Genomic DNA, 144,179 nt, shown 5'->3' with positions numbered 1-144,179 from the left:
GATACCAAGATATAAGTTAGACGGAAAGGATTCAGCGTGAGACGTTGTGCTATATGGACTGTGTCGAGTATGTGACTGTGCGAAGAGTACCTTGAAGTTTACCTGCAATTAATGTAGTTACTAATGTCTATGCTATATACACTATGTGCTCAAAGGTATCCGGCCACCTGGCTGAAAATGACTTGCAAAATTCGTCCTCCATTGGTAATGCTCGAATTCAATATAGTGTTGGACCACCTTTAGCCTTGATGACAGCTTCCACTCTCGCAGGCATACGTTCAGTCAGGTGCTGGAAGGTTTCTTGGAGAATAGCAGCCCATTCCTCACGGCGTGCTGCAGTGAGGAGAGGAATCGATGTCGGTCGGTGAGACCTGGCACGAAGTCGGCGTTCCAAAACATCCCAAAGGTGTTCTATAGGATTCACGTCAGGACTCTGTGCAGGCCATTCTATTTCAGGGATGTTATTGTCGTGTAACCACTCCGCCACAGGCCATGCATTATGAACAGGTGATCGATCGTGATGAAAGATGCAGTCGCCATCCCCGAATTGCTCTTCAACAGTGGGAAGCAAGAAGGTGCTTAAAACATCAATGTAGGTCTATGTTGTGATAGTGCCAAGCAAAACAACAAGGGGTGCAAGCCCCCTCCATGAATAACACAACCACACCATAACACTACAGACTCCGAATTTCACTGATGGCACCACACACGCTGGCAGATGACGTTCACTGGGCATTCGCCATACCGACACCCTGCCATCGGATCGCCACATTGTGCACCGTGATTCGTCACTCCACACAACGTTTTTCGGCGTCATGTGTGACTTATGAGCAACCGTTCGACCACGAAATCCAAGTGCTCTCACCTCCCTCCTAACTGTCATAGTACTTGCTGTGGACGCTGATGCAGATTAGAATTCCTGTGTGATTGTCTGGATAGATGCCTGCTTGTTACACGTTACAACTCTCTTCAACTGTCGGCGTACTCTGTCAGTCAACAGACGAGGTCAGCCTGTATGCTTTTGTGCTGTACGTGTCCCTTCACGTTTCCACTTCACGATTTCATCGGAAACAGTGGACCTAGGAATGTTTAGGAATACGGAAATATGGCGCACAAACGAATGATACAAGTGACACCCAATCACCTGACCACATTCGAGGTCCGTGAGTTCCGCGGAGCGCCCCATTCTGCTCTCTCGAGATGTCTAATGACTACTGAGGTCGGTGATATGGAGTACCTGACAGTAGGTGGCAGCACAATGCACCTAATATGACAAACGTATGTTTTTGAGGGTGTCCGGATACTTTTGATCACATACTGTATATATGAACTGTATACCACATCTATAGTTACTCACTTCTGTGGCTAAATGGTTAATGCCAAAGGCCAATAAATTAAAGAAAAAGGTGTAACACGACGAGGCCCAGCGGAGCGACTCATGATGGGGCCGGGGGAGGGGGGGGGGGGAGGGGAGGGGGTGAATTCAGAGGCCCTTCGGACTTCGTAGAAACAGAGAGGAAATAGTAGGTGAGATGCCTGCCTGCTGCCCAGGGGATGGTGTAGCTTGCACCAATGGAGAGCAGGCAGAAAAGCCATCGTCAGTTTATAAGACGGTCGGGGGAGGGGGGGGGGGATGCCGAGATAAAAAAGGCCTCCATTTCAAAAGATGGAACTTTGTCAGAGGGCGTAACATCTTCTGGCTTTCCTAAAGTAAACGCGGAAACAGCCCTCGCCTAATTTTCGGACTGACTCTGAAGCAGAGTCGCCTACTAACCACGTACTAAGATTTTTTACGTTTTTGCGGGACTTGCAATGTGATACTGGCTAAAGGCAAATGAGCACCGATTGGAGTGTTAGTTGTGACATCGTAAACAGGTAATACTCACGAGCAATAGTTTTAGAAAAGAGGGTCATAAATGTGATTCATTGAGTTGTTGGCGTTTCGGACTTTTTGAGAGCGATATCTTGCTTGTGAAACAATGATGCAACTGGGCAGCAGTGGCAACTGTTTGGAGGACAAGTGGTCGCATAATGATGGCAGGAAGACAGCAGCAAGCTACGTGTTTAGAGACGCGGAAAAAGTAGTCGCTGAGGAGACGTGGGTGCGGAAGGCGGTGGTCAGGACGTGAACGTGTGAGAATAATTACGACACTCAGAGGCTGATGCAGCTGAAATCACGGACAGGAGATGGAGGCTAGATTGTGGTTGCATTCTCAAGCCGCGGAGTTGCTGTATCTCCACTCTGCTCACAGGTCAATGAACATTATGGTAATCATCAGTTACAGCTCCAGACCTGCCTTGAATAACTAGTTAGATAACCCACACGCAACGGAAATGTTTTAGACGTTCTAGCTGAAAACAGGCCTAACCTTACCGACAGTGTCGGTATAGAGACAGGGGTTAGTGCTCATGATGTCATCATTGCGACGGTGGTTACTGAAGTTAATAAATTAGCCAAGTAGACCAGAAGAATGTTTTTGCTAGCAAAAGAAGATAGACATTTGTTAGCATCTCATTTGGACGATGAATGGGCATCATTTAGCCCCAGCATGACGGGCGTAGATGGCCTGTGAGCAAAGTTTATACAGTGTAAATTTGGTACTGGAGACGTACTCGTATGTGTCAAGTAAATGGATTAAGGATGGAAAGGACTGTCCTTGGTTTAATACTTGGTTTAATAATCGAATTCTGAAAATGCCGAGAGAACAGAGAGAACAGAGATTGTTGCACTCTCGGTTCAAAATAGAACGAGCACATGACGACAGGCAAAGATTCGCAGAAATAAGTGTGTCCGTAAGAATTTCAGTTCACGAAGGATACAAAAACTTCCATCGTGATAACTTAGCTAAAGATCTTCCCGAGAACTCAAGAAAATTCTGATCATACATAAAATCGCTAGGCGGGTCGAAGACTTCTATCCAGGCACTCGTCGACCACAATGAGGTTGCAATAGAAGACAGCAAAAGGAAAGTTGAAGTTTTTTTCAGATTAAGAAATAATTCACGTAGGAGGATCGTAAAAACACACCGTCGTTTGACTGTCGTGCAGACTTTCTCATGGAGAATATAGAAATAAGCATCTGTGGCCTAGAGAAGCAACTGAAGGAGTTGAAAACTCGTAATTCACCATGTCCAGACGGAATTGCAATTTGGGTTTGCAGAGAGTAACTGCCTTCTATTAGGCTAGCAATTTTCTCGAGTCTCTTGTCCAGTGGAAAGCCCCAAGCGACTGAAAAAAGCGCAAGTGATACCTGTAAATAAGGAACGTAAAAGAACTGAGCAGCATAATTACAGACCATTATCCTAATCATCGGTTTGCTGCAGAATTCTTGAACACATTCTGTGTCGAATATAATAAACAAGCGAAGCCTGCAGTGGTTTGCAATTGGCAAATGTGAATGGGAATCGGATAAATGTCCTAATCGCCTTCTCCCCCCTCTCTCTGTCCCTCTCCTCTTCTCATTTCTCGTTGTCCATCTCCTCCTCCTCCCCCTCTTTCTGTCCGTCTCCTCCTTCCTGCTTTTTATGCCCATTTCCTCCGCTTATCTCTGTCCATATCCTCTTACCCGTCTCTGTCCATACCCTTTCCCCCACCCCCACGCCCTTTCTCTGTGTTGCCATTTGGGGCGTTGTCGTGATGTAGCATCCACTCGTCTACAATGTCCGGTCTCACTCGATTCACCCTTTTCCTGAGCCTTTCGAGGAAATCTTTGTAAAACATGTGGTTGACAGTTCATCCAGGAGGAAGAAATTTCTTATGCGTGATACCCCTACTGTTGAAAAGCAAATTAGCATTGTTTTGATCCTTGATTTGTTCATTAAAGTCTTTTTCGGTCAAGGAGATGTCTCAGTGTGCCACTCCTTACTTTAACGCTTAGTCTTAGGATCGTACTAAAAAATCCAGGATTTGTCACCTGTGATCACACGACTGAACCGTTAGTGGTTCAAAAAATGGTTCAAATGGCTCTGAGCACTATGGGACTTAACTTCTGAGGTCATCATTCCCCTAGAACTTAGAACTACTTAAACCTAACTAACCTAAGGACATCACACACATCCATGCCTGAGGTGGGATTTGAACCTGCGACCGTAGCGGTCACGCGGTTCCAGACTGTAGAGCCTAGAACCGCTCGGCCATCCCGGCTGGCGCACCGTTAGTGGTCATAGGCAGTCCTCTGAAGAGGATCAACACAAATATTTGTTCGATCGTACTTCTACTAAGTTGTGAGATTTTTCGGCGCCATTTTGGTATAAACCTTTCCCAGATCTTCCGTCAAAATGTGAAGTACGGTGAAAGTATTTAACAGGTACCCTGTAATCCTTATTGTTCAACGTCGGTCTGACCTCGTAAGGGCACCCACAGTTTCGATATTTTCGACGGTTTTTTAAGTTGAAGTCGCTCAGACCAAGGTTCATCTTTATCGTGGTCTCGGACTTCAAAAAAGGATATGTGCAGCGAAAAATCTATGCTTTTAATAAGGAATGTTCCCCATAGGCCTCTTTCAACTTTCCAAAGGTCATATTCGTGGATTCCCAAAGTTTAACACAGAACCTGATTGCATAACGTTGCTCTAAATTCCGCTATTGTGTTTTAGTAATACACAACAAAAACACAACTTCACTGACGGCGCTCTCAGAAACCATATGGTGGCTGTACGGAGCTGAAACTCTTACAGCGCATCTGGAAGGGATGAACACGTCTATCGACATTAGTGGAACTACAGAGCGTTGTCAGATAGCTCGCAATGTCCTCAGTGTCATTGCTTTTCTCACCTGCCTCGTATTTATATAACATGTATATTAACAAAATATGTAGCCTATGTCCGTCCGAACATTCATTAGACTATCGTGTAAAAATTGGGAAAAAATCGATCAAGAATTTTCCGAAATTTTTGGTGACAACTTTTCGACTTTATATAGAAAATAAATAATTATACTAACTACAGTTAAAAATATGTAGCCGATGTCCTTCCGAACGCTCATAAGTGTCGTGTAAAAAAAGTGAAGTCAATTGGTCAAGAACATTTGGAAATTTTTGGTAACAACGTTAAACAAATAGTGTAGATACAGATATGTTCATATACCACATATATTAAAAATATATACCTTATGTCTGCCCAACCGTTTATGAGAGTATCGTTTAAACATTTGAAGTAAATCGGTCAATATTATTGCTAACAACGTTCCCCCCTACATATATATAATATTCAAATACTATATACCACATATATTAAAAGTAGATACCTAATGACCATCTGAATGCTTACTACAGCATCATGAAAATATCTGAAGGAAATTGGTCGAGAATTTTATTAGACTTCTGCTAATTTTTAAATGGGATGCTGTGTTCTATGTCTGTCCAAATGTTTGTTAGAGTACCGTTCAAAATTAGAAGTAAATTGGTCAAGAACTTTTCGATATATTTGCTAACAACGTTTCCTCTTTAGCTATAATTGCCAACACGCACTGAAGGGACAAATAAACAGGTACACCTGACTAATATACTGTAGGGCCCCCGCGAGCACGCAGAAGTGCCGCAACAGATGTGGCATGGACACGACTTATGTCTGAAGTAGCGCTGGAGGGAATTGACACAATGAATCCTGCAGGGCTGTCCATAAATCCGTAAGAGAGATGGTGCAGCACGTTGCAAGGCATCCCTCATATGCTCAGTAATGTTCATGTCTGAGGCGTTTGGTGGCCAGCGGAAGTGTTTAAACTCAGAAGAAAGTTCCTGGAGTCACTCTATAGGAATCCTGGACGTGTGGGGTGTCACATTGTCCTGCTGAAATTCCCCAAGTCAGTCGGAATGCACAATGGACATGAATGGATGCAGGTGTTCAGACAGGATGCTTACGTACGTGTCACCTGTCAGAGTCGTATCTAGACCTCTCAGGGGTCACATATCACTGCAACTGCACACGCCACACACCACTGACAGAGCCTCCGCCAGCTTGAGCAGTCCCCTGCTGACATGCAGAGTACATGGATTCATGAGGTTGTCTCCATACTCATACACGTCCAACCGCTCGATATAATTTGCAACGAAACTCGTCCGACTAGGCAATAGTCCTGTATCTGTGTTGACGGGCCCGGGCAAGGCGTAAAACTTTGTGTCGTGCAGTCATCAAGGGAACACGAATGGGCCTTAGGCTTCGAAAGCCCATATTGATGATGTTTTGTTGAATGGTTCGCACACTGACACTTGTTGATAGCCCAGCACTGAAATCTGCAGAAATTTGCGGAAGGGTTGCACTTCTGTCACGTTAAACGATTCTCTTCGGTCGCCGTTGGTCCCGTTCTCGCAGGATGTTTTTCCGGCCGCAGCGATGTAGGAGACTTGATGTTTTACCGGATTCCTGGTATTCACGGTTCACTGGTGAGATGGTCGTACGTGGAAATTCCCCATCTCATCGATACCTCGGAGATGCTGTGTACCATCGTTCGGGAGCCAACTATAACACAATGCTCAAACTCACTAAAAATTTTTGATAACCTGCCATTGTAACAGCAGTAACCGGTCTAACAACTGTGCCAGACATTTGTTGTCTTATATAGGCGTTGCCGACCGCAGCGCCGTATTCTGTCCGTTTACACACCTCTGTATTTGAATACGCATGCCTATACCAGTTTTTTGGTGCTTTATTGTATTTGTATACTATATATATATATATATATTGAAGAAATATGTAGCATATGTCCGTCCGAACGTTGATTGGTGTATCGTGTAAAAATTTGAAGTAAATTGGTCGAGAACATTTTGAAATTTTCCCTAACAACCTTTCCCGTGCAAAAAATCTGAAGTAAAGCGTTTAAGAACTTCTCGAGATTTTTGGTAACAGCCTTTCCCTTTTATGTTGGTGTACTTATATCTATATACGTTACAGGTTAAAAAATATGTAACTTACGTCTGTCCGAACTTTTATTAGACTATCGTATAAAAATGTGAAGTAAATCGATCAAGAAGTTTTCAGTAGTTTTGGTAATAACGCAAATCAACAATTTATCTTTATATTGTCGTATATACACTCCTGGAAATGAAAAAAAGAACACATTGACACCGGTGTGTCAGACCCACCATACTTGCTCCGGACACTGCGAGAGGGCTGTACAAGCAATGATCACACGCACGGCACAGCGGACACACCAGGAACCGCGGTGTTGGCCGTCGAATGGCGCTAGCTGCGCAGCATTTGTGCACCGCCGCCGTCAGTGTCAGCCAGTTTGCCGTGGCATATGGAGCTCCATCGCAGTCTTTAACACTGGTAGCATTCCACGACAGCGTGGACGTGAACCGTATGTGCAGTTGACGGACTTTGAGCGAGGGCGTATAGTGGGCATGCGGGAGGCCGGGTGGACGTACCGCCGAATTGCTCAACACGTGGGGCGTGAGGTCTCCACAGTACATCGATGTTGTCGCCAGTGGTCGGCGGAAGGTGCACGTGCCCGTCGACCTGGGACCGGACCGCAGCGACGCACGGATGCACGCCAAGACGGTAGGATCCTACGCAGTGCCGTAGGGGACCGCACCGCCACTTCCCAGCAAATTAGGGACACTGTTGCTCCTGGGGTATCGGCGAGGACCATTCGCAACCGTCTCCATGAAGCTGGGCTACGGTCCCGCACACCGTTAGGCCGTCTTCCGCTCACGCCCCAACATCGTGCAGTCCGCCTCCAGTGGTGTCGCAACAGGCGTGAATGGAGGGACGAATGGAGACGTGTCGTCTTCAGCGATGAGAGTCGCTTCTGCCTTGGTGCCAATGATGGTCGTATGCGTGTTTGGCGCTGTGCAGGTGAGCGCCACAATCAGGACTGCATACGACCGAGGCACACAGGGCCAACACCCGGCATCATGGTGTGGGGAGCGATCTCCTACACTGGCCGTACACCACTGGTGATCGTCGAGGGGACACTGAATAGTGCACGGTACATCCAAACCGTCATCGAACCCATCGTTCTCCCATTCCTAGACCGGCAAGGGAACTTGCTGTTCCAACAGGACAATGCACGTCCGCATGTATCCCGTGCCACCCAACGTGCTCTAGAAGGTGTAAGTCAACTACCCTGGCCAGCAAGATCTCCGGATCTGTCCCCCATTGAGCATGTTTGGGACTGGATGAAGCGTCGTCTCACGCGGTCTGCACGTCCAGCACGAACGCTGGTCCAACTGAGGCGCCAGGTGGAAATGGCATGGCAAGCCGTTCCACAGGACTACATCCAGCATCTCTACGATCGTCTCCATGGGAGAATAGCAGCCTGCATTGCTGCGAAAGGTGGATATACACTGTACTAGTGCCGACATTGTGCATGCTCTGTTGCCTGTGTCTATGTGCCTGTGGTTCTGTCAGTGTGATCATGTGATGTATCTGACCCCAGGAATGTGTCAATAAAGTTTCCCCTTCCTGGGACAATGAATTCACGGTGTTCTTATTTCAGTTTCCAGGAGTGTATTTTCATGAGACAGGAAAGCTTCTGTCCACAAATGAGCTGGATTTAGAAAGCACCGCTCGTACGAAGCTCAGCTTGCCCTTTTGTCACATGATGTCCTTCAAATCATGGATGGAGGACAACAGACAGATTCCATGGTCCTAGATTTTCGGAAAGTGTTTGATACAGTGCCCCACTGAAGCTTGTTGACGAAGGTCCGAGGGTGTGTTACTGCATTAATATTCATATGTATCTGATAATAAATCAGTGTTCTTTAAATCTTGAGTTCATTACTACACCCACATCCTTTAAACGATAATATAAAGATCAAAAAACGTTTTGCACCACCTCGGTTCCGAGACTTCCGGAATCTGTACAGAAAATTGGAATATAGATCAGCATAAACATTATTTCCGCCCTTTTTATTGGTCATGGAAACCACACATTGCATGTCGTACCACCATACAGCGAGACCTTCAGAGGTGGTGGTCCAGACTGCTGTACACGCCTGTATCTCTGATACCCAGTAGCACGTCCTCTTGCATTGATGCACACTATCCACAAGTTCATCAATTCACTGTTGGCCCAGATTGTCCCACTCCTCAACGGCGATTCGGCGTACATCCCTCAGAGTGGTTGGTGGATCACGTCGTCCATAAACAGCCCTTTTCAGTCCATCCCAGGCATGTTCGATATCTCTGATACCCAGTAGCACGTCCTCTTGCATTGATGCACACTATCCACAAGTTCATCAATTCACTGTTGGCCCAGATTGTCCCACTCCTCAACGGCGATTCGGCGTACATCCCTCAGAGTGGTTGGTGGATCACGTCGTCCATAAACAGCCCTTTTCAATCCATCCCAGGCATGTTCGATAGGGTTCATGTCTGAAGAACATGCTGGCCACTCTAGTCGAGCGATGTCGTTATCCTGAAGGAAGTCATTCACAAGATGTGCGCGATGGGGGCGCGAATTGTCGTCCATGAAGACGAATACCTCGCCAATATGCTGCTGATATGATTGCACCATCGGTCGGAGGATGGCATTCACATATCCTACCGCCGTTACAGCACCTTCCAAGACCACCAGCGGCGTACGGCCCCTCATAATGCCACCCCAAAACAGCAGGGAACCTCCACCTTGTTGCACTCGCTAGACGGTGTGTCTAAGGCGTTCAGCCTGACGGGTTGCCTGCAAACACGTTTCTGACGATTATCTGGTTGAAAGCATATGCGACACTCATCGGTGAAGAGAACGTGATGCCAATCCTGAGCGGTCCATTCGGCATGTTGTTGGGCCAATCTGTACCGCACTGCATGATGCCGTGTTGCAAAGATGGACCTCGCTATGGACGTCGGGAATGAAGTTGCGCAGCTTGCAGCCTACTGCACACCGTTTGAGTCGTAACACGACGTCCTGTGGCATTATTGAACATGGTGGCGTTGCTGTCAGGGTTCCTCCGAGCCATAATCCGTAGGCAGCGCTCATCCATTGCAGTAGTAGCCCTTGGGCGGGCTGCGCGAGGCATTTCATCGACAGTTCCAGTCCCTTTGTATCACCTCCATGTCCGAACGACATCACTTTGGTTCACTCCGAGACACATGACACTTCCATAGTTGAGACCTCTTCGTGGCACAAAGTAACAATGCGGACACTATCGAATCGCGGTATTGATCGTCTAGGCATGGTTGAACTACAGACAACACGAGCCGTGTACCTCCTTCCTGGTGGAATGCCTGGAACTAATCGGCTGTCGGTCCCCCTCCATCTAATAGGCGCTGCTCATGGATGGTTGTTTACATCTGTGGGCGGGTTTAGTGACATCTGTGAACAGTCAAACGTACTGTGTCTGTGATACAATACCTACAGTCAACGTCTATCTTCAGGCGTTCTGGGAACCACGGTGATGCAAATTTTTTTTTGATGTATATATTACGTCAGTTTTCCACCTTCACATTCACTGTAAGGGCCAATCAATTAAAGCATTAGCAATTCGGTTGCGCACACTAAATTTAGCACTGGGTCTCAAAGGAGTGCCTGACTGTTCATTAATCCAGACTCAGATAGGTTTCAGGTTCGCGCGCTACAGTGCGACTGACTCGAAGCTTACCTTGATGTAACCGATTTGTAACAGTTCATTGCGTCACTATAATGGAACTGCTGCTCACGTTGCTGCAGCAGATGCAGTACTATTCGCCAAAGCCATTCACAGAACACGATGGTCTTTCCTCTAGGTAATGCCACATGGCCGCCTAGAGCCTAATGTTCTTGCGACTGTACATTCTCGTGACCACCGCTGCCAGAAATCATGTAAAGAGGCTAAATTCCTGTCAAGTCTTTCAGTAGTATCGCATGATACTACTGAAAGAAAATGTGCTTATGCCTCGTAAGTGAAGTTATAGTGCGACCTACAGCCTGCGATCAGATGAGCGGAAACGCAGATCCTAGCCAAAAGCGAATGTGAATGACATACTCATTCGAAGAACAAGTCGATATGCTTCTCATTTACGGAGAATGCCACGACATTCAGTGAGAGCTAGAGACTTATACGCTGAAAGATATCCTCAACGTACTCACCCTACACGTCGTACATTGAAATATGTGTATGATATATTCAGAACAACTGGATCTTTAACGCATCGGAAACATATTCGGCAAAGGAAATTTACTAACGAGGAAACGGAAATTGGCAGTCTTGCCACTGTGGTTAGGGATCCTTGTGTTAGTTCACGCCAGATCGCAAGGGAATGAGCCAGAGTAGTGTTGTTCGTCTTCTGCATTGCCATAAACATCATCCTTACATCAATCTCCACCAAGAATTAACTGGAACGGATTGTGTGCGTCGCATTGAATTCTGCCGATGTGCTCAGCTTCAGATTCAGAGGGATGACACATTTATTAATTTGACTTTATTTACTGTCGAGGCTACATTCACGAACCCGGAAATGTTAATCTGCATAACATGCATTATTGGGCAACTGAAAATCCATGTTGGCTGCGGCAAGTTGCACACCAAAAACCGTGGTCGGTGAATGTATGGTGTGGGATTCTGGAGGACAGAATTATAGGCCCCTATTTCGTCTAAGGGAATCTTAATGGTAGAAAGTACACCTCACTCCTGCACGAAACATTAGGTCTGTTATTGGAAGAAATACCTTTAGGAACAAGGAACAGAATGTGGTATCAACACGACGGATGACTGGCACATTTTTCGCTGATGGCTAGAAATGAGTTGCAGAGACAATTCCCAAACCGTTGGATTAAACGCGGAGGAGATTTGTCGCGGCCGGCTCGTTCGCCAGACTGGACACCTCTGGATTTTTTCTTGCGAGGATTCGTAAGAGACATTGCTTATAAAGACATTCCAGCTACACCTGAAGATATGCGATATGTTCTTCGATAAGTGCCGATGTGACAAGGAATACCATTCAATTCATGACAAGAAGATTGTAGCACTGCATTGATATCAATCACTTCGAACACCTTCTGTAAATGGACGTTCATGCCACCTTTTTGACCTTCGTTGACCTTCAAACACCTTACTGTCACACATCATTGGATTCGTCTCGACAGTCGCTGTCAGAAAACAAGTATCGAACTATAGCATCCTTTTTTAAGAAACAAACTTGACCTTCATATCTCTGAAGCGACCCCACCTAGCAATAAAAACCCAACGTCATATTATGTCCCCGTTGTCCCATACAACTTTTGCTCCACAAACTGTTTAGTTCTTATCATACTTTGGGAATTATTCTTGGTGGCAATAGTTAGTGACTCACCACGTATATGTAGAAACTGTTGGAAGTTTCGTCTTTACCTACCATCATTCAATTTTCTTGTTTTATCAGTATTGAGAAATCCATACTGTGAATGATTCCAGCAATCAGCATCTGTCTCTAGAAAATCATTGAAGCACATGTCAGTTCCTACATGCGCGTGGTAAATGTGTTTTAAATTCAGACTCTCTTGTATGAAGGCTATAATGTGGATTGGATTGTCCCTAACCAACTGTTTTGGGATTCCGGAATATTTTTGGCTTAGATAAAATACATCAGTACCCATATGGTCTTGGTTTTCCACAGCAACATCGTCAAATATGAACACAGTATTTGGCTTTACTTTTTCAGGTGAGAGGAGTATCACTACTTTCACTGAATATCGTGCATGTAACGCCTTTTACACCATGGAGTGTCTCGTGTAACAGGTGATACTTGGGTTGCAACGGTGTTTTTGGAAATAAATGTGTCCAAATCGGACTCCATCTACGTGTGTTAATAGCATCATGAGAACATTGGTCTTGCCACAGTTGGACGGACCTACAATAATTCCTGGTATGTAACCAGGAATGAGTAATCCATTTGTCTTCTTTTACATCTTCACAGTAAGACACACACACACACACACACACACACACACACACATACACTTGTAAGGATGCTAATAATATGTGTAGCCACTATAGCTCCATCACTTAACCAACTGAGCTACAATCGCTGAACAGAGAATTCAAATTCAACTATATACAGGGTGATTCAAAAAGAATACCACAACTTTAAAAATGTGTATTTAATGAAAGAAACATAATATAACCTTCTGTTATACATCATTACAAAGAGTATTTAAAAAGATTTTTTTTCACTCAAAAACAAGTTCAGAGATGTTCAATATGGCCCCCTCCAGACACTCGAGCAATATCAACCCGATACTCCAACTCGTTCCACACTCTCTGTAGCATATCAGGCGTAACAGTTTGGATAGCTGCCGTTATTTCTCGTTTCAAATCATCAATGGTGGCTGGGAGAGGTGGCCGAAACACCATATCCTTAACACACCCCCATAAGAAAAAATCGCAGTGGGTAAGATCAGGGCTTCTTGGAGGCCAGTGATGAAGTGCTCTGTCACGGGCTGCCTGGCGGCCGATCCATCGCCTCAGGTAGTTGACATTCAGGTACTTACGGACAGATAAGTGCCAATGTGGTGGCGCTCCATCCTGCTGAAATATGAATTGTTGTGCTTCTTGTTCGAGCTGAGGGAACAGCCAATTCTCTAACATCTCCAGATACTGTAGTCCAGTTATAGTAGCACCTTCGAAGAAAAAGGGACCAAAAACTTTATTGGCTGAAATGGCACAGAAAACGTTCACCTTAGGCGAGTCACGTTCATACTGAGTTGTTTCCCGCGGATTCTCAGTGCCCCATATACAGACATTGTGACGGTTGACTTCCCCGTTAGTGTGGAAAGTTGCTTCATCACTAAACACAATCTTTGAAACGAAAGATTCATCTGTTTCCATTTGAGCAAGGATAAAATCACAGAAATCGATTCTTTTGATCTTATCAGCTGCAGAAAGTGCTTGAACCAATTTCAGACGGTAAGGTTTCATAACTAACCTTTTTCGTAGGACTCTCCATACAGTTAATTGTGGAATTTGCTAGCTCTGCGAGTCGATTTTCCTGGGCTGCGAACAAATGCTTGCTGGATGCGTGCTACATTATCATCACTCGTTCTCGGCCGTCCAGAACTTTTCCCTTTGCACAAACACCCATTCTCTGTAAACTGTTTATACCAACGTTTAATACACCACCTATCAGGAGGTTTAACACCATACTTCGTTCGAAATGCACGCTGAACAACTGTCGTGGATTCACTTCTGCCGTACTCAATAACACAAAAAGCTTTCTGTTGAGCGGTCGCCATCTTAGCATCAACTGACGCTGACGCCTAGTCAACAGCGCCTCAAGCGAACAAATGTACAACTAAATGAAACTTTATAGCTTCCTTAATTCGCCGACAGATAGTGCTTAGCTCTGCCTTTTGTCGTTGCAGAGTTTTAAATTCCTAAAGTTGTGGTATTCTTTTTGAATCACCCTATATATATATATATATATATATATATATATATATATATATATATATATATATATATATAAATAACCATTCCATGTGGTTGCTACGGGTTCAGAAAGACTCGAGGTTGCTGCTACTGCAGGTAAAGAGGTCAGTGCAGGTCTCAACAAGATGGTGGCTTTGGTTGCTGTGGATCCCGATGTGCTGCTGCATGATTATGGGCACAGCATTGAAAATAATAATATTAATAAGTGTAGTACTTGGACTATAATGAGAAACGTATGAAACAAAACACAAACAAGGTTTGATATTATATATACACATTATTTATTTAAATATCCTACATCAGACGTAGTATTTCAAATAATCATGACTCCTTCTTCGTCGTCTTCTTTGCACCTGTACAATGTTTCCCAAATAACGCTTTTTGATATGTAATAAATTCCATGCGTATATCCTTCAAACTAATGGGCACCTCACAATGCTCTGGTTTTTCACATGAACATTTAATCTGTTTCTCCTTTGGCTCTGTGTTGATGGAGAAACGTAGGTACTGTTCCATCAAAAGGTACACTATGCGCATGTAGAAAGTTTACATCATTGTATGTGGAGTCTATGCTTGATAACCATTAACTCTGTCTCTCTAATGCAAGGTGTATGCAGTATCCACATCATGTCAGCTCGTAACTGAGGCGAGCCATAGATGGACACACTTGTCACCCGATTTCCCACTTAGTGCAGAGTCATCTCGCACTGTTGTAATAGACAGTGTCGCACCAGTAAAGCAAATGTCCAGTGGGGTACGAGCTGGATAATACACTGTTGTCATCTGCTGACTGATGTAGCATTCTGCATGACATATTTCGTCCCAGTCGAAATTTGAAATAGGCACTTTAACACTCATCTATGCATTTTCAATTTCTATCCTCACATGCAAGCCCCAGTCATGATGTGGTTCTGTACCCACATTTAGATGTTTCATTCCACTAGGAGTTAAATTGTATGTAGAACTGAAAAACCTGGGCATACTTGGTACCTTCTTATCCACAGCATCTGCACTCTGTCAGTGCGCTACTACAGGGATGTTCTGCTTTTACAGGTCGCATGTCGGTGGCCAGTACTGACATCCGTCTTGCTGTTTAGAACCACCACCAGCGTTCGAGATGTCAGGGACAGGCTGAGCATCCTCATTACCCAAATCAATAAGCAAGAGTGTCAATAACAGCTCCTTGTCCTGCTCCAACATGTGGGCAAAGTGTGCAATAGGATCCTATATGGTTGCTACGGGTTCAGAAAGGCTGGAGGTTGCTGCTGATGTAGGTCCAGAGGTCAGTGCAGGTCTCGACAAGATGGTGGCTTAGGTTGCTGTGGATCCCGATGCGGCGGATATCGGCATGTTGGTGGTCACCACTGCGGGTCTCGAGAGCTCTAAGGCTACTGTTGAACAAGAAGAAGGAAGTGTCACATACTGGCCAAGACACTAAACAATCAATAATAAGGCTAACTACAGACAAAGATGTAATATGCTATTCTTACTTTTCCACTTCTTCCTGTTCTGCGGGGCTGTGCTGGATCTCGACTGCTGCTGCTGACACTTCATGGTTCTTCTGCTGCTGCTGTCTGGCTGAGTGAGTGAGACTGAGGCTTCATCGTATTTCTTCCCATAAATGACATCTCGACGCCATTCGACCAAGTTCGTTATTCGACAAGACCTGCCTCAGTTACATGGCGTTCCTCACTACTTTACTCAAAAACATCCACTTGTCCTTTATCTACAGGTAGCGCATGACGTTTTCTGCAGCGGTGAATACTTTCTAAACTATTGATGTGATAGAAATATAACTCGGTTTGAGTTATTCTTTCCGGGATCTGTTACGTTTTATGATTCATCCTAATCTATAGAAGAGAAGGTTTATCAGTTTTGTAATTGTTACAGTCAGCACATACTAATACACTGCATAACACAATTAAAGGATCACTTTTTCGAAACGTCCTAATTGTCTCCTTGCCTACGATCTTCCTCTGTAATGGTATAAAAGCATGTCGCAATGAGCCATCACCATCGGGCTCGACGCCGCTTCAAACAGCGTGGTGCCAACGCGTGCGGAAATAGGCCAAGGCTCAAAAGCTCACTTGAGATGTAACATGGGTTAATGATGTCACATTGGAACCACATTTCACCAAAATTCGTCCCATTGCCACTATGGGCGTGTCACACGACGGGAAGGTCCTCTTACCCACTTTTCACGCCTTCTTTTGACACCTCTGCGATGGAGGTCAGAACCAAAACTCCCAGAGTTAAAATCACGGAGTTTTCTTATGGGTGGCAGCGGAAGACGTTTCAGACACACCACCATTCAAAATTGACACGGAAAAGCCTCGGGGGGGGGGGGGGGGGGAGGAGATGTAAAGCCCATCGATGTAATCACCCCTTTCCTTGGGGCGTTGCTTACCACATATTTCTCGTTCGTAAAAGACAGTTGTGTGATGAGCAACAGGACGATGTTCTTGACATCATTTGACACTGCTGACACCCCTCGGACTATTCAAGCCTTCTCCAACGACATCGTCGTCCACCAACCCCACTGAAAGTGATCGCACCCCTTTGGAGTGCAGTGCGACCTCAACTGTTGCTCTGGTGTACAGGATGGAGCAACTAGGAACCATTAAAGACCATTCGACGAAATTTCAACGCGTTCCGAAACAGCAAACGGTGCTTCTGCTTTCTCAGCCCTCCCAATTTCTCGCCCTCCTGTTGCGCTTCCATTGTGGGGTGTGACATTGACACATGTGGGAATGAAACGGCAAAGCTTCCCAAGACCCACTAGTTCGGCAACACACTCGGTGCCCTCCACGCGATTTTGCTGAACGCTTTCAAAATGTACCTGGACAGAGACAACCTGTGAGGAAGTCCTAAGCGCACGCAGACAGGAGGTCAACTAATAGGCTCAAGGGCAGCAGCGTAACTTCCCTGCACGAGCCCAGAACTCTCGTTATAGGGGTTCTGTCTGTACAAGAACATTTTAAGGTGCTCAACAACGATGGCTGGGTGGCACCAAATGTGTTGCCAAAGTAGGTGGCCTTAGAGGGATCCTTTGCCATTTTATTCTCCCCTTTGTGATCACGCCATAGGAGGGCACGAAATAGAAGAGCTGAGGAAGCGTAAGCACTGTTTCCTGCTTCGGATCACATTCAAATTTCGTTCGAATGGTTTTGAATGGTCCCCATTGGTTCCACTCTGTAACATCAGAGCGGAAGTTGCGGTCGCACTGCATTCCAAAGCGATGCGATCACATTCAATTGTATCGGTAGCTCACAATGTCATTAGACTAGGGTTGAATCGTCTGGAGTCCTCAGCAGTGTCAATGTTTGTCAAGAACGTCGTCGCGCTGCTCATCGCACTATGAACTGCCGTTTTAGACAGGAAAATGTATGAGAGTCAACGCCCCAAGGGAAGGGATTGTTTCATTGACGTCCTTTATACCAACCCCTCCGGTCTTTTCGCGTCGGTTCTGAGGAGTGGTGTGTCTGGAACGTTTTCCTCGGCCACCCATTAGAAAACATCGTGATTTGAAAGTTGGGCGTTGCTGTTCTGACCTGCACAGCAGAGGTGTTAAGACAAGGATTGAAATGTGGATAAGAGGGAGTGTGACGACCTTCTCTTCGTGTATCACTCCCAAGGTGGCATTTGGCAGAATTGTGGTGAAAACTGGTGTCAAAGTTACGTCATTAATCCACCTTAGCCGCGCGGGATTAGCCGAGCGGTCTTTGGCGCTGCAGTCATGGACTGTGCGGCTGGTCCCGGCGGAGGTTCGAGTCCTCCCTCGGGCATGGGTGTGTGTATTTGTCCTTAGGATAATTTAGGTTAATTAGTGTGTAAGCTTAGGGACTAATGACCTTAGCAGCTAAGTCCCGTAAGATTTCACACACATTTGAACAATCCACCTTACACCTCACACTAACTACTGAGCTCTGGCCTTTCTTCGCATGTGTCGACGCCTTGCTATTTGAAGCATCGCCAAGCCCGAATATGATGTCGCAGGGCGCCATGTATCAGCACCATTACAGAGCAAGGTTATAAGGATTGTTGAGCCGCCGGCCGGGGTGACCGAGCGGTTCTAGGCGCTATAGTCTGGAACCGAGCGACAGCTACGGTCGCAGATTCGAATTCTACCTCGGGCATGGATGTGTGTGATGTCCTTGGGTTAGTTAGGTTTAAGTAGTTCTAAGTTCTAGGGGACTGATAACCTCAGTAGTTAAGTCCCGTAGTGCTCAGAGCCAATTGAACCTTTTTTTTTTATTGTTGAGCCGAATTTCCAACTTATACGTTGCAATGGGATACAATTACGATGTTTCGAAAAAGTGATTTTTAATTTTGTTGCACAGTGTAGCTATGATGCTACTGACAAACTGAAGGCCTCAAACACGGCCAAACGATTCGACTCATATTTGGCAAGGTGCTTGTCTACAACCTATAACGAAAAACTCTAAGATATTTTGGCTCAACGCCCCCTGCTAACGTTCATGACGGGCAGTCAGCTCAGAATTAACGGGATCGATCGATAATTGAAAACTCAGCATTGTTCAACAATATACATATGGTCTGCAAACGATTATTTTCCTAGAAATCGAGAAAAGAAACGTTTCCGACTACCACTGATGTAGCCATATGATAGGGGCTGTAAAACGAATGTGCTGCTGGCGTCGTGACCAAGCATAAAACCTATATTTGATTCCCAGTTACGTTCTGTGCTTTTTTCCTTGTTGTTTCCACTTTTTCCACGTCGAATCTGGTAAGAACAGGAGTGTTAATGACGTAAGTAAATAAATAGTGAATAACAACGAAGTAGACATATAAATTTCTTAAGCGACTAGGGTTAGTAATACATTAAAACTTTACTCCTCGGTGTATGAAAACAGTTTCGAGTAATTTTGCTGCGAACGCGGGCATTCGGCGTACATTACAGCATAAAGCAGAAAAACTGACCCTATTCGCAGTTAGTAGTGTACATGAAGTAACATGTTTTAGTACTTCCAGCCTTTATCGTCCTACAGTCTGAAGAATATTCATCAGCGTAAAATGAGAAATGAAGGCCCAGAAGCAATGATTCGACGGTAATGACAAATGCGACACATGTTATCGCTTTTACAATGTATGCAATGATAATCTCAAGGTAAAACACTTAGACTGAGATACTTTTGGACACACATTTTGGTATCTATTAAAGTCTTCTATAGATAAAATATCGTAATGTTATTGTGGTATTGCACAATCGTAGACGTGTAAAAGCCGGTCGAGGAATATTTTATGCCACAATACTTCAACGTGTTGTAGTTCGTCAAAGAATGTGGTCGTCAATGGAGACCACACTTGATGGACTCTTATCATGATGCACACGTACTCGCGTAAGTCAGGTGATCTTTATGGTCAGAGAACTAACGGTTTCTTTACGAGAGTCCATTACAGGTACGTAACGCGGCGAGGAAGTGTAGCAGAGACGAATGAGGAGTGATTCTGGCCACCCACGATATGAGTAGCAAATGGGGAAATCCACCGACATTAGCGACTTTGACAAAGGGTAGAATTTTACGGTCCAACCTTTGGGAATGAGCATATTGGAAATAGTGAAGCAGATTGGCTGTTGGCGAAGAAACGTCAAGAGTATGTGTGGTAATTGGTTGAAGGACACTGGAACCGCGAGTAGGGGACAAGTTGTTGGATATTCATGCCTCAACACAGAACGTGAATTCTGGAGACTTGGCCGTCGTGTGAAGGAGAATAGTTGGTGATCTATTTCAATTATGGTGACAGAACGTGTCGCTGGTGCAGGCCCACGTTCTTGACAGCACATTGTTCAGTGCACAGTGTTGAACATGAGACTTCACAAGAGACGATATCTACGTTTTCCCATGTTCACCCAACGACATCGTCACTTACGGTAGCAGTGGGTATGGGATCATCGAAACTGGAGTGTGCTTCAATGGAAACGTTCACTAGGTCGGATGAATCACGGTTCATGTTACACAGAGTTGTTGGACATGTCGAGATACGACGTCAGCCAGGCATAGGGCCGCTCAAAATATAAACCACATCACCGATGCATGCTGGTGGAGGCTGTATTGTGGTGTGGGGAACGTTCATCTGGGCTTTATTGGGAATTGTTTTATTAATAGAAGTCACCATGACAACTGTGGACTACGAACACGTTATTGCAGGCCACCTTCACTCACAATCATGCCTGATGTCTTCCCCAAGAGCAATGACATTATCCAAAAGGATAACTGCCCATATTACAAGGACAGAATCGTCCCACGACAATTTGAGGAGCAGGATAATGAACTCACGTTGCTATCTTGGAAATCAGATCACTCTCATATGAAATAAATGATAAACATCTGGGTTGCTACAGGGTTTCAGCACCGGGTCCACAGTCTACTGGCCAGTAATTTACGAGAATTACGTGACCTGTGTGTAGACGCCTGACACCACGTAACACCAAAAACCTGCCAATGACTTATCGAATCCATGCTACATGAAATCACTGCTGTGTCGTGTTCAGAGGTGCACCAACCCGCTATTAAGTTGGTGGTCGTCATGACTTTGCCCATCAGTGCGTACATATATGACCTGATAGATAATGTCAAAGACATAGTGAGGCTGAGCGCACACGAAACTATTGCACATACGGAAATCACAGAGTCTGAAAATTATAGGGAATGAATGAGGAGTAAGTTGTAGACAATTTAAATTGGTGGTAGAACCTCATCCTGATGAAATGCAATATTTTTGCGCATAAATAAGTGGAAAAGCTCTTTGAAATTCAGTTTTCACAGTTTGTGATTAATGTTTCTAGTACAATACATCCCGTTTGTTTAACGCCTCATCAAGTGCTTAAAAACATATACAGGGTGAGTCACCTAACGTTACCGCTGGATATATTTCGTAAACCACATCAAATACTGAGGAACCGATTCCACAGACTGAACATGAGGAGAGGGGCTAGTGTAATTGTTTAATACAAACCATAAAAAAATGCACGGAAGTATGTTTTTTAACACAAACCTACGTTTTTTTAAATGGAACCACGTTAGTTTTGTTAGCACATCTGAACATATAAACAAATACGTAATCAGTGCCGTTTGTTGCATTGTAAAATGTTAATTACATCCGGAGATATTGTAACCTAAAGTTGACGCTTGAGTACCACTCCTCCGCTGTTCGATCGCGTGTATCGGAGAGCGTTTCATAGGACGTGGAGGACGCATAAATTGGCCAGCCCGTTATCCTGATCTTACACCTCTAGACTTGTCTCTGTGGGGTACGTTAAAGGAGAATGTGTACCGTGATGTGCCTACAACCCCAGAGGATATGAAACAACGTATTGTGGCAGCCTGCGGCGACATTACACCAGATGTACTACGGCGTGTACGACATTCATTACGCCAGAGATTGCAATTGTGTGCAGCAAATGCTGGCCACCACATTGAACATCTATTGGCCTGACATGTCGGGACACACTCTATTCCACTCCGTAATTGAAAACGGAAACCACGTGTGTACGTGTACCTCACCCCTCATGGTAATGTACATGTGCGTCAGCGAAAAAGACCAATAAAAAGGTGTTAGCATGTGGACGTAATGTGCTGTTCCAGTCTCTTCTGTACCTAAGGTCTATCACCGTTCCCTTTGGATCCCTACGTAATTCGGTGCTCTCCGATACACACGATCGAACAGCGGAGGAGTGGTACTCAAGCGTCAACTTTAGGTTACAATATCTCCGGATGTAATTAACATTTTACAATGCAACAAACGGCACTGATTACGTATTTGTTTATATGTTCAGATGTGCTAACAAAACTAACGGGGTTCCATTAAAAAAACGTAGGTTTGTGTTAAAAAACATACTTCCGTGCATTTTTTTATGGTTTGTATTAACCAGTTACACTAGCCCCTCTCCTCACGTTCGTTCTGTGGAATCGATTCGTCAGTATTTGATGTGGTTTACGAAATATATCAAGCGGTAATGTTAGGTGACTCACCCTGTATAATGATAATGCTAAGTGTGGAACAATAATTTAGCCCTGAATTTAGGATTATTGATTCAAATTCCTATAAAGGGAGTTCATATTTTGTTTATAATACGTTTTTAATCTCCTGTTGTAAAGATTATCACGAAATTCATTCCATGGGTTACTCAGAGCAACGAAGATTGAATTGTGGGGCAATCAGTACTGTTGATTCACTGCTCTGTTTTGACGTCGAAAGGTCTGAGCGGAAGGAAGTTTGCATCTCAAAGCTACTGAGTCATATACTGCTTGCCAGTAATCAGGCAGTCGGTCGCAGGCCTATACGAGTCTTTGTCATCAGCGTAGTGGGAGGGGGAATGGGTGAAGTCCTGGGGCAGTCTGCCGACATTCCACAGACCTTGTGCTCGTAACATTCAGTTCACTTCAGTCGCCTGCGTATAACAACGGGATAGAGCAAACGACTTAGAGGGCCTATGGATCTTCGTATATTTACTCTCTTGGTAAGTACAACAGAAAATAGTCGTAAGTCAATTGCCGTATGTGTGCTTATGATAGAAAAAATTTGCGACTTAAAAAAAAAAGCGTCAGAGTGCCTTGGCTGTTAACGAAATAAATATCAGTTCATCAACAGCGCATGGAATCGTCCACACGTTCATGAAACGATCACGTATTTGATCCAACCGAATTTATTTTTTATATATTTATTGTGCGGCCAGTGATCATTCGATTCTATGAACACCTTCCAGTCTGTGCACGAGATACGTACTGGAATCGTATTCTTGTCATATGGGAGCGTATGAAGCGACATCAACAGCTTTGTTGTTCTCTCGAATACTTCACCCCTCTAAATATCAGTAAAGTGCTGAAAAATGGTGATGGTTTATTTCATATCAAAAATAGAAGGCTTTATTTTATATATTATAATTCATTTTCATTTTAGGTTCCCAGAAGAATGTAATCTTGTATGTCTCAACCAGTAACAGTTCTTGACAAAGAGGATTTGTTGCCCTCACATAAACAATAAAAAGGACATAACATGTTTTAATTTTCTCGTTTGTAGAATATAATTTTAGTCATTGATTCGTAATGGTAGCTCATAAGATCACATTAAAATTATTTTTTCGTTTTTATGAATGTATTTTGAGGCATTTTTCAGCAATAATGAATACATTGCAGTTATAAACGAAAAGCACAAAGATGTAGTTGTTCCACGCTATACAGTAGGACATTTACAATTCTGTGCTTTTCATCTGTAACTATTAAGTTCTGCTACCAGGAAAAGATGGAAGAATCAGTTAATACTGATATCTTGCACACTGAGATCTCATTGTGACTCTATAATTCTTTCCTCTCAATATAACAAACCCAGCAATTTGAAATTTCTTCATCCAACTTATATTGCTCAAGCTTACCAAATACTTAAAACAGACAACTGATTTCTGAAGGAAACCTAGCAATTTTTCACTTTGTAGAATTCGTTACTATAATTCCATTGCCAGTTCTGAGGAGCTGTGATTATAGCGATTTCCAATATTAACAGTAAAAAAGCTTTACAGAAATTGTTTACATACCAAACTAATATAAGAATCACATTGTCACTTACATATTTCACCAACCTGTCTCGTTTTAACCTAAACTTGTGTAAATTTAAATGACTGTTATGTACAAATTTCGATGTGTTGTTTCCTACATGCTATAAGAAAGTAGAGTTTGATAAGTGAGAAATTCAGGAATGAGCCTGTGTCTAACAGCGAAGTCAGACTATGACGACAAAGCCCAGTTGCTTTTCTGGTGGAATATATGGTAGCATTGCTTTCTAAGTCTTTGTAGGACAGTACTCAAAATTTTAGCAATTTCTTCTACTGGTTTTCCAGTTGAAACCAGTTTCCGTTGTTACACTTGTTATTTCGGAAAGTAGGAGAACAATCAGTTGTTGAATTCTAAATCAGTTTATACTCATCGAAAAATTCTTGATAACATATCCATCAAGACCTTTACTGTATAGCTCCAAACATGGTTTTTATGTTTACATAAAAACACAGAATAATACTTTTTTAAATAGTTGTCCTAATGTAGGGAAGGTAAAGGAAATCTGAGCTTCCTGTGTGAGGATATAATGTAAACGACGTTTTTAAGTTATTCAGATTTATATTTAACCTATGAGTAATGTATCGGAATGAGTGGGGACCTAATAACTGCCTGGCTATATTGATACAGGCTTGTTGTGGTTTTCGCAGTTGTCTTGATGCATAAGAGAGGATGGTTCCTTTGATATTGACATAGCCGATCCCTTCCTTATCCTTGTCTTACCTGAGCTTGTTCTCCTCCTATAATGACCTCATAATTGATGGGGCATTAGATTATAATCATCATGCCTCTCTCTTGCTTCTCTCTACGAAAATGGTCTCAGTGTAATGATGGTTTGAGGTGAATGACTACAAGCAGCACCAAGGAAGTCATCCTTATAGACCTGTGTAAGTCCATGTGGATGGTCATGGATGAATAGTATGTATATTCACCGAAGATTTCTGTGTGTTAGTTGTAGTTAACTGTCTCATACATGTTTCGCAAGCTGCGATATGGTCGCTGATTAAAACAGTGATACAGAAAGTGTAGAATAAATTTCATTTATTTCCATCAATGCTCACAAAAGTTTCGTCCTTTGACTACCGGTTTTTGTCAGCGATAACCAACTTCAGATTCGTTTTATAACATGTCCTAACATAGTAAAAATACTCTTAGCTTATTTATTAACGTATGTGTAAGGCAATGGAATGAATGGGCCCTAAATAACTACCTAGCTATACTGACCTAGGCTTGTTGTGATTTTGCAACTCTCTTAATGCGTAAGAGGGTATAGTTCCTTTTATATTGACATAGCTGATCTCCTTCCATTAGGATAAGTTATAAAACAGATCTGAGGATGCTCTTTGCTTACAGAAACTAGTAGTCTAAGGATCAAACGTTTTGTGATTAGTGACGGAAAGAGAAGAAATTTATTCATGCATGTTGTCGAGAGATAATAGTTTTTACTTCTTGAAAAGTGAATACATATATATTGGCTTCTGACTTATAATAAAGAACAGGTTCTCTGTTGTCTGCTGTCTAGTCTACACGACTTCTACACACTATTCTCTCTCTCAGAATCTTTGGATGGTGCATATATATGTGGCTGGACATGTATCACCTCCATGAAATTTTTGACATACAATATTTGATGACGTAATGCTTCTGCAGGTTGCTGCAAGATTTTCGTTGGAATGAGGTCACAATTCCTTTATTTTTAGGGTACAACATCCGATAGTGGACAAGAATGTACGTTTTAGCTTTGGACATAAGTGGCTCAACAGTACTGATGAGGAACATTTTGTATGGTATTGTGGTCATAGATTATGCACAACGAAACGTTTCCGCAGTCTGACTTTGACACGACCCTAGTTTCTTGATAACACTCCAACATATTTCTTCCTGTGACTGACACGACAATGTATTTGACCAAGTTGGTTAGTCCACTAGCGGTATGGCTATGGGGATTTTGGCCAACACTTCGTGCGTCAATTGCTAGTCATCACTGCAGTCACCGAGAAGTCCAAGATGGCACTGGCGGAAAATTAAAAAAAAAAAAATAAAAACAAGATAACGTTTGTGAAAAAATTAAAAAATATAGATGGTGGTGGCGAAAAATGTAATAAATGTAAAAACGTAATAAATTCGAGATGGCGGAACTAGTCCAGATGTATGTACTTTGCAGAATCCTTCTTACATTACAGTCCAAGACTGCGTCTTGTCCAAAATTATTCAATTATTTATGAAAATACATAAGCTTCGCCTAATTTGCATAAATTGGCACTATGTTCAAATGATTTGAATTTTTTATGTCATGTTCCATAGCAATTATAAAACAATTATGTGAAGCAGTACTTCCACGTCTAAAGCATGTAAGCTTAGTCATCAAACCACACTCACACAAACACAAACACACACACACACACACACACACACACATACACACAGACAAACACAGGCTACTGCAGTCTTACGCTTTTCGGAGGCTATCTTACTCGTGGTACAAAGAAAAAACTACGGTCAATTTTTTTAGGAATTTTTCAGTAATGCTGCACCTCACCATGCTCCAAATTAGGGGAAAGACGATAATGCGTCACGCACACACACACACACACACACACAAACTATTTTGATCTCAAGTCTACTTGAGGCTGTCTAACTCGTAGTACAAAGATTGAATATCATCATCTTTTTAGAAATTGTTCAGTAATGCTTCACATTACCACCCATAAAATTAGGGAGGAAGAAGACAAAGCATCATTTTCTACACTAGAAACACACAACCGAACTGTACAAAATACATGTGACTGAAATATCACGCAATGCAGGCAGTCAACATTTCATCCTAGGCACAAAAACTGACCAAACATGTAACTGTACAAAACACATGTTAGCTAAAATAAAATACTAAACAGGCAAAAACATAAGAAACGAGCAGTATGAAATGCGGTTCTGCAACTGTAATCTATTGGAAGAGGGCTATTAATTTGTGGTGCCTGAAACGTAACTGTTTCGACGATACCTAACGGTTATTGCTAGAGTAGGTGCTTTTCTAAACAGCAGTCCCTACAAGCAAACCAGTTGCGTCTTTATCTGTGGTTACTCGTACTTTATCTAGAGGGGCTATGCACGGCTCTGTTTAAAAAGATCAACTCGATGTAGTTATAGGGTCGAGCCGTGTATGTCAGCTTTCATGCCCTGCTGCTAAAACGCTGCAAATAATAAACTGTAGCTGTGATCCTGTAGTCAAACAGTCTATGCACTGGCTCGAATTGCGAATTAATAAAATACAAAGAAATACACAATAAAAGTTAAATAAGTAATTTAATAACAAGGGGTTTCTTCTAATGTCTATAATTGATGTAGACGACAAATAATTGTGATGAATAATGTTTATCCAAGAAAGGACATCTCAAATAAATGGGAAATGGTCCTATGTTATTCAGTTAAAATGCAGATAGAAAATATCCTTATCAAATGAGGTAAAGTTACGTTGACAGCGAACGAGAATGGTAACAAAATCCCCAAACTAAATAGTCATCAGAGACTCACGAGAACTAAGTCAATTTCGTGATCACAATACACGAAAGATTCACCAGCTCAAAATAGTTCAGAGCTCAACATGGTGATCCACAAATTAATAAACACGATGCAAAGAATAGTAACTCATCCTCTGTCTACTCTCAGTTCCGTAAATCGAGAGGAAATAAGAGTCCTGTTCTGGAGCGCATTCAGCCCTTTCGAAATATTAAGTCCCTTCAAAAGTTAGAGCATTGTAGCGGCCTTTCACCCCCCACAAACAATCACCCATATGACTAAATCGCACATGTTACAGGCTGGTTTGCCTCGTTCCAGAAATCACCAACAAAATATTTAGAATCGCTCCTTTGAGCTCTCCACTCGACAAGATCCAGCCACCACCTTACTTCCATAGTGTTCCACTGCTGCCCACTTCTCCATTGTCTGAAGGCAGTTCCCACCAAAAATACATCGTTCTTAAGCTCTTAAGACATGATCTGTATCAACATGACCACTTTCCCATAATAAACTAATATATTACAACAATATTTAAATACAGATATGTTATAAATATTCAGTCACACTCAGAACATTCACAATAAATATAAGTAAAGGTTAGTTCACAAATATGTAAGCCCGTGCACTTGTGCAAATCCGCTCACGTAAAATGGCAGCAGATTTCGTTAAATAGGGTTCAAACAATTCTTTAGGCCTGCCTGTCAAAAGGGACTTTTTGTTCTATTTTTAACTGTGGTGTCCGTTAACATATGTGATTGATCACTTTTAATTAGTTCAGTTTTTTTAATCCCCCCATGACTATGAAACTTGCTGTTGGTGGGGAGGCTAGCGTGCCCCACCGATACAGATAGCCCTACCGTAGGTGCAACCACAACGGAGGAGTATCTGTTGAGAGGCCAGACAAACGTGTGGTTGCTGAAGAGGGGCAGCAGCCTTTTCAGTAGTTGCAGGGGCAACAGTCTGGATGATTGACTGATCTGGCCTTGTAACACTAAACAAAACGGCCTTGCTGTGCTGGTACTGCGAACGGCTGAAAGCAAGGGGAAACTACAGCCGTAATTTTTCCCGAGGGCATGCAGCTTTACTGTATGGGTAAATGACGATGGCGTCCTCTTGGGTACAATATTCCGGAGGTAAAATAGTCCCCCATTCGGATCTCCGGGCGGGGACTACTCAAGAGGACGTCGTTATCAGCAGAAAGAAAACTGTCGTTCTACGGATCGGAGCATGGAATGTCAGATCCCTTAATCGGGCAGGTAGGTTAGAAAATTTAAAAAGGGAAATGGAATGGATAGGTTAAAGTTAGATATAGAGGGAATTAGAGAAGTTCGGTGGCAGGAGGAACAAGACTTTTGGTCAGGTGAATACAGGGTTGTAAATACAAAATCAAATAGGGGTAATGCAGGAGTAGGTTTCATAATGAATAAGAAAATAGGAGTGCGGGTAAGCTACTACAAACAGCATAGTGAACGCATAATTGTGGCCAAGATAGACACGAAGTCCACGCCTACTACAGTAGTACAAGTTTGTGTGCCAACTAGCTCTGCAGATGACGAAGAAATTGATTACATGTATGATGAGATAAAAAAAAATTATTCAGATAGGGAAGAGAGACGAAAATGTAATAGTCATGGGGGACTGGAATTCGATATTAAGAAAAGGAAGAGAAGGAAACGTAGTAGGTGAATATGGATTGGGGGTAAGAAATGAAAGAGGAAGCCGCCTGGCAGAATTTTGCACAGAGCATAACTTAATCATAGCTAACACTTGGTTCCAGAATCATGAAAGAAAGTTGTATACCTGGAAGAAGCCTGGAGATACTAGAAGGTATCAGATTTAGGAACCAGGTTTTAAATTGTAAGACATTTCCAGGGGCAGATGTTGACTCTGACCACAATCTATTGGTTATGAAGTGTAGATTAAAACTGAAGAAACTGCAAAAAGGTGGGAATTTAAGGAGATGGGACCTGGATAAACTGACTAAACCAGAGGGTGTACGGAATTTCAGGGAGAGCATAAGTGAACGATTGACAGGAATGGGGGAAAGAAATACAGAAGAAGAAGAATGGGTAGCTTTGAGGGCTGAAGAAGCGAAGGCAGCAAAGGATCAAGTAGGCAAAAAGATGAGGGCTAGTGGAAAATCTTGGGTAACAGAAGAAACAAGGCCCCGGGAGTAGACAACATTCCATTAGAACTACTAACAGCCTTGGGAGAGTTTCTAGCATTTGTAGACTTAGAGAAAGCTTTTGACAATGTTTATTGGAATACTGTCTTTCAAGTTCTGAAAGTGGCAGGGGTAAAATACAGGGAAAGGCTATTCAGAATTTGTACAGAAACCAGATGGCAGTTATAAGAGTCGAGGGGCATGAAAAGGAAGCAGTGGTTGGGAAGGGAGTGAGACAGGGTTGTAGCCTTTCCCCGATGTTATTCCATCTGTATATTGAGCAAGCAGTAAAGGAAACAAAAGAAAAATTCGGAGTAGGTATTAAAATCTTTGAGGTCCGCCGATGACATTGTAATTTTATCGGAGACAGCAAAGGACTTGGAAGAGCAGTTCAACGGAATGGATAGTGTCTTGAAACGAGGATATAAGATGAACATCAACAAAAGCAAAACGAGGATAATGGAATGTAGTCGAATTGAGTCGGGTGATGCTGAAGGAATTAGATTAGGAAATGAGACACTTAAAGTAGTAAAGGAGTTTTACTATTTGGGGAGCAAAATAACTGATGATGGTCGAAGTAGGGAGGGTATAAAATGTAGACTGGCAATGACAAGGAAAGCGTTTCTGAAGAAGAGAAATTTGTTAACATCGAGTATATATTTAAATGTCAGGATGTCGTTTCTGAAAGTATTTGTATGGGGTGTAGCCATGTATGGAAGTGAAACATGGACGATAAATAGTTTGGACAAGAAGGGAATAGAAGCTTTCGAAATGTGGTGCTACAGAAGAATGCTGATGATTAGATGGGTAGATCACGTAACTAATGAGGAGGTATTCAAATGGTTCAAATGGCTCTGAGCACTATGGGACTTAGCTTCTGAGGTCATCACTCCCCTAGAACTTAGAACTGCTTAAACCCCACTAACCTAAGGACATCACACACATCCATGCCCGAGGCAGGATTCAAACCTGCGACCGTAGCGGTTGCGCGGTTCCAGTCTCTAGAGCCTAGAACCGCTCGGCCACTACTGCCGGCGAGGAGGTATTGAATAGAAGTAGAGAGAAGATAAATTTGTGGCACACCTACACTAGAAGAAGGGATCGGTTGGTAGGACATGTTCTGAGGCATCAAGGGATCACCAATTTAGTAGTGGAGGGCAGCGTGGAGGGTAAAAATCGCAGCGGGAGACCAAGAGATGAATACACTAAGCAGTTTGCAGTTAGTACTGGGAGATGAAGAAACTTGCACAGGATAGAGTAGCATGGAGAGCTACATCAAACCAGTCTCAGGACTGAAGACCACAACAACAACTTTTTTTTAATACCACTTGCAGTCAACATTCAAGTAAAGTTGTTGGCAAAATAATGAACTGTTATTAAATAAAAACTGTAGTATGACGAAATATGAAGTACTGATGCTGTGTTCACTTGTGTAAATGTGGAGACTGCTATGTTCTGATAAACTTTTGCATAGTAAAAAAGGTATAAAAGACGTCGTAAATTAAAAAATAAAATAGACACAGATATGTAGCTTTCAGGGAAGATAGCGATAGTGCAATGTTATCATCTAAGATACCGTTTGTTGAAATCACATGAAACGATTAAAAGTTGTTAATTCAGAAGTTCGTTGTGTAAATGTTTATTCCCTGTGAAATACGAATTTTTGAAGTTTTGAAGAGATTTAAATACTGTTGTGTCATTGGATGCGCTTCATTTATCTGACATCGCGGATGTATTCAGATTTGTACTAATATTTGATGTTAGTTATTGTCGAATCTCAATTAGCTGTAACTTAGCTATTTTTAAGATTATCTGACACTCCCCCATTTCCTGGAGCATATTCTGCATAAAGGCAATGACAGTAAAACCCCTCCATATCCCCAGCCTCGGGGTTTTCCCCCTTTCCGGCGACGCAGCTAGTCTTTGTACCTGGACTCGCTCGTACCGGCCACCCACCGCAAGCCGGAACCGCCAAGGTGCGCGCTGAGACCTGGGTCCGCTAGCTTACAGCTGTACAACAAATTTATCTCATCTCGCAACAATACTGGGCGGCCGATTAGCTCGCTTAAATACGGGTAACGTTACTAAGTGGATTCTTAAATTAAGTCCACTTATTCTAACTGCTTATCTGAATTGTTCTATACGTATACAAACACAAGTGGCTAAAGAAAACATGCGAAGCAGGCAACTGACACTTCTTTTTAGGCGTAAATGATATTACACTACTGGCCATTAAAATTGCTACACCAAGAAGAAATGCAGATGATAAACGAGTATTCATTGGACAAATATATTATGCTAGAACTGACATGTGATTACATTTTCACACAATTTCGGTGCATAGATCCTGACAAATCAGTACCCAGAACAACCACCTCTGGCCGTAATAGCAGCCTTGATACGCCTGGGCATTGAGTCAAACAGAGCTTGGATGGCGTGTACAGGTACAACTGCCCATGCAGCTTCAACACGATACCACAGTTCATCAAGAGTAGTGACTGGCGTATTGTGACGAGCTAGTTGCTCGGCCACCATTGACCAGACGTCTTCAGTTGGTGAGAGATCTGCAGAATGTGCTGGCCAGGGCAGCAGTCGAACATTTTCTGTATCCAGAAAGGCCCGTACAGGACCTGCAACATGCGGTCGTGCATTATCCTGCTGAAATGTAGGGTTTCGCAGGGATCGAATGAAGGGTAGAGCCACGAGTCGTAACACATCTGAAATGTAACGTCCACTGTTCAAAGTGCCGTCAATGCGAACAGGGCGTTGCCGAGACGTGTAACCAATGGCACCCCATACCATCACGCCGGGTGATACGCCAGTATGGCGATGACGAATACACGCTTCCAATGTGCGTTCACCGCGATGTCGCCAAACACGTTTGCGACCATCATGATGCTGTAAAAAGAACCTGGGTTCATCCGAAAAAATGACGTTTTGTCATTCGTACACCGAGGTTCGTCGTTGAGTACACCATCGCAGGTGCTCCTGTCTGTGCTGCAGCAGCAAGGATAACCGCACCCATTGTCTCCGAGCTGATAGGCCATGCTGCTGCAAACGTCGTTGAAATGTTCGTGCAGATGGTTGTTGTCTTGCATACGTCCCCATCTGTTGACTCAGGGATCGAGACGTGGCTGCGCGATCCGTTACAGCCATGCGGATAAGATGCCTATCATCTCGACTGCTAGTGATACGAGGCCGTTGGGATCCAGCACGGCGTTCCGTATTACCCTCCTGAGTCCACCGATTCCAAATTCTGCTAAGAGTCATTGGATCTCGACCAACGCGAGCAGCAATGTCGCGGTACGATAAACCGCAATCACGATAGGCTACAATCCGACCTTTATCAACGTCGGAAACGTGATGGTACGCATTTCTCCTCCTTACACGCGGTATCACAACAACGTTTCACCAGGCAACGCCGGTCAACTGCTCTTTGTGTATGAGAAATCGGTTGGAAACTTTCCCCATGTCAGCACGTTGTAGGTGTCGCCACCGGCGCCAACCTTGTGTGAATGCTCTGAAAAGCTAACCATTTGCATATCACAGCATCTTCTTCCTGTCGGCTAAATTTCGCGTCTGTAGCACGTCATCTTCGTTGTAGCAATTTTAATGGCCAGTAGTGTATGTACGAAAACGAACTTTAGAGGAAGTCTGGCGTTTAACGATCGTAACTATGGTCCCAAGCCTCTCTACAATGTTTACAGAATGTATTTCCTTTCCTTTCCATAATCAACTATCGCTGTCACGCTTACCAAATAACTCTGCGACGAAAGGCGCCGCTCTTCTTTGGATCTTCTCTATCTCCTCTGTCAACTCGACCTGGTACAGATCCCACACTGATGAGCAATACTCAAGTATTGGTCGAACGAGTGTTTTGTAAGGCACCTCCTTTGCTGATGGACTACATTTTCTAAGGACTCTCCCAATGAATCTCAACCTGGCACCCACCTTACCAACAATTAATTTTATATGATCATTCCACTTCAAATCGTTCCATACGCAAACTCCCAACGCATACTCAAACTTTCAATTGTAATGCTCCAAATACTAGATTTATAAACACACAACATGGCCAAAGACCAACGAACTGACCCAGGCCATTGTGGAGGGGGGGGGGGGGAGGTCGGAAGAAGTCGTACTGAGGACATCTTAAATGCATTGTATGACTTAATACTTTCGTAATAAGCGAGGTGCCCTTCATAATGTATGAAATTCGGATGTAAATGAAAAATAAACACTTTGAGGCAATGGTTCTACAATCTACAGGAATCACACATGCTTCCCATTTGGCTCAATTTTCGTACTGTATGCACTAATAATCTCAGGGTCAAACACCTCTACTGAGATAGTGCTAGATATCAATTTCATTATCTCATACAGTCTCCTATAGACAAAATACTGTAATAACTATGCTATGCTATGCCAAGCTGTTATCAGCAATTTACCTGAGATCTCAATATAATATACTTCCGTCTTCTTCATCTACATCTGCATTTATACTCCGCAAGCCACCCAACGGTGTGTGGCGGAGGGAACTTTACGTGCCACTGTCATTTCCTCCCTTTCCTGTTCCAGTCGCGTATAGTTCGCGGGGAGAACTACTGCCGGAAAGCCTCCGTGCGCGCTCGAATCTTTTCGATTTTACATTCGTGATCTCCTCTGGAGATATAAGTAGGGGGAAGCAATATATTCGATACATCATTCAGAAAGGCACCCTCTCGGAACCTGGACAGCAAGCTACACTCCGATGCAGAGCGCCTCTCTTGCAGAGTCTGCCACTTGAGTTTGCTAAACATCTCCGTAATGCTATCACGCTTACCAAATAACCCTGCGACGAAAGGCGCCGCTCTTCTTTGGATCTTCTCTATCTCCTCTGTCAACCCGACCTGGTACAGATCCCACACTGATGAGCAATACTCAAGTATAGGTCGAACGAGTGTTTTGTAAGGCACCTCCTTTGCTGATGGACTACATTTTCTAAGGACTCTCCCAATGAATCTCAACCTGGCACCCACCTTACCAACAATTAATTTTATATGATCATTCCACTTCAAATCGTTCCATACGCAAACTCCCAGATATTTTACAGAAGTAACTGCTACCAGTATTTGTTCTGCTACCATGTAATCATACAATAAAGGATCCTTCTTTCTATGTATTTGCAACACATTACATTTGTCTATGTTAAGGGTCAGTTGACACTCCCTGCACCAAATGCCTATCCGCTGCAGATCTTCCTGCATTTCGCTGCAATTTTCTAGTGCTGCAACTTCTCTGTATACTACAGCATCATCCGCGAAAAGCCGCATGGAACTTCCGATACTATCTACTAGGTCATTTATATATATTGTGAAAAGCAATGGTCCGATAACACTCCCCTGTGGCACGCCAGAGGTTACTTTAACGTCTGTAGACGTCTCTCCATTGAGAACAACATGCTGTGTTCTGTTTGCTAAAAACTCTTAAATACAGCCACACAGCTGGTCTGATTTTCCGTAGGCTCTTACTTTGTTTATCAGGCGACAGTGCGGAACTGTATCGAACTCCTTCCGGAAGTCAAGGAAAATGGCATCTACCTGGGAGCTTGTATCTAATATTTTTTGGGTCTCGTGAACAAATAACGCGAGTTGGGTCTCACAGGATCGCTGTTTCCGGATTCCATGTTGATTCCTACAGAGTAGATTCTGGGTTTCCAGAAATGACATGATACGCGAGCAAAAACATGTTCTAAAATTCTACAACATATCGATGTCAGAGATATAGGCCTATAGTTTTGCGCATCTGCTCGACGACCCTTCTTGAAAACTGGAACTACCTGTGTTCTTTTCAAATTATTTGGAACCTTCCGTTCCTCTAGAGAATTGCGGTACACGGCTGTTAAAAGGGGGGGGGGGCAGTTCTTTCACGTACTCTGTGTAGAATCGAACTGGTATGCCAATTCCACCTCAAACACTAATCGAGACCAGACCAGACATTCTCCTACCATGTTGTACACGTATTTGCTATAGTCAGGGGCTTGACGCTTATTTATGAGAGTCCATTTGGTAACATGGGAAGACAGGGTACTGTATATAATGTAAACTCGCAGAATATCGGGATAGTTTGGCGATTGGAAGCAAGACAACGTAGCAGATGGGATTCAATGCATTGTTCTCGACACGACAAAAACGTCACACGTGAAAGTATTTTCGGTGTACTATTACCACTAATGATAAACGGATGAGACAAAACATTATAACCACTGCATAACACGTTGTTTCTTTAAGGGACGAAGTTATCACATGTGAAAGCAGATTTCGGCAAGTGTAATAGGGTTGTTACTGTTGAAGATAGCCGGCGGCGTTGGCCGTGCGGTTCTAGGCGCTTCAGTCCGGAACCGCGGGACTGCTACGGTCGCAGGTTCGAATCCTGCCTCGGGCATGGATGTGTGTGATGTCCTTAGGTTAGTTAGGTTTAAGTAGTTGTAAGTTCTAGGGGACTGATGACATAAGATGTTAAGTCCCATAGTGCTCAGAGCCATTTGAACCATTTTTGTTGAAGATACGCATACATTGTCTGATGGGTAATGTCTGAAACACAATGAGGCTGATCGCGGATGAAGCTGTTGCACATAGTGAAGTCTCTAAACCCGAAAATTATACAGAAATGCATGTGGACCTGCAAAGGGTCGACACTTGCGACTCGTGGTAGAACCTCATCATGAATAAATGGAACACGTTGGGCATAAATAGGTGAAAAGGCTCCTCACAATTCTGTCTGGTGTTTATCACCAGACATGTTCCAGGGGATACTCATAATAAGAAAGAGTGCGGGTTGAGGCAATTTGTATTGTTCACTAACTGGGCGGCTTTGACGACAAAAGCCCTAAGCAGAAGGAAGTTTGTATTTCAGAACCACTGTGTCATAAACTCCTTTCCGATAATTTGGGGCTCGGTAGATACCTATATGAGGCTCTGTACTGGGAGAGCAGGGGTTGTCTTGGGGTGGTCTTCCGGCATTCCGCAGTTCTTGTGCTCGTAATAGTGCAGTCACATTTAGTGGCTGAAAACTAGTTGGCTGCTATGGATCTCTAAGTGTTTTTTCCTTTTTTTCATTTGGTAAGTGTAACAGAAAATAGTACTTTCTAGGTGATTGTCGTATGGGAACACTTCGTAAATTTACAAAACTTTGTTACTATAATGAATACAAGGCAATATGAACTGTGATTGTAAATTTTGTTCACTGTTGTTCCCAAAAACAAATTTTTCTCTTCACACAAATCATGTAGTATGACGCCTAATTCTAAGTCGTCACATTCTTTCAATTAAAAAAGAAAAGATATTTAAAAATATATTTAACGGCTATTTTGTGCTTTGATTATCATCAAACTTGGTTCTGTCTTACTTTCAGCGCACGACAGAAAAGGCAACTAATTTCGAAGCGTTCTGGTAGATATTCTCTCGTACGTAGCGCGAGCCATGATATCTTAACGCTTCCGTCACTTACTATAGAGTGTGATGGGCTCTCAATAGTATAAAATGGTAAATGAACGCCCTAAACATATGATTCTGCTGTAAACGAGCATTCTTTAATTTTATTTCATTTTTCACAACACATGTAATAATGAAGTCAAAGTCAAACACCTAGAGTAAGATGGTTTTTTTCTGTGCTGAGGCACAATCATATACGAGTATGTGTTGGAGATCCTCATCGAAGACAGTGGATCATAATACTTCGATCTGTTGCAGTTTGTCAAAGGATATTGGCTGCCAATTGAGATCAGACCACAAGGTCTCCAGTCATGTTGTGAATTCGCACAAGTCTTGTCATCGTTATGGTAAGGGCATGAGTTTTGCATAAGACACACCACTGAGTAACATGAGAAGTCAGTAGGCAGTAGATAATGTGTCCCTATATTCTGCTGTGTTCCATGAATTCCAGAATGCATCGTATACAGTCCCGCGCCGTAGACTAGTGAATAAAATATGAACATACGAATACGGGATCAGCCGGCCGCGGTGGTCTAGCGGTTAAGGCGCTCAGTCCGGAACCGCGCGACTGCTACGGTCGCAGGTTCGAATCCTGCCTCGGGCATGGATGTGTGTGATGTCCTTAGGTTAGTTAGGTTTAAGTAGTTCTAAGTTCTAGGGGACTGATGACCACAGATGTTAAGTCCCATAGTGCTTAGAGCCATTTGAACCATTTTGAATATGGGATCAACTTTGTGACTGGATTAAGGATATTGTAGTAGATAGTAGGGAATCCGTCATTCTTAATTCGACGAAATCATGACGAGCGAAGGCAGCTTTCGTGTGCTATATACGAGTGTAACAGGGCTTTTGCTACTGAAGATACGTATAATTCGCCTGATGGATGATGTCTGAAGCACAGTGAAGCGAATTGCGCATAAAGCTGTTGCACGTGCGAAAGTTGTAAGAACCGAAATTAAATGCTACATGCACGAGGAACCCGGTAAGAATCAGTACTTGGGTCTGGTGGCAGAACCTGAACATAAATAAATGCAACGCACTGCGCGCAAATAGGCGGAAAGGCCCTTTCCGGTTCGATTACACAATTTGTGATCTATGTTGCTAGTTCAGTGCGTCTTGTTTCTATTGACTATTACACCTCTTTAAAAGCGTGAAAACACAAACAATATTCATGTTGGATATGCCAACATACATTCACCTTGAATTTAGGATTGTGGATACGATTTCCTTCAATATGTGTTTATTTTTTGCTTACAGTACATTTTAATTATACTATTATTATCCAGTTTATCACCAAACACATTCAATGGATCCCTCATAGAAACAAAGAATGCATGCTGAGGTAATTGTACTGTTGAGTCATTGCTCGGCTTTGGCGCCGAAAAGTTTGAGCAGCAGAAAGCGTATATTTCAAAGCTACCATGTCATATGCTGCTTGCAGGTAGTTAGTCGACTGGTAGACGACTTTTACTAGGCTCTATCGACAGTGTAGGGGGAGGGAGGTCTTGGCACAGTATTTCGGCATTCCACAGCTCTTGTGATCGTAATACTCTAGTTCGCTCCAGTCACCTGTGTAAAACAGACGTCAAGTAGGCTACTGTGGATCTTTGCGTATTTATTGGATTGGTAGGTACAACAGCAAACAGTTCCACAAGGCATCTGTCATATGTGTGCACAGGATAGCAACACTTTACAGGTTCATCTACATCTACATCTACATTTATACTCCGCAAGCCACCCATCGGTGTGTGGCGGATGGCTCTTTACGTGCCACTGTCATTACCTCCCTTTCCTATTCCAGTCGCGTATGGTTCGCGGGAAGAACGACTGTCTGAAAGCCTCTGTGCGCGCTCTAATCTCTCTAATTTTACATTCGTGATCTCCTCTGGAGGTATAAGTAGGGGGAAGCAATATATTCGATACCTCATCCAGAAACGCACCCTCTCGAAACCTGGCGAGCAAGCTACACCGCGATGCAGAGCGCCTCTCTTGCAGAGTCTGCCACTTGAGTTTGTTAAACGTCTCCGTAACGCTATCACGGTTACCAAATAACCCTGTGACGAAACGCGCCGCTCTTCTTTGGACCTTCTCTATCTCCTCCGTCAACCCGATCTGGTACGGATCCCACACTGATGAGCAATACTCAAGTATAGGTCGAACGAGTGTTTTGTAAGCCACCTCCTTTGTTGATGGACTACATTTTCTAAAGACTCTCTCAATGAATCTCAACCTGGTACCCGCCTTACCAACAATTAATTTCATATGATCATTCCACTTCAGACCTTTGAAACTGAAATGAAGACAGCCAATGTCTTTTGCGATTGTAAACTGCGGACACTGTAGTTCCCAAAACCAAGTTCACTTCTTCGTACAAAGCATATGATTTAGTACCTTATTCTATATTGTCACCTTCAACTAAGGTTTTATACGTTGATGGTTATGTTTCATTACTGTTGGGTTAGACAGCACAAATTTATTATGCTGAACCATTACCGAAGTAAATTACAGACCATCAGACAATGCACGGAAACGTCTAAGCACCGTGTAGTGTCGACGAGTAGCGACTGAACCTGTCAGAAACCAAGCTGAAGCAGATGTTTTGAGAGCTGGTGTGGAACAGCGAGTACGTGGTGTGCCGCAGGCTCTGGTAGCGGCCATCGTGTTGGGGCCCGGAATGCAGCGGCCGGGTAGTCCTCGACCACCCCCACCGGCTCCGCCAAGACCGAGGCCACCAAAGCCGCCCCCGCGACCACAGCCCCCGCCACCCACGCCGCCAGCAGCAGCTGCGGCTCCAGTTGTCAACCCTCATCCAACGAGGCGAATCTGTCTGGGAATGTTTGAGAAAGAATCGTAAGTAATCCTTTCTTTCTGTTTATAATAAAACTAGCTGAGTACCCGGCGTAGTCCCTGTACGTATTTATTCCAGCCTTTAATTAGACCATCTGCTCTCTCCGACTCTCTCTGTCTACCACCCCCTTCACCACCTCTCTGTCCATCTCATCCATCCCTCTCTCTGTCCACCTCCTCCATCCCACCCACTCGCTATCTCCTCCTGCTCTTCTTTCTGCCATCTCCTCCTCCTCCCTCCCCCACTTTGTCCAAGTGTTTCTCCCCCTCTGTCCATCTGCTCCTTACCCCTCTGTCCATCTCCTCCTGTCCCCTCGAATTCCATCTCCTCTTCCCCTCCTCTTGGTCCATTTCCTCGTCTGCTCTCTTTGTGCATCTCCTCTTCCCCTTCTCTCTGTCCAACTCCTCCTTCCACCTCTCTCTCTCCCTCTTCATCTCCTCCCCTTTCCTTTCTCTGTCCACCCCCTCCTTCCTCCTCTCTCTGTCCATATACTCATCTTTTCTTTCTCTATCCACCTCCTTCACTCCCCTCTCTCTGCCCATTTCCCATCCCCCTCTCCCTGTCCGTCTCCTCCACCTCCTGTCTGTGTCTATCTCGTTCTTACAAGGGAACCTCCCCATCGCACCCCCCTCAGATTCAGTTATAAGTTGGCGCAGTGGATAGGCCTTGAAAAACTGAACAGAGATGAATCGAGAAAACAGGAAGAAGTTGTGTGGAACTATGAAAAAAATAAGCAAAATATACAAACTGAGTAGTCCATGCGCAAGATAAACAACATCAAGGAGCGTCTGAGCTCAGGAGCGCCGTGGTCCTGTGGTTAGCGTAAGCAGCTGGGGACCGAGAGGTCCTTGGTTCAAGTCCTCCCTCGACAGAAAAGTTTTCTTTCTTTATTTTCGCAAAGTTATGATCTCTCCGTTCGTTCATTGACGTCTCTGTTCACTGTAATAAGTTTAGTTTCTGTGTTTTGCGACCGCACCGCAAAACTGTGCGATTAGTAGACGAAAGGACGTGCCTCTCCAATGGGAACCGAAAGCATTTGATCGCAAGGTCATAGGTCAACCGATTCCTCCACAGGAAAACAGGTCTGATATATTCTATGCGACACTGGTGACGGCATGTGCGTCACATGACAGGAATATGTTATCGATGCACCTAACTTGCACACTTGGCGAATGGGTAAAAAGATTCTTCTACCTTGTCCGATTTAGGTTTTCTTGTGGATGTGATAATCACTCCCAAAAAATAGATGAAAACATAAGAGTTTGTCACATAAACTGCAACAAATGAATGCAACAGTTTTACAGTCGCACAGTTTTCCCTGTGCTCTGTCAAAACATATGTTTTTAACGTTTTCAAATTTTTCCGTGTGTAGACCGTCAAATCCTGCATATGTCCAAGTAAATCTGCACATGTCCTGGAATTTTGGAGAGCGAAGTTGATTATGTGTGAGTGCCTGAACTTTGATAACTGTCTGAAAATAAAAAATTAAACTTTTCACTCGAGGGAAGACTTGAACCAACGACCTCTTGTTTCGCAGCTACTAACGGTAACCACGGGACCACGGCGCTCCTGAGCTCACATCATCCTTGATGTTGCTTATCTTTCGAATGGACTACTCAGTTTGTATATATTGCTTTTTTTTCGTAGTTCCACACAACTTCTTCCTGTTTTCTCGATTCATCTGTGTTGAGTTTTTCAAGGCCTATCCACTGTGCCAACTTAAAACTAAATCTGAGGGGGGTGCGATGGGGAGGTTCCCTTGTTAGCCCCCTCTGTCTGTTCATCTCTTCCTCTCCCTTCTCTCTCCGCGTTATCACAATCACCTCAGTAGGAAGCTGGTGGTTCTTACCTCCATAATATTTCTTTCCAGATCATAAAAATGTGTATCAAATTTAGCTGAATTCTTTCCAGAGGTTTAGGATGAGCTTTCTACCCATGGCTTTGCCCGTATACCTACATGTCAAATATATTACACATATATTTAACACGTTACACACATATTTGTACACCTGTATAGCTGGCGAATTTCGCCCTGCAGTTTCATTTTCACACACTCAATGTTTAAGACGTCGTATCTCCTGAGCTATGTGCTGTACAGTAATATAATTTGGCAAGAATATCCACTACCATATGTTGCTACAATTTCTGAAACGTGTTGTGAATAGAGTAAGTAGTAAAGAAGTAATGCAGTAAAACGTCATACACGATGCTGCGGTTTTTCACGAAATTCAGTATTTGACCTCATATCTCCTGAACTACGTGCATTACAGTGATATATTTTGTTGGCACATTCAGTGGCTTATGTGTGTACCGTCTGCGCAAAGTGTTGCAACGAAGTAATAAATTTAGAAGTCTTGCATGATGTGGCAGTTCTTCACACATCTCATGTTTATGATGTCATATCACTCGAACTATGTGTCATAATTTTGATGGTACATTCAGTGGCTTATTTGAATACTGTCTGCAAAATGTGTCGCGAATGCAGTTAGTAGTAAGGAAGTAATAAATTAAACCGTTATGCTTCATGCGGCAGATTTACTGCATGAACAGGGAAAATGTAGTAAGCGATAAAATATTTTGTGGTGGTTATTAGCGAGAAAAAGTCTCGCAACGGTTTAAAATTATGTGTAAAGTTTATTGAAACTCAATAAGTGCTCTGATTCTCAAATACTGGGTGTCTAATGCATGAGTATTCATTCACCCGTCATGAGCTACGCTGCTTTTTGACCCCCGACCCCTTCGTTAGGTAAGTAATACTTCCACCCACATCGCCTCTTCCCTTCCATTCATCAGTGCATCCCTCCATACACACATACATACTTATTCATGGAGATTCAAGTCCCCCAACCACTTTCGTTTTATTCAACCTGCAACGATACAGCTGGCCCTCAAAATCCACTGGTGAGATTTTCATATTCTCTCGCTCACTTCGAGCGAATTGTTAATCCCACAGAAAAAAATCAAGAGGACCTTTTTTGTAGTTAAATCTTGTACGTTTTTGCTGGAGGTCACGGTTTTCGAGTACCTCATGACAAGTACAAATGTGAGCTTCAAATGCAACTCCACCCGCACACCCATCAAAAGTGGTTCAAATGGCTCTGAGCACTATGGGACTTAACTTCCGAAGTCATCAGTCCCCTACTACTTAGAACTACTTAAACCTAACTAACCTAAGGACATCACACACATCCATGTCCCAGACAGGATTCGAACCTGCGACCGTAGCGGTCGCGCAGTTCCAGACTGTAGCGCCTAGAACCGCTCGGCCACCTCCGCCGGCGCACACTCATCCCTCACGAGTCAGGGTTGCTAGTATGTTGTTCGTGGCAATTTCTCCTATCACCGTACATGAACTATTCCCGATATTCGGCCTATTTTGGTCTCTGTTGATTCGGCTATTACGCCAACAGCACAGTCGTCTATTTTGTTAACATTATTAATGTAATCCTTCTCGTGAGGGTAATGAAAAAAGTGACTTCTGTAAACGTTATGCTAAAGCTAATTACTTTGACAATTCGATGCAAACTTAACCCTTACAAGCACGGTGGTTTCGAAGTCAGAAGGCATGGCGAATACATCTATGTAATCGTTTATTTCATGCTGTTAAAACTCTCAAAACTGTTACGTAAAATTTACACAGGCTCAGTTTTACCATTTCTGTAAGTGCTCTACTAAGCCGGTGGCCCAATAAGGTCCGTCAATGTAAATCGAAAAAGGTGAAATGTGAGAAATAATTCGTGCAATTATAAGGTGTTTATGAGGATTGTATCCTCGGCTGAGGGTCTCGCTTGGTATTTTTCAGGATTATTGCGGGTATTGAGTCCATGAGGTACAGAAACACGCAAACCACGAGTTATTAACCATCACCACTTTGTTTCTACAGGGTGTTACAAAAAGGTACGGCTAAACTTTCAGGAAACATTCCTCACACACAAATAAAGAAAAGATGTTATGTGGACATGTGTCCGGAAACGCTTAATTTCCATGTTAGAGCTCATTTTAGTTTCATCAGTATGTACTGTACTTCCTCGATTCACCGCCAGTTGGCCCAATTGAAGGAAGGTAATGTTGATTTCGGTGCTTGTGTTGACATGCGACTCATTGCTCTACAGTACTAGCATCAAGCACATCAGTACGTAGCATCAACAGTTTAGTGTTCATCACGAACGTGGTTTTGCAGTCAGTGCAATGTTTACAAATGCGGAGTTCGCAGATGCCCATTTGATGTGTGGATTAGCACGGGGCAATAGCCGTGGCGCGATACGTTTGTATCGAAACAGATTTCCAGAACGAAGGTGTCCCGACAGGAAGACGTTCGAAGCAATTGATAGGCGTCTTAGGGAGCACGGAACATTCCAGCCTATGACTCGCGACAGGGGAAGACCTAGAACGACGAGGACACCTGCAATGGACGAGGCAATTCTTCGTGCAGTTGACGATAACCCTAATGTCAGCGTCAGAGAAGTTGCTACTGTACAAGGTAACGTTGACCACGTCACTGTATGGAGAGTGCTACGGGAGAACTAGTTGTTTCCGTACCATGTACAGCGTGTGCAGGCATTATCAGCAGCTGATTGGCCTCCACGGGTACACTTCTGCGAATGGTTCATCCAACAATGTGTCAATCCTCATTTCAGTGCAAATGTTATCTTTACGGATGAGGCTTCATTCCAACGTGATCAAATTGTAAATTTTCACAATCAACATGTGTGGGCTGACGAGAATCCACACGCAACTGTGCAATCACGTCATCAACACAGATTTTCTGTGAACGTTTGGGCAGGCATGGTTGGTGATGTCTTGATTGGGCCCCATGATCTTCCACCTACGCTCAATGGAGCACGTTATCATGATTTCACACGGGATACTCTACCTGTGCTGCTAGAACATGTGCCTTTACAAGTACGACACAACATGTGGTTCATGCACGATGGAGCTCCTGCACATTTCAGTCGATGTGTTCGTACGCTTCTCAACAACAGTTTCATTGACCGATGGATTGGTAGAGGCAGACCAATTCCATGACCTCCACGCTCTCCTGACCTCAACCCTCTTGACTTTCATTTATGGGGGCATTTGAAAGCTCTTGCCTACGCAACCCCGGTACCAAATGTAGAGACTCTTCGTGCTCGTATTGTGGACGGCTGTGGTACAATACGCCATTCTCCAGGGCTGCATCAGCGCATCAGGGATTCCATGCGACGGAGGTTGGATGCAAGTATCCTAGCTAACGGAGGACATTTTGAACATTTCCTGTAACAAAGTGTTTGAAGTCATGCTGGTACATTCTGTTGCTGTGTGGTTCCATTCCATGATTAATGTGATTTGAAGAGAAGTAATAAAATGAGCTCTAACACGGAAAGTAAGCGTTTCCGGACACATGTCCACATAAAATATTTTCTTTCTTTGTGTGTGAGGAATGTTTCCTGAAAGTTTGGCCGTACCTTTTTGTAACACCCTGTATAAAGACATTCATAATAACGTGCTCGCTACGTCGACCCGTCATAACTATGTCTGACGTCCTAACACGAACAAATACGAATTTGTCAATACACCATTGTGAGTCGAAGAAGACATAACTCCGCGTCGGAAATACGCGCGTTGTTAACTGTTCTGCCGTGCAAGAGGCCAGCGACGCGACGCGACTACTGTGTGTGTGGGGCGCTCTGCCGCCGGAGGATACTGACACTGCAGTTCGTCAACGTTCCACGATAACGCCAGCTCGCTCTCTTACCCCCACGTGGCGGCTGCGTCCAAGCCTGTAACCCTTACAGTACACCTCCCAAAGAAGCGAGCCATGAATCTGTTTCACCAGTTGTTGCATCAGAAGCCATTGCAACGTTTATCTTATTTGCAGACACAGTAACGATTGATACTGACGAGCGGGCTTTCAAAGTCACAACTTGGTACACGACATACGCTGCAGGCACAAGACACATTGATAAAAATAAAAAGTACACAATACTTACAATTAAGTACGGATTAACATTACTTGAAGATTCAAAAGACTTAATCCTATTTGCTGCTTCAATGAAATTCAAGTCATTGTTAGTAGTTAACTTATAGTAGGCATATAAATTATAAGAATTAACAAGGTAAATCATAGTAGATGTCGCATCCAGCATTCGCTCAGTTAGTAGTAATATCTGTAAGAATTGGTCTGGATGCTAAAGTACACTTCTTAAGCAATAATTTGAACTACTTCCTAGAGCTGTTCTTAAATTGTAGCATTAGATATACCGTCAGTAATTCTTAAAAGCAGAGTATTTAAATCCACGTGAGCACTCGCAGCATTTAAACCTTCAAAGAGCTCGCTGCATTCATCTCAGCACGAATCATGTTGAAATGTGTAAGAAATTGCTTTACGATGTGTTCAATAAAACTATGTGATTAGCAACGGTTCTTTGCATATTCCTTAATACAATTATTTCATTACACACGTTAATTGAATTCGTACTAGACTATTATTCAAAGGCTACAATTTTGTCTTTAACTTCCAATAGATCTCGGCTTGTTAAAAGAGCCAAGCAGAGCTCGAAGGACACTACTTCCGAAATCAAACCAGGCACGTTTGCGCCTAATCAAGATTTTGTGTGGCAAAAGGTTTAAGACAAAGTTAATCTCTTTTTCATAATTAGCAAATGTAGACTCTACCTGCATTTTTGCGGTAATCCAATTGTTATACCAAGACATTCTCATTTCCAAAACGGTGTAATTATCCTTGACTGAATTTATCACATCAATTTGCTTCTTAACAGAATTGAATTGTTGTTGAATTTCACTCAAATTGTATTTAAATACAAATTTAGCATTATTTGTTGAAACTTCAATGTCTGATCGTGGTTCAAACAGAACACCTGTTGTCTGTGGTACTACTACTATAGCATTAACGGAACACATTGTCATAGTAAAAATTAGGATTACAGTAAATATGGTTAATTATTTCTAAATATTAGAGTTAAACAATGAATATGACACAAATGTGTCTCTTGTGGTAACCTGCGGAATAAGATTTAGTTACACTTGCGCAGCCGGCCACTGTGGCCGAGCGGTTCCAGGCGCTTCAGTCCGGAACCGCGCTGCTGCTACGGTCGCAAGTTCTAATCCTGCCTAGGGCATGGACGTGTGTGATGTCCTTAGGTTAGTTAGATTTAAGTAGTTCTAAGTCTAGGGGACTGGTGACCTCAGATGTTAAGTCCCATAGTGCTTGGAGCCATTTGAATTTTGAACATTTGCGCACTTTATGTAACAGCTGCAATCTATATTTGCGAAACACATTCATATATGCCCATGGCTGAGAAATAAACATACGTTTTACACTCACTCACACTACACACGTCTACGAAGATTGTAGGAGTGTCTGGGACTGGATCGCTGGGTGTGTAGCGACGCCTCGGCCTCGAAGTCTGGAGTGTGATCTTGTGTTCTGGATTTAGGAGCAGCTAGTCGGCCCCTAGGTTGCTCCTCGTCGTCGTATCACGATGCTACATGACGTCTACCCAGTGTAAGGTGTCAGGCAAATCCAACACCTTCCATGAAAACCCTGACATAATAGCAAATCCGGCAGTATGTCACATAGCTCCGAATAAATCCTGACATTAAATTAACCAAAGTAATATTATCAACGAGTGAGTAAATGGAATACCACAGACTAATACAAGAACGCCTAAATGCATGTCATACCTTCCCACTGTGAATCAGACACAGTTCCTAGGGGAGAAACGAGAACAGAAGCCGAGAGCAGAGCCGTGTACCAAGAGCAGCCCCCAGCCCATGTTAAAAGATAGAGCCCTCCAGAAGAATAGATCTTACGATAACACTAAAATGGCCACACCAGCTGCAAGTTTTAGCGTGAGACTATACGCGTCTCTGTTACGTAGCAAACATTAAAAACATTGCCCCACCACGAAAAGTATAATGTTTCTCATTGGATAGACAGAATTTTTGTAGGTGGAGCTTAAGGTTAACATTGAGACCCTGATTGGTCAGTTGAAAACACAGCCAGATACCTTCTTCTTAAACCAACCACGGGAAATTGTAGTAAGGAGAGGTTAGAGGGAGTTGCTTCCGAGACGGCGAGGTGTGTGGAGCTGCGCCGCCCGCCGCTCCCTCACGCTGCCTAACCACCGACAAGGTAATGAACGCACGCGATGCCGCATAAGAGCACATAAGGCTTCACTCAGAACTGCAGAGGTCTCATCTGTCACATCCCCTTTTTGCATAATAGTAGTGTCGATCGTCAATTAAACTTCGTGGTAGTCACATTTGCTACTTGAAGTTAAAATCTGAAATGCGATGGTTTTTCTGTTATATAATTATTGAGAAGCCATAGCAGCCACTTTAATTTACGGAAAGTTAAATAAGTAATTAAAGATAATTGAGGGTCACTGTAGACCATTTTTGATAGTTTTCTTTTTTATGAAACTTAATTTAAACGTAGATTATAGATGTGATATGGCATAGGTCATCCTTTGATCCTTTATAGAACTTGGAAATCCATTCAGGGAATATTCGTTCACATTTTTGTTGAACGCAGTTGGTTTTTATCATCCTGTATTAAAATATTTCCTTTTATCAATAGTGCAGTTTATATACAATGTTTTGTGAGTAGAATAAAAATTCCAATGGTAAACTTAACTGCTTTTTCGACGTTATTTTACCAGCTAACTAAAAATAGGAAAGCCTTGAACCCCTTCCACTAAATTTAGTTAGTATTAAGATTCTTTTACAGGGAGTGCAGTGGAGCTGACGCTGAAATCATTAAGTATTTGATTGTATCATCGCTAGTCTCACTGAACTCTTCTGAACCCTACATGTCATGTGTGGTCTGGCGTATCCTTACCAGCAGCAGGTCCCAGGTTCAAACTAGTCAATTCCCTAAAAAAACACGCTCAGAGCGCCGTTGCGCGAAAGTGGTAGGGAGACACGACTTAGAACAAACAGACACCATGCAGACTGTTAGACCAGAAATGGCTTTACACGATTTACATGAACGACAATCGAACGAAATGGCAGCTGGAGCATAAGAATGACTGGCGACAACCCTCCAAGATCGGATACGGTGCTTTCCAAAACTTCTTAAATTTTTTGACTTCACTCTTGTTTAATACCACGTTGCACAGGTAGACAAGATCCCCGACTCGGTACTGTGGCGCAACTGCTTGGCGATCGTGTTGTTTCTCTTGCTGCAGAAAAGATTGATGATTGTACCGTTTCACTCCCTTCCATGCCTCCTTTAGCTTGCTCGCTAATTCCTTTACGTGTTCATTGCTGTTTCCAGCGGTCGATCGTACAAAGTCCAAGGGTGAATGCGCCCTTCTTCCATACACAATTTCGTACGGACTTAGGTCAGTTGAAGTGTGCATTTTTGCATTGTAAGCACTCACGATGTATAGAAGACACAACCCCAATAGTCATGCTTGCTACTTTCGTAGTGGCTACCCATCTTAATAACTGTTCTGTGAACTGGTTCATGTGGCCATTTCCTTCTGGGTGTGCTGGTGCAGTTTTTAGTTGCGTTGTTTGCCTTAGCTTACAAGTCTGTTTACGCAGTTCACTCATGAAATTTGGTCCTTGGTCACTGATTATGCTTAATGGTGATCCAGACTTTAGAATCTACACTTTTACAAAGACCTTAGCCACAGTCTCGGCACTCTGATCAGGATTTGGTATCATGAGAAGATATCTGGAAAAATGATCTAACATGGTCAATATGTATTTATTCTCATCTTTAGTCTTAGGCAAAGTTCCAACGACATCAAGTCCATCTCTTTCGAATGGTTCACTAGTTTCTGGCAGTTCTCGTAATGGTGCCCTAGTTTTCCCCGAATTATTCCATATATTGCAGGTATCACATTGTGAAACATACTCAGAAACGTCACCTTCACGTCTTGGTCACCAATATACCTCAGTTATATTAATATTTGCTGCCTTCTTACCACAGTGTCCAGATAATAAAAAATCATATTGTTCCGTCATGATTTGCTCTCTCATGCTTTCCAGATTAACTAGGTGGTTTCCTTTATTAGTGATCTTGAACAGCAATGCATCTGTTTCGACAAAACGTTGATAATTTTTTCATATTTTGCATTATGGATTCTCCCCCTGAGTTACTTTTAACTCTTCCTTTCGAGTTATTGTAACACCAACACGTACCTTTCGGTTCATCATGTCAGCACTTAAACCGAAACTCACTCCGTTTCAAAGCCCACCTTGTTAATCTGGTACTTGGGTCCTTTAAGCTCAATAGCCACTTAAGTTCAAAAATGGCTCTGAGCACTATGGGACTTAACATCTGAGGTCATCAGTCCCCTAGAACTTAGAACTACTTAAACCTAGCTAACCTAAGGACATCACACACATCCATGCCCGAGGCAGGATTCGAACCTGCGACCGTAGCAGTCGCGCGGTTCCGGACTGCAGCGCCTAGAACCGCTTGGTCACACCGGTCGGCGCCATTTAAGTGCGGCATGATCTGTAATCACTGTGAATTCTCTTCCTGTTAAAAAAATATCTGTTATGTGTTATACCAAAAACCAAAGCACAAAGCTCCTTTTCTGTTGTAGTATAATTACATTTTGCTTTGTTTACTTGTCTGGAAGCAAATGATATTGAATGTTCATGGCCATCAATTTCTAGAGACAAAATAGCACAAACAGCAAAATTTTAAGCATCTATTCAAAGAATGAAGGGCTTACTGAAATCTAGATAGGCTAACACTTTGGCTGTGATTAGGACAGTTTTAAGTTCTTCCATTGCCTCCGTGGATTATGTTGACCAATTGAATACAGTTCCCTTTTTCAGTAGCTGTGTCATTGGACGTGCTATATTTGCATAATCGGCTATGAAACGCCAATAGAAATTGGTTAATTCCAAAAATGATTGTAATTCCTTTAAATTCGGTGGTTCCGGAAAATTATTGACAGCTTCAATTAATTTTGGATTATGACAGACGACTTCACTAGTTATAACACGCGCAAGGTAGTTCACTTGATTTTGTGCAAAGTGACATTTATCTGTTGACAAGGACCGAATTGTGCTTCTTATACGCTCGAAACTGCTTGAAGCTTCTCATTATGCTGCTTCACGTTTTAACCGAAACTTCTTACGACGTCGAGGTATACAAGAGCTTGTGCTGATGTGATCCCTCGTAAAACGGAGTCCATCATGCGTTAAAAGGTAGCTGGCGCAATGCGAAATTCAAATGGCATACGGAAGTATGCATTTCGTTATACACTCCTGTAGTTGTAACAAATGAAGTTTTCTTTTTATCATCTAGAACCACTATCAGCTGATGATATCGGCTTGTCAGACCACAAACCGAAAAAATTAGCCATCTGACCAAGTAATCCAGGGTTTCAATCAAGTTTGGTAAGGGGCAAGTGCCTGGTGTGGTTACTGGATTCAGAGTACGGTAATCCACGCAAGAAGGGAACTGTGGTTCTCCTGAAACAGATTCATTATTAACAGTGACAACCAGTGAACACTGTGGTGGATCTGCAGGATCTTTTGATTCTGTAGTTCCGGCTTTCAGTTGTTCCTGAACCATTTATTCTACCAGCTATCTTTGACTGAATGGTACTCTGTAAGGTCTTAGAGTGATCTGTGCTGCATTTCCAGTATTTATACGATGCTGAACCAGATGAGCGACAGGTAAATTTGAACGTTCTCGGAAAAGATCTGCACACTCCTGCAAAACAGGCGCTAAAATCTTCTGCTCTTCAACTGTCAAATGTTATATCTTCTGCCAAATATTGCTCTTTATTTCATTATTAATTTCTACTCCTGGCTGAAATTTTTCGGCACCACTACAAAAATCTGTCTTCCTAACTGTGACATTTGAAGCTTCGTTTGGAATCTGTATGACATCACTTTCATTTATACTCGACACTTCAGCAACCTTCGTTCCTCGTGGCAATATAACGTCTTCGTTACTCATGTTCGTTATTGTTATTGTGACTTTAGCTACATTGTCTCACCACTGTAGCTACTCCAATGCTTCTCGCAACATAACAGTGCATTTTGTTCAGTAACTCACATTTATCCGACCGCTCGATCAATAAAAAAGTTCCTTTTTTGCATCGTGGTGACTTGACTAGGAGGTAGGTCGTTTTTCCTGTTCCCTGGGAAACTTGCTGAGGCTGATCAATCTGTAGATCGACTCTGAGGGTTTGAACCGATACGTCTGTCGGGTTGATCGATCCCACGACGTCAGTGTTGCTGCTCCTTTGAGTACGATCTGAAGAATGATTTCCTAGGTCGTAGTTTCTACGTCTTTGTCTGATCCTTCTGTCTGCAACAAGTATCTTTGCCCCTTTAGCGGACAAGAAATTAAATCCAAGTACACCATCGTAGCGCGTTTCATTATTTGTAACTACTTGCTCCCTTGCCGTGTATTTTTCTTGTCCCAAACATAATTCTACGTCAACCTCTCCGTGGCTACTTAAACTCCCGCCCTTTAACCCGCGCACCTGTAGCTGTGGCGGTCTTAACTTATCGCTCTTGTCAGTGTAACACCACATTAGTGAGGTCTGCGCTCCTGTGTCAATAAGTAGTTGAATCGGTCGTCCACGATATGTAGCACCTATCACAAAGTCATTGCCGATCTGATTTTCGGTTGAGCTAACAGAAATCGCTGTCTCGGGCAGGGAGCGGACGATGTGGTGGCCCGTATGTCCTCGCAGACGTTTAACCATCTGCCAAGTTGTCTGTTGCTCGCATTTCTGTTTCTCTTATTGCGGTAATCTTTCGGTATGTCGCCCAGTATCCCACAGTTCTAACAAAGTCGTTTTTCCTTACAGTCTTTACGTTTATGCCCAGGCTTGTTACATCTGTAACATTCTGCATTTGTGTTGAACACGCGACGCTCTTCTTTTCGTATATCATTCGGCCGTCTCAATGCTTCCACGAAGCTAACAGCTGCTTCTACTGCTTCCTGAAAGGTCTTACATCGCGTCAGTCTGACTGCTTTGCCCACTCCCTCGCCGTACAACCAGTGAGTGAATGTGTCTAAAAGCTCCCTGATCAGCTTCGAACAGCTGGATGCAAATCTCATTCTTGTCTTCGAGCAGCTCGTATGTTTGAGCGTCAATGTTTCGAATTAGCAAACAGCTCAATATATTCGTCCCGTCGTATCCGCAGACTATGCAGTTGCTCTCTGTGGAATTTGAAGCATATTTGCGTTTAAATCTATGAACAACTCTTGCTTTGAATTCATTGTAATCTTCTGATTTTACACAAGTGGGTTCGACGCTGATGAAGTCCTGTGCGGCTCCCTGAATTCTTAATTTAGCAATTGATAGTTTATCTGAATCAGTCCACGAATCCAACAAGGCAGCTCCTTCGAGTTTACTGAAGAATACTTTTACGTCTTCCTCGGGTTTGCCGCTTAACACTGGTATTGATGACAACAATGTGAAATTCTTTATCGGGCCAGCACTGCAAGAGTTATCACTTGACAAATCATGTGAATGGCTGCGTTCATTTTTGCCTGCTTTTAACCTTTGAATATCTTTCCGCAAATCGTTTATAACGGTTCGGAAATCGGCCACGTGACCCGGGTGAGATTCTGCCATACTTATTTATGTACGCCAGCAAAATCATGCTATTACAGCAGAATTTTACGAATCCATCACTGCCATTCGTATTGTAGCCAAATCTGAGTAGACTAACTTGAATTTCAGAGTTGGATAACCCTGTGTTGTCGGGTGACGTCTATGCTGCTGCTGCTGCTGCTGCTGCTGCTGATTCGCCATGGCGATATGCCAGGAACTAGGAAATCCTCTGAAGTTCACACATCGCTGCATCCCCTCAGGACTGTAGGATTTCCATGATTTATTCCCACGCTGACACCACTTTTATACGACATCTATCAGGTTTGTGTCCTTCGCTGAGGGTCTCCATTGGTATTCGCCAGGATCATTCAGGGCGTTGGGTCCAAGAGATATAGAAGTGCGCGAACTATGAGTTATTTACCATCACCACCTTGTTTCTATGAAGACATTCATAATAACGTGCTCACTACGCCGACCCGTCATAACTATGTCTGATGCCCTACCACAAACAAATAAGGATTTTTCGATACTCCATAGTGAGTCGAAAAATACATAATTTCGCGTCGGAACCCCGCGCTCTGGAAACTGTTCGGCACGTGCACTCGGCCAACGACGCGACGCGACTACTGTGTGTGTGACGCGCTCTGTAGCCGGCGGATACTGACACTGCAGTTCGTCAGCATTCCACGATAACGCCAGCTCGCACTCGCACCCGTACGTGGCGGCTGCGTCCAAGCCTGTGACCCTTACACAGATGCAAATACTTGTACAGTGTTAGAAAGGAGCGCCATTAACAACATACTAGAAATCTTAATCGGTGGGGAGCTGAGTGACGGAGAGGGGTGCGTTTGAAGGTCAATTTTGTAAGTTTCTCTTGGATAACTGGAAAAATCCACCCTCTAGCTGAAACGAATACAGGTAATAAATCCAACTACATTAAATTTTCTACAAAAGAGATCCCATTACTTCATTTTCATGCAGTTCGGCCATCCAGTGTGTTCACCATGAGGCCTAGTACACATCGCCACCACCAGAGGGCGCTCTCATTTTGATGTAACCCAAGATGGCGGCAAACAGTGCGTTCACCAAGAGCTCCAGACTCCAACTGACTTAGTACACAGTACTGGCAGCAGAGGGCGCTGTCGTCCATGACATCATGATGACACGACTACCATTATTCAAGATGGTGGCATACATTGTGTTCACTGCGAGGCCTAGTACATATTGACACCACCAGAGAGCGCTACTGTGGTCCTGGAATGAATTTTCGCGAATGCCACTTGGATTTGGAAGGAAATTCTTTAACTATCCACTACGATCCTCAACCAACAACCATGTCCCCTTACCAACCCATGTTGTAGGGCTAATGTACACTAACGTGTACTAAAGTGTACTAACATGTACTAAAGTGCACTAACATGTACTAATGTGCACAGTGCATGACGTCGTGCAAGGTGGTGGTGGTGGGGGGGGGGGGGGGGAGAAATGGCAGGAATACGACTCTGCCTATGATGAACATAATGCAAGCAATGACTCCACTATGGGATCTAGACTCCAACTGACCTAGTACGCATTACTACCACCAGAGGGTACTGTCATCCCTCCTGTGACCTAATCCCAGATGGTGGTCTGTAGGGGGAAAATGGTACGAAAATTACTCAGGCTGCGCTGGGCTGCTGAGGAGAGTAAGAAAGCAGTGCACTCTATTTATTGTGGAACATTTTATTTAGGGATGGAGTATATTTATCACACTGACACAAAACACTCGCCCTTAAGCGCTTGGGATCACAACACACAGTCTGCAGACAAACAAACAAATCCTAATTATCCCAAAAAATTTCAGTACAGACCTGCAAACTGTTCCTAAATAATGCAGCACAGTGATGTGTAGACACGCTCAGTACTCAAAAGCTGTCCAAATAATGCATAGCACAGCCTAAAGACATGCTCGCAAAATAATACAATCAACATGTGCAAGCACCCTCCACCACCCCCTGTCCAGAAGAGCGCACGAGAGGTTTGCGGCAACCCCTGCCAAGTGATGTGCCCTTCAGCTGTCAAAGCAAGCACAGCTGCCCACAAATGTGAGGTGGCGACATTCCTTTCATACTTGACACCTGACAAATTCCTGTCCAAATATGTGTTCACTTAGACACCAGTGCAGACGCTCCCGGGGCGAGCACAGCCGCAAGCCGATGCCAGATGCAGGTGAAAGTTCCCCCTAACAGAACATACGAGCTGCATTCAGCCGTGCGTACCCATGAAACATCCATGTGGTGACTCACCATCTAAAATGTTCTCAAAAATGGCTCTGAGCACTATGAGACTTAACTTCTAAGGTCATCAGTCCCCTAGAACTTAGAACTACTTACACCTAACTAACCTAAGGACATCACACACATCCATGCCCGAGGCAGGATTCGAACCTGCGACTGTAGCGGTCGCGAAAATGTTCTCAATTTTATTCTTACATCACAAGGTTTTGTAAGAAATAACAGCCAAGTCGACCTCACTGGAATTGTATAGTGTCCCAAAAATAGTTAGCGTTCGCTTTGTTGATGTCTCAGCTTGTATGCACGGAAATTCTCGTCCTAACAGAACCTGTTTACGAAAACCACGCCGAATGCACTCTTCCCAGGGCTCCTAATGTCATAGCCTTAATGCTCTCAACATACGCAAATGTTCTCACTGCTTTGTAGAGGCTCCTATATCCCAGCACAAATCATTTAAATGAATCGAGCATTATGATTGGCTCTTATCGAATTTACCTGCAGAATTACTGATGCCGCCGGTATCGAAGCAACATCAGCCCTTTTTTTCCTTCTGCAGGCCAGACTTTCAGCCGTTATTTTACACAGATCAACATTTTGCAACGACAACTACACCTCACAAAGTGACAGATATATCGTCAAATACAGAAAGATTCTTACTCAGTCACACTGCTCTCCCACCGAGGAAAGCAGCTCGAATACTAGAATGTGAAACCAACCTGTGACCCGTCAGTACATCACTGCATACCCTACATAACGTCAAATACGTAAAGACTCCTACTCAATTACAGTGCTTCCCCACCAAGGACAGGAGCTTGAATATAAGTGCGCGAAACCGAGCTCCAACCTAGCAGTATATCAACGCATACCGTGTCAACGTAGTAAACATACAGTTCATATCCTCCGCCAAACAAAACCATCCCTTTTACATCAGAGCACCCTCAGCGGACCGAAGCTACACGCAGAACTGTTCTACAAATTCGCGATCGTTACCCTTGTGCTCAAACGCGTTACTGTTTCTGATCCGAACCTGCATCTCTGCTTGCTCACTTTTCTACGCACATCTCCAGACTCTGGGATTACAAGAACACACGTATTTTCACCACAATGTTATACCATTTTCGCGGTACTCCTCTATATCAAGCACTAGGCAGTATCCTATCTATCGCTAGTGCAACATAATTCCCAACATATAGACTGGAAATTATTTCTATACAAACCCAAACTTTAGTGGGGTGCACTATGCTGTAAACCACTGAATAACTAGATACAAATAGAGGCATTTGATATTACCAACCTCGAATACCGAAGTCGGCGATGTAACAGATTCCAAATTATTCCTGTAATTTACAAGCCAACTAAGGTCTTTCCCACGTCTAGAGAACAGGCAAACGTGTCTTCCACACACCACAATCCATCTTCTCTCAACTAAATAAAGGCGCGGAATCTGCAGAAGCAGTCAACCGAACAATTTACATGGGAGGGAATAACGGTCCAGCGCAAACACACCATCTCCTCAAATGTCCACTTTATCACGAAACCCGCCCAACACATACTAAGTATTAGTTCGCTATTCGGTCGTCTAGAGGACGGGAAAGTTAACTCAGATACACTCCTACACTCCAACAGGCCTCTGCACTCGGACGGCTGCTGCCGTTAACGAGAAAAGTAAATCATTCCCACCACAGGCCATGCATGTACGGAATCATTCTAGAAAACCGGTCACATATATGTTTTATCATTATACTTACAATGAAATGTTACTATCGCGGTTTCATTGAACGGCATTCGACAATGAGCCAAGAAAGATCAGACTAGGCCGTAGCAACTACAATTTAGGAAATCGTTCTTCAGATCGTACTCAAAGGAGCTGCAATACTGACATCGTGGGAATGGACCGCCCAAACGATGCATCAGTTCAAACCGTCCCAGTCAAAGTTTAAATTGATCAGCCTCAGCAAATTCCCAAGGAAAGACAATCTACGTTGAAGTTAAGTCACCCCGATGCAAGGAAGGAACTTTGTTATTAATTGAGCGATTCGAGAAAAGTGAGTTACTGGATACAATGCGTTGTTATGTTACTAGAAGTGTAGGTGTCGCTACAATGGTGAGACAGAATGTCGCAAAAGTCCCGGTTACAATAACGAATATGAGCAAAGAGGATGTTGTTTTGCAGCGAGGAACTAAAGTTGCTGAAGTGTCGAGCGTAAGTAACAGTGACGTAATACAGAGTCGAGATGAGGTAACAAATGCTGCAGTTATAAACACAGATTTTCGTAACAGTACCGCAAAATTCCAACGAGGAGACGAAGTTACTGTAATTATGAACTGAAGGGCAAGATTTGGAAGAAGATAGAACATTTAATAGCTGATGAACAGAAGATTTTAGAGCCTGTTTTGTTGGAGTATGCAGATTTATTCCGAGAACGTACAAATTTACCTATCACTCATTTAGTTCAGCGCCGTATTCATACAGGGAATGCAACACCAATCACACAGAAGCATAACCGAATACCATTCAGTCAAAGAGAGTTGGTAGAAGACATGGTTAAAGAACAATTAGAAGCCAGAATTATAAAACCAAGAGATCCTTCAGACCCACCATGGTGTTCGCCTGTTGTAATTGTAAGGGAGAAATCAATTTCTAGAGAACCACAGTTTCGTTTTTGTGTTGACTGCCGATGTTTGAATGCTGTGACCACACCCGACCTTTACCCCTTACCAAGTTTAGTGGAAACCTTGGATTACTTGGGCGATGTCGTTTTTTTTCAGTACGTGATTTAACAAGTGGTTATCACCAGTTAACAGTGCATCCAGATGATCTAGCAAAAACTTCATTTGTAACACAACAGGAGTACACAAGTATCTTCGTATGCCGCTTGGACTTCGTAATGCTCCAGCTACATTTCAACGCTTGATGGATTCAGTTTTACGGGTGCTCACCCCAACACAACCACTTCTTTACCTTGATGATGTAATAATTTTTGGTGAAAACATGAAGCAGCATACTGAGAGACTACAAGCTGTTTTTGAGCGTATAAGAAGCGCAAAACTGTCTTTATCAATAGATACATGTCATTTTGCACAAATGAAAATTAAATATCTTGGTCATGTTATAACCAGTGAAAGTGTTCGACTTGATCCAAAATTAATTGAAGATGTAAAGAATTTTCCTGAACCACAGAATTTGAAAGAACTACAATCATTCTTGGGATTGTCAAATTTCTAAAGACGATTTATAGCCGGTTATGCGCATATAGCACTTCCAATGACACAGCTACTGAAGAAAGAAGCCACATTAAATAGGTCAACAGAATGCAAAAAGGCAATGGAAGAACTTAAAACTGCTCTAACCACAGCCCCAGTGTTAGCCTATCCGGATTTCAGTAAACCTTTTATTCTTTCAACAGATGCATCCAATTTTGCCATAGGTGCAATCTTGTCTCAAGAAGTTGATGGTTATGAACATCCAATCTCATTTGCTTCCAGACAAGTAAACAAAGCAGAATGTAATTATACTACTACTGAGAAGGAGCTTTGTGCTTTGGTTTTTGGTACAACACATAACAGATGTTTCTTAACAGGAAGAGAATTTACAGTTATTACAGATAATGCCGCACTTAAATGTTTATTGAGCTTAAAGGATCCAAGTTCGAGATTAACAAGATGGGCATTAAGATTGAGTGAGTACCAATTTAAGGTTATTCAACGACCTGGTAAACAACATGTGAATGCTGATGCAATGAGTCGAAAAGTCAATGTTTGCGTTACAATAAGACGAGAAGAAGAGTTAAAGGCAGCTCAAGAAGAAGATCCACAATGCAAATAACGGAAAAATGACCAACGTTTTGCCGAAATAGATGGATTATTGTACAAAATCACTAGTAAGGGAAACCGCATAGTTATTCCAGAACGCTTGGAAGAGCAAATCATGAAAGAACAACACGATTATTTATTATCAGGAAATTGCGGTAAAAAAGTAACAAACATTAAAATAACTCAAATGTTTTGGTGGACCAGCCGCAAAGTTGACGTTTTCGAGTTTGTTTCTCAATGTGATTCCTCTAACAGATGGAATAATGTAGGAAAAAGTAGAGCACCATTGCAAGAACTGCCAGAGACACGTGAACCTTTTGAACTAGGACTAGATGTCGTAGGACCGTTGCCTAAGACTAAAGATGGAAACAAATACGTATCGACAACGTTAGATCATTTCTCTAGATAGCTTCTCATGATACCAATACCTGATCAGAGCACTGAGACTTTAGTCAATTTTTTTGTAAAATAATGGATTCTTAAGTTTGGATCACCATTAAGTAAAATTAGTGATCAAGGAACAAATTTTATGAGTGAATTACTTAAACAGACTTGTAAGCTCATGCAAATAACTCAATTAAGGACTACACCAGCGCACCCTGAAGGAAATGGAAGAGTCGAGCGAGTCCACAGAACAATTATTAAAATGGTTAGCCATTATGTGAGCAGCAAACACGACAATTGGGATGCCTGTTTACCGTACTTGGTAAGCTGTTACGATGCCAAAACGCACAGCTCAACTGGCCTAAGTCCATATGAGATCGTCTAGGGAAGAAGGATGCATTCACCTTTGGACTTCGCACGATCGACTGCCGGAATCAGCAATGAACACGTAAGGGATCTAGCACGCAAGCTAAAGGAAGCATGAAGGGGAGTGAAGCAGCGAAATCATCAATCCTTTCTTCAGTAAGCAAGACAACACGACCGCCAAGCAGCAGTGTCACGGTATCGAGATGGAGATCTTGTGTATCTGAGCAACGTAGTATTAAAGAAGAGTTAAGTCAAAAAGTTTAAGAAGTTTTGGGAGGACCATATCCAATATTGGAGGTGTTGTCGCCAGTCACTCTTAAGCTCCATCTGCCCTTTCGCTTGATTGTCGTTCATGTCAATCGTGTAAAGCCATATCTGGGTAGATTTCCTGTAGTGTCGCAAGACGACAAGGACCGACCGAGAGGTCAGATACGAGAGAAAATATGAAAACCATTTGGTCATACATAGGAAAAATTATTATTATATATAAAATTTAACTATCAAACTCTATTTCAGTGTCAGTGTTGTCATGTGGGGAAGGCTAGCTTCAATCTCGATATTGATTCATGCCTAGAACCAGAACCTTGAGCTTGGAGATCTGATACAGTTCGAAGGAATAGAAGGAGGTTAGAGTTACTAACGAAAGTGTGTATATTCTAAACACCTAAGTACTTCAGTGAAAGGGAATAATCGGCTGTAGGCTTATCGAAGAAAGCTTCCCGAGATTCTGTTGAAGTGATTTATGGAGACTACAGGAAACCTACGTCAGAATGACTGGGTAGCTCTCTCCACAAGTACAAGTTCATTATCTTAACTTCTACTGCACTAAATAGTTACATAAAAGAGAAACACTGTTTATGAAATATGGAAAAGACTGTCCATAAGGTAAGAAAACTTACCTCATAAGGCAGTTGCTGTAACGCTGTATCACTTTTAAATATCCTTCGTAGATATCTTCCCGCTCAGATACGAACTGGTGCAGCTATAGGCACCCAACCAGCTTTTATCGAATAACGCGCACACTGCTAGCTTATAAGACGGAGAAATATCCAGACACAGATGGAATCCACCAGAGGAACCGGCATGAACTGTCCTTTACACTGACTAGCGTGAGTGTGATTTTAGGTTATTTTGCAAGCTTTTCCACCCCCAACAGGCTGGTCCCCCCAGTCCCACTCCCTTAATTTCAGAAAAAGGACAAACACTGGCTCAGAACAATGTACGAGGCGTGTTAAATACGTAATGAAACACATTTTTTCCTCGGCCAATTTCGGTTGAAAAAAATGCGGAATTTGCTGTGGACATCGTGGAATATTCCCGGTTCAGCCCCTATAGTTTCATGAAGTTCCGTCGGGTGGCGGCGCTATACGTAGCCTTCAAAATGGCGCCTGTAAAGGAAGTGCTGTCATTGAGTTTCTTTTGGCGGTAAACCAAAGCATCGCAGATATTCGTAGGCGCTTGCAGAATGTCTACAGAGACCTGGCAGTGAACAACAGCAAGGTGATTCGTTGGGCGAGGCATCTGTCATCATTCCGAGAAGGTCGCGCAATGCTGTCTTATCTTCTGCCCGCCGGCAAGTCGCACGCATATGTGACCTTGCAGTATTGGAACGTGCGGACAATGTCATTCGAGGTGGTCAATGCATCAAAATCAAACATTTCGCTGCTCAACTGGACGTTTCTTTTGGTAGTGCTGACACAATTGTCCACCACTTGGGGGTTCCCAAAGAAGTGTGCCTGCTGGGTTCTTCACAGCCTCACGGAAGACAATAAAGAGCTACCAAGGACCAGTTGTGTGGAATGGCTTACGCGTTACAAGGCTCATCGTGCAATTTTTTGTCGAAAATCGTCACAGGTAATGAAACATAGGTTCATCACTTTGAACCGCATATAAAACCGAGAACTGCAATCCATGGAGTGGCGCCACACCTTTCTCCTCCGAAGAAAAATTTCAAAGCCACACCCTCAGCCATTAAAGTCATGGGTTTATAGTGTTTGCTGTCTTCCTTTACGATGCAACGATCAACTCTGAAGTGTATTGTGCTACCCTCAGGAAACTGAAGGAAGAATTTCAGCGCATTAGTAGCCACAAAAATGTAAATGAACTTCTCCTTCCCCATGACAACGCAAGGCCACACAAGTGTGCGCACCCGAGAATAGCTCACAAAGCTTCACTGAACTGTTCTTTTCATCCACACTACAGCCAAGATGTCACACTTTCCGACTTCCATATGTTTGACGCAATGAACAATGCATGGCACGGGAAGCAGTGCGTGTATGATGGGGAAGTTATTGATGCAACAATACGTTGGTTCCGCATCGAACAGTAGAGTGGTACCATGCGGCCATATAGGCCCTTCCAGTAAGGTGGCGTAAGACCGTCGCTCTGAATGGAGATTGTGTGAAAAATAGGGTTTTCTATCCAAAAGAATGGGGAATAATATGATGCATTGGAATTCTGAATAAAACAAAAAAGAAATGTTGCATGAATTATTGTGTGCTCCTCGTAAGATCCGCAAACAAATAGTGGACACGACTTTGTTCCTTTCAGCGACGTTTTAGACGGAAGGGAAGTATCTGGCCATAGAATAACACAGAAAATAACTTACATATCATGACTCGGAGAATGTGCATAAATAGCAGATTCTAATACAAGCGCAACAAATGTTAAACGATTTTCTGTAATTTCCTTGTTGCAGTTAAAAAGGAAGAAAATAAAATTTAGCGTCCAGTTCACTGTTAGGTCGTTAGAGAGAAACATTAAATCGGATAGCACAATAATACGCAACAAATCAGTCACGTCCGTTCAAACGCACCGCGCCGGTATTGTCGTTATGCAGTTAAGAGAAACAGAGGAAAACTTAATCTGGATGGCCGGGCTACGGATTAAATCTTGTTGCAGAGTACTGGGCCATCAGGATTAAGAGGATGGAGCTACTGACTGACCTTGGGTCACGTCTTACATAAAACATTTATTGTGACTTTTATTAAATATAACATTAACCCATTTCAGTCATGCAGAAACCGACATATAGACTAACAGCTCAATTAAATATGAATTCAAAAACGATTCAAAATTACGTAAAAGACTTAAACATTCACTTATATGAATTACTTAAGAAAACAGTTCAGCTAATAGCCTCTCATCAAGACAGCTTTAGCCAAACTGCATTTCAATTATATGAACAGGTTTGCCAGTAGCAGTGAATTCAGAAAAGACTTACAGTATTAGAAAAATAAAGGCTGGACCGTAACGCAACAGTCAAAACTTATTATCTGAAGAAGGAATTAATGTTCTTGCAAAAATTATACTTCAGCTAAGACAAACCGGCAAGTGCAGCTCAATTTTAAAGATTAAACAGGGCTATACACACATACAACCGTAGCTACCAAAGGAAATTCTTGATCATATGCTTCTCTTCGGCACATTGTTACGCAAGCATAGGGAATGAAAATGCTTAAGAGCTGTTGCAGCAATCATAAGGAAAACTATCCTTCAACACATCCAAATAACATTGCTGTTGTTGTTGTTGTGGTCTTCAGTCCTGAGACTGGTTTGATGCAGCTCTCCATGCTACTCTATCCTATGCAAGCTTCTTCATCTCCCAGTACGTACTGCAGCCTACATCCTTCTGAATCTGCTTAGCGTATTCATCTCTTGGTCTCCCTCTACGATTTTTACCCTCCACTCTGCCCTCCAGTACTAAATTGGTGATCCCTTCATGCCTCAGAACATGTCCTACCAACCGATCCCTTGTTCTGGTCATGTTGTGCCACAGACTCCTCTTCTCCCCAATTCTATTGAATAACTCCTCATTAGTTATGTGATCTACCCATCTAATCTTCAGCATTCTTCTGTAGCACCACATTTCGAAAGCTTCTATTCTCTTCTTGTCTAAACTCTTTATCGTCCATGTTTCACTTCCATACATGGCTACACTCCATACAAATGCTTTCAGAAACGACTTCCTGACACTTAAATCTATACTCGATGCCAACAAATATCTCTTCTTCAGAAACGCTTTCCTTGCCATTGCCAGTCTACATTTTATGTCCTCTCTACTTCGACCATCATCAGTTATTTTGCTCCCGAAATAGCAAAACTCCTTTACTACTTTAAGTGTCTCATTTCCTAATCTAATTCCCTCAGCATCACCCGACTTAATTCGACTACATTCCATTATCCTTGTTTTGCTTTTGTTGATGTTCATCTTATACCCTCCTTTCAAGACACTGTCCATTCCGTTCAACTGCTCTTCCAAGTCCTTTGCTGTCTCTGACAGAATTACAACGTCATCAGCGAATCTCAAAGTTTTTATTTCTTCTCCATGGATTTTAATACCTACTCCGAACTTTTCTTTTGTTTCCTTTACAGCTTGCTCAATACACAGATTGAATAGCATTGGGGAGAGGCTACAACCCTGTCTCACTCCCTTCCCAACCACTGCTTCCCTTTCATGCCCCTCAACTCTTGTAACTGCCATCTGGTTTCTGTACAAATTGTAAATAGCCTTTCGCTCCCTGTATTTTACCCCTGTTACCTTCAGAATTTGAAAGAGAGTATTCCAGTCAACATTGTCAAAAGCTTTCTCTAAGTCTACAAATGCTAGAAACGTACGTTTGCCTTTCCTTAATCTTTCTTCTAAGATAAGCCGTAGGGTTAGTATTGCCTCACGTGTTCCAACAATTCTACGGAATCTAAACTGATCCTCCCCGAGGTCGGCTTCTACCAGTTTTTCCATTCGTCTGTAAAGAATTCGCGTTAGTATTTTGCAGCTGTGACTTATTAAACTGATAGTTCGGTAATTTTCATATTTGTCAACACCTGCTTTCTTTGGGATTGGAATTATTATATTCTTCTTGAAGTCTGAGGGAATTTCGCCTGTCTCATACATTTTGCTTTTTGTTGAACAGATTAAACACTTTGGTCCCAACGTTAAACAATGGCTACTGAAACTGTTTAACAATTTCATGGAAACAGGTCAGATTCCCACAATCTGGAGGAAGCCTAAAGTTATTGCCATTTTAAAACCAGGCAAAAATGCTGATGACCCCAGAAATTTCCGACCCGTATCACTTCTCTGCCATATCTTTAAAATCTTTTTAACATATACACCAACGATCAACCACTGCCAGCTGGTACGGAAAACTATATCTACGCCGATGACCGTGCTATGGCCGTACAGGGTGACTCCTTTGAGGATGTTGAGACAAAGCTCACGGATGCGCTAGACATGCTCTGCCAGTACTACGCCGACAATCAACTCAAGTCGAACCCTAGCAAAACACAAGTTTGCGCCTTCCATCTCCGTAACAAGCAGGCATCCCGTAAGCTGCGTGTCTTCTGGAAGGACACACTCCTCGAACACTGCGTTAACCCCAAATACCTAGGAGTAACCCTAGATGGGGCTCTGACGTATAAACAGCACTGTATTAACACCAAAATGAAGGTGAGCGGCAGAAATAATATTCTTCGGAAAATAACGAACTCCTCCTGGGGCGCAAAGCCAGAGGTAGTGAGGACCACAGCACTAGCAGTTTACTTCCCAGCAGGCGAATATGCAAGCAGTGTCTGGTACAACTCTACCCACGCTAAACAGGTCGACATTGCTCTGAACGTGACCTGCAGGCTCGTCACTGGATGTCTGAAACCGACGCCAACAGACAAGCTCTACCATCTTGCTGGGATTGCACCTCCTGCAGTGCGAAGAGAAGCGGCAGCCTATAGTGAAAGAGCGAGGGCTGAGATGGCAGAGAGCCACCCCCTCTACAAAACTCAGCCAGCCACCACACGCTTGAAATCTAGACGCAGTTTTCTCAGAGCAACCGAAGATTTTAGCGACCAACCTGGAGCTAGGGTGGAGAGATGGAAGCGGTCGGGAGAAGGGCACTGGATGGAACCAAAGGAAGAATTGGCACCAGGTTACGATAGGATTGGGTGGTCTGGAGATCACTAAACAGGCTACGCACCAACACAGCACGGTCAAGAGATAACCTTCTGAAGTGGGGATATTCTACTACATCTAATCTCTGCGACTGTGGAGAGGTGCAGACGACCCAGCACATGTATAACTGCCCTGAATGTCCTTCACACTGCACTTTAGAGGATCTGATGTTAGCAACACCAAATGCTGTCGACGTAGCCCGCTTACGGGCCAAATGCCTATAACATTTTGTTTCTGTGCACACATATTTGTATATATATTTTATATATATTTTCGTATACCTGTAATTAATTTTTTTTTTTCTGTGTGCTATACATTTTTTTTATGTTCCTGTGTCCATGGTGCTTCTGACACGAATTAAAAAAAATACATTTTGCTCACCAGATGGTAGAGTTATTTCAGGACTGGCTCTCCCAAGGCTGTCAGTAGTTCTAATGGAATGTTGTCTACTCCCGGAGCCTTGTTTCGACTTAGGTCTTTCATTGCTCTGTCAAACTCTTCACGCAGTATCATATCTCCCATTTCATCTTCATCTTCATCCTCTTCCATTTCCATAATACTGTCCTCAAGAACATCGCCCCCGTATAAACCCTCTATATACTCCTTCCACCTTTCTGCTTTCCCTTCTTTGCTTAGAACTGGGTTTCTATCTGAGCTCTTGATATTCATACAAGTGGTTCTCTTTTCTCCAAAGGTCTCTTTAATTTTCCTGTAGGCAGTATCTATCTTACCCCTCGTGAGATAAGCCTCTACATCCTTACATTTGTCCTCCCTGCTTAGCCATTTTGCACTTCCTGTCGATCTCATTTTTGAGACGTTTGTATTCCTTTCTGCCTGCTTCACTTACTGCATTTTTGTATTTTCTCCTTTCATCAATTAAATTCAATATCTCTTCTGTTACCCAAGGATTTCTACTAGCCCTCGTCTTTTTACCTACTTGATCCTCTGCTCCCTTCACTATTTCATTCCTCAAAGCTACCCATTCTTCTTCTACTGTATTTCTTCCCGCCATTCCTGTCAATTGTTCCCTTACGCTCTCCCTGAAACTTTGTACAACCTCTGGTTCTTTCAGTTTATCCAGGTCCCATCTCCTTAAATTCCCACCTTTTTGCAGTTTCTTCAGTTGTAATCGACAGTTCATAACCAATAGATTGTGGTCAGAGTCTACATCTGCCCCTGGAAATGTCTTACAATTTAAAACCTGGTTCCTAAATCTCTGTCTTACCATTATGTAATCTATCTGAAACCTTCTAGTATCGTCAGGGTTCTTCCATGTATACAACCTTCTTTCATGATTCTTGAACCAAGTGTTAGCTATGATTAAGTTATGCTCTGTGCAAAATTCTACCAGGCGGCTTCCTCTTGCATTTCTTAGCCCCAGTCCATATTCACCTACTTCGTTTCCTTCTCTTCCTTTCCCTACTGTCGAATTCCAGTCACCCATGACTATTAAATTTTCGTCTCCCTTCACTACCTGAATAATTTCTTTTATCTCATCATACATGTCATCAAGTTCTTCATCATCTGCAGAGCTAGTTGGCATATAAACTTGTACTACTGTAGTAGACGTGGGCTTTGTGTCTATCTTGGCCACAATAATGCGTTCACTATGCTGTTTGTAGTAGCTTACCCGCACTCCTATTTTTTATTCATTATTAAACCTACTCCTGCATTACCCCGCCGGCCGCGGTGGTCTAGCGGTTCTAGGCGCTCAGTCCGGAACCGCGCGATTGGTACGGTCGCAGGTTCGAATCCTGCCTCGGGCATGGATGTGTGTGATGTCCTTAGGTTAGTTAGGTTGAAGTAGTTCTAAGTTCTAGGGGACTGATGACCACAGCTGTTAAGTCCCATAGTGCTCAGAGCCATTTGAACCATTTTGCATTACCCCTATTTGATTTTGTATTTATAACCCTGTATTCACCTGACCAAAAGTCTTGTTCCTTCTACCACCGAACTTCACTAATTCCCACTATATCTAACTTTAACCTATCCATTTCCCTTTTTAAATTTTCTAACCTACCTGCCCGATTAAGGGATCTGACATTCCATGCTCCGATCCGTAGAACGCCAGTTTTCTTTCTGCTGATAACGACGTCCTCTTGAGTAGTCCCCGCCCGGAGATCCGAATGGGGGACTATTTTACCTCCAGAATATTGTACCCAAGAGGACGCCATCGTCATTTAACCATACAGTAAAGCTGCATGCCCTCGGGAAAAATTACGGCTGTAGTTTCCCCTTGCTTTCAGCCGTTCGCAGTACCAGCACAGCAAGGCCGTTTTGGTTAGTGTTACAAGGCCAGGTCAGTCAATCATCCAGACTGTTGCCTCTGCAACTACTGAAAAAGCTGCTGCGCCTCTTCAGAAACCACACGTTTGTCTGGCCTCTCAACAGATACCCCTCCGTTGTGGTTGCACCTACGGTACGGCTATCTGCATCATTGAGGCACGCAAGCCTCCCCACCAACGGCAAGGTCCATGGTTCATGGGGGGAGGGGGGGAGGCAAATAACATTAGAAAATGGTATTATAACAGTTGCAGCACATTCATGATGGTATAAGGCATACACAACGTTAGACTCCCTTATCACTGCCTGTGGCACCGGCGTCACTCTCCAAATGTGGCATGCATCCAGTACATCGATTTTTTCAAGTAATAAATGTAGAGGGTATCGAAATTGCGACAGACTGTAACTAGTGGTTAGTAATCACTGTTCTTAACATCAAGGCAGTTTCATACTTCTTCCTTTTACTACAGCTGCTGGCCAACGTAAATATCAGTACACATCTCAGTAACTGAAAAATAATAATGTGAGTGCAGCTCGGATTCAGAAAATAGCAAGCAGAAACGGCAGCGCCCGAAGAAGCATTTTGTGTGCTTTAGTACACGAATACAGTCTGTCGGTGGACACAATACAGCTCACTGACATCCAAGGTGGAGCTCAGCAAATATGACACCACCTTTTAGCGCAAAGAGCAAGCGCTGTCCAGGCTCATCACAAATGCACACTCTTCCACCGTACAAGCCCAGCAGGATACAGACGTCAGATATTCAATCTTTTAGTGTATAAACTTAAGGGCACAGGCCAAGCCAGCCGCGGACGTATGTTTACGAGAAAGGCCGTCAAACTGTTCGCCTCGACCCACTCCGTACTTTCACTATCGATTTCCTTCTTGCTGCCCCATAGATCAACACTCCTCCTGGTAGCGATCCCGTAAATCGCTGACAGTGGAAATATTGCCAACGTACACCGAAAAGCCAGAACACTATGACCACCTACCTAATGGCTGCCTAATGGCTGGCTATGCCCACATTTTTCACGGATAACAGCGGCAATGCGTCATGGCATGGGAGCAATGAGGCCTTGGTAGGTTGTTGGAGGAAGTTGGCACCACATCTGCACACACAAGTCAACTAATAGCCGTAAGTTCCGGGGAGGAAGCCCATGAGCTCTGACACCACTATCAATCGTATCCCACATTAGTTCGATCAGGTTCAGACTCTGGCGTGTTGGGGGGCGAGCACAACAACTGGAACCGCCACTGTGTTCCCTGGACCACTGCGTCAGACTCCAGGCCTTGTGACAAGGCGCTTTAGATTGTTGAAAAATGCCGTTGCTGACAGGAAACATGATCGTCATGAAGGGGTATACGTGACCTGCAACCACTGTACAATACTCCTTGGCCACCATGGAGCCTTGCATGAGCTCCATTGGACCCATGAATGCCCAAGTGAATGTTCCGCAATTCGACATTCCACTTGAATGTACTTGGTAAAATAATAACGAGTAGGGATTCACACGGAGTAGTCGTATTACGACAGCAGGCTGAGATATAACTGGCAAAACTTACTGGGACATGGACATTTATCTTATCGGAAAAGTTTCTTGATTTTATCAGACATGCTCTTCGCAATATGTATATGCCGTCTACTATCTGATGTACCGTAAGGATCCTGTTCAATGTATTCAGCTGGTACAGGTGCACTAAGTGTTGACTGAATATTTGATGATGTTAAGCGTGTACATTCTCGCTGTGGTAGACGCTACAATACACTGGTCAGCAAGAATATTATGACCACCGACCTACTACCTATATAAACCCGTCCACGAAATACAAGCCTCACCTGGCAAGGACTGACTGCTAGGCAGACACACTCAGAATGCATGTAATATCAGTGAGCGTGCACTCTTCCCGCAATCTATCTGAGTTTGATCGAGGGCGGATTGAGACGGCTTGGAGTATTGGCACGAGCATTTCGGAAACTGCACGACTTGTCGGTTGCTCAAGGAGTGTTGTGGTGAACGCCTTCATTCCAGTACAATGATACTTGCATTTGTGGCTACTTCTAGAATGTACTCGAACCGAATATAGAAATTAAAATTATACGTTTCAGGTGGGTTTTGAACTCACGACCCTCCACGCAACGGTCTAGTATCACAACTACTACATCACGGCTTCTGCAACGTTTCTCCGTTCTTAAGAGAACAGTGTCTTGGTGTTACGTCGTCCTAGTCCGGGAACGAATCATTGGTCCTGCGTACTCCGAATCCCGATGACTGATGTTCGCCCTGACGGTGATCTTCTTAGAATTTCCTTTGCCGCTGCCCCCTTCGTCACCCTTCCGCTTGCTGCGTGTCACTGGAGCTTCGAATTTACCCTGGGTTGCAGCATCCTTAAAGGGCTTCATTCGAAGGACGTAGACCGTATCTCTGATCTTTCGTCGTCTTGTGTCGGGGTCGAAATATTCAACTTCATAAGTAACATTAGACAACTGTTTTACAGCCTTATAAGGTCCAAAGTAGAGCCGGAGGAGCACCTCAGAGAGACCAACCTTCCGAACAGCAGTGAAGATCCAGACGAGGTCACCAGGCTGGTAGACAACAGGGCGGTGGCTCGCGTCATACCTTCAGCGATCGTTTTCTTGAGCCAACAGCGTGCGGAGTCGAGCTGCCTGCCGAGCTTCCTCAGCTCTGGTTAACACCTGGCCGATGTAGTCGTCATCAGGATGTAACGGAAACACTGTCTCCATCGTCGTAGTCGCCTCACGCTCATGCAGCAGGAAAAATGGCGTAAATCCTGTGGTGTCTTGTTCGGTGGTGTTGTAGGCAAACGTCACGAAAGGTAGCACCTCATCCCAGTTGCTCTGCTCAACACGGACGAACATTGATAGCATGTCGCTATGGTCTTATTAAGGCCTTCAGTAAGCCCGTTAGTTTTCGGATGGTAGGCAGTCGTCATGTGATGAGTAATGTTGCACCGACAGTTTATCTCTGTCACAATATTCGATTGAAAAACTTTCCCTAGATCCGTAATTGACGAACTTGGGGCACCGTGTTTTAATACAATGTCTTCCACGATGAATTTGGCTACCTCGGATGCTTCATCTGTTTTCACGGCTTTTGTAATGGCATAGCGTATCAGATAATCAGTGCAAACAATAATCCATCTATTGCCACTAGCAGACGTTGGAAATCGTCCAAGGAGGACAATCCCAACACGCTGGAAAGGCGTTTCGGCTGGTGGAATTGGTATGAGTCGGCCAGGTGCTTTCTGATCAAGTGCCTTTCTCCTCTGGCACTCTCGACAGTGCAACACATAGTGACGGACACTCCTAAATAAACCTGGCCAGAAAAATCTCTTGCGGATCCTATCGTATGTCGTAATAAATCCTAAATGTCCGGCCTCTGATGCCATGGAATTTCTGTAGAACATCTAAGCGCTGGTAGCCATCGCTTTCCAAATGGATCAAAGTTTTACTTGCAAAGTAATCCATTAACTATCTTAAATTGTCCTTTCACATCCTCTGAGCGATTTAAGGCAACCATAATTTGAGATATCTTGGAATCCTTCTTCTGTTCAGCAGAGAAATCCTGGAGCGCAGCGAGACAGTCACTATCTTCATCAAATTCCTGATGGTCTTGCACAGGGTTTCTTGAGAGACAGTCAGTATCTTGGTGTTTTCTTCCACTTTTGTACACTATGGTAATGAAATACTCTTGAAGACGTAGTGCCCACCTGGCGAGTCGTCCTCTTGGATCCTTAAGACCTGTCAACCAACAAAGTGAATGATGGTCTGTAACAGCTGTGAATGGCCTTCCATAGAGATACTGTCGAAATCTGCACATGGTCCAGATCACAGCAAGACATTCTCTTTCTGTAGTTGAGTTATTTCTATCGTCTTTTGTAAGTGTCCTAGAAGCATAGGCTATAACCTTCTCTTTTCCATCCGAAATTTGCACCAGAACAGCACCGATCCCATACCCACCGGCATTTGTGTGTAGTTCTGTAGGTGCTCTCTCATCATACTGACCGAGTACAGGGTCAGTCGTCAGAGCTTTTCGTAGCACATCGAACGAATCTTGTTGAGCAACATCCCAGATAAATTAAGCATCGGCTTTTAACAACTCTTGGAGTGCTCTGGTTTTGATACAAAAGTCTTTTATAAAACGATGGTAATGAGAACATAATCCGAGGAAGCTTCTCATATATCTAATACTTTTAGGAATAGGAAATTCCGTTATAGATCTCACCTTTTTTGGGTCTGGTGGCACATCTTCGTTTGACACAAGGTGTCCAAGTATTTTGATTCCTTTCTCTCCAAAGAGACACTTTCTTGGGTTAAGCTTCAGTCCGCCTTGTTGGAAACACTTAAGAACGACCATCAGTCTTTTTATATGTTCATCAAATGTCTCTGAGAACACTATAATGTCATCTAAGTTACAAAGACACATCTTCCACCTCAGGTGTCTTAGAAGATTATCCATCATCCGTTCAAAAGTTGCTGGTGCATTACGCAAACCAAAAGGCATTATCTTAAACTCATGCAGGCCCTCAGAGGTGATGAATGCAGTTTTCCCACTATCAGCCTCATCTACTTCGATTTGCCAGTATCCCGAGTATATGTCCATGGTTGAGAAAAACTTAGCCCTCTTCAGACAATCTAGTGTATCGTCAATTCGTGGAAGGGGGTAAACGTCCTTTTTAGTTATCTTATTAAGCTTCCTGTAATCAACACAAAAGCGCCAACTGCCATCCTTCTTCCTGACGAAGACCACTGGTGATGACCATGGGCTCTGCGAAGGCTGAATGATGTCATTCTTCATCATTTTCTCTACCTCGTCGCGAATTATTCGACGTGCCGTTGCTAACACACGGTACGCTCTCTGGCTTATTGGTTGGTGGTCTCGCACATGCATCTTGGAAGGATTTGCGGTTCTCGGCGACAGTTAACTATCCACAATTCACCGAATCCGTTTTTAAATGAGACGACAGAGGCTTGGATGACCAGGTTAGTCTTCACTGGTATGTTTCTCTTACATTCCAATATAAGATCCATGGGTTGATGCATGGCATGACACATAACAATTACCTTTCTAGCGCTGACTGCAGGAATGATCACTTCATCCAGCACACATAGTCTCCACACACTCGGATGCGCATCTTCCTGTCCACGGTATCTCATCTCGTCTAGCATAATCTTCGAGCGACCACAATCTACAACTGCCTGAGAAGCTTTTAAAAAGTCCCATCCGAGAATGACGTCATGACTATACTCTTGTGAGACGATGAATTCTAAGGGCTGTGTTTGGCCACTTATACCCACACGAATGGTACATCTTCCTGTAGGATATACGTATTTCCCATTAGCCACCTTCAGCAGAGATGTTTTCTTGTCGACGAATACGGTTTTCTGAACTGGCGACGGTACTTCTCCGAAATGACTGAATATGATGCTTCAGAATCCACAAGAGCTTGGGCTGGTCGGCCATCCATGAGGATATCGACGTAGTTTCCTATCATTGTTGTAGTGATCGACGAGAGAGGATTTTTTCTCTTCGGCGGCCTCACCTCCAAGGAAGGTCGCACCCTTTAGTTTTCCAGGTCGCGGCGGCTAGGTGATCGGTTGGAGCTTTTAAACGGCGATGGAGACATTGATCGGCGTGTTGGGGAACGTCCTCTCCAGCGGCTACCTTGCGGCGATAGTGACCTACGTCGTCCTGCACCCACATCTTCTTGTTCATCTTCGTCGTCCCGGAATTGGCGTCGGCTAAGATCGGTCTGCTATCTTCTGGCGCGGGCGTCATCAAATGTCCGCCGCCTTTCTGGCCAATAGCGCACCACACGTCCCGGTCGTCCGCAGTGGAAACATACTGGTTGGTTATCCTGGGTCCTCCAGAGGTCAGTCTTCCTTGGTGTCCAAACAGGTTCCTCATGCGACACTGTAGGAACGTAGCTCCGTCTGGGTCTCTACATTTTCACCGTTTTAAAGGGAAATGAAGGACGAGAGTTTGGGTTCAATGTCTTTTCACTTACCTCCCTTATGACCTCTTGAAGTGTCTCGGTTTCTTGCTCGCCGTGCAATCAAAATGCCTTCTGAACTTTCTCTCTCACTATCTGACGAAGAACACTTGTAAATCAGTTGCTTCCTCCATTACAGACATCGATACGACGTTTGGAAGCCGTTCAAACTTCTTGCGTGTAATTGTTCCGTGATGCATTGTCTCGGTACACTGGCACCATTTTATGTAGTCGTCTGCTGTCGAAACCTCCTTCAGGAGTAGGGCTTGATACATGTTCTCAGCAACACCCTTAATGAGATGTGCAACCTTATCTTCCTCCTTCATTCTAGGATCCACTATTTTACACAGCTGCGAGACGTCTTGAAAGTAGGATGCTGTAGTTTCTTCTGGACGCTGTGCCCTGCACTTTAATTTATCTTCAGCCTTGCACTTCTGTCGTTATGTGTAACCGATATACTTGCGCAATTCCACCTGGAATACTTCCCTGCTTGTGAACTTCTCATCGTTGTTCTAATACAATAGCTTGGCAGTGCCCTCCAAGTAGAAAAATACGTTAGCCAAACAAACGGTGCCATCCCATTTAAGTTTGGCTATACGCTCATATACCTTCAGCCACTTGTTTGGATCCTTTTCATCGTCACCAAAGAACCCGGAAGATTGTCTCATGTGGTGGCACACAGTTGCTGTCATCGTAACGTCCTATTCTTCTTCTGTCTTCGATAGACTGCGATCTGTTGAATATGGCTCGAACTCGGGTTTCACGCCACGTAAACAGCGGCTATGTCGTGGCCTGATGGGAGCCACTATACGTCGATAATGTGCGCTATCAGAAGTTCCAATACCCAGCGTCTTCACCAGAATAATATCACGTAGAAGAAGGTGTAATTAGATGAATGACGAACACTACCTTCACTTAACGAAGGTTTATTCAGCACTTGCACATACAACAGCGCGGAGCGAACTGCCTCCGGCCAGAACGCATACGGTATATATGCAGTTACAGAACATTCCCGTACAATGATACTTGACATTTGTGGATACTTCTAGAATGTACTCGAACAAAATATAGAAATTAAAAGTGTACAGTTCAGATTAGTTTTGAACTCACGACACTCCATGCAAGAGTCTAGTATCATACACAGTACACCCCGGCTTCTATGGCAGTATTGTTGTCTGGGGTGTTGTATGATTATTTGTCAGTGGCGCACTTAATCTCCCAGTTATTGACTTTTGCTTCTAGCGAGGTCCATTACTTGAGTTTGTACGTTGAAGTACCACATACACTCTCATTGGATGCAGCAGTTTTCACTGGCAGCTATCTCGCATCAAATCAAGTAGGCACCATAATCTTCGAACTTGGTTTTCCTTCATATTACTCAAATTACATAAGAAACCTTTTGCAAGCAGTCATTAGCAACTTCGAGTGACATTTTATATTACTTTTTTTAAAAAAAGATTCTCAACGAAGAAGGGAGGTACAGAGGGGTCTCACAACACCTAACGATTTTGTTATTTAAAGACATTAATGTGTCACTGTTAAAACTGAAGCTAATTGTAATGTCCTCACGACCAGATTGACCGTTTGAGGGGAAAAATCTATCTGTAGTTTGTATAAGATCCCGTTTTATTTATAACCACTCTAGTTATACTGTTACAACACCCCAGCTCAGGGATTGTAATACAGGGTGAGTCACTATCTGTTTCCACCTAGAATAACTCCGAAAATATGATAGTAGCTTAAAAGGTTTTGGGACAAATGTTGCATGGGACAAGGGGGGGGGGCATAATGTGACGTTGGTTTTTTGTTGCTAGGTGGGGTCTCGCCAGAGATATGAAGGTCAATTTCTTTTTTTTTTTAATGGGATCTATAGTTTGGTACTCATTTCCTTATAGCGGCTATCGAGACGAATTCAGTGATGTGTAACAGTAATGTCTTTGAAGATCAACGAAGGTCAAAAAGGCGGCATGAACGTCCACTTACAGAAGGTGTTCAAAGTGATGAACATTGGTATTAATACAGTGCTGCAATCTCCTTATCACGGATTGAGTGGTATTCCTTATCATTTCGGCACTTATCGAAGCTCATGGTCTGACAATTCTCTCTCGCATATCGTGCAAATAGTAAATATTCACCCAATACTGTGTATCCATCTAACGTGCCATTGCCATGTAATCAGCATTCGACGGTTTCGCAATACAACACTAATAGGAACGGTAAGACTAGTATCGTCGAATAAAGTGAATGTGAATGATGTAGGCTATTCCTTCGAAGAACAGGTCAATATGCTTCTCATTTACGGAGAATGCCAACGAAATTCAGTGAGAGCTAGAGACATATACACTGAAAAATATCCTCCACGTACTCACCCTAGTCGTTTCTGAAAGTATTTGTATAGAGTGTAGCCATGTATGGAAGTGAAACGTGGACAATAAATAGTTTAGACAAGAAGAGAATAGAAGCTTTCGAAATGTGGCGCTACAGAAGAATGCTGAAGATTAGATGGGTAGATTACATAACTAATGAGGAGGTATTGAATAGAACTGGGGAGAAGAGGAGCTTGTGGCACAACTTGACTAGAAGAAGGGATCGGTTGGTAGGACATGTTCTGAGACATCGAGGGATCATCAATTTAGTATTGGAGGGCAGCGCGGAGGGTAAAAATCGTAGAGGGAGACCAAGAGATGAATACACTAAGCAGATTCAGAAGGATGTAGGCTGCATTAGGTACTGGGAAATGAAGAAGCTTGCACAGGATAGAGTAGCATGGAGAGCTGCATCAAACCAGTCTCAGGACTGAAGACCACAACAACAAAAACTCACCCTACACGTCGTAAATTTAAATATGTGTATTATAAATTGAGAAAAACTGGATCTTTAACACATCGGAAACATATCCGACAAGGGAAAGTTACTAACGAGGAAACGGAAATTGGTACTCTTGTCACTGTGGTTCGAGATCCTTGTGTTAGTTCACGCCAAATTGCAAGGTAATCTGGCATGAGCCAGAGTAGTGTTGTTCGTGTTCTGCATCTCCATAAATATCATCCTTACCACATCAGAATTAACTGGTACGGATTGTATGCGTCGCACTGAATTTTGCCGTTGTGCTCGACTTCAGATTTCGAGGGGAGACACATTTATCAATTCGATTTTATTTACTGTCGAGGCTACATTCACGAACCATGGAAACGTTAATTTGCGTAACATGCATTATAGGGCAACTGAAAATCCACGTTGGCTGCGGCAAGTTGCACACCAAAAACCGTGGTCGGTGGATGTATGGTGTGGGATTCTGGAGGACAGAATTATATGACCCTATTTCATCGAAGGAAGTCTTAGTGATAGGAAGTACACCACATTCCTGCAAGAAGCATTAGGTCTGTTATTGGAAGAAATACCTTTAGGAATAAGGAACAGAATCTGGTATCAACACGATGGGTGTCCAGCACATTTTTCGCAGATGGCTAGAAATGAGTTGGAGAGACAATTCCCAAATCGTTGGATTGTATGCGGAGAAGATGTGTCGTGGCGGGATCGTTCGCCAGATTGCCGGCTCTGGATTTTTTCCTGTGAGAATTCGTGAAAGACATTGTTTATGAAGACGTACCAGCTACACCTGAAGATATGCGAGAGAGAATTGTCAGAACATGTGCTTCGATAAGTGCCGATGTGATAAGGAGTACCACTCAATCCACGACAAGAAGATTGCAGCACTGCATTGATACCAATGGTCATCACTTCGAACACCTTCTGTAAATGGACGTTCATGCCACCTTTGTGATCTTCGTTGACCTTCAAAGACCTTACTGTTACGCATCATTGGATCCGTCTCGATAGCCGCTATCAGGAAATAAGTACCAAACTATAGCACCCCATTTAAAAAAACCAAGTTGACCTTCATATTTCTGAAGCGACCCCACCTAGCAACAAAAAACCGACGTCATATTATGGCCCCCGTTGTCCCATGCAACATTTGTCCCACAAACTTTTCAGCTCCTATCATACTTTCGGAGTTATTCGTGGTGGCAATAGTTATGACTCACCCTATATATCAGAACGACCGAGAGGTATGGTTTGGGAGAAAGGACTGACTCATTCCGAAACGTGCAGAGAAACATCAACAAGTGTGTCATTGACATTATTGTATCGAAGGTGCACAGCCGGCCTTCCAATGACCCCGGTGCGTGCGTGGGTCACCGCCAGTGCCTAGGAATCTGCTGTGTCAGCGTCTGGTCACCCAACCTTGAAGGCATAGCGTCCCTACTCACGCCACGGCTAAGTGACCGCAGCGTGTGTTGGCTGCGCAATTGCCCGCGACTCGGCTCACTGTTCTCTGAAGCGCAGCTCGTGGACCAGGTGTAGAGCGCCTAAGGGAAACCGCTGTCCGCTGTCGTTGCAGTGAGCCTTAGCAGCTCTGGTTGTCCGCCAGGGCAGCTCGGTCAGTGACCGCTAACAGCTCTGCACCATGGAGGCTCTGTTGTAACTGCAATGTATGGGTTCTTCGCAATGCGTCAGTGCCCTGTGCTGCCCTTATTACTTCACACTGGTATACAGTGCCTGCTGGGCCGTACCTCATCGCCTGCGAGCGTTGTATACTTGTCTTGCAGAATCGTTTGCTAAATGCAGCCACCATCCGATGTGACTATTGGTAGTTGAACTACTACCTTCCAGCCACAGTTGCGCGAAAGTTACAAGAATTCCCCAAATCCGTGCCTGTACTTATTCGCGGCGCAGCAGTACTTAATGTATATCAGGTATCAAGAAACTCTTTTCCCGAGTCTACTAACATACATGAGATTTTTTCCCCCTTATGCTAACGAACTATTTCTAAAACTCCAATCCCTTTTCTCTAGTAATTTAATTACAAGCTACTATGCGGTGCTGCAAGCAAATCGCTCGTCGTCATGATCGCTGTAGATTTTGTACATCTTCCAGATGCAACATGCCGGTCAAGGTATACTGTAGCAAGCTTATGTTACCTCTTAGATTCGTGGAGTCAACTACAGGTTTCTAATGTGGAAATACACGTTCTTCGCTGAATGAGTGAGGTAAGCGATTGTCAATAATTTTTTTCTTTGATGAAGTCTGACACTTTTACGTCGTAAAAATCATTGCGCAAATCTTGTTAGTAAAGAACTGGGAGAAATTTAGACTTCATATGCTACAGAATAGAAAATGCCGTGTGGAACTGTTGGCCAACAATTTACCTATGCTCTTGGAGACTAAATTTTAAACGGTTTCCTACAGTATCCCTACTATGCACCTTTCCCTTGCAATATGTATGTGCTGAGACTTCCGTTTAATGTTTCTGAGTGATTGATGGGATGGCCGTTAATCGTAGTGTCGAGTTTGTATTGTTGACGACAGTGAAAGACAAAGCCAGAGAGGGAAACCGGACACCTAGGGATAGCCTCCTGCTCTCGAATGTCAATAAGGGGACCATACTGTAAAACGACTTTATTCGAAGGACTCATAGTCACCAAGGGACTCAAGCCCTTATAGCTGGCTCTGAGCACTATGGGACTTAACAGCGGAGGTCATCAGTCCCCTAGAACTTAGAACTACTTAAACCTAACTAACCTAAGGACATCACACACATCTATGCCCGAGGCAGGATTCGAACCTGCTACCGTAGCGGTCGCGCGGTTCGACACTGAAGCGCCTAGAACCGCTCGGCCACTCCGGCCGGCCAAGCCCTCACTTCATGAAATACTGCTGAGAAATTTCGAGTGAAACCGAGTAAATTGGCACGTAGTTTGATCACATTGAAAGTTGAGCCATCATCACGCCTCCTCTAGCTGCTTGAATGCTTGTAATAAAAGTGACTTCTGCCACCATAAACCGAGCCACCTAACTCCATGTCTAGTGCTCGACCGTTTCGTGAATTAGATACATCGACTACAAACGAAGGTGAGCAGAGCATCACAGGAGGTTGGTCAGATTACTCCTGCCACCTAACAAACTGCACGAACAATACAGGAGTCCTGACATAGTAGGCTGCTACTCGACATCACAGTTTCCAATAACGAAGCGCCACTGGAGATTATATAGTGGAATTCCACACTATCTTTCTCTGCGTAATCTTTCCACAGGGCATCGGGGTTGTCCATTATGTGGTTCTGCAAACGTTCTAGAAGTCCACATGGGCAATAATTCATGAGTCTCTCATTAGAATTGTTTGAGTCAACGACATATATTACTAAAGTCATCGTATTCCGAACCCACTAAAAAAATTGAAATCTAGCGACTCCTTTCTTAGCATTGCCGATAAAAGACAGTTTGTCTCTTACCAGCCGGATAAATGTCTGTAATTACCCGAATGACACTGGTATGTAGTAGATAAATGTGGGCACTTGACCGATGTGACTTCTTTCCATTTTGACACAGCACGTGTTTTCCATACACTTTCCAGAACTACGTGCTATGTTCCAATATGATATGGCACAATGTTGTGATCTTACTGTTGTATAAATGGGTGAAGACAGTGATAAATTATACGGTCTGACAGTGAACTGTGCTATGTTTAAGGTCTTGACAGAGTCACATGTGTAAATATGTCCTCCTGAAATATTAGTCGCCAAGGTACATTATGCCTCTCAGGCACTTCTGTCACAGACAACAACACAATATTTGTTTTCTTTTTGTAATCTAGAGTAACATTAAATGTTATATTAGCTGACACTGCATTCTTTAAAGGAGACGTAAATCACTTCTTTCTTGAATGGTGTTCAGCAAAGACTAACACAGAGGTACATTTTGCTCTTTCCTCAGGTGCCCTGAAAAGGATATTGCAGAGAGGCAGTTAATTGAAGATGATAAGGTGGTCGCACCAGTAATAGCTACATTTTTGTTCCCCGAAGATGGTGGGTCTATGATCATTGTGGACCTAAATGGAAAACTATACAAAACATTAGGAAATATGAAGCCAGGAGCAGTAGCACATGAAGATGGTCAACTGGAGAAGAAGTTGCAAAATCTACTGACTTTTCCAAGTGCAGCATCTACTGTAGCTACTCAGTCTCGTCACCACACCATACTGTCATCCTCTTTTGCTTACCATGCTATGGGAAGTATGTGTCGACGTCCAGTTGTCCATGGCTCTGACGACCAACGAGCAGATTTCAATTATCTGGAAGAAACTGCAGCTCAGCAGGACTGCCCTGACGTGAGCGTCAAAACACCATACACTCTCAAGCTTAGCTCCTCCGCTCCTGAAGGTCCAGGTGGCTTTGTTGACCAGAACAGTGCTCCTCAATCTACTGTTACACTGCTGAAAGGAGATGAACAGCAGCTGTCTGGTCGCCTACCAAAGGAGCGTTGGGAAAATTCATATTCCGACTCGACAGGCGCGCCTGCCGTACGGGAGGTCTACAGTTATATGCCTTCTCAGACATCGGAGGCCTGCGCATCTGCATCCGCTGCACTGGACAGTTACAACAACACACAGCCTGGTGCTACATCTGCTGATAAGCCTGCTGTGGGAGCAGGACTCCAACAAGAGCAGCTGTGGCAGCACCCTGCCCAGCTCCCGACAGTTGTGATTCCAGTACCGGAATATAAGGCACTGTTGTGGAGTCTATGTATTTTCGCCTGTTTACTCCCCACCTCTCCTGGATATGTTGGTCACAATACGAATCCACAACCTGCTGCAGGAACACTTCTTATTCTGCAAAATGAAAAGGCAGGGAATCCGACTGCTTTCGCAGCACCTGTGCTAGCCTGCAGTTGGGACGCTGAGAAACCCTTTAACCAGGACGGTCAGCACTAGAGGCTAATAATGGGCCCCTGCTGTCTTACATCTGCAGAAGGTAGATCTAATCAAAATTAAAATCACCTCTAACGACTAGAGAGCACAGTTCCAACGTGAAATGGCCAAGTGCACGGCAAAAGGTACTACATAAAGTGACTGTCAAGTCTGTTACAGTACGTATGGTAGGTAATATTGACCGATATTGCAAAACATCTATCCTTGGAGGTTACTAAGGATGGTTGTTTGACCTGCAAAGATGGGATCCTTCAGTAAGACGGTACGCCAATTTGAACCTGCGAATAATGCTCATATGTTGAACTGTATCAACGGCAAAAGAATATTGTACAAACTCGCGGTATTGAAACCGCTGTGTGGTTTGTGATTCTGCGTTGCAAACGACGAAGACGTGCTTCTCATCCTGGAAGTTAAGGCCCAAGGGATGTCTACCGCCCGCCGTGAATTGCGTCACCATGCGAATGTGGTACTGATGGGCATGTGGTCAGCACACAGCTCTCCCGACCGTTTTTGCAGCTTTTCCAGACCCTGGAGCCGCTAGTACTCAGTCAAGTACTCAGTTGGCGTCACGAGGCTAAGTGCTCTCCGCGCCAGTCCTCCCACCAAGGAAACATCCTTGGCAGTACGGAAGCCATCTACAGTGACGACTCAGCTATGTAGGCGGACACGCAGGACAGAGGTTAGAGTGAATTAAACCTCCTAGCCTCCCACATGTACAGCGTTCTCACAGCTTCACCTGCCGAAATAAACTTGTTATGACTTAGCAGAAAACTACAGGCGTCCAAGGTCTATGACACAGAACGTTCCTACTATGGGGCTTCCTTCCATCCCACCCTCACAAGTGTAATGTAGTCGCCGTCAATAAACACATACATTACTGGACATTAAAACTGCTACACCACGAAGATGACATGCTACAGTCGCGAAATTTAACCGACGGGAAGAAGATATTGTAATATGCAAATGATTAGCTTTTCAGAGCATTCACATGGTTGGCGCCGGTGGCGACGCCTACAACGTGCTGACATGAGGAAAGTTTCCAACCTATTTCTCATACACAAACAGCAATTGACCGGCGTTGGCTGGTGAAACGTTGTTGTGATGCCTCGTGTAAGGAGGAGAAATGCGTACAATCACGTTTCCGACTTTGATAAAGGTCAGATTGTAGCCTATTGCGATTGCGGTTTATCGTATCGCGACATTGCTGCTCGCGTTGGTCGAGATCCAATTACTGTTAACAGAATATGGAATCGGTGGCTTCAGGAGGGTAATACGGAACGCCGTGCTGGATCCCAACGGCCTCGTATCACTAGCAGTCGAGATGACAGGCATCTTATCCGCATGACTGTAACGGGTCGTGCAGCCACATCTCGATCCCTGAGTCAACAGATGGGGACGTCTGCAAGACAACAACCATCTGCACGAACAGTTCGACGACGTTTGCAGCAGCATGGACTATCAGCTCGGAGACCATGGCTGCGGTTACCCATGACGCTGCATCACAGAGAGGAGCGCCTGCGATGGTGTACTCAACGACGAACCTGGGTGCACGAATGGCAAAATGTCATTTTTCCGGATGAATCGAGGTTCTGTTTACAGCATCATGATGGTCGCATCCGTGTTTGGCGACATCGCAATGAACGCACGTTGGAATCGTGTATTCGTCATCGCCATACTGGCGTATCACCAGGCGTGATGGTATGGGGCGCCATTGGTTACACGTCTCGGTCACCTCTTGTTCGCATTGACGGCACTTTGAACAGTGGACGTTACATTTGAGATGTGTTACGACCCGTGGCTCTACCCTTTATTCGATCCCTGCGAAACCCTACATTTCAGCAGGATAATGCACGACCGCAAGTTGCAAGTCATGTACAGGCCTTTCTGGATACAGAAAATGTTCCACTGCTGCCCTGGCCAGCGCATTCTCCAGATCTCTTGATAGGCACCCACATGCCTTGCTCATACTGTGGCATCAAGCAGTCAGGCCTGCAAGATGAGTGGTCTGCCAAGCGAGTGGATTCATTCTTATTTATCGAATAATATGAACTCTCGTAATCACAATAAAGTTACAAATTACCCTCCTGTATGAATAATATGCAACGGAAACACGCATCTGACTATCAGTAATTTACAGAACTCTGACTGTTCACTACACACTGGCAATACCACATTTTCTTTCCTTTTTATTTAACGGCTTTTATCAACACGTGGCCATCGCACTGAATATAAGTGGCGCACACATTATAAATTCTGGATATCATGACAACATACAATTCGAAGGAAAAGGCCACCAATCTTTTTCTTTTCACTATCTTATTTATTCCGATAAATTCTATAACCTAAACCCACAAATTCTATAATCTACAACAATAACACATGAGAAATTCCACCCAGTGGGCATGGCTTAACATTGGTGATTCTCTACCTTACGGTCTCGTAATTATTTAACGCTACAGTGCACTTTGTGGATAGGATGGTGGATCTTTTGCTATATCTCACACTTCGACTCTCACAACCATCATCACGAAACTTTCCTCCAGACCGAGCGGTACAAAAGGAACATGCATACCCACTACCTCTGAAACTACCTTGCTACTCTCCCATGCAAACCACACATACTTAAATTACATGACATACACCACACTGCAACATAAATACAAGACAGGGAATAGTCACAGCATTATCACTTTCAGCTTTCCCACTTCAATTAATATTTATCCCAGTTTCACACGACACTGCCCCACTTTGTAATTCTACTTTCCTACTATGAACTCTGGAGATATATGCACGTCTTCCTGTGCAATGCAAGCCAAGTGGCGTTGCTGGATAGACGGCCGACTCACCTTGCTTCTCTCTCAGAGTTTGAATCTAGCGTCACACGGAATCATATCATGCAAAGTAATATTAAGAACATATTCATCACACACGCGAGACCTCAACTGATACCATGGACGAGTACTTCACTTTATCCTTTGTCTCATACACAGATTGAGACTCACACAGTACTCACCATGTGGAAGTACTCGTCCCTAATTTCAAGTCCTGCACACGCCATTTCTTAAATATTTCAACTTATGGTACACACGCTATTTCTTAAATATTTCAACTTATTGTACACACGCTTGTAATTCAGCTTAACTTAAGCACACAGAAGTATTTCAACTTATTGCTACACGTAGTTTCATTGTGACCGTTGGTCACTTCTGAAGATTACTACGATCCCATTAATATTACCTGCCTGACATTTAATTCTCCCCACAAAAGTTCCTGAAATAGAGAAATTATTATTTCAAACTGCTCTTAAATATTCCACATGCATACCATGTCTCCACCCTTTTGTCTTTACGGAGCACAACTAAGACAGGTCTTAACAGCACAAGATCCAGTGGCAGAGTGCTGAAACATGGCCATTCTTCAGGTCCTCTCACACCTCTGTCGAAGTGGGGGAGCACCTTGCTACCGTATTGGTCAGCCACATTTCAGGCGCTCAAAGCTCAGGTAAATTTCATCTCTTTGGTCCCACCAAAGGTGGCCAAAGGATCGTCTCATAGATGATCATATATTCACATTCACTATCTGCGGTTAGCAGACTACCATACATTCATTCATTTCACAGATCTCACCAAACTGGATGTAGGGATTTATTTTGTGGGAGTGCACATGTGATCAATTAAATAAATAAATTGTCATTCTTTCCCACACTGGTATCCGGCTTCGCTGTATTAATTGAAACTGAGTTAGTTTTACAAAAAAAAATGTGTTGCTCTGACAAAAATAATGAAGTATGTTGTACCTATTTTCAATGTCGGGCGGTACTGTACCCTTTCACCACCGGCTACCCACGCAGAAAAAAATGGCATGGTACTATCCTTGCAATACGAGGGTAGTTCCGAACATTATTTTAAGAAAACTGTATTAGAACAAACGTAGCAAGTAATCAAAATAACCAGGAGGAGACCTTAGCCCCTGGTGACCTCAAACAGACGACCAAATGCTGTTACTTTACCAAATTATTGACACAGTTGTAGCATTATTTTACTCTCCACAATCCGGAGTAACGTACACATACAAATTTACAATAATCCACATGACAAATAAAACATTACATCATACAAATAAAAAATAATGTTGAGGTAAAAATTTGCTTAGTTACTGGGATCTTCGTTATTTTTATGAGTAATCCAGACTTTACTAATTCTATGACAAATAAAAAAAATACTAATTGTACTAATGAAATTTTAAATAGCTCACCGTCCAAACACAGAGCAAGTAATCTGACATTCATAAATTGCTTTGTAATAATCTTTTACACAGCAATGGCTAAATACAAAACAAAATCAACAAAAGAAAAAATTGCGTACACTAGTTCCACGTATAATCTCAGGCTCCATACCATTACTCTAAAATATACATCAAACCTACAGAGAAATAAAACTGAGAAGAAAAACAATGATATATACCACAAGTTACATACTGGTTACGTAATATAGTTCGTCTAAGACATCATGTCATACCTCATTAACTATCATCACCTAAGCAATTGCCACCACTACTCGACTGTGAGTTTAACCTTATCCTTATCGACCAGTACAAATACCTGCTGCTGAGCTAGTCAGTCCATCAACTTTGATCAATACACGCAGCAAATAGTTTAGCAATAAGTGCTTGAATCTACCAGTAGCTCTCGTATCTTACTCTACTGCTCATTTCTCTGTTGTTACACATTTAGACGACAAGAACTTGCATTTCGACTAGCCTTCGTTACACTTTAATGTGAAATACCACCACTGTGATAATGCAAATAAGTGGCTTCAGTCAACATACCAACAAGATCATTACTGTCCACAACATCAAAATGCATCAGTTAATTCCGATATTTGTTGTGCAATGCAAACTCTTGTCCCCTGTGACAATCTTACTGACCTATGCAACAAGAGCCGCTACGTTAGTATTACACCACTGGCTAATAATTAAAGCATCATTGTACCAAATATTCTAATAAACAAGTTACGTGTACTTGTAACCCAGAACAAACAAAAAAACACTAACTATTCTAAACACAAATGTTAATCAAATACAATTACACTTGGTGTCCCTTCAGGAATGAAACATATAAAAAAATTTACACAATTACAAGTACAAACATTATTTCCTATCTTGCGAGTCACACGGAATCATTTCATTCTGTGATTTTCTTGGGGTCAAAAAAGTTGCTGACAGGTTCCCTAGAAACACTGTCTCGGTGTCAAAGCTCTCCCTTGGTTACCCGGACAAAAGTCTTTAAGTCACTCAAATCGGCATTTTGAACATGCACTGAACAGTAAACTGTATCTCACATTAAACACAAATGTCATAGTCACCCTCAGCGTACCATCCACACGAATCTCTTCGTCCAGAAATGGCCCAACAACTACTATTACCCACGGTTCTGTCCTTTGAGTTCATGGTGTAATTAAAAGTCGTAAGTTCCAACAAACAGCACTTATTCCCGCACCAATTAAAGAAATGTCTCCTACAACAAATGCAAATGTCAATGTCCCACTTTAGTTTCTTGCGTTCATACAATAATTAGTCACCAAACGACAACTGTCCTCTTTAAGTATACCAAGCGTCCCATATGCAATTTACAAAGTACACTTAACAAGTCACTGCCAAAAGTTTATGGATCCCACCATTCAGTGGTCAAGACAGAACAAAACAATCGTCCTGTCTGCTAAAGACAAAATCTTTTCCACCACTCACTTTCCACCTTATGGAGACATACGAGCAGTCATCTTGTTTCACAGCTCCACAGTCCAGTACTAGTTAATAGTTGCTGGTAAAAAATGTCCACCGGACTCTGCCGCACGTCGTTCATTCTGCCGTCGCTCCGCCGTTGAGCAGAAGAAACCACCCGCTGTTGCCTCCGCGGGATACTTTCCCCAGTCGTAAGGGTGGCGGAACTTATGAATGGCCATTGGTACGTGCGTGTCGCCCCAGGCCGTTGACCTGCTGTAGCGGGCGCGTGGAGTGTACCCCGACCGGCAGTGGAGTGGGGAGCGCACCGGCTCTGTTGCCAACGTCTGCTTGGCTTATGTGGTACGGGCGCGTTAGGTGTAGCCCCTCAGCGCTACGACACCCTATCAGTCAGACCCTTCCGTGCATCTCGCAACATTACAGACAAAAGGATATTCTTACAGTATTTAAATACTCATTGATTACATGTATGAGCTATTAGATACATTGGTAATAAAAGAATCTTTGTTCTAAAAAACATAAAATCATACACCCTAGTTTTCTACACATATAACATCAACATTTATCCCTTTTCTATATACAGCCCACACTTGTGCTATTGATTGTACCTGTCGTCCCTCATACAAAACATGAAAGTGTAAAAAAAAACAAAAGGAATAATAAACAATCTATACAGCTCATAATTACAATATCAAATAGTAGACTACTCTAACATCCTATCATAGTGAAAATATTAGAAACTGTTTATTCTAAAACTACAATATACAGTGAACCTTTGTGCTTGTGACAGACTGAAATTAATACCCCTTGAAAGTGTTCTAACAAAAAAATAAGAAATAATCTACACAGCTCACAATTACCTACCACATGTTGTTAAATAGTAAACTACTTTAACATCCTAACACAATAAACATTTTAGAAACTGATGACTCTAAATCTACAACGCACAATGCACCCTTGTGCTTGTGACAGACTGAAATTAGTATCTCTTTATATATTTTACATTTTATTATATATAACAACATTTCTAGGACACGTATGTACCATCCACATGTCAGATCCTGACCTGCCATCGAGGTTCATCCCAATCAAACAATAAAACACAATAACGTTTTAGTTATGGATCGGTAGCATCCCCTTTACAGGAGTGTGCGCATTGATCACACTACTCTACGACTCTCACTCACCAGACATCACATTTTCCTTCTCATTCAACCCATTAATACACTAACAGAATAGGTCTAGACGTCAGCTAACCTTAACACCACCACAGTCACGACAACATACCATACCTTTGCTCCCTTATACTCAACCACATAACACATGAAGCTGTTTCGGAGATCGCTTTCCAGTCTCCGAATTCGTCCTTTCACTCTGGCACCTCTCTCCATCGGCTTACCTCTGCGTTCACTTTACCGATTATTCATCCTGCTAAATATCAACTTAGAATTGCGATATTTCATCTAAGAACAAAAAATACACAAATTATTCATCTTGCAAAATAACTGTACACATTCTTGGTACCGTTTTGATTAGTTATACTGGTACCAGGCTTCAACAACAAAAATTATTTTTTTCATGTAGCAAATGTTATGGTAAGAATTAGATTTACACTTATATTACATCTTATGTCAGTATTTCACAACATTCACCATCTGGATCTCATACTCCCTTTATGTCCTTTCATGTTGTGCAGTTGTCCTCATCTCTTCATTCGTATTTCGGCTCTCCGTCCGTCGATTACTCCATCATTTCCTTGTCTTCCTTCGCCATTCGCATCAATCTCGATTGCAGCATACACAGGCCTCTCTGTCACATACCTCTAAGACATCTCCACATTATTAGTTCTACTCACCTTTCTTTACCACTGTTTCATCACGTCGAATCTCTCGTTATTAATCACACTGCTTCACGTCGCTTCTCTCCTTAAATATCACCTTTATCCACTACTATTTATCACGTCACTTCTCTATCTACCATCTTTATCCACTCATTAATCATCACGTCGTTTCTGCTTGATCCTTATTCACACGACAAGAAATACGTACATACACCACTCTGTCGACTCCTGTTCATGACTCATTCGACCAGTCTATTCCGTCATACTTCCTGACATCCCGCCTGAAAATTCTTATTTTCGATTTGACCTTGCACAACGTTACACACCACAAATAAATACTCTGACTATCTACCATAAATTGCCTACTTTCGATCTATCCTTAACTTTTCCATAATTTGATGTTAGAAATGTGATGAAGCCCACAAGATTGTTTTCCCTTGATCATCTCAGTCAGTACAGCATTTTCATGGACAATCCGCCTCACTCTGAATGGTCCACTATACACAGTAAAGAATTTGCTAGTTAGGAATCTGAGCTTACATGAAAATTAAATGTGTGCAGAGAGTATACAAACTGGCAGAGATGGGACAGCCCAAGTGTTAGAAACTTTGGTGCTAGTGGCCTCTTTCCCTAACACCAGATTCTGAACAACCATACGCAACACCTCATAACTGTCACTATGACAATGACATACTACCGATCAGATGGCGTCTAATTTAAAAACTTCGATCACATTACTGATGTTACCTGTAACAGCAGTATAAACGTACCCTATTCCATACAGATCACAATGTTGACTTTTTACATTACGTGTTAAGTACCTGCAATAGTCAAATCACACTAATTAAACTGGACTCATTGGCACTATTACATAACATTTTAGCAACTGGTTTCTTTGAGGAAACAGTCCTTTTACTTAACTGTTCCAAATAAAAATTTGCAAATTTTGCTCTGAGAGACCAGCCTAACAGATGCCATTACTGGTGTTTTATTCTATGATCAGAAGTATGGTATTTGCATTCCTACATATCAGTAGAGTATGTCTGCTACATAGACAATTTTCAGTGCCAGCTGCATGTGTTTTAAGGCAAGATGCTAAGGGCTGATATGTTGGATTAGTTTCTCCTATCCTTCAATCCATTATGACAAGAATGAAATGCCGGGATTCCATGCTCTCCTGTCATTCTGATAGTTTCTGCCGTTCCTATCCTCGACCCTGTCTGACCTATGAGTCGTGTCTCCGTTCACAATGTTGCTCTCATTTCCCAGTTCCTGTAACAAGTGCTGAAATGACGCAGAATCGTCTAAGCCTCTGCCTGCTATCACTATATCTCTGCGCAATTTCACTGGCAACTTCGTTATACAGATCCTAATGAACTCCCCAGGTTCGTATGTCACATTCAAATACCTATTTCGTCTCAGCATTTCCTGATAGCACGACACTGGATCTCTTATACCACCTTCGTTACAATTTGGCATCATCAATATGCTTTGCTTAACCTGGTCCTGCTTACTTTTCGACCAGAATTCATTTAAAAACTTGTCACAAAATATCTTGTAGCTACTACAGTCTTTAATAACTTCCTGCATTTTCTCTCTAGCCTCGTCCCTCAAATGGTTACACACAAACTTCATTTTGAGGAGCGGTCCCCACGATGAAGGTAATGAATCTTGAAATTGAGACAGCCTTGGACTATACCCAGTTGGGTTTGCCACCTGTTTTATCCGACTCAACCGTTCTTCTAACTTTCTGAGTTCGTCTTCCGCTTTCTGCCTATCTTCGTTTTTTGAATTTATCTCACTCTCCCTCTGCAATCTACCTGGTGGTGTGTCACCTTCGCTACTGCACGCTAATTGCAACTGTGCTAATTCTTCCCTATGTTTCCTACTTATTTCTAATTGCGCCTCTTTAAGTTGTAATAGTGATTGTATCTCCCCCTGGTTGGCATAAACCTCTCGCTGCGTACTGTCAGAGCCTGTCTCGCCTCTTATACTGATCTTTTCTACATCTGCACTAATCGTATTCATTCTGACCACTACCTCTTTGATTCGCTCATCCGGCAACATGTCCCTACGTTCAGTAGTATCACTCTCTATTGCAAATATTCGTACCTCCAAATTATTGGCTTTTTCTTTCACAGCGTCACATACTTGCTTCAACGCACCCAGATTCTTCTCCCCCTCACCTAACCGATTATTAACCGCGGGCAGACACTCATTGATAACTGTGTGTAGCTTCGTCATTAACTCTTTATTTCCCTTATCCACTGCCCCCAATCTTTCCTTATTATCTTTATCCACCACTTCCAATCTTTCCTTTTTATGTATATCCATCGCTTCCAATCTTTCCTTATACGCTTCCCATCTTTCCTTATTACCTTTATCAATCGCTTCCAATCTTTCCTGATATGTTACCAATCTTTCCGTAGTCTCCCTATCTCTCTCCTTATTATCTCTGTCCATCCTCTGTAAAAACTGCAGTAGCACATTGTCATTTGCTACTTTCGGTGCGCTCACCTCGTTCGCCTGAGAAACCGTAGCTTCGCCAAGGGTAGCTTCACTTTTATTGCATACCTGACCTAGTCCCGGCTCGCCCGCGTCATCGGGAAAAGCCCCCATTTGTGGACAAAGCCCGCCGCTTAAAGGATCACCTAGCCGCGGTCCGCTGAATAATTCAGCCCCTTCCGAGTGTTAGCCGTTCCCGCTCATTAGCTCATGGTTGACAGCTACTTCCTGCCGCACTGCTACATTCACGCCAGAATCACTATTCTCCATGGTGACTACACTTTTCGACTGTGACCTAGTTACTATGGACATTACGCAAAAAAAATTCTACAATGATCTTCCAACCTTAGATGACATCCCAAGCGATTACATAAAAAGAAATAAAAGATCCTCACCAATCCAGAAAGAAATTGCAAACAAAAAAAATTTTACTTCTTAGCGCTATCACAATACATTCCATAAAAAGAATCTTAACAGCAAACCCTAACAGCAGAATCCTGGCAAACTATCCTGGCAGGGTCGAAATTATGAGAGGCACCCACAAGCCTTGCTCATACTGTGGCATCAAGCAGTCAGGCCTGCAAGATGAGTGGTCTGCCAAGCGAGTGGATTCATTCTTATTTATTGAGTAATATGAACTCTCATACTCACAATAAAGTTACAAATTACCCTCCTGTATGAATAATATGCAACGGAAACACGCATCTGACTATCAGTAATCTACAGAACTCTGACTGTTCACTACACACTGGCAATACCACATTTTCTTTCCTTTTTATTTAACGGCTTTTATCAACACGTGGCCATCGCACTGAATATAAGTGGCGCACACATTATAAATTCTGGATATCATGACAACATACAATTCGAAGGAAAAGGCCACCAATCTTTTTCTTTTCACTATCTTATTTATTCCGATAAATTCTATAACCTAAACCCACAAATTCTATAATCTACAACAATAACACATGAGAAATTCCGCCCAGTGGGCATGGCTTAACATTGGTGATTCTCTACCTTACGGTCTCGTAATTATTTAACGCTACAGTGCACTTTGTGGATAGGATGGTGGATCTTTTGCTATATCTCACACTTCGACTCTCACAACCATCATCACGAAACTTTCCTCCAGACCGAGCGGTACAAAAGGAACATGCATACCCACTACCTCTGAAACTACCTTGCTACTCTCCCATGCAAACCACACATACTTAAATTACATGACATACACCACACTGCAACATGGAATACAAGACAGGGAATAGTCACAACATTATCACTTTCAGCTTTCCATCTTCAATTAATATTTATCCCAGTTTCACATGACACTGCCCCACTTTGTAATTCTACTTTCCTGCTATGAACTCTGGAGATATATGCACGTCTTCCTGTGCAATGCAAGCCAAGTGGCGTTGCTGGATAGACGGACGACTCACCTTGCTTCTCTCTCAGAGTTTGAATCTAGCGTCACACGGAATCATATCATGCAAAGTAATATTAAGAACACGTGGTTTCATTGTGACCATTGGTCACTTCCGATGCAAAGTAATATTAAGAACACGTGGTTTCATTGTGACCATTGGTCACTTCCGAAGATTACTACGATCCCATTAATATTACCTGCCTGACATTTAATTCTCCCCACAAAAGTTCCTGAAATAGAGAAAATATTATTTCAAACTACTCTTAAATATTCCACATGCATACCATGTCTCCACTCTTTTGTCTTTACGGAGCACAACTAAGACAGGTCTTAACAGCACAAGATCCAGTGGCAGAGTGCTGAAACATGGCCGTTCTTCTCGCACCTCTGTCGAAGTGGGGGAGCACCTTGCTATCGTATTGGTCAGCCACATTTCAGGCGCTCAAAGCTCAGGTAAATTTCATCTCTTTGGTCCCACCAAAGGTGGCCAAAGGATCGTCTCAAAGATGATCATATATTCACATTCACTATCTGCGGTTAGCAGACGACCATACATTCATTCATTTCACAGATCTCACCAAACTGGATGTAGGGATTTATTTTGTGGAAGTGCACATGTGATCAATTAAATAAATAAACTGTCATTCTTTCCCACACTGGTATCCGGCTTCGCTGTATTAATTGAAACTGAGTTAGTTTTACAAAAAAAATGTGTTGTTCTGACAAAAATAATGAAGTATGTTGTACCTATTTTCAATGTCGGGTGGTACTGCACCCTTTCACCCTCACCAACTGAAAACGTCTGGCCAATGGTGGCCGAGCAACTGGCTCGTAACAATACGCCAGTCACTACTCTTGATGAACTGTGGTATCGTGTTGAAGCTGCATGGGCAGCTGTACCTGTATTCGCCATCCAAGCTCTGTTTGTCTCAATGCCCATGAGTAACAGGGCCGTTGTTATGGCCATAGGTGGTTGTTATGGGTACTGATTTCTCGGGATCTATGCACCCAACTTGCGTGAAAATGTAATCACATGTCAGTTCTAGTATAATATATTTGTCCAATGAATGCCCGTTTATCATCTGCATTTCTTCTTGGTGTAGTAATGCTAATGGCCAGTAGTGTATAAAGCGCCAACGGCCTTGCCGCAGTGGTAACATCGGTTCCCGTCCGATCACCGAAGTTAAGCGCTGTCGGGCTGGGCTAGCACTGGATGGGTGACCATCTGGTCTGCCGAGCGCTGTTGGCAAGCGGGGTGCATTCAGCTCTTGTGAGGCAAACTGAGGAGCTACTTGATTAAGAAGTAGCGGATCCGGTCTCGGAAACTGACATTCGGCCGAGAGAGCAGTGTGCTGACCACTTGCCCCTCCATACCCGCATCCAGTGACGCCTGTAGGCTGGGGATGACACGGTGGTCGGTTCGTACCGTTGGGGCTTCATGAACTGTTTGGGAGGAGTTTAGTTTTTTTAGTGTATAAATCGTGCGAGAAACTTTTGTATACATCCGAAGGCTAAATAGCAGGAGTGAAATGGTTAATTTGCGAGAGTTTCTCTGAATGATGGAAAATTCTTTTCATATTTAAACAATTGTTCACAATTTCGGCCTTCTCGACTCATGCAGCACCACCATTACGTGTCTAGCCAGTACCTACGAGCGCACCAGTGCTTTTATTAGTCAATATCGGTGTGGGTAGTGCACGACCTGATTTGTTGCCCTCATTCATTGAGATAGCATAGGGGTCGGTCATACAGCGTCGCTTTAAGGCCCATGCACTTAATACAGAACTGATCCTCATACCCTTTTTAGTAAGTAGATAAGGCAGCGAATAATACGTATAAATAAGTGAAATGACTAGGTAAACACCGTCGGATTAATGATAATGACGAAAACTGATATCATGTCTATCCAGGAAATCTTGAGCTTTCTACAATAGCACCACATCTCGAAGACTTGTTTTGTGTTTTTAGCTCCTCCGAGTGTCCGTGTTTCACTTCCATATGGCAGGCACACTCGAAACAAATGTTTTTCTATGCTGGTAGAAGTGCAAAGGTTTCTTCTTTTATCGAAAGTAGCTTTTGCCCCGTGGATTCGGCTTGCAGTGTCCTTCCTCGATCTTCCGTTTGATGTAGCTTTACTCCCTACGTCTGCCCACTTTTAGCCGCTCTGCGGCGGACTTTTAACTTTCCTAGCACCCTACCTTCGGTGTTGGGCGACAATACCTCAACAGTAGCTTTAGTTTTACGTTTTATTCGTGAGGGTGGGTTTTATCATTTGATACAAGTTTTAGCGCATGTCCTTCGTCGCTCTGTGTCCGCCACCCTTGTGTGTGTCCTCACTGTTAAGTGAGCATTGAGAAACGATCTTTTGTTTGTTCAGCAATAAGATTTTTTTTATTTTTATTAATTTTCGCATCATTGGAAGAGATGAGGCTGGTTTCCAACTGTGCTAGCATTGCTTCTGATTTTTCTGCATCTTCACTTAACCTGAGAGATCTTCGGCAAATCTCAGCACGTCTGTTTTATTACCATGAATTATAATTCCTCCTATGGCTGCTAGTTTCTCCTTAACGTAAGCTATTGCCGACTGAATGTATCCATTGACCAAGACAGGTGTGAGCAGCCCTGCCATACACCCTTCTTAAATAGTAGCCATTCAACGCTAAAGTTCATTATTTTTACTAACCGCTGCAAAAATGAAATACTTCCATTATATGCGAGTATAAATATCAGCTACAGCTAATAATTACAGTTCACAGCTGCCTCAAGTCCCACAGACAACAGTTAAGTTCGTAAAACCATGCTGAATCAATCACCAAAAACACACTCAAATTATCTAAGTCCAGTGAAAAGTCGAAGTACTTAACTCGCGCATACAAAATAATTCCAAATCCAACGAAAAGTTTTAGTACATGGCCCCATTCAACTGCTTAGCCACACAGCCCTCTCGGTAAAAGCACAATCAACACTGTCCAGCAAAAGACCGAAGACCATAGAACAAGAACAAAGACCATGCATGCCCTAAAGATCGCCCTAAATACTTTCTGTGTCGTCACATTACTGAATCCATATTTATTGTGGTGAAAATTTTTCGTGGCAGCTAAATAAAAGCTGCAGTAGTTTACAATAAAAACCCCTTTTGCATGCCGCACGTAACTTCTATATTTCTTACTGTTTTAATTACTCGGTTTTCGTCACTGTCACACATTTTGTTATAGATTTAAAAAGAGCCCAAGGAACTTTTTTATAATAAAATGGAAAACTGCTTATGGTAAAATGTCTAATTCTTTATCTGAAAAAGGGGACTGATGACCTCACAAGTTAAGTCCCATAGTGCTCAGAGTCATTTGAACCATTTGAGCCTTATCTGAAAACCATGTATCTATTCCTCATATGGCAAAGTGGTTGAAAGCCTCCTTTCTTTGTATAGTCACCGTGGTTTTGTAACATGTCAGTTGCCGTTTCTTTGTCTTGGTTGTCATCTGTTTTTGGTAGTGTTGCTAGCTTTCTCGGATTTTATTTTCACTTTTTTTTTCTCAAATCATGTGTGTTGATATAAGTTGGTTTGTGTGTGTGTCCACATTTTTTTATAGCCCCTACTTAGGAGAGTAATGAGATTTGTGATTATCTATTGGGATATTTGTCTGCTACACAGAGTGTCCCAGCAGGAATGTTCAGTCTTCAGGGACATGGCACGAACGCTCATCTGAAGTAGAAACTTCACATGGGCATGTGAGCAGCAAATAATCAGGAAAAGCGAAAAACTGATATATCCTAAACTATTCTATGAAACACAATGCTGTTTTCACAGTTAATTCCGAGTTGAGATACTGAATTTTATCCCACTTTGCAACAGATCAAAATTTGATTAGGATGGCTCTAAAATCAATTTATGTCTTGGAAAATATACATTTTGATCGGTCACCTAGGATATGACATCTTTTGATGGGTTTTCACTATTAAATCTTCATTAATTTACGAACCTTAATACCTGAAAATAATTATTAACTTACAGTAATTTTCAATTGATTAACATTAATTATAGAACTTATAACAATGTAATATTAATATTTACTTGAAATATCGCTACAAAGCCTTAAATTACATAAAAAACTGTTCAATAGAATAATTTGTTACAGGCAGTTTAATTAAATTTTGTTCGTTGCTGGTTCTTCTTGTAAAGAATCACATTCGTTATCTTCTGAAGTGTAGTTGCTGCAGTCTGTGAAAAAAATTTAGTTGTTCTTCATCTTTCAGTTTTGTGCCGAACCTTAAAGTGAGCACTTTCTTCACATCATCCCTTTTCTCTAACTTTATCATACCTGACAAAGCTAGTATAGGTCTTTCAGTAGCAGAGAACATCTTATGTCCACGTTTTGCCAATGTCGTGAATAATTTAGAAGGACCATCGAAGTAATAATGAATTTCTGTTTTAAATTTTATATCCTGATCACCGACATGGTTCAGTTTTGACTTTTCAAAATTATTATTTTTACTCCACTGATACCATCCATCTTTTTCCATTCCCTTGAGAGTTTATCAAAGTTCTTAAGCTCCCAGTCTTTTCCAGTTACCCATGTTTCCCCCGGTTTCCCCAACTTCGTTGTAGATCTGTACATACTTCTCTGTATTCAAAATAACTGGAATTTGACGCATTATTCTCTCAACTCGTCCAAAGACCCTGTCTGCAGGTAAAAAAGAATGTCTTCGATCTGGAAAATATAAATACACATCCCTTATATAAAAATGGAGAACTTATCAGTAGCCAGAATGCAATAGCATGAATCAGATGTCGATTTTTATTTTGGCCACCACACCCATCACCAAAGAGTCTGAGAGATATGGTAGTCTGGTCAAAGGATGTTTTAGAAAGAAAATCTGTGATGGCTGATACAATTTCTTGTGGCCCACTTCTAGCTTGAGCTTCATTCCATACATAGAAAACAGGGTGTGTGGTTTCTATATTTGTTACACATAAGCTAGAAAATGCAATTTGTCGGGCATAATTGCCTCTTCAATAATCAGTTTTGGCAGAGGCTGGACTTACTGCAAGTAAAATGCAAAGGTATTACTTCGATGTGTCGACTGCTTCATTAATTTATGAAAAGCTCGAGATTTCAGCCTATGAGCATGAAGTTCAGTCATTAACTTCTTGTGATTTGTATCTACAGCACTTTGAATTTCATGCCGCATACTAAGATATTAACTGCGTCCATCATCGGCAGGGGACGCAAAACCCAAATTGAATTTGAAGTTGAAAATTCTGGTGAAGAATAATCTTTTAACTTTGAGATCAGTTGCTGCTGACTTGTATAATTTTAAAATATTGTGTATATTTAATTCACACGACTGATACAGTCTTTGGCTTTTGTTCCTATTGTAATGACTTACAGAGGCTTTTAATTTTGATAAGAATTCTACCACATGCTTTCTTTTAGTTTCATACTTTGCGATCTTATGATCACAGCCTCTTTTATCCGTTAGTCCTCTCCCAGATGCAATTCCTTTCGCAATGGTATTTAATCTTGTTTGTCCAATAACAAAGAATTTCTGAAAAATGCGGCACGTACTGGAATTTTCTCACTCTCTTATATCACGTGTAGTTTACAAAAACCCATGTTAGCATGCGATAGTTACCTACTTAACTTTGTGAAGTAATGATGTTCTTTGTTTAGATATGCACGTTGGAACATTAACTGCAAGTGTTCCAGAGTCTGTTGGATCATCTCCTGTTTAGTATCGGTAGAAGCATATACTTCACTAAGAAGAAATGAAAAATAGTGCGAATCTGTATTAAATCCTCAAATTACTTGATATTTTACTGTGATAGCTGTTGGTTTTTACTTGGGCACTTTCTCCGCAGATGCGCCGACGTTTTGGACTGCTTACGTCCAGATGATACGATATTTTTTCATCATCGTGTTTTTCATTCCGTGTAGAAAACACATTGCTTTTGGTTCTACGTAGAACTTTTACTGGGATAGAGCAGCAATTAAAACGACCTTCCCTATGTTGGCAGAGAGGATCAAAATTCATTAAATAAGGATCTTTATCACGATATCTAGGACAAAAAGAATAAGAAAGTGCTATTTCTTGTGGCATTATTTACGATGAATGTTACGGAAACAAATTCTATTTTTGTAATAAGAAGGTATAAACAGATTTACCTGCTTTCTTCATTCTTTTTCTTGTTTCACAATCTTTACGCTCCTTCCCCATAGTCACAGTTTCCTCTTCTAAATCCGTTGGACACAAAACACAACAGAATACTGCTGCTGTGCAGTGCTAACAGTAAAGATTTTGCTAAAAGGATGTCAAACAATACCAGAAGGCAACAAAGCTTTGAACAGCCGCAAGCATTGACAAAAGTTAACATCGACAGTACTGCCAAAGCAGATGAAACAATAGCAAACTGAAACGAAAATGGTGGACATTATACGTTCTGATTCATTCAGTCATGTAGACAATATACATTCGTTTTAGCCGGCCGCTGTGGCCGAGCCGTTCTAGGTGCTTCAGTCTGGAACCGCGCTGCTACTACGGTTGCAGGTTCGAATCCTGCCTCGGTCAGCAGGATGTCTTTAGGTTAGTTAAGGTTTAATTAGTTGTAAGTCTAGGGGCTGCTGGCCTCCGATGTTAAGTCCCATAGCGCTTAGAGCCATTTGATTTTTTTAACCGCTAGTTTTCAAGATACTTTTCCGGTGTTACAATATACAGATAGACGCATCTGATTGGTGTATCATGCAAAGTACATAAAATACCACTCGAAACTACATGAAACTCAATTTTGTCCACAGGTGGACAATATACGTTTTGATTGGTTGCTCCTCATATGCCCTACTCTGAATAGTTTTCGAGATAGAAATCATTTACTGTAGATTTGTTTCTGTGCTACTGGTGCACATGGATGTGTCTTACTCACCCAACCTCTTTGACGTTTTGTTGTAGTCCGGTCTACCTCACTGCTCTCAGCCCCTTTGCTCAGGATATCTTTCTGGCATTAAACTAGCCTGCTTAATGCTCAGTTGTCTATCGTGTGTTGTAAGTGAAGTAGTGCGACGTAGCTGCCCGCATTAGGGAACGTCTAGAAGCACTCAGACAAACAATGCAAGATGATTTTCCAAGGGTGCACGAAAGCACTGAAATTTACACTGGGAGATTCTAACACTTATTATGAATCATGCAACACGTGTAATGTGATTTTAATTTTCATGTTTAGAGATGAATATGTTAAAAATACGTAATTTTTAATTGATAGTTTGTAGAACGCAGGTTGTTATGTTTACTGCTTGTTGTATATGAGTCCATATGTAAACTTGATCATACAGTGAATAATACAGAAAATAAATAATAATCTATATTACACAAGCTGTCTTCTGCTTCAAATGGTCGTTCCTGTCACGTCCCTGAACACTGACCAAAATGGTTCAAATGGCTCTGAGCACTATGGGACTTAACATCTGAGGTCATCAGTCCCCTAGAACTTAGAACTACTTAAACCTAACTAGCCTAAGGACATCACACACAGCCATACCCGGGGCAGGATTCGAACCTGCGACCGTAGCGGTCGCGCGGTTCCAGAGTGAAGTGCCTAGAACCGCTCGGCCACTTCGGCCGGCGAACACTGACCATTCCTCTGTATAATCAGTTAGCGTAAGCAATGTGTTTAGTTACATTCACTTTGTCAAGTAGTAGCTCCTTTTCTTCCTTTGTTTTGTATATATGATAATTTTCTTGTAAGGTCAGCAAGTGTCTTTCATTATTTATTTTAACTATTTTCGTGTCTTTCTCTCACGCAGTTGGTTTGTGGTCCATTTCTCTTAAATGTTATGCAAAAGTTGTGTGGCTTGCCGCTGCTGAAAAGCTCCGTGTTCAACAATGTGCACTGACTGATGTGCAAGGGAAGACCTGTGCCTGCGCCGGCATTGTACTCTGTCGTCAGATCTGCTTTAAAGGGCGGGGAAGCCTCCAAACTCCATGTTGCGTGATGAGTCGTGGACGTACAATGACTTGCCTCGTGCTCGAGGTTCCACTGTCCTTCAACCACCTTCCGTAGATCCTCACAACAGTGGGACATGAACAGCCGAGCAGCTCCTTCCTTTCCAAGATGCTCATTGCCACGTGCCTAGGCATAAAAACCGCATCTTCTCAATGTCGCTTATAGCAGTGGTTTTACCATTTCCGGTCAGTGTCGTCGCAACAATGATACTTCATTCGTCTCAGCTCCGCTTGTAAACTTTCCTTAAAGTGTCAGGGGACCCTAACACCACCAGTCAGCATTCGCCGGAGGGGGGGGGGGGGGCAGTCGTTGAAAATAGTTTAGCTCAATAGTGTAGATATTGTGGGCAGCGCTACATTTTATGAATTATACGCAGGGAAAAATGTGTTTCTGTGTAACTATTGTAATGCCTTGCCAAGTACCAGCATTTATGTAGATTCATATTCTGCGTTTCGTTTAGCTTGTACTGGGTGAGCAGCTTCGATGGCATAAATGCATGTAGTATCGCCTGACAACTGACAACTTTTAATAACAAATTTACAGTAATTGCTCTACGACAGATGCGCTGCCATTCTACATCTGAAATATAGAACGCGTCTTAAGTTCGAACATTCTGAAGATAATCTTCTCTGAACATAAAAACCGCCTTCCGAATTACCTCTATAATGTTGACTGGTGACTCGACCCTCTACAGGGATTCAGTCAGAGAGGATAGGTTCTTATGTAGTCGAGTGAAAATTAATATCGTCCAACCTCCAACTAGAATAAGGCATGGTTTGCGTGAAACACGGCTTGTCCATTTCCGTACATCCTGTAATTAAACGCATATGAAAGCAACATGCATCGAAATTTGCGAGGCGTATTTGACGCAGTTCTTTATCATGGACCGATAACAAGTACTCGTATTTTATTTAACATATGGGTACATCATAGCATTTTTTAACTTCGTCTTCGATAATCAGTTGCCAACAAAAGAAAAATTAATTTACAGTACATCATATGGATACTTAAATAATGGTCAACCTGCACACTCTATCACATTTTATTGTTCAATATGAGCAGTACATATATACTAATCGGAAGTTTTATTGAAATACATCGTGGTCACAGGCTGAAAATAAATCCAGAAACGGTAGTATAACACCACGTACCACGACATTCAACTTCATTGATACGGAAATTCCTTCGAAAAACAGATGGGACACTTAACATGTTGTCTTTTTGTTAACTACTTACACCTACTGGCTATGTGCACGCGTTCAGTTCCAGGGCACTTGTGGAATCAAATCATGGCCCACTGCTGTATAGGCGGAAATAAAGAGGGCGGCTCTTATGAGCACACCCACATAGTTGCTACTCAGAGACGCAAAGGGCGCTGGCCACTCATTCTACATTTTTTCTGTCATGCTCGTTAAACTAACTAAATTGGTGAGAACTTTGTACCAAGTTTCGTGTCATTGCCTAACATAAACTAGACTGGACACTGCTGCAAGCATCATAGCGCGTGAAGACTACGAATGACTCAAGTCCATGGACGACAACAAAGTAGAGAGCGAAAGTTTCAACTATAACGAACGACAGATCAAATCAGCAACAACACATGGACGCTGATAACCACGGTTTTTAGCGCCCGTAAACCTCAAACACACACAGCAACAACAGAGGTCAAACGGCTATCACAATGTGATATGTTTGATGCGACACCTGACGTCGCAGCAGCCGAAAGTGGAAATACACTATGTGATGAAAAGTATCCGGACAGCTGGCTGAAAATGACTTACAAGTTCGTGGCGCTCTCCATCGGTAATGCTGCAATTCAGTATGGTGTTGGCCCACCCTTAGCCTTGATGACAGCTTCAACTCTCGCTGGCATACGTTCAATTAGGTGCTGGAAGGTTTCTTGGGGAATGGCAGCCCATTCTTCACGAAGTGCTCCACTGAGGAGAGGTATCGGTGTCGGTCGGTGAGGCCTGGCACGAAGTAGGCGTTCCAAAACATCCCAGAGTTGTTCTATAGGATTCAGGTCAGGACTCTGTCCAGGCCAGTCCATTAAAGGGATGTTATTGTTGTGTAGCCACTCCGGCACAGGCCGTGCATTATGAACAGCTGCTCGATCGTGTTGAAAGATCCAATCGCCATCCCCAAATTGCTTTTCAACAGTCTGAAGCAAGAAGGTGCTTGCAACTTCAATGTGGGTCTGTGCTGTGATAGAGACACGCAAAACAACAAGGGGTGCAAGCCCCCTCAATGAAAAACACGACCACATCATAAAACCACCACCTCCGAATTTTACTGTTAGCACTACACACGCGGGCACATGACGTTCACCGGGCATCCGCCATACCCATACCCTGCCATCGGATCGTCACATTGTATACCGTGATTTCTCACTCCACACAACACTTTTCCATTGCTCAATCGTCCAATGTTTACGCTCCTTACACAAAGCGAGGCGTTGTTTGGCATTTACCGGCATAATGTGTGGCTTATGAGCAGCCGCTCGACCATGAAATCCAAGTTTTCTCACCTCTCGCCTAACTGTCATAGTACTTGCAGTGGATCCTGATACAGTTTGGAATTCCTGTGTTATGTTAACATCGGCGAATCAACTCAAGAATTCCGCATCATGAGGGGTGTCAAGCAAGGCGATCCCATCTCCCCAAAACTGTTCTCTGCTGTATTGGAAATGGCTATGTCAAAGCTGAGCTGGGAAGGTAAGGGAATTAGAATTAATGGAAGAAGGCTTACCAACTTGAGATTCACGTTTCCACTTCACTATCACATATGAAACAGTGGACCTAGGGATGTTTAGGAGTGTCGAAATCTCGCATACAGACATATGCCACAAGAGACACCCAATCACCTGACCATGTTCGAAGACCATGAATTCCGTGGAGTGCCCCATTCTGCTCTCTTACAATGTCTAATGACTACTGAAGTCGCTAATATGGAGTACCTGGTAGTAGGTGGCACCACACGGCGCCTAATATGAAAAACGTATGTTTTTGGGGGTGCCCAGATACTTTTAATCACATAGTGTATGTGGAACTTCGCCGCCACTCACTGAGTTTGTCTCCATTTCGGTAAAGTGATGGGTTATTAGACTATTATTAGTGAGCAGTATAGCAGTGGGAGATCGGGGAGAGACTATGTCACCGATAACATTATAGATATCGTCATCGGATTTCCCCACCCCTTCTCCATCCATGCCTCTGACAAAATGGTGGGAAGTTCAAAAAGGGGCGAAAAATTAAAATTTTGGCGGTGGATTTCCCCTACTCCTATGACGTCACTGTGGAAGTAGTGATGTTGTCTTATACTTAGGTATAAACTGGTGGAAAATTAAAAATCGAAGGTGGTGCATTGTCATGTTGGCTGATCTGGAATACTGCGACAAGCTCTATGACGTCAGAATCGACGATGGCAATACAAGATGGTTGACCTGGAATTCTGTAATGGGCTCTAGGACGACAGAATCCAAGATGACAATCCAAGATGGCTGACGTGAAATATGGATCTATGATGTCAGAATCCAAGTTCTCTAATATAGGGTCTATGACATCAGATTACCAGCTGCGACGAAAGATGTTTCTTCCATCTGCTGCCCTAGGCCTAGATTAGATTAGATTACTACTAGTTCCATGGATCATGAATACAATATTTCGTAATGATGTGGAACGAGTCAAATTTTCCAATACATGACGTAATTAAGTTAATTTAACAACATACTTAAGTTAATATAACAACTTTTTTATTTTTTTGTGTTTTTATTTTTTATTTTTTATTGTTTTTTGTTTGTTTTTTTCTTAATTTATATCTATAAATTCCTCTATGGAGTAGAAGGAGTTGTCATTCAGAAATTCTTTTAATTTCTTCTTAAATACTTGTTGGGTATCTGTCAGACTTTTGATACTATTTGGTAAGTGACCAAAGACTTTAGTGGCAGTATAATTCACCCCTTTCTGTGCCAATGTTAGATTTTATCTTGAATACTGAAGATCATCCTTTCTCCTAGTATAGTAGTTATGCACACTGCTACTACTTTTGAATTGGGTTTGGTTGTTAATAATAAATTTCGTAAGAGAGTATATATACTGAGAAGCTACTGTGAATATCCCTAGATCCTTAAATAAATGTCTACAGGATGATCTTGGGTGGAATCCAGCTATTTTTCTGATTACACGCTTTTGTGCAATAAATGCATTATTCCTCAGTGATGAATTACCCCAAAATATGATGCCATATGAAAGCAGTGAGTGAAAATAGGCGTAGTAAGTTAATTTACTAAGATGTTCATCACCAAAATTTGCAATGACCCTTATTGCGTAAGTACCTGAACTTAAACATTTCAGCAGATCATCAATGCGTTTCTTCCAATTTAATCTCTCATCAATGGACACACCTAAAAATTTGGAATATTCTACCTTAGCTATATGCTTCTGATTAAGGTCTATATTTACTAATGGTGTCATACCATTCGCTGTACGGAACTGTATGTGATGTGTCTTATCAAAATTCAGTGAGAGCTATTTACAAGGAACCACTTAGTAATTTTCTGAAAAACAGTATTGACAATTTCATCAGTTAATTCTTGTTTGTCAGGTGTGATTACTATACTTGTATCATCAGCAAAGAGAACTAAATTTGCCTCTTCATGAATATAGAATGGCAAGTCATTAATATATATTAAGAACAACAAAGGACCCAAGACTGACCCTTATGGAACCCCATTCTTGATAGTTCCCCAGTTTGAGGAATGTGCTGATCTTTGCATTTTATGAGAACTGACTATTTCAACTTTCTGCACTCGTTCAGTTAGGTATGAATTAAACCATTTGTGCACTGTCCCACTCATGACACAATATTTGAGCTTGTCTAGCAGAATTTCATGATTTACGCAATAAAAAGCCTTTGAGAGATCACAAAAAATCCCAATGAGTAGTGTTCGGTTATTCAGATCATTCAAAATTTGATTGGTGAAAGCATATATGGCTTTTTCTGTTGAAAAACCTTTCTGGAAACCAAAATGACATTTTGTTAGTACTTCATTTTTACAGATATGTGAAGCTACTCTTGAATACATTACTTTCTCAAAATTTTTAGATAAAGCTGTTAGAAGGAAGATTGGATGGTAATTGTTGACATCAGGTCTATCCCCCTTTTTATGCAAAGGTATAACAACAGCATATATCAGTATATCAGGGAAAATGCCCTGTTCCAGAGAGCTATTACACAGGTGGCTGAGAATCTTACTTATATGTTGAGAACAAGCTTTTAGTATTTTGCTGGAAATGCCATCAATTCCATGTGAGTTTTTGCTTTTAAGCAAGTTTATTATTTCCCAAATTTCAGAGGGAGAAGTGGGTGAGAATTCAATTGTATCGAATAGCATAGGTAAGGCCTCTTCCATTAACAGCCTAGCATCTTCTAATGAACACCTGGATCCTACCATATCCACAACATTTAGACAATGATTATTAAAAATATTTTCAAATTCTGAGTTTTTGTTCATAAAGTTTTCATTCAATTTGATAGTAATACTGTCTTCCTGTGCTCTTGGTTGACCTGTTTCTCTTTTAATAATATTCCAAATTGTTTTAATTTTATTATCAGAGGTGCTGATTTCAGACATGATACACATACTTCTGGATTTTTTAGTAACTTTTCTTAATATAACACAGTAGTTTTTATAATGTTTGATAGTTTTTAGACTTATGCTACAAACTACTTAACGTGTTTCCCTAAGCTACTATTCGGCCAGAGGAGTATAGTTGCTTGTAGAATTCCTGCATTCTGCTTCTCGTTGCTCCAATTTCTCTAATTGACCCTGGAGTGATGCCATCTTTCACCAGTGACAGCTCAAGGCACAGACATGGCTCATGCATACTTTTGATTCAAATGCCTTAGATGAGGTGGGAGATAGAAGTTCTGATCTCCCTCCAGTAGTACACTGTTTGTGATAGCGTTGGAACGACGGCTCATTGTCCTAAATTTAAGTCCACATGTGCTCTATTTAAAACAAATGCTGAGAATAGAATAGTAAAAATTCCATTCTTATTTTAACAAACACAGTGAAGTCTCCTGTTCCCATTGCGGGAAAGTTCTTGATTGTCAGACCATTTGAGAATCTACAGTTGCACACTAAAATAACCTATGACCTGCAAAAATGTTCTCCTTGCAGACTGAAATAAGTCAAGATATTGTGAGGCAGCGAGTAAATAATCCCAATGGTCGTTACTCCTTTATGTCATTATGAAAATACACTTTAACTGTCTGTGCATGCTTTACTATTACCTTCATAATTTACAATAGCCTGGAAACTACTTTCTCAGTCAGCTAGAAAGCGATGCAGAACATGCTGACCATAACTTCCAGTTAGCTTCGTACTCACTGAAAGAAAAGGTTACTCAGCAGGATTGGGGAGGGTAACTATAAATAAAAGCTTTGAATTTTAACTGATTGATATATTCTGTAAATGTTCTAAATATAAGTATTAGTATTCTATAATACAAAATATAACTACTAATATTCTATCTAACTTACCTATAGGAAACAGCACTATTAACGGGTCAGAGGCGACCTCTAGGGGCAGTTCCAAGTAAAATAGTCTATCGCCTTGACTTCTAATCATTAGGAGTTAATAACTCGCCTTAAAAGTGGAAAATGTTCTCTTCACTTGCCACACGATTTTGTTGACATTATGGGCGGCACACAAACAGTTCCTTTCATGAAATGTGAGCGATCTAGGATGGTGTACAGTCCACGCGAGTTCACTTCCTACTTTTACCGAGAACACATTCAAGTCTGTCGAGCTCTGACATCATCCGAGGCACAACACAAGCAGGCTTTTGACTGACGTGAACAGGTTGGTAGCCCGGTGCAAAGTGTCTCTATGCAACTGCGTATATATACCTGTGTCGTTTAATAATTTACAATCTTCTTAATTTTTACATAAATAAAGTTAAGAGTGCTTTAGTTACTGAAACAGTTGTAACCCGACTGCATTTAAACTTTGTCGCCTAGAATTTTTAGAACGGAACCGACAGTAGAACATGACCTCTGAATTGCCTCTTTAAGAGTCCTTGTAATTATTATTATTTACAATACAGTCTTGAAACGTGGTGTAGCTGTATTATTACATGAATGTAATCTAGTGCTGTAAGTGGAATTTCCTATTACAACTACAAATGATAAGCTTATTGATGTCCCATGTGTAAGGTTTTTACATATAACTGATGATTTGCTTCCCATAGTTCACAATATACAAAATGTATATTAACAATGTACAAGGTGTTCATTTATCTGACGACCGCCTGCCTGGGGTGTTGCAGGAGAGCCACGGAAGACGAGCATGTCTGTCGAATGGGTTCCATGGGACCGTACTATGCCCTCCCTCTTTTTTTCCTTTTTTGGGTTTTAGCTTGAAGCTTTTAGCTTAGTTCTATCTATAAGAGTTTGTATTAGATTTATTACCCCAATAATTATTATAATCCTTACAACAACACTATTAAATAATTAATTAATGACTGGGAAAAAAGATCACCATTTGAATGTGGGTTTGATCCAGAAAGATCAGCATGAATACCATTCTCCCTTCGATTCTCCTTAATCGCAGTAATTTTCCTAATCTTTGATATAGAAATTACACTAATTCTACCAATTGTAATTATTTTTAAAACATCACATGTTATAATCTGAACAGTATCAACAATATTTTTCATCCTAGTCCTATTAAGGGGACTATACCACAAATGAAATCAAAGAGCCTTACAATGAGCAGAATAAAGAGTTTAGTGACTATAACATTTGGGTTGCATTCAAAAAGTACTCATATAATCAGTTAACCTTAAATACAATAAGAAGCGAAATACTGCAGTCAGTTTTGACCTGATAGATTGATAAATAATATACACTTATTAATTGAAGCCAAAAAGCGGCATATTACTGTTAATAATATAACTGAACTATAAAGTTCGAATTAAGGATATGTAAAGCCAATATGAAAGCTGCAAACTTTTTATATTAGCTGTTAAACTCCGTTAACTTTTCTGTAATTTATATGGTTTAAATAAAACATTACATTTTCACTGTAAAAATAATATATTCATATTTATAAACACTTAAATGTAAAAGTACCTCCTTCACATCTTGTGTGTCACGCTCTAATCATAAGATATTTAGGTATAAGAAAAATAACATAACTAAAATAAATATCCAAAAATTAAAAGTTGAAAGATAGATCTTAAAATTCGAATCATATCAACCTTGAATATAACCAATTACATAAATAAATATTCTGTATAAAACCTGACCACCAAATAACTCACCCCAAACATAAGCAAATGATTTTGATGAATCACAACCTAACTTCAAGGGAATATATCTAACAAACTTAGCTGAAAGGAAAGGTGTAAATCAAATAGAACCAGCAAATCTACAAAAGAATGTACACTTCAATAAAATAAATTAAGAGCAAAATAAGACTTAGAAAAAAGATAACCCAAATAAGCACCCAAAACAACAACTGTAATCATCAAAAACTTTAAATAATAAGGCAAAGGAATCACAAAAGGAATAGGGAAAATCAACCAAGATAAAAAGACTACTACTAAAAACAGCAACAAATAAAAAACCAATTATACGAAATGAAATATAATAACCCTTATCATCAAAAGAAAATTTTTAATAAAAATTATTGTCTCCAGATATTAAATAATGAAACAAACGAAAAAAATAGGAAGTTGTTAAACCAGTAGAAAAAATAAAGGAAAAAAATAAACAATTAATCCATCTCAAACAAACTATTTCAAGAAATAAGTTCTTTGAATAAAACCCGGTTAAAAAAGGTATACCATACAAAGATAAACTAGAAACATAAAACAAACAGAAGTTAAAGGTATAAAATTAACAACTGAATCCATAAAACAAATATCCTGAGAATCCTTTAAATTATGAATTATTGAAACTGCACACATAAATAACAATGCCTTAAATAAAACATGAGCCAATAAATGGAAAAAACCAAGCTTTGGATAACCTATAGACGAAATTCTCATTATTAAACCAAGTTGTCTTAAAGAAGAAATAACAATAATTTTCTTTAAATCTAATTCAAAATTAGCACCCAATTCAGCTATAAACATAGTTATACAACCAATTAAAGGTAAAATTCAACCACAATTATAAGTATCTACTATTGGTCTAAAACAAATCAATAAGTAAACTACCACAGTAACAAGAGTAGAAGAATGAACTAAAGCAGAAACAGGAGTAGGAGCAGCTATAGAAGCAGGAAGTCAACAAGAAATAGGAATCTGAGCTCTCTTATTTATAGTTGCCAAAACAATTAATATAGTAGTAAGCTTTATTTGAAAAGAACTAGAAACAAAATCTTAATAATGAATATCCTTTCAACCACCAAAATGTAATATTCAAGCAACATAAATTAAAATAGTGATGTCACCAATCTGATTAGAAAGAGCCATTAACATACCAGCACTATAAGATTTTACATTTTGGTAATAAATAACTAAACAATAAGAAACAAAACCTACACCATCCCATACTAATAAAATTCTAATCAATTTAGGACTAATAATTAAAAACCCTATTGAAAGAATAAATATTAAAACAATAATAATAAAACGATTTATATTTTTTCACCTGACATACAATCCTCTCTATAGTAAATTACCAAAGAAGAAACACACACACACACACACATATATATATATATATATATATATATATATATATATATATATATATATATATATATATATATATATATAAAGTTTCAAAAGCTCTAAAAAATATAAAAAAATCTAAAAGTAGATCAAGACAATTCTACTTAATAGTCTAAGCTCACCTAACAAATTCAATGATGGAGGAGCAGCCATATTTGATGATCTAAAGAGGAATCACCACAAAGCCATTCTAGATATCAAATTAATCATACCCTTGTTAATTAATAATCTTCATCTACCTAAACGCTCATAAACAATATTAGATAAACCAAACAGTCCAGATGAACATAAACCATAACCAACTATTAAAGAAAGTGAACCCATACAATCCCATGAATTCATAGTTATTAATCCACCAATAACCATTCTTGTATGAGTGACAGAAGAATAAGCAATTAAGGACTTTAAATCAACCTAATGAAAACAAATAAACATAACCATAACTTCACCAGATAAACCCAAAGACAACCAGAAATAATTCAACTTCAACCCCAAATAAGAAATAAGCCTTATTACAGGAAAAATACCATAACCACATAGCTTTAATAAATCACCAGCAAGAACTATTCTACCAGAAATAGGAGGCTCTACATGGGTCTTAGTAGGTCATAAATGAACCAAAAATATTGGCATCTTAATTAAGAAGGCCAAAATTAAAAAAACATAAAATATAAAATAATAAGAACCAAAATCAACAATTAAAGGGAAACATAAAGTATTAGAAAAATCTTAAACCCTAAATGAAACTAACAAGAAAGTCTGCATCCACTCAGGTTGATAACCTTAACCTAAAATCAAAAGCAAAGAAGGAACCCATCAAGCCTCAAAAAAATATATATAAAAAGAAAGAAGATTTAATCTAGCATATGAACAATAAAGTATAATTATTAAAATCAAAACCATATAAACAAAAAAATTGGAATGATAAGAACTTAAATAAATTGAACCTCTAGCAGTAATCAATAAAGAACAAATTCAAAAACTCAACAAAATTAACCTAAAAGAAAAATAATCAATCCCATAATAATAACGAATTATATTAAAATCAACGTATGAATATACACAAATCATAAAAACAAAACTTGACAGGAACAGTAAAGAGTGAACCAACCATCAACAATTATTTAATAAACAAAGAGGGATAAAAACACAGTTGTATATAAATACTTTAGCAGAAAGATAAACCAAAACAATAAAAAAATCATTACCATGAGAATGGATTATTGAAACCAAATTAGAAAAACCTAAAGCCCCTTCACAAAAAGAAAAAACTAAAAAAAAACAGGAAAAAATAATCGATCAAATTCAATAAGGAAAACAACAACTAATATAAATAAAGAAAGAACAATATATTCCAATCTCAGAATATTCATTAATAAATGCTTATGTTTAGAATAACAAACACAAACACCAACAAAATATACCAATAAAGAAGTAAAAATAGAGAATATAAACATTAGTTTTAATAGTTTAAAAAAAACCACTGGTCTTGTAAACCGGAAATAAGTCTAGCTCCCACTCTTAAAACTTCAGAGGTGAAAAAGCTTCCATCGTCGGTCCCAAAACCAATATTTTAAATAGAGTAACCCCTGAACTGATTAAAATAATAATTATATCACTATCAAATGTAATAAATATTAATTTTATTAAATTAAGACACCCAATATCAATAATACTCCTCATTATCCTCCAAACATCCCTGGTTGGACCAATAACAGGAACAATAATGGAAAGTTATTGACTATCATACATTTTATTATTAACGTTTATTGGTGGTGTATTAGTTCTATTTACTTATATTAGACGAATTGCATCAAACGAAATATGTCAACCTAGATCAGTTACTAAATTATCACTTTAACAATGAGTCTTATCATATAAACACTAATTATTTTAGACATAACAATATTTATAAACTTCTTCAAAAATACCGAAACTATAAATATTAATAACTCAATAAACTATCAAGAAATAACAATATCTTTAGAAAAACTATATAATAGACCAACATTTATTAGTACAATAATGATGATAATTTATTTATTTTTAGCACTATTAGCAGTAGTTAAATTCAGTAATATTAACCAGAGGCTTAGTCGTAAAATAAGGTAATTTACTAATGAATAAACCCGTATGATTAAGACATCCTTTAATTAAAATTATTAACAACTACTGAGTTAACTTTCCTGCACCAACAAACATCTTATTTTGATGAAATTTTGGGTCCCTACTACGACTGTGTTTAGTAATAACTGGAATATTTTTAGCTATACTCAGTATGTCAAATATTGAAATAGCATTTAGTAGTACGGTACACATCTGCCGGCACGTAAATAATGGTTGAATCATTCGAACTTTATATGTAAATGGAGCATCTACATTTTTCATTTGCATTTACTTATATGTAGGACGAGGAATCTACTATGGATCTTATATGTCAGTTATAGCAACTGCATTTATAGGATATGTTTTACCTTGAGGTCAAATATCATTCTAAGGTGCTACAGTAATTACTAATTTATTATCAGCAATTCCATATTTAGGAACAGATTTAGTTCAATGAGTATGAGGAGGGTTTGCTGTTGACACCGCAACATTTAATCGATTCTACACATTTCAAGTGATTTTAGCATTTATAATTGCAGCTATGGCAGCAATCCACTGATTCTTTCTTCATCAAACAGGGTCTAATAACCCTTTACAATTAAATGGAGATATCGAAAAAATTCCATTCCACCCACACTTAATTTCAAGGATTCTGTCACCCTTGTATTAATAACATCATTATTATTTATATTATCCCTAATTACTCCTTACCTTCTAGGAGACCCAGATAATTCTGTACCTGTCAATCCATTAGTAACTCCAGTTCACATTCAGCCAGAATGATACTTCCTATTTGGATATACAATTCTACGATCAATTCCTAATGAATTAGGAGGTGTTATTACATTATTTATATCAATTAGAATCCCAATAATTTTACCATTCTATAACATAACACCATTTGGAGGTATTCAATATTACCCCATTAATCAGAACTTATTCTGAATTATAGTAGTTATCGTATGTTTATTAAAATGAACTGGTAAACGACCAGTTGAAGAACCATATATTATAACAGGACAGATTTTAACAATTATCAACTTTACATACTTCTTAATTAATGTTCATGTTGCAAACGCATGACATAAGCCTATTAAGGAATAAAATAAATAAGTTAATTAGCTTAGGAAAAGCATATGTTTTGAAAAGAAGTTTAGTTCTTCTATTAACTTTTCTCAAAAAATTTGATTAATTGAATGAAATAAATAAAATCTTTAAATCAACAAAGAAAATAAAAAAGTCAAAGATAAAGGTAAACAGCCCTTTCAAGCCAAGTATATCTACTTATCATAACGAAATTGTGGTAAAGTAACTCAAACTCAAATAAACCCAAAAGATGTAATTTGTAAGCTTAATAAAAAAATATAAAAGAATAAAAATCAACACCTAAAAAAATCATAGCTAACAATATTCTCATAAAAACAATTTTAGTATATTCAGCCAAAAAATTAAAGTAAAACCACCTGCATCATATTCAATATTAGAGTCTAAAACTAATAGAGATTCATTTTCAGCAAAATCAAAAGGTGTCCAATTAGTTTCAGACAAACAAGAAGCAAAACAAGCTAAAGCTAAAGGGAAAGAAATAATAATAAATCAACAATAAAGCTGATAGCTTACAAAGTCAAACATGTTAAAACAATCGATCAAAATAATTAAAGATAATAAAGTCAAAGCCAATCTAACTTCATAGGAAATTGTTTGAGCAACAGAACAAAGAGAGCCTAACAAAGAATAATTTGAATTAGAAGATTAACCAGCAATTATAACAGTATAAACACCTAATCTAGTGCAGTATAAAAAAAAACAAAAAACCATAAGAGGAAGAACATATATAACTTAAGTAGGGAAGAATTACTCAAACAGCCAAAGAAATTATTAGATTCAAAACAGGAGAAAAATAATAAAGTAAATAATTAGATATAATAGGAATAGGCTACCCCTAATAGCATCTCTAAAAGACTGTGGAATCGCTACAAATCCTACTTTATGTGGGCCCTTACGAATCTGAATATAACCTAAAACATTTCGCTCCAACAATGTTAAAAAAGCAACACTAATAACTAACAAAAGTAAATTTAAAATAAACATAAATAAATCATATAGTATCAATACTTTTTGTAGAGTAAAATGTACATAAATGAATACTAAATTCAACACATTAATCTGTCAAAATAGTAAATTAATTAATATTAATCAATATAATAAAAATATTTTAACCATATGGTCCTTTTGTACATAATGGGTTAATAGTCTTCGGATAGAAACCGACCTGGCTCACGCCAGTCTAAACTCAGATCATGCAAGAATTTAAAGGTCGAACCGGTCTAATCACAGCGCTCCTGCACCCAAAATTTTTCTTAATCCAACATCGAGGTCACAATCTGCTTTGTCGATATTATCTCTCAAAAATAATTATGCTGTTATCCCTAAGGTAACTTAATCTTATGATCATAAATTATGGATCAAAATAACCAACATAAATCAGAGATACAATAATGAAAGAGTTTATCTATTCTGCATGTCATCCCAACAAAACATCATCATTAAATATAGAAAGACAAACAAAAAAACAATATAAAAGTAAAATATTAAGCTCTATAGGTTGTTCTTGACCTAAAGAAGAATTTAAGCCTTTTGACTCAAAAGTTAAGTTAAAAAATTTGTTAAGAGACAGTTGATTTCTCGTGAAGCCATTAATTCCAGCCACTAAGTAAGAGATAAATGATTATGACTACCTTTGCACAGTCAAAATACTGAGGCTCTTTAAAAATTCGATCAGTAGGCAGGCCAGACCGCAAAATATTTAGAAGAGGACATGTTTTTGATAAACAGGTAGAAATCAATTTTGCCTAGTTCCTTATAATAAATTTACAAGGTAAAACTTTCATACAAATAAATATACTAATTCTTTCATTATTACAAAGATTAACAAATCAAGTAAATAATCTTAATAAAAACCCTAAAATAGCTATAAAATCAAAATATAAAATAATGAACTAAAATGCAGTCTTAAGGATAGCTAGTTTAAAGCTTACTATTACATTTTAAAAGCCAAATTATAGGTTAATAACTTTAAAGCTTATCCCTTAAAGAGTAAATAAGTTAGAATATATACTTAAAAAGTTAAACTAACTTTAAAAAATTAAATTTTTTCTTAAGAAGCTATATATCTTAGGGAAAGATTAACATCTCATTTCTATACATAATTTAATAATAATTATGATACATTAACTATAAATTAATTTATAAATCAACCCAAATCGAGACAAGTAATATAAATACTAAAATTTTGATAAACCCTGATACAAAACGTACAATAAATAAAAACTACTTTAAAAAATTTAAAATAATATTTCATAAAACACTTGCATTACCAATATACTATACTTTAAGAAATCAACTCTATAAAGTATTCTAAGGCAAGAAACATCAAAATTATTTATATTAAATAATTAAATAAACAAAAAATCAATATAATAAGATATGCACCTTGCCAGCCAGTATCAATCAAGCACAACAATGCCAAGAGCGAATTATTCAATTCGATAATGAAAGTTTATTTACGATCGTATGTGCATACAGAGATTGTTTGAACAGTAGTTTCCAGGTGTTGGAGTTCTGAGTCATGATGCAGTTCACAAATTAGTGAATAAATTTCGTGAAATAGGAATATTCAAGACAAGAAGCGTTAACAATGACGTACAGTGCTCACAGAAGTTCGGGTCGATGGCATTTGCATACCACCTGGAATATTCCTCTAAAATGTCTCTTAAACGTATTTTGCAGAAAACACAAATATCATGCACCTCTGTACAAAGAGATGCTAAGCTGCTTAGGCTAAGGCTCTATAAAGTATCAGTAGCAGAAGAACCTGGGCCTGGTGATCTGGCACACAGTGTTAAGTTTTGCGAATGGGTTTTAAAATAAGTGCATGATGGTGAAACAGATCCTTACATTATTCTGTTTCCAGACGAGGCTTGGTTCCATTTACACAAATATGTTTTTGTAATTCCCAAAACCGTCGAAATCGGAGCGCAGGTAGACGTGTAGTGCTTCATGAGGAAACCATTCATGGTGAGAAAATAGGGGTGTGGTGCACAGTTAGTGGTGATGGAGTAACAGGCCCAATTTTGTAATCGCACAGTTACAAGCGAAAGATATGTGAAAAACATTTTGAGGCTGTTTTTTAAAGAACTGAGTGAAAAAGAATGAAGCTTTGCATTTTTCAACAGGATTCACAAGCGTTCACACAGCCAATGTTTCTTTTCACACAACTCATGACGTGTTCGATGACATAATGATTTGTAACAATATCTGCCCCACTAACAGTCCTGATTTAACTCCATGCTGTTTTTATTTGTGGAGTGCACTGAATGACAAAGTGTACACAACAAATCTTCAGACGATAGAGGAACTCAAGGATAATATCTGTGAATCAATTAATTCAATATCTCAAAGAGTATTAGATTGTATGATTAATAATTCCTTGAGTTGTTGTTGTTGTGGTCTTCAGTCCTGAGACTGGTTTGATGCAGCTCTCCATGCTACTCTATCCTGTGCAAGCTTTTTCATCTCCCAGTACCTACTGCAACCTACATCCTTTTGAATCTGCTTAGTGTATTCATCTCTTGGTCTCCCTCTACGATTTTTACCCTCCACGCTGCCCTCCAATACTAAATTGGTGATCCCTTGATGCCTCAGAACATGTCCTACCAACCGATCCCTTCTTCTGGTCAAGTTGTGCCACAAACTTCTCTTCTCCCCAATCCTATTCAATACTTCCTCATTAGTTATGTGATCTACCCATCTAATCTTCAGCATTCTTCTGTAGCACCACATTTCGAAAGCTTCTATTCTCTTCTTGTCCAAACTATTTATCGTCCATGTTTCACTTCCATACATGGCTACACTCCATACGAATACTTTCAGAAATGACTTCCTGACACTTAAATCTATACTGGATGTTAACAAATTTCTCTTCTTCAGAAACGCTTTCCTTGCCAATGCCAGTCTACATTTGATATCCTCTCTACTTCGACCATCATCAGTTATTTTGCTCCCCAAATAGCAAAACTCCTTTACTACTTTAAGTGCCTCATTTCCTAATCTAATTCCCTCAGCATCACCCGACTTAATTAGACTACATTCCATTATCCTTGTTTTGCTTTTGTTGATGTTCATATTATATCCTCCTTTCAAGACACTGTCCATTCCATTCAACTGCTCTTCCAAGTCCTTTGCTGTCTCTGACAGAATTACAATGTCATCGGCGAACCTCAAAGTTTTTATTTCTTCTCCATGAATTTTAATACCTACTCCGAATTTTTCTTTTGTTTCCTTTACTGCTTGCTCAATGTACAGATTGAACAACATCGGGGAGAGGCTACAACCCTGTCTTACTCCCTTCCCAACCACTGCTTCCCTTTCATGTCCCTCGACTCTTATAACTGCCATCTGGTTTCTGTACAAATTGTAAATAGCCTTTCGCTCCCTGTATTTTACCCCTGCCACCTTTAGAATTTGAAAGAGAGTATTCCAGTCAACATTGTCAAAAGCTTTCTCTAAGTCTACAAATGCTAGAAACGTAGGTTTGCCTTTCCTTAATCTTTCTTCTAAGATAAGTCGTAAGGTCAGTATCGCCTCACGTGTTCCAGTGTTTCTACGGAATCCAAACTGATCTTCCCCGAGGTTGGCTTCTACTAGTTTTTCCATTCGTCTGTAAAGAATTCGTGTTAGTATTTTGCAGCTGTGACTTATTAAGCTGATAGTTCGGTAATTTTCACATCTGTCAACACCTGCTTTCTTTGGGATTGGAATTATTATATTCTTCTTGAAGTCTGAGGGTATTTCGCCTGTTTCATACATCTTGCTCACCAGATGGTAGAGTTTTGTCATGACTGGCTCTCCCACGGCTGTCAGTAGTTCCAATGGAATATTGTCTACTCCGGGGGCCTTGTTTCGACTCAGGTCTTTCAGTGCTCTGTCAAACTCTTCACGCAGTATCATATCTCCCATTTCATCTTCATCTACATCCTCTTCCATTTCCATAATATTGTCCTCAAGTACATCGCCCTTGTATAGACCCTCTATATACTCCTTCCACCTTTCTGCTTTCCCTTCTTTGCTTAGAACTGGGTTTCCATCTGAGCTCTTGATATTCATACAAGTCGTTCTCTTATCTCCAAAGGTCTCTTTAATTTTCCTGTAGGCGGTATCTATCTTACCCCTAGTGAGATAGGCCTCTACATCCTTACATTTGTCCTCTAGCCATCCCTGCTTAGCCATTTTGCACTTCCTGTCGATCTCATTTTTGAGACGTTTGTATTCCTTTTTGCCTGTTTCACTTACTGCATTTTTATATTTTCTCCTTTCATCAATTAAATTCAATATTTCTTCTATTACCCAAGGATTTCTACTAGCCCTCGTCTTTTTACCTACTTGATCCTCTGCTGCCTTCACTACTTCATCCCTCAAAGCTACCCATTCTTCTTCTACTGTATTTATTTCCCCCATTCCTGTCAATTGCTCCCTTATGCTCTCCCTGAATCTATGTACAACCTCTGGTTCTTTTAGTTTATCCAGGTCCCATCTCCTTAAATTCCCACCTTTTTGCAGTTTCTTCAGTTTTAATCTACAGGTCATAACCAATAGATTGTGGTCAGAGTCCACATCTGCCCCTGGAAATGTCTTACAATTTAAAACCTGGTTCCTAAATCTCTGTCTTACCATTATATAATCTATCTGATACCTTTTAGTATCTCCAGGGTTCTTCCATGTATACAACCTTCTTTCATGATTCTTAAACCAAGTGTTAGTTATGATTATGTTGTGCTCTGTGCAAAATTCGACTAGGCGGCTTCCTCTTTCATTTCTGTCCCCCAATCCATATTCACCTACTATGTTTCCTTCTCTCCCTTTTCCTACACTCGAATTCCAGTCACCCATGACTATTAAATTTTCGTCTCCCTTCACAATCTGAATAATTTCTTTTATTTCATAATACATTTCTTCAATTTCTTCGTCATCTGCAGAACTAGTTGGCATATAAACTTGTACTACTGTAGTAGGCGTGGGCTTCGTATCTATCTTGGCCACAATAATGCGTTCACTATGCTGTTTGTAGTAGCTTACCCGCATTCCTATTTTCCTTGAGTAGATATTCAGAAATACATGGAAAATAATGGCTGACAGTTCCAGCATCTCCTTGCATGAGATGCGTGAGTACAAAATTTATTTGCTTATATTTTTAATGTAATCATGTCATACCACAGCAGTAGATGGGCGACACAGCATCTTACTGCTGGCAATCGAGCACTCGCTGCCTGACATCTACTGCTCCCCATAGGCATCAGATAAATGGAACACCATGCATAACCATTGTATCATAATATATATTAATAGACAATGTTTGTTTACAAGTTTTAATATCTTTAACCACATCATACACACATACCATGAGACTTAACAATTCAGCTGTTGGAGAGAGAGTCTTAGTAGTTCTTAAATGTGCAATATCAAAGAGACTTTATAGTTCAGTTGTTGCTTCAGCAAAGAGACTTAGCACATTTAAGGCTTTCACAATTATGTGCTGTTCAGATGGCAGTACACTTGATGCTTTAGGACTAACAACTGTTATAGATTCATAGAGTTTAATGTTAGGTGCATCCATTGCTGTAATTGATACATCGCTGTTCTGACATACAGTATCTATAAAAAAAGTCTTTCTCATGAAATGCACTCCATATATACCTTTCATGCCATTCATTCAGTACATGTGACAAAATTTAGCACAGGTCTTCGAAATGTCTATGGAAGGGACTATGATCATGGGCTGCCTGTTAACATGGACCAAACCATGGCATACAATAGGCAAAATCCCAAAGAATTAAAATGTAGACTGTCTCGCATTTTTGTTCGTCTGTGACTTGCACTTACTTTCTTATTATTTTAGTATCAAGAAAATGTATGTTCATAGTTTAAGGACTCTTACATATACATCAATATGTAAGATGACATCAGCTCTTCTGGTAGATGGATGGTGCTATGTAAATAACCATCTGATGTATGCCTTAAACCATGTGATATGAGGAATCACAATCATATATGACTGGAATTGTGTATACTGAAAAGAGTGGAATTAAAGTAGGAATATGTGAACCACTCATACTTACAAGGTGTTAGTGGTACAGAAGGAACTGTCATCATAAATCTCGCACTGTCTCAGACCATAGAATCATGCAGTCATGTAGTGCGTGGGGTGGGTGTTTTGTGTGCTGTATTAGGTGTGTTGAGTGTATGATGTGTGGTTTCTGGTGTGTGTGTGTGTGTGTGTGTGTGTGTGTGTGTGTGTGTGTGTGTGTGTGTGTGTGTGTGTGTGTGTGTGTGGTGGGGGTGTAGTGGTGTGTTAGTGTGTATGGTTTCCCACCTGTGGTGTGTCATGTTGTATGTGATGTGGCCTGTGGTGTGCTGTCTGTGGTGGGCTGTGGTGTTTGGTGAATGGTGAGTTGTGTGTGTACTGTGTGTGATGTGGTGTAGTATCATGTGTGGTGTGGTTTGTGGTGTGTTATGGTATTTGTGTGTGGTGTGTGTTGTGGTGTGGTGTCGTATGAGGTGTGCAGTTTGTGGTGTTTAATGAGAAGTGATGTGTGTGGTGTCAAAGACTTTCATGCTGCTTCTGCTACGCCTCAAACCTTAGAAAGGTGCCTATGTACACCCTGAAAGCCTTCAAACAATGAAATTCAGAGTACCTCTTATATCAATGCTAGTCATCTCTTCTCCTATTCCACTTACAAATGAAGAAATTGAAGAATATTCAGTGCCTCTGTACATTAGGTGTTCTCTATCAAGTAACTTACAGCATTCAGTGTCCTGAATCTGTGAAACTTGTATCCTGCAATATGGATCACTATGGTAAGAGTCAATCTATAGTGGACATACCTTTATACTGTTCTTCACTTATGTTGTTGACATGTATTGGAATATTAATTTAGTGTTCATGTCTTCTGGTTGGTGTTAAATACAATTTTGAGATGTCACCACGTGAGCAAAATCGGAATATCGTTTTGGATTTATGATTCAGTTGAAGAATTCCTAGCAAACAGCATGCGGTCCTTAAAGTTGGGTACCAATTACATGGATTTAGGTATTTTATTCGTTATTTTCAACGCAAAGATCAGTGTTGTTTCTTCAATATTCATCTTAAAAGCTGAAGACTACAATTGGAGAGTGACATTAAACTTTTGTAGGTACTAGTTTCATTGTCTTCGTACTACATTCGCTATTTGCAACGCAAAATTCAGTGTTATCGGTACAATAATCGTTTTAAAAACATTAGACGACACCTCTAGTACGTTTTTACGTTTCTTTCGGTGGACATTTAATTTCGGTACAATATTCGTTGTGTCATCGTAATATTGACATGAAAAATCATTGCTATGCATTACATATGTTGGCTGTGTCTATTTACAAATCCTCTACAGATGTCTCGTGTTATGCGTCGAAAGTAAGACACAATAACACAGCTTTGAGCTGGGAGACCTGTGAGGAAAGCAGGCTGGATGTGCAGATGGTTATGCTTCTTGAGCTATCAGCAGCCAGCTGGCTGCAGTGGGATACACCAGCACTTGACTATACTGTGCTTTTGTCCTTGGTGCATGTTGCCATTAGTTTCTGCCCCCACATTGAGCAGGCCTCTACTGTGCTACTGATACATGATATAGCCACATGATTTGCCATTAGACTTCTGTCTGTAATCTGAAGGAATAGCATTCACACGCCTTCCACCAGATTAAGGCAGCTTGTGGGTGCCAAGGCCCTGTGTGAATGGTGAGTGGAGAGTGCCACATAGCTGGAAATGGTTGCAGGTTGGAAGGGTTCTGTTGTCTGTCACTGGACATCTTTGTCTGACATTCAGTCAGTAGACAGGTCTCTGCTGTGTAGCTGGCAATTGCTGTTAGTTAGCGCTGCAGTCTGTGACCACAGCTGAGGTTTTTCATCCTGAAATATCTCACTGCTATGTTCATAAAAATGCCACTGTGGTGGCTGCCTACGTTAATACTGGTGAAACAGCCACCATCCATTCCATATAATTTTTTTGTGGTGAATTTTACAGGCATAATACATGAAGCTTATTTTTTTGTCCATCTTTGAGCCACTGCACAAGTTTCCACAGCCAGGAGGATGAATGTGCAGCACCTAATTTTTTTTATTTGAAAGCAGGACATATGTGCAGGTCACATGTTATTTTAGCATGCTACTGTAGACTTCTCAAAGGATCTGGCAATCAAGAACTTTGCCACCGAAAATGAGGAATCTCATCTGTGTTGGTTTAAATAAAGATGCAGTTTTCACTGTCGTATTTTCAGTAACAGTTTTAGACACAGCACATGGTGACTTAAATTAAGAACAATGGGCTGCAGCTGTAGGACAATCACAAACATCATACTACTGATAGCAGATCAGAACCTCTGTCCCCCTCTTTGACTAAAGCAACTGAATTAACAGTATGCATGGAGCTGCCACTGGTGGATTGTGGCGCCACATCATGGGGGCGAGTCGAAAGAATTGGACTCAGGAGAAGCAGTATGCAGGAATTATGTAAGTAATCATACACCTCTGAATGATGGCCTTTCACTCCAGGTGTGGTGTTCAAGATATAAAGTGGAAAGATCAAAATTTACAGTAAGGGGAAAAAATATGCAGAAATTTAGTAAGAAACCATATGCCTCTGAGTGAATAGCAACTTTGGGAAACATGTTAAGCATGAAATTACAGCGAAATCCAGACCTTTAACTGCCTACAGGCGTTGATAAATATCAACAGGGTGAGTTGAAAATGTGTGCCCTGAATGGAAGCATTGACATTGCTCGAACTCTTATAGTAACTGGTAGATAGACTGCTGCGAATAATGTGTATAGTGGACAGGGGCACTACAAATGTAGTGTGTTGACAGTACGTTGGGAATGTGGGTCTCACATGGAGCGTGCTGCACTTGCACTATCCTCTGTGTCCTTGGTGTCTCAGACGGATAGAGTGTCTGCCATATAAACAGGAGATCCCGGGTTCGAGTTCCAGTCAGGCACGCATTTCCATCTGTCTCCGTTGATATTTATCAACACTTGTAAGCAGCCAAAGGTCTGGATTTCTTAGTAATTTCATTCATCGAGAGCTGCAAGATCACCAAGGGTATCCGTTCTTTCGGACATGTCCGAAAGAACAGATCCCATCTTCATATGCATTTCAAGTAGTTCAGCAGATTGCTAATCTTTGTCTAAGAGGCAGGCCTGGACCAGCAGAGGGAAGAAACATCCTTTGTCTCAGGTGGTAATCTGACATCATAATCCTAGTATTCTAGGTCTTGGATTCTGATATCATATGGCCAGTGGCAGTATTCTAGGTCAGCCATAATGGATCGTCATTTTGGATTCTGATGTCACAGAGTATGTTCCAGTACTCCAATTCAGCCATATTGTATTGCCATCTTGGATCCTGTCCTCATAGAACCTGTCAAAGTATTTCAGGTCAGCCAGCATTACAATGCACCATCTTGGATTTTTTATTTTAAGCCTGTTTATGCTGAGGACAACAAGCCTACTTCCATAGTGATGTCATACCACTGGGGGAAAGGCCCCACCAAAACCTGAATTTCCCACCAACTCCGTATTACACAGGGAGATTTGCCTTTGTCATAGATGTGGAGGGGTTGGGAAACCCAATGACGTCATTGGCGACCTACTCTGTCCCAGAACTCTTGCTGCTATACTACTTTAGTGCTTTTATGTTGTATGCCATTCGCATATTGACCGAGTGGAAAAGAACTTAAAGAAAAACCGTCAAATGTTCTGTGAAATATTATGTTTAGAAGCATAAAATAAAATTGATTAGAGAAACGTTTGCCACGCAATGGATGATTCTTGAAATCATACACAGAAAATGAGAGGAACTTAGAATTTTAAAAATACTAGAGGATTTTCGTCTTGTGGGTTATGTAAACTGTGTAGTCCGCTGTTGAATGGCCTTGAGATACAATTGTTACAGACAGTCAAGTCGTGATGTATTTTACCAGTTGAGATCTACCGCTATGTACAGTGAAGTGGTAAAATATTTTGCCTATAAAGTTACCAGTGCAACGCAAATCATTAATCATAGCACATGCAATGTTCAACGTTTGTGACGTAAGGAGCCACTGAATGAAATTAAACCACTGACTCTAAATTCTATCTGATCGATGCTTCCAATTTTGTTCAATTTTATGGACCTTGCCGTTGGTGGGGAGGCTTGCGTGCCTCAGCGATACAGATAGGCGTACCGTAGGTGCAACCGCAAAGGAGAGGTACCTGTTGAGAGTCCAGACAAACTTGTGGTTCCTGAAGCAGCAGCCCTTTCAGTAGTTGCAGGGGCAACAGTTAGGATGATTGACTGATCTGGCCTTGCAACATGGACCAAAACGGCCTTCCTGTGCTGTTACTGCGAATGGCTGAAAGCAAGGGAAACTAAAGCCGTAATTTTTCCCGAGGGCATGCAGCTTTACTGTATGGTTAAATCATGATGGCGTCCTCTTGGGTAAAATATTCCGGACGTAAAATAGTTCCCATTCAGATCTCTGGGCGGAGACTACACACGAGGACATTGTTATCAGGAGAAAGAAAACCGTCATTCTACGGATCGTAGCGTGGAATGTCAGATAACGTAGAAGGGCAGGTAGGTCAGAAAATTTAAAAAGGGAAAAGGATAGATTAAAGTTAGATGTAGTGGGAATTAGTGAAGTTCGATGGCAGGAGGAACAAGACCTCTGGTCAGGTGAATACAAGATTATAAATACAAAATCAAATAGAGGTATGCAGGAGTAGGTTTAATAATGAATAAAAAATTGGAGCGCGTGTATGCTACTGCGAACAGCATAGTGAACGCATTTTTGTAGCCAAGATATACACGAAGCCCACGCCTACCACTGTAGTACAGGTCTATATGCCAACTAGCTCCGCAGATGACGAAGGGATTGAAGAAATGTATGATAAGATAAAAGAAATTATTCAGATAGGGAAGGGAGACGAAAATTTTATAGTCATGGGTGACTGGAAATCGATAGTCGGAAAAGGAAGAGGAGGGAAAGGAGTTGGTGAATATGGAATGGGTGTAAGGAATTAAAGAAGAAGCCGCCTGGTAGAATTTTTTACAGAGAGTAACCTAAAGCTTGGCTTAAGAATCATGAAAGAAGGCTGTATACGTGGAAGCGGACTGGAGACACTGGTGGAAGGTTTCAGGTATATTATATAGTAGTAAGACAGAGATTTAGGAACCAGGTTTTAAATTGCAAGACATTTCCAGGGCAGATTTGGCCATTGACCACATTGGTTATGAACTGTAGATTAACACTGAAAAAACTTTCAAAAAGGTAGGAATTTAAGGAAATGGGACCTGGATAAACGGACTAAATCAGAGGATGTAGAGAGTTTCAGAGAGAGCATTAGGGAACGATTGACAAGAACGGGGGAAAGAAATACAGTAGAAGGAGAATGGGTAGCTCTGAAAGATGAAATAGTGAAGGCATCAGAGGATCGAAAAGGTAAAAAGGCGAGGGCTTATAGAAATACTTGGGTAACAGAAGAGATATTGCATTTTATTGATGAAAGGATAAAATATAAAAATGAACTAAATGAACCAGACAAAAAGGAGTACAAACGTCTTGAAAATGAGATCGACAGGAAGTGCAAAATGGCTCAGCAGTGATGGCTAGAGGACAAATGTAAGAATGTAGGTACTTATCTCACTAGGGGTAAGATAGATACTGCCTACAGGAAAATTAAGAGACTTTTGGAGGAAGAGAACCACTTGTGTGAATATCAAGAGTTTAGATGGAAAACCAGTTCTGAGCAAAGAAGGGAAAGCAGAAAGGTGGAAGGACTACATAAAGGGTCTATACATGGGCGATGTACTTGAGGGCAGTATTACGGAAATGGAAGAGGACGTAAATGAAGATGAAATGGGAGATATAATACTGCGTGAAAATTTTCACAGAGCACTGAAAGACCTAAGTTGAAACAAGGATCCGTGAGTAGACAACATTCCATTAGAACTACAGGGTTATTACAAATGATTGAAGTGATTTCACAGCTCTACAATAACTTTATTATTTGAGATATTTTCACAATGCTTTGCACCCACATACAAAAACTCAAAAAGTTTTCTTAGGCATTCACAAATGTTCGATATGTGCCCCTTTAGTGATTCGGCAGACATCAAGCCGATAATCAAGTTCCTCCCACACTCGGCGCAGCATGTCCCCATCAGTGAGTTCGAAAGCATCGTTGATGCGAGCTCGCAGTTCTGGCACGTTTCTTGGTAGAGGAGGTTTAAACACTGAATCTTTCACATAACCCCAAAGAAAGAAATCGCATGGGGTTAAGTCGGGAGAGCGTGGAGGCCGTGGCATGAATTGCTGATCATGATCTCCACCACGACCGATCCATCGGTTTTCCAATCTCCTGTTTAAGAAATGCCGAACATCATGATGGAAGTGCGGTGGAGCACCATCCTGTTGAAAGATGAAGTCGGCGCTGTCGGTCTCCAGGTGTGGTATGAGCCAATTTTCCAGCATCTCCAGATACACGTGTCCTGTAACGTTTTTTTTGCAGAAGAAAAAGTGGCCGTAAACTTTAAACCGTGAGATTGCACAAAACACGTTAACTTTTGGTGAATTGCGAATTTGCTGCATGAATGCGTGAAGATTCTCTACCGCCCAGATTCGTACATTGTGTCTGTTCACTTCACCATTAAGAAAAAAATTTTGCTTCATCACTGAAAACAAGTTTCGCACAGAACGCATCCTCTTCCATGAGCTGTTGCAACCGCGCCGAAAATTCAAAGTGTTTGACTTTGTCATCGGGTGTCAGGGCTTGTAGCAATTGTAAACGGTAAGGTTTCTGCTTTAGCCTTTTCCGTAATATTTTCCAAACCGTCGGCTGTGGTACATTTAGCTCCCTGCTTGCTTTATTCGTCAACTTCTGCGGGCTACGCGTGAAACTTACCCGCACGCGTTCAACCGTTTCTTCGCTCACTGCAGGCCGACCCGTTGATTTCCCCTTACAGAGGCATCCAGAAGCTTTAAACTGTGCATACCATCACCGAATGGAGTTGGCAGTTGGTGGATCTTTGTTGAACTTCGTCCTGAAGTGTCGTTGCACTGTTATGACTGACTGATGTGAGTGCATTTCAAGCACGACATACGCTTTCTCGGCTCCTGTCGCCATTTTGTCTCACTGCGCTCTCGAGCGCTCTGGCGGCAGAAACCTGAAGTGCGGCTTCAGCCGAACAAAACTTTATGAGTTTTTCTACGTATCTGTAGTGTGTCGTGACCATATGTCAATCAATGGAGCTACAGTGAATTTATGAAATCGCTTCAATCATTTGTAATAGCCCTGTACTTATAGCCTTGGGAAAGTCAGCGCTGACAAAACTTTACCATCTAGTGAACAAGATGTATGAGACAGCTGAAATACCCACAGACTTGAAGAAGAACATAATAATTTCAATCCCAAAGAAAGCAGGTGTGGACAGATGTGAAAATTACTGAACTGTCAGTTTAATAAGTCACGGCTGCAAAATACTAATACGAATTCTCTACAGACTAATGGAAAAAGTGGTAGAAGCCGACCTCGGGGAAGATCAGTTTGGATTCTGTAGAAACGTACTAACACTTGAGGCAATACTGACCCTTCGAATTATCTTAGAATATATATTCAGTAAAGACAAACCTATGTTTCTAGCATTTGTAGACTTAGAGAAAGCTTTTGACAGTGTTGTCTGGAATACTCGCTTACAAATTCTGGAGGTGACAGGGGTAAAACACAGGGAGCGAAAGGCTCTGGAGGTGACAGGGGTAAAACACAGGAAGCGAAAGGCTGTTTACAATTTATACAGAAACCAGATGACAGTTATAAGAGACGAGGGGTATGAAAGGGAAGCAGTGGTTGGGAAGGGAGTGAGACAGGGTTGTAGCCTATCCCCGATGTTATTCAAACTGTATATTGAGCAAGCAGTAAAGGCAACAAAACAAAAATTTGGAGTAGGAATTAAAATCCATGGAGAAGTTTGCCGATGACATTGTAATTTTGTCGGAGACTGCGAAACACCGGGAAGAGCAGTTGGATGGAAAGGACAGTGTCTTGAAAAGAGGATATAAGCTGGTCATCAACAAAAGCAAAACTAAGATAATGGAATGTAGTCGAATTAAATCAGGTGATGCAGACGGATTTAGATTAGGAAATGAGACATGTAAAGTAGTAGATGTGTTTTGCTATTTGGGAAGTAAAATAACTGTTGATTGCCGAAGTAGAGAGGATATAAAATGTTGACTGGCGATGGCAAGAAAAGCGTTTCTGAAGAAGAGAAATTTGTTAACATCGAGTATAGATTTAAGTGCCAGGAAGTCTTCTCTGAAAGTATTTGTATGGAGTGTAGCCATGTATGCAAGTGGAACATGGACGATAGTTTAGACAAGAAGAGAATAGAAGCCTTCAAAATGTGGTGCTACAGATGAATGCTCAAGATTAGGTGGGTAGATCATATAACTAATGAGGAGGTACTGAGTAGAATTGGGGAGAAGAGGAATTTCTGGCACAACTTGGCTAGAAGAAGGGATCAGTTGGTAGGACATGTTCTGAGGCATCAAGGGATCACCAATTTAATTTTCGAAGACAGCATGGAGGGTAAAAGTCGTACACGGAGACCAAGAGATGTAGGTTGCGGTAGTTACTTGGAGATGAAGAAGCTTGCACAGGATAGTGTAGCATGGAGACCTGCATCAAACCAGTCTCAGGACTGAAGACCACAACAACAACACAATCTTTTTCTATTGCTAAAAGTTAGTGAACACGAACAATGTTGTCGTCAGCAGTGGTAGGACATGTTCTGAGGCATCAAGGGATCACCAATTTAGTTTTGGAGGACAGCGTGGAGGGTAAAAGTCGTAGACGGAGACCAGGAGATGTAGGTTGCAGTAGTTACTTGGAGATGAAGAAGCTTGCACAGGATAGAGTAGCACGGAGACCTGCATCAAACCAGTCTCTGGACTGAAGACCACAACAACAACACAATCTTTTTCTATTGGTAAAAGTTAGTGAACACGAACAGTGTTGTCGTCAGCAGTGGGAATATATAAACTAATTCCTTCGCCACAGATCTCCATTTCTCTTGTATTTTTATGGTTCTCTAGTGGATCTTTTTCCAGGATCTAAAACTGTCGAAGGTTTCTTACATCTACTGCTACAGATCGGAAAAATACGCTGTAGCCACACCGTAGCCTTGAGTATTGTGAACAATATCAACCTGGCAAATATTTTCCCTGGTTGCTTGAAAATTTCAGCTCTAACAATGGAGTAGAAATGGTATTGACATTGTTATGCAAAATAAAGTACTTAAATATTTAAAATTAGAAACGAAGTACCGCCGCAGCTGGAATGCTGGTACGTCAATGATGTACAAAGAGCACTAAGTGGGAACCGCATTTCAGTTGAAACTGCTCTCTGATTTATGGTTACAATTTAATTCTATTTTTCTATTATTTTTTTTTTTAATTTCAAAAACTGAGTGAGCAAGACAACTGCTGTCAACAGCATTTGTAAGAGACACAATACTACTTGCACTACATTGAAGGATTCTCTATTGAAGTACTTTTGAGGCTAATCATTGTTCAAAATTTTGTACACCTTACTCTAGATCTACATCTGTGTATATATGGATACTACGTCTGCGTCTATATGGATACTCTGCAAATCACACTTAAGTGTCTGGAGGAGGGTTCATTGAACCACCTTCATAATAATTCTCTATTTTCCACTCTCTAACAGAGCGCGGAAAAAACGAACGCCTATTTATTTCTGTGTGGGCTCTGATTACCCTTATTTTATTATGATGATTAGACCGCGGATTTTAGGTAAAAACCTATTTTGTTCCTGAGTTCCTATTTGCATAAAAATTTGTACTTACGCGTTTCATGGCTATTTACAGTTGAGAGCGTTAATTCTATAAGATCTAAAAAAGCCTATTTCGACGTTAGTGCCTATTTCGGCTTTAATATCCTAAAAAGTGCCTATTTCATCATATAATACAGTGGCTCCAAGTTTTTCCACACTATACGACAGATGGAAAAAATATTTTCTGCCCAGCGTGCAGCAAGGAGGCTAGTTGATATGCGCTCATGCTTCGTATTTGCCTAACACTTTGATCTTTCTTTATTTTTGTATATCGCTATCCCTGTTAATACCAAATACTCTTTATAGGTGTTTTATTATTCATATGTAAAAAATAGATCACGAATCTTTAGGTTAAAACCTATTTTTTCCTAAGCTCCAATTTGCATATAAGTTGGTAGTTAAGCGTTTCGTGACTAACTAAACTGAATACCGTTAGTTCTATAGGACCTAAAATTGCGTATTTCGACGTTGACGCCTAATTTTTCCTATTTCGGCACCAAAATCCTAAAAAGTACTTATTTCGTTAATCTGACATAGAGTTCTTGTGTTTTCAAAGATTAGAAGGAAGTAAACTTAGGGCTTTACGTCTCGTCGAAGGCGAAGGTCGTTAGAGACTGTTTACAATTCCTTTGCTTGCCTTACTACCAACAGCACTCGGCACGGTTGAATGGTCATCCATCCAAGTACGCACCGAGCGCAACAGTGCTTAACTTCGGTGAGCGAATGGGTACCGGTCAAAGATTTGAGTTACACATTAGAATCGAACGTGAGAGTACTAAATGTTATATTTGAAAATATTTCGTTCGTACGATTCTGGCCAGCTGTGTATTTTTGCAAAGAAACGATTTCATAGGCCTTAAGCTGAGCACGGATTAAAAAATCACAATGTTAATCGTAGACGCCCTCTATAGCTAAATTACTGCCCTTCGCGCATTTTCTCGCTGCTACCTAGAGGTAGTCCTATCAAACTACTCTGTTTCGTGAAAGGTATTATACGTGAATTTTCCGGTTCCAAAAATAATTTGCCAGTAGTGAGATGTTTTCATCTGAAGCACCGGTAGATTCCATTCGCTTGTTCAGAAGAGGCGGCCATCTGTCAGGTGCTATATGTCCAGCAACGAGTACGGTACTTCCCCTCCCGCTTTCATGCAACGCAGTAAAAGGAAAAAAAAGCAAGTCATCTTTCACTTTTTCCCAGCAAAAACAAATCAGTACAATGTACATTGTGTAGCGACCGACGTGTTAAGTGTTACTGACGTTGTAAGTGCAAAATAAATTCTAGTTTCTGTGTGAGAATACTACGCCATGCCAAAAAGAGCTAGTTCAAAGTCTACTTATATAAGGCAGTGGCTGCAAGATTTTCCGCATTATACAACAAACGGGAAAATTATTTTCTGCCAAGCATGCAACTAGGAGGTTAGTTGATGTTTTTCTGAGACTTCTTATTTTCCTGTCACTTAGGATTCTTTTTTATCGCTATCCTTTAGTAATACGAAATACTCTTTATATGCGATTGTAAATTGCATTTCCCTTTTCTCTCGTATTAGGTTTCGAGTGTTAAGAAATCTCACTTAACTCAGAAGGGAGATGGAATCGCACATAAAGCTAACGTTGAACGAAAGTCAAAATTGAAGCAAATTCTTTTAACCAATAACTCTGGTGAATCCTCCGAAAAAAACAAGTTCTGCAGTGCTTTGCGTCATGCACTTGTAGCAGCAAACATCCCCTTTCGGAAACTAGAAAACCCTATTTTCAGAGGTTTTCTTGAGAAGTACTGCCATCAGTCTATTCCTGCAACTTTACGTAAGAATTATGTGGATTCAGCTTACAATGCTGCATTGCACAGAATCCGAGAAGATGTTGGATAATCTTGTATATGGATTTCTGTGGATGAACTACAGTCTTGGCCGTTACATTGCAAACCTGATTATTGGGAAGCTAGATCCAGATGCTTCATCCAGGGCTCATTTGATTACTCAAAACAGCTTGCAAAAACTAACCAACAAACAATAGCACAGTTTGTGAACAATGGGCTTAAGGTGCTATACCCAAACGGAGTGGATGAGAATAAGGTGCTTCTGGCCGTCACTGATGCTGCTGCATATATGATAGAAGCGTTTCAACTATTAAAAGTATTCTAATCATTGATGCTGCACGTAACTTGTGTAGTGCATGGGATCAACCGCATAGCAGAGCAAGTAAGGCTACAATTTCCTAAAGTAAATAAAGTAATATCTATGGTGAAGAAAATTTTTGTTAAGGCACCATCAAGAATACAGGCATTCAAAGGACAGCTTCCAGATGTCCACATGCCGCCAGAGCCTGCTGTCACCCGCTGGGGCACGTGGCTGATAGCAGCAGAATACTATAGTACGCATCTCTCAACTGTCCAGAAGGCGGTTGAAAATATACCGGAGGAGCAATGGAGTTACTCAAAATTCTTCTTTAAAAAGGGACTTATCTTACATTAGGGCCCACTATACATTTATGGCAAGAATAATTTCACAATTGGAAGGCTCAGGGAGACCTATCTACGACAATATTTCTTTGCTTGAAGAAGTCAAAATGAAAATTAATGAAGCGCCAGGTGAAGTAGGGGAAAAAGTACGGGCAAAAATGCAAACGGTTTTGCAGAACACTGGCCTGAAGGAGTTGTGTGCAGCTGCCGACATACTTAGTGGAAAATCCAGCACTCCTGACTGCAGCATTCCTGTCCAACATGTGCCGAAAATGAAGTACGCCCCTGTCACATCTGTTGATGTACAACGTTCTTTTTCAGCGTATAAATAGATTCTAACTGTCAAGCGCCACAGTTTTTCACTAGAAAACCTATAAAAGATTTTGGTTATTTATTGTGAAGCCAACTATGGTCAGAATGTGTGAAACAACGAATTTATTAATTAAACCATTGCCACATCTTTTTTACGGAGATATTTATCTTGCAGGACCTCAAAAAATTTGGAGTTATGTTCAACATTAATGTTGTAGATTGCTGTGCTCTGTAACGGTGTAAATTTTCATTCTCCTTGTTTTAATGACTAAAAAGATGTTCATACTGTGAACACTGTGTATTTTAATTTATTTTTATTTTCTCTGCATCATTTTTATTAGAGCCTATTTCAAGTTTTATATAGCCTAAATGAACTACTGAAAGATCCCATTTTAGGTGCCTAAAAGACACTTTTTTACGACCTAAAAATCCGTGGTCTAATGATGATCCTTTCTCCCTATGTAGGTAGACGGCAACAAAATATTTTTGTATTCGGAGGAGAAAGTTATTGAATGAAATTTCGTGAGAATATACGCCGCAACGAGAAACGTCTTTGTTTCCATGATGTCCACCCCAAATCCTGTATCATGTCAGTGAAACTCTCTCCCCTATTTCTCGATAACATAAAACGTGCTCTTCTTCTTACAACTTTCTCGGTGTGCTCCATTAAGCCTATCTAGTAAGGACCCCACACCGCGCAGCAGTACTCCAAGAAGAGTAGTGTAGGTAGTCTCTTTACTATATGTGTCACATCTTCTAAGTGCTCTACCAATAAATCGCAGCCTTTGTTTCCCCTTCCCCACAACATTGTAGGGTGTTCTTTCCCATATAAGTTGTTCGTAACTGTAATTACTAGATATTTAGTTGAATTTACGGCCTTTAGATTTAATTGAGTTATTATGCAGCCGAATCTTAGCGGATTCCCATTAGCACTCATGTAGATGACCCCATGCTTTTTATTATTTATGGTCTATTGCCAATATTAACACAATATAGATATCTTCTCTAAATCGCTTTACCATTGGTGTAGATCTTCTGATGACTTTACTAGATGATAAACGACAGCATCATCCGCAAACAACCCAACACGACTGTTCAGATTATCTCCTAAATCGTTTACATACGTGAGGAGTAGCAGACAGCCTATAACACTACGCGGAACGCCAGATATCACATCTGTTTTATTCGACGACTTTCCGTCAGTTACTATGAACTGTGACGTCTGTGACAGGAAATCACGAATCCATTCTCTTAACTGAGGCTGTATTCCATAAGCTCGCAATTTGATTACAAGCTGCATAAAAAGTTCTCGGTTTACCTGCCGCGTCAAGTTTGGATAAAATCCGGTGAGGCTTCCGCTTTTTTAAGCAGTGGACGGCTTCTCATTGGCTGAATGACGTCACGGTGAAAACGGCGCGTACAGAAGTGGCGGCCTCTATGTCCATAGATTTTGTTTGCGCACTTTATCCAGCGTTGCTTGCAGGCGGAGACCTGCGAGGAATGTAAGAAGTCTCCCTCTGCGCTCTTTCTTTATCAATTATCTACCTGCTGCTCTGCTGCTGTGGGATCCCGTTTAAGAATCCGGTACATGGTATCTACCAGCTACTATCTACCAGAGGAGCTACTGAAGAACTCTGGCCTCCCATAAGAACTAGTCAAGAATCTACGATCAAGAGCACCAAGGCCACCCAGGTTATATGGTCTACCCAAGGTCCATAAGGATGTGGTCCCGTTGAAACCTATTGTTAGTGCTATTGGGTCTCCTACATATCGGTTGGCAAAATACTTAACCAAGTTATTAGATAACGGAGGTAGTCATCGAAAGCTTGGGATTTTATCCAAATTTGACGCGGCAGGTAAACCGAGAACTTTTTATGCTAGGACTCAGTCGTGAAAGACTTCGTAGTCATACTGATTACAAGCTGCTAGTGGGGAACGGTGTCAAAATCGTTCTGAAAGTTAAAAAGTAGGGAACCAATTTGAAATCCCTCCCCGGTAGCGGTTCAACACTTCATGTGAGTAAAGAGATAGTTGTGTTTCACAAGAATGATGTTTTCTAGATACCTGCTGACTGTGTGTCAACAGACGGTCCTCTTCAGGGTTCGAACGCAATATATATTCCAGAATCCTGCATCATATCGACGTTAATGATAAGAACATGTAATTTAGTGGATTACTCCTAGTGTCCTTCTTGAATATTGGTGTGACCTTCGGGCATAGATGACAGAAATATGTCGAGACCACATAACAGCCGACTGCACGGTCTACATAATCCACAACGCAAGTATCCTCTGGTACGCTTCAAAACTCTAAGTCTAAGTTAAATTCTCCATTGACACTTCATTTGCTGTACATGATCTTTTTTTCTATTTCTTTTTATTTTCAATCTTTGTTCAGAGATCATAAAAAACAATATTTTGAAAATAACTAGGTCTTCAAGAGAAAAATTTTTGGAAACTTCATTTTCATAGCTGGAAGCAGCAGTTAGTGAAATGTTTCAGTTTACGCTGGTCAGTTCGAAACCGCATTTGTCCATTTTCCACTCTTTGTTTGGACTGTAAAATTTGGGACAAAAATCCATCGTGCAGTTTTCCCACAAATCAGTAGTTAAATTTTTCTTTATTGCCCTGATAATTTTGAAGCAATAAAATGTTTTTAGGTATTATGGTGGTTAATTGGGTACTCCATTTGTCCATTTACCATTTGTAGTTTGGTATGAAAATTCAGACAAGCGTTTTCCCTTAAAACACAAATTAATTTTTTCTTGTTGTTGCTGTTGTTGTTGTGGTCTTCAGTCCTGAGACTGGTTTGATGCAGCTCTCCATGCTACTCTATCTTGTGCAAGCTTCTTCATCTCCTAGTACTTACTGCAACCTACAGCCTTCTGAACCTGCTTAGTGTATTCATCTCTTGGCCTCCCTCTACCATTATTACCCTCCACTCGGCCCTCCAGTACTAAATTGATGATCCCTTGATACCTCAGAACATGTCCTACCAACCGATCCCTTCTTCTAGTGAAGTTATGCCACAAAATCCTCTCCTCCCCAATTCTACTCAGTACCTCCTCATTAGTTATGTGATCTACCCACCTAATCTTGAGCATTCTTCTGTAGCACCACATTTCGAAAGCTTCTATTCTCTTCTTGTCCAAACTATTCATCGTCCATGTTTCACTTCCATACATGGCTACACTCCACACAAATACATTCAGAAACGACTTCCTGACACTTAAATCTATACTCGATGTTAACAAATTTCTCATCTTCAGAAACGCTTTCCTTGCCATTGCCAGTCTACAATTTATATCTTCTCTACTTCTACCATCAACAGTTATTTTGCTCCCCAAATAGCAAAACTCCTTTACTACTTTAAGTGTCTCATTTCTTAATCTAATTCCCTCCGCATCACCCGACTTAATTCGACTACATTCCATTATCCTCGTTTTGCTTTTGTTGATGTTCATCATATATCCTCCTTTCAAGACACTGTCCATTCGGTTCAACTGCTCTTCCAAGTCCTTTTCAGTCTCCGACATCATTACAATGCCATCGGCGAACCTCAATTTTTTTATTTCTTCTCCATGGATTTTAATACCTACTCCTATTTTTTTTTTGTTTCCTTACTGCTTGCTCGATATACAGATTGAATAACATCCGGGAGAGGCTACAACCCTGTCTCACTCCTATCCCAACCACTGCTTCCCTTTCATGCCCCTCGTCTCTTATAACTATGATCCGGTTGCTGTACAAATTGTATATAGCCTTTCGCTCCCTGTATTTTACCCCTGCCACCTTCAGAATTTGAATGAGAGTATTCCAGTCAACATTGTCAAAAGCTTTCTCTAAGTCTACAAACGCTAGAAATGTAGGTTTGCCTTTCCTTAATCTATCTCCTCAGATAAGTCGTAGGGTCAGTATTGCCTCACGTGTTCGAACATTTCTACAGAATCCAAACTGATCTTCCCCAAGGTGGGCTTCTACCAGTTTTTCCATTCGTCTGTAAAGAATTCATGTTAGTATTTTGCAGCCGTGGCTTATTAAATTGACAGTTCGGTAATTTTTACATCTGTCAACACCTGCTTTCTTTGGGATTGGAATTATTATATACTTCTTGAAGTCTGAGGGTATTTCGCCTGTCTCATACAACTTACTCACCAGATGGTAGAGTTTTGTCAGGACTGGCTCTCCCAAGGCTGTCAGTGGTTCTAATGGAATGTTGTCTACTCCGGGGGCCTTGTTTCGACTCAGGTCTTTCAATGCTCTGTCAAACTCTTCACGCAGTATTATATTTTCCATTTCATCTTCATCTACATCCTCTTCCATTTCCATAATATTGTCCTCCAGTACATCGTCCTTGTATAGACCCTCTATATACTCCTTCCACCTTACTGTTTTCCCTTCTTTGCTTAGAACTGTGTTTCCATCTGAGCTCTTGATATTCATACAAGTAAAATTACCAAATAAGCAGCAACCAGTCGCAAAAATGTGGTCTACACTCGACTGGTTGCTGCTTGTTTGGTAATTTTATGGTTTACGGTCGCTGCACAACTTGGGAAACACATGGAGCCCACCATTCATTCATACAAGTGGTTCTCTTTTCTCCAAAGGTCTTTTTAATTTTCCTGTAGGCAGTATCTATCTTACCCCTAGCAAGATAATCCTCTACATCCTTACATTTGTCCTCTAGCCATCCTTGCTTAACCATTCTGCACTTCCTGTCGATCTCATTTTTGAGATGTTTGCATTCCTTTTTGCCTGCTTCATTTACTGAATTTTTGTGTTTTCTCCTTTCATCAATTGAATTCAATATTTCATCTGTTACCCAAGGATTTCTACTAGCCCTCGTCCTTTACCTACTTGATCCTCTGCTTCCTTCACTACCTCATCCCTTAAAGCTACCCTTCTTCTTCTACTGTATTTCTTTCCCCCATTCCTGTCAATTGGTCCCTAACGCCCTCCCTGAAACTCTGTACAACCTCTGGTTTATGCAGTTTATCCAGGTCCCATCTCCTTAAATTCCCACCTTTTGGCAGTTTCTTCAGTTTTAATCTACAATTCATAACCAATAGATTGTGGTCAGAGTCCAATTCTGCGCCTGGAAATGTCTTACAATTTGAAACCTGGTTCCTAAATCTCTGTCTTACCATTATATATAATCTGTCTGATACTTTCTAGTATCTCCAGGCTTCTTCCAGGTTTACAACCTTCTTTCATGATCCTGAACCAAGGGTTAGCTATGTTTAAGTTATGCTCTGTGCAAAATTCTACCAGGCGGCTTCCTCTTTCATTTCTTACCCCCGATCCATATTCACCTACTACGTTTCCTTCTCTCCCTTTTCCTACTATCGAATTCCAGTCACCCATCACTAGAAAATTTTCGTCTCCCTTCCCTATCTGAATAATTTCTTTTATCTCATCATACATTTCATCAATTTCTTCGTCATCTGCAGAGCTAGTAGGCATATAAACTTGTAGTACTGTAGGAGGCGTGGGCTTGGTGTCAACCTTGGCCAAAATAATGTGTTCATTATACTGTTTGTAGTAGCTTATTTTTTTATTCATTATTAAACCTACTCCTGCATTATCCCTATTTGATTTTGTATTTATAACCCTGTACTCACCTGACCAAAAGTCTTGTTCCTCCCGCCATCAAACTTCACTAATTCCCACTATATCTAACTTTAACCTATCCTTTTCCATTTTTAAATTTTCTAACCTACCTGCCCCTATTAAGGGATCTGACATTCCACTCTCTGATCCGTAGAACGCCAGTTTTCTTTCTCCTGATAACGACGTCCTCTTGAGTAGTTCTCGCCCGGATATCCGAATTGGGGACTATTTTACCTTCGGAATATTTTACCCGAGAGGACGCCATCATCATTTAACTATATAGTAAAGCTGCATGCCCTTGGGAAGAATTACGGCTTTAGTTTCTCCTTGCTTTCAGTCGTTCGCAGTACCAGCACAGCAAGTCCGTTTTGGTTGGTGTTACAAGGCCAGATCAGTCAATCATCCAGACTGTTGCTCCTGCAACTACTGAAAAGGCTGCTGCCCCTCTTCAGAAACTATACGTTTGTCTGGTCTCTCAACAGATACCCCTCCGTTATGGTTGCATCTACGGTACGGTTATCTGTATCACTGAGACACGTAAGCCTCCCCACCAACGGGAAGATCCATGGTTCATGGGGAGGGGGGAGGGGATTTTTATAATTACTCTTATTTCTTTCAAGAAATTAAATCTCTGTTTGCGAAACTAGACCTCATTCTGCTGTAGTTTCTAGAGAATCTTGAATTCGCTCAAACATTTGACCAAAAATGACCGATTATTCCTCTGTGTGTTCCCTAATCTCTCTTGCCCTCTTCTCATTACCACTACGCGAGTTATTGGATGGCGGCCCCACAATCACCGCACAGTTCTCCATCAATACCGGTTCTGCTGTATGCGATTTCTTTTAGATATACACTACACTTTTCCAGAATCCGCTTATCAAATCTAAGCCATCCATTCGCTTTTCATAATACTGCTTTCACGCGTTCGTCCTCTTTCACACTGCTTCTTGCCGTTACGCCGAAATATTTAAACGCTGTGAAATACTCTTGACGTTTGCACAATTCTGTGATTGGATACTAGCGGGTTCCTTCTATTTGTTGTATGCATTATCTTGCATTTATAGAGAGCTGACATTCACCAAATGAGAGAAAGTTTGGCTAAGTGTTTCGACATTCCCTTAAAAACGTGCAATGACAATACTCTCTTTTGACATCAGAGTGGTGGGTGGACACACCAATAGCGTTACTAAACAAATTCGATAAATCATTTGTGTACACTGAGAACGTAAGTGGTTCTATTACACATCCTTAGGACACACTCGACGTTCCTTTTATTCCTGTTCGATGTTGGCTATCGAATGCAACGTACTGGGTGTTGTTAATCAAAAATTTATAGAGCTAATCGAATATGTGTGAAGATGTTACGTATGATCCTATCTATGTTGGTAATACTGTAGACTGACGGCTCAGCTACGGAGGTCCACCATAACTTGTTTCAGTAGAAAAGCTGAGATCTAAAAACAATGCACTCACCATAAATAAACGTTTATACTAAGGATGCCACTGAACTGTCTGACAGTACTAAATGTCATTCCATGAGATATTCACCAGATGTTTATGACAGGTGAAAGAAACAAATGCCTGACAGTCTAACCTGTATAACAGAACTTCTAGGGGGGGGGGGATACAGTGCACGCTGTGGCATACATTGCAAGAATAATCGTGACATATTAATACGGTGCTACGGACTGTGACTCGAATTTGAGACATTTGTGCAGTTCACAAGTGTAGAAGGAAGTGTTGGGTAAGTTAAGTCTTTAATTGGATTGTGAGACGTACTTTGACGGCTCAGTTTGTTACGCATTTCCGGCAAAAATTCGTGTTTACCATTTTAGAACCAACCCCTTTTCTGTGATTGAGTCGTTCTCTAACAAGGCGTCTTCATAAGTGGTTCTATTCAGCAACGTATGCGACAGAATTTTCGTATAATTTGGAAGAATAGTTGTGGCAAACTAGTAGGTTATTACTATTACTATAATAATAATAATAATAATAATAATAATAATAATAATAATAATACTTTTAATGAGATAGCTTTCAGTTGCATGTTTCATTAGTTACCAGTTTTCTAATATTTTTATGAAACGAAAATAGCTTGTAAATTTTTGAAAGAGCTTTTTTTTTTCTTTTTCCTGTTGGTATTCAAGTTGCTTAACGAATCAAAATGTCATTGTCAATATTATTTATAAAAGTTGTTATATTTCCCGGACAGCAATATGGTAACCTTGAACAACAAGTTTTATCACAGCATAACATACATTTTAGTGCATAGCTTCAATAGGTCTCTGATATTCAGATCTCAGAAACATTTTTCAAAAAACTGTATCAAGATACAAGAAAGGACAAAGCATTGTTCTTAAAATCTTCCGAACATGCTGTGATGGTGCTGTTCCTTCGATTGAGATTCGTAATAACTGCTCTGTTTTCCATTCCTAATTGAATTTCCGTTCTTCCTAGTTCATGAAGTTATGAAGTATTCCCACTAAGTTGTTTTGAGCCTTTCTTGTAGATTTTCCCCTTTGTCCATTTCGAACTTATTAATTAAGTTTTCTGATTAAATTATTGCAGTCTGTAACGCTTGTTTCTCTTACGTTTTAATAACTTGATCGCAGAAGGGACATGCGCAAATTCCGACAACTGCTGCACAGTATGGGCCTTGAATGCATTTATTTTAAATATTTTCAGTTGACTTCGGACCTAATGCTGTTCGTAAATACATTTCTCCGTATTGCCATTTGATCACTGTTTTCTACAGCAGTTGTTGTACTTAACGCTGTTGGTGCCAAGGAGCAGTTATAAAGGTTGCAGTGCCGTGAAAAAATTTTACTTCGCGATCTGTCTTAAAATATCGCATTATCCAACTGCTTGTACATTATACGGAAAAATATTTCAGAATAAAGTTTTTTATACTGCACTTATCTTGACGCAACATTTATAATTGTTATTACACTTTTAGAATTTTTTGATTCAAGCTACAATATTACTAACAAGTCCGCCTTTGTGTCAACTAGCTCATTATACTAGCCCATTTCACTTTCTTACTTTATTTCAGAATAACAATCCAGCATCGGTATGTAAATTTAAAACAAATTTATCACAACATTCCATAGTTATAAATGTTATGCAAATACCTGATGTATTTAATAGTTAAATTTGTTCTCCTTTTTCAGATTCTAGAGCTTGCTGCGGAACACGTTTGGTTATTATCCGTTTTGTCTGTCAACATGCGCACAGCACAATGAATCCAGCAGAAAATGATGCATCACAGGACTCCCTCGAGAAGATTTGCTACAATCTGACAATAATCGTTGTTATGAGTTCGGTGTTAGTTCTTTTATGGCTTTCCGGACGGACTACAAGGGGAAAACTACCACAGGTGTCTGGAAATGCTGGCGTAGCCTCTGAAAGACGGCTGAAAATGAGAAGTTGTTTTTGGGAACGCTGTAGCTATAAAAATGAAAGGGAGAGTAAAAGAAAACCTAAGAACATAAGTTTCAAGTCTCTTTATAATGGACTTTTTTTTTTTTTTTACCGGAGTCTGATACCTGACGATTTCATGCAACACCCAGATAGTCAATAATTTTGGCTCTTCAGAAGGTGAAACCTATTTTTACAATCTTGCTGAGCTAAAGCAACTCTGATTGTCTTTTATGGCGTGACCACAGCCCAGAATCGCATCCAGTTAATATTGCTTTGCGACTATCTGAATCAACAACACAATACATATGTAAAAATGCACTTTCTAAATAAACAAATTATTGTGATCTCAGATTTGTCAGTAGTGTGTTCATTAATATTCGAAGGTGTTTTGTGTTCATTGTACCAACTGACAATTAACAGTTCACAGCAATTATAATACGTTTTACGTAAATACAACAATGAAGTTCTATTGCTGGGTGAATACTGTCACGGTCGTGTGGTAGCGTTCCCGCTTCCCGCGCCCAGGTTCCCGGGTTCGATTCCCAGCGGGGTCAGGGATTTTCTCTGCCTCGTGATGACTGGTTGTTGTGTGATGTCCTTAGGTTAGTTAGGTTTAAGTAGTTCTAAGTTCTAGGGGACTGATGACCTCAGAAGTTAAGTCCCATAGTGCTCAGAGCCATTTGAACCATTAAGTACACACGAAAGTAAAAACACGGCTATACTCATCTAGAGCGTCCCTGTTTATACACACATCAGAAGTTCTAT

General features: G+C 41.3%; 1 protein-coding gene and 1 pseudogene across 1 annotated transcript; both read left to right on the top strand.

Moving 5' to 3' along the window:
* Positions 1-22,675: 22,675 nt before the first annotated feature.
* Positions 22,676-143,463, top strand: LOC126469535 (uncharacterized proline-rich protein-like). The gene is made up of 3 exons (XM_050096654.1): positions 22,676-22,801; positions 39,682-39,890; positions 143,165-143,463. The coding sequence occupies exons 1-3, from the start codon at positions 22,775-22,777 to the stop codon at positions 143,169-143,171; spliced, it is 243 nt and encodes an 80-aa protein (XP_049952611.1). The 5' UTR covers positions 22,676-22,774; the 3' UTR covers positions 143,172-143,463.
* LOC126471795 (5S ribosomal RNA) lies at positions 94,925-95,041 on the top strand (annotated as a pseudogene).
* Positions 143,464-144,179: the final 716 nt, after the last annotated feature.

This window comes from Schistocerca serialis, chromosome 3 (assembly GCF_023864345.2).
Source record: "Schistocerca serialis cubense isolate TAMUIC-IGC-003099 chromosome 3, iqSchSeri2.2, whole genome shotgun sequence".
Classification (NCBI taxonomy): domain Eukaryota; kingdom Metazoa; phylum Arthropoda; class Insecta; order Orthoptera; family Acrididae; genus Schistocerca; species Schistocerca serialis.
The sequence above is the reverse complement of the archived record's forward strand: the minus strand, read 5'-3'. Positions and strand labels throughout refer to the sequence as shown.

Bases quoted from the DNA above. Each gene is read 5' to 3' on its own strand.
- LOC126469535 (XM_050096654.1), top strand. From the start codon at position 22,775: ATGGATCTTCGTATATTTACTCTCTTG. The intron at 22,802-39,681 runs GTAAGTACAACA...GGTGTGCCGCAG, and splicing joins TTCGTATATTTACTCTCTTG to GCTCTGGTAGCGGCCATCGT.